The sequence below is a fragment of the Scyliorhinus torazame genome, unplaced genomic scaffold (genome assembly GCF_047496885.1).
Source record: "Scyliorhinus torazame isolate Kashiwa2021f unplaced genomic scaffold, sScyTor2.1 scaffold_385, whole genome shotgun sequence".
Taxonomy (NCBI): Eukaryota; Metazoa; Chordata; class Chondrichthyes; order Carcharhiniformes; family Scyliorhinidae; genus Scyliorhinus; species Scyliorhinus torazame.
In genome coordinates this window covers 23255-167433 of record NW_027308112.1, presented here as the reverse complement: position 1 = coordinate 167433, position 144179 = coordinate 23255, and the positions used below count along the sequence as shown (strand labels likewise).

General features: G+C 47.0%; 2 protein-coding genes across 8 annotated transcripts; one reads left to right on the top strand and one right to left on the bottom strand.

The window, feature by feature from the left end:
• The first annotated feature begins 5720 nt into the window (after positions 1–5720).
• Positions 5721–18429, top strand: LOC140406254 (uncharacterized). 7 transcript variants are annotated; one of them, XM_072494367.1, is made up of 3 exons: positions 5721–5773; positions 13422–13537; positions 16411–18429. In XM_072494367.1, the coding sequence occupies exon 3, from the start codon at positions 16496–16498 to the stop codon at positions 17168–17170; it is 675 nt and encodes a 224-aa protein (XP_072350468.1). In that variant the 5' UTR covers positions 5721–5773; positions 13422–13537; positions 16411–16495; the 3' UTR covers positions 17171–18429. The 7 variants fall into 7 exon arrangements, with proteins under 7 accessions (XP_072350468.1, XP_072350473.1, XP_072350470.1 ...); XM_072494369.1 differs by having other exon boundaries at positions 5760–5777; XM_072494368.1 differs by lacking the exon at positions 5721–5773 and adding an exon at positions 5856–5875.
• Positions 18430–44872: 26443 nt separating this feature from the next.
• Positions 44873–122118, bottom strand: LOC140406256 (uncharacterized; the record flags this gene model as incomplete). The annotated part of the gene is made up of 2 exons (XM_072494374.1): positions 44873–46145; positions 121249–122118. Coding segments are annotated over 2 exons (1471 nt in total), but the record flags the coding sequence as incomplete, so codon positions are not given.
• Between the last annotated feature and the right edge of the window lie 22061 nt (positions 122119–144179).

The following is a 144179-nucleotide window of genomic DNA, read 5'->3' as shown; positions in this document are numbered from 1 at the left end:
AGTTAGAGTCTGCTGCCTCTGTCATCTCGGCGTCTCTATCTCCGCGCGGTTCTGTAACGACCTGCGCAGGCTTTGAGTGAGGCACCAGAGGAAGATTGCAAGGACTACTTTCCATTGTCTCTGGTCTCTGCGGCTGTAGAAATAAGCTCCGGGGGCGGGGAATCTTTGGAAGGGATAGTCTTCTGCACCGAACGTGGTCTACATGTTTGCACTGGAGACGACCCTGGGCTTGCACCTGGTAAGTATAGGGCCCGTTTGGCGAAAGATTACGCCAGGGACCCACTGGGCACCACCAGCAAAATTGCAAACGAACATTGGGTCACCGGGCGCAAACTGCCGAATCGGCTGATGCCGAGAAAAACCCTGTCCCTGCCGTTCTTTTTGTGCGGCGTACTTTTGCGCCAATGTCCGGGAAAACCATACTAAGGTGGGTGCGAAGTCTCCGGCCCATTAGGAGTTCTGCGGCAGCTACCCCAGCCGCCGCATGGGGGGTGGTCCTATACGAAAACAAACAGTGAGCCAGTCTTATGTCCATTGACCCGGAAGAATGCTTGTTTAGGCCTCATTTGAAGCCGGGTGGTAAGGGGCAGTGCGGATATGGCGTATGCCGTTCATCTTCTTTAAATATATTTATTAAAGTTTTTTAACACAATTTTTCTCCCTCACAAACAACAACCCCCCCCCCCCCCGTAACAAAACAAAAACGAGAAATCGCGCAGAGCAAGATATATGCATGGCAAAATGATATATTTACACAGCTTTGTACACTGGCCCTCACCCGTACGTGCCAGTTTCCCCAACTCCTCATGTTATCTCTTGCTCATCCACCCTCCCAGGCAGTCCCCACTTTCCCCCCCCCCTCCCAGGACGTCCCCTCCACCCCCCCCCCCCCCCCAGGTTTGCTGCTGCTGCTGACCGACCTTCCTCTAACGCTCCGCGAGATAGTTTAAGAACGGTTGCCACAGCCTGTAGAACCCCTGCGCAGACCCTCTCAAGGCGAACTTAATCCTCTCCAACTTTATGAACCCAGCCAGATCATTTATCCAGGCCTCCAGGCTGGGGGGCTTCGCCTCCTTCCACATTAGCAAGATCCTTCGCCGGGCTACTAGGGAGGCAAAGGCCAGAATGCCGGCCTCTTTCGCCTTCTGCACTCCCGGTTCATCCACTACTCCAAATATTGCTAGCCCCCAGCTTGGCTTGACCCGGACTTTCACCACCTGAGATATTGCTCCCGCCACTCCTCTCCAGAACCCTTCCAGTGCCGGGCATGACCAAAACATATGGACATGGTTCGCCGGGCTCCCTGAGCACCTTCCACATCTGTCCTCTACCCCAAAGAACCTACTCAACCTCGTCCCCGTCAAGTGCGCTCTGTGGACCACCTTAAATTGTATCAGGCTGAGCCTGGCACACGAGGAGGAGGAATTAACCCTACCTAGGGCATCAGCCCACAGACCTTCCTCGATCTCCTCCCCCAGCTCCTCCTCCCATTTACCCTTCAACTCTTCTACCAGCGCTTCCCCCTCTTCTTTCAACTCCTGGTGTATTTCCGACACCTTGCCCTCCCCGACCCATACACCCGAGAACACCCTATCTTGAACTTGAACTTCTTGAACGGAGATTTTAAAAGATCGCGGCCTAGTTTCGGGAGCTGTTCGGAGGAGGAGGAGCAGTCTCTGTCAGGGAGAGAACCTGAGAACATCTAAGACACTCAGAAGGTAAGAAGGTAAGTAAGTGATTTTTACTCATTTTTACTTTTATACCTTTTTTCAAATTGTGTGTGTCGGGGGGAAACAGAAAAGCTGTGACCTGAGTGGCTGGTTGGGAATCTACACTAAATTAAAAAAATTAAGCATTGGTAACTAATTAAACATAATTACTTAATTATAATTTAGAGGGGTATCTAAGCCAGAGATCGGAGAGTACTATATTTAGCTTTCGCATTTATATTAGAAATCTAGTGCTAGGAAACAGATAGTTAACAGTAACTTAAAAATATATATATATATAAAACTTTTAATTTTAATTAATTGACGCAATGTCAGTTAGAGGGGTGCAGTGCTCTGACTGTGAGATGTGGCAGGTCCGGGCGGCTTCCAGCTTCCCGGATGGCTTCATCTGCAGAACGTGCACCCAACTGGAGCTCCTCACAGACCGCATGGTTCGGTTGGAGCTGCAATTGGATGCACTTAGGAGCATGCAGGTGGCGGAAAGCGTCATAGATCGCAGTTATATAAATGTGGTCACACCCAAGGTGCAGGCAGAGAAGTGGGTGACCACCAGAAAGGGCAGGCAGTCAGTGCAGGAATCCACTGTGGTTGTCCCCCGCTCGAACAGGTATACCCCTTTGGATACTGTCGGGGAGGATAGCCTATCAGGGGAAAACAGGAGCAGCCAGAGCAGTGGCACCACGGCTGGCTCTGGTGTTCAGAAGGGAGGGTCAAAGCGCAGAAGGACAATAGTAATAGGGGACTCTATAGTCAGGGGCACAGATAGGCGCTTCTGTGGACGTGAAAGAGACTCCAGGATGGTATGTTGCCTCCCTGGTGCCAGGGTCCAGGATGTCTGCGAACGGGTAGAGGGCATCCTGAAGGGGGAGGGCAAACAGGCAGAGGTCTTTGTACATATTGGTACTAACGACATAGGCAGGAAGGGGCATGAGGTCCTGCAGCAGGAGTTCAGGGAGCTAGGCATAAAGTTAAAAGACAGGACCTCTAGGGTTGTAATCGCGGGATTACTCCCTGTGCCACGTGCCAGTGAGGCTAGAAATAGGAAGATAGAGCAGCTAAACACGTGGCTAAACAGCTTGTGTCGGAGGGAGGGTTTCCGTTATCTGGACCTCTGGGAGCTCTTCCAGGGCAGAAGTGACCTATATAAGAAGGGTTGCATCTAAACTGGAGAGGCATAAATATCCTGGCCGCGAGGTTTGCTAGTGTCAACACGGGAGGGTTTAAACTAGTATGGCAGGGGGGTGGGCACGGGAGCAATAGGTCAGAAGGTGAGAGCATTGAGGGAGAACTAGGGAATAGGGACAATGGGGCTCTGATGCAGAGCAGACAGGGAGAAGTGCTGAACACAGCGGGTCTAGTGGCCTGAAGTGCATATGTTTTAATGCAAGAAGTATTACGGGTAAGGCAGATGAACTTAGAGCTTGGATTAGTACTTGGAACTATGATGTTGTTGCCATTACAGAGACCTGGTTGAGGGAAGGGCAGGATTGGCAGCTAAACGTTCCAGGATTTAGATGTTTCAGGCGGGATAGAGGGGAATGTAAATGGGGTGGCGGAGTTGCGCTACTGGTTAGGGAGAATATCACAGCTGTACTGTGGGAGGACACCTCAGAGGGCAGTGAGGCTATATGGGTAGAGATCAGGAATAAGAAGGGTACAGTCACAATGTTGGGGGTTTACTACAGGCCTCCCAACAGCCAGCGGGAGATAGAGGAGCAGATAGGTAGACAGATTTTGGAAAAGAGTAAAAACAACAGGGTTGTGGTGATGGGAGACTTCAACTTCCCCAATATTGACTGGGACTCACTTAGTGCGAGGGGCTTAGACGGGGCGGAGTTTGTAAGGAGCATCCAGGAGGGCTTCTTAAAACAATATGTGGACAGTCCAACTAGGGAAGGGGCGGTACTGGACCTGGTATTGGGGAATGAGCCCGGCCAGGTGGTAGATGTTTCAGTAGGGTAGCATTTCGGGAACAGTGACCACAATTCAGTAAGTTTTAAAGTGCTGGTGGACAAGGATAAGAGTGGTCCTAGGATGAATGTGCTAAATTGGGGGAAAGCTAATTATAACAATATATTAGGCGGGAACTGAAGAACATAGATTGGGGGCGGATGTTTGAGGGCAAATCAACATCTGACATGTGGGAGGCTTTCAAGTGTCAGTTGAAAGGAATTCAGGACCGGCATGTTCCTGTGAGGAAGAAGGATAAATACAGCAATTTTCGGGAACCTTGGATAACGAGAGATATTGTAGGCCTCGTCAAAAAGAAAAAGGAGGCATTTGTCAGGGCTAAAAGGCTGGGAACAGACGAAGCCTGTGTGGAATATAAGGAAAGTAGGAAGGAACTTAAGCAAGGAGTCAGGAGGGCTAGAAGGGGTCACGAAAAGTCATTGGCAAATAGTGTTAAGGAAAACTTTTTACACGTACATAAAAAGCAAGAGGGTAGCCAGGGAAAGGGTTGGCCCACTGAAGGATAGGCAAGGGAATCTATGTGTGGAACCAGTGGAAATGGGCGAGGTACTAAATGAATACTTTGCATCAGTATTCACCAAAGAGAAGAAATTGGTAGATGTTGAGTCTGGAGAAGGGTGTGTAGATAGCCTGGGTCACATTGAGATCTGAAAAGACGAGGTGTTGGGTGTCTTAAAAAATATTAAAGTAGGTAAGTCCCCAGGGCCTGATGGGATCTACCCCAGAATACTGAAGGAGGCTGGAGAAGAAATTGCTGAGGCCTTGACAGAAATCTTTGGATCCTCACTGTCTTCAGGTGATGTCCCGGAGGACTGGAGAATAGCCAATGTTGTTCCTCTGTTTAAGAAGAGTAGCAAGGATAATCCAGGGAACTACAGGCCGGTGAGCCTTACTTCAGTGGTAGGGAAATTACTGGAGAGAATTCTTCGAGATAGGATCTACTCCCATTTGGAAGCAAATGGACGTATTAGTGAGAGGCAGCATGGTTTTGTGAAGGGGAGGTTGTGTCTCACTAACTTGATAGAGTTTTTCGAGGAGGTCACTAAGATGATTGATGCAGGTAGGGCAGTGGATGTTGTCTATATGGACTTCAGAAGGCCTTTGACAAGGTCCCTCATGGTAGACTAGTACAAAAGGTGAAGTCACACGGGATCAGGGGTGAGCTGGCAAGGTGGATACAGAACGGGCTAGGTCATAGGAGGCAGAGAGTAGCAATGGAAGGATGCTTTTCTAATTGGAGGACTGTGACCAGTGGTGTTCCACAGGGATCAGTGCTGGGATCTTTGCTGTTTGTAATATGATTGAACTCATGTAGTTGGTTGAACTCAATGATACATTTTGGGGATCTGAAAGGCCTCGCCCATAACAGCCGCCAATGAAGTAAGCTGCTCCTCGTATCCCCCACCATCTCCTCCAACTTCTGGATCGCCTGGCTTTGGGTCTCCAGCCTCGTCTCCACAAGGTCGATCCCCGTCTTCGCCAGGTCCTCCAGAGACTTATTTCTCTGCTGGCTGAACTTCTCATTCAAGAAGTCCACCAGCTGCTCCATATACCATTGAGATGGTAGGGCTGACCCCTTGCCCTCCACCATCTTTCCGTGTGGCAGGAAAGGTTTCTTTCTCCAACAGCTCCTTTCGCCTAAAACCACTTCTGGCCCACAAATCCATCCACCGGTGGAATATACTCTATCTCCACTATCCTGCACCTTCTCCCATCAAAACATCCCCGTTAGTTGGGAAAAAGGACCAAAAATGTAATCACAAGCGCAAGCTGCCAACTGTGCGACCACGCCCATCATGGCCGCCTGTCCCGGCCTGTGCACTTTAATTGCTGTATGAATTGATTCAGTAATTTGACATATTGTCCCTATGTCTCATATTATAATCGGACCAGGCAGCATAATTATGAATTTAACATATTTCCATTCAGTGGCGGGCCTGTTACCCAGCTTTCACAGCAAATCAAAATTTGCCCTCTCACTGCTGGGGCTTGTTGCGCAGGCGCGGATGGGTTGTGAACGGAGCATGCGCCATGTGGTTTGCCAGATGCGGATGTGCAGTGGTATTGCTGAGGCAGGTAGTAATTTTGGCTCGACAAGAGAGGGGAACGGTCGGAATATAGGAGGCTAATGGAGGCCGCGGAATGGGTGGGGAGGTTTCATAGAAACGTCACAGGTGACAGCAAACCAGAATAAGAACTGATCGGTCCCTCAGTCGCACCAAGCGGGGCCACGGCAGATGCTCCCTGAGTTGGAGGCCCCGAGTTAACGGCCGCCATCTTTATAGGGGGCACTGTGCAGCAGCGCGTATGCGCGGTCATCCTGCTCCGAGCAGCAGGAGGGGAAAAGTTGTGAATATCTCCGGGACTGACACTGATAGATTTTGGAAACCCCTTTCACAGGGGCCTGGAATGGGGCGGTTTACACTCCCCTGTAACCAAGAGGAATGTTGATTTCTTCCCAATTTCTAGCCTACACAAATGTTATGAACTTTCTTTACAGGATATTAGAAGATCTGTAGAGAGCAGCACGGTGGTGCAGTGGTTAGCACTGCTAACTCATGGCGCCGAGGTCCCAGGATTGATCCCGACTGGGTCACTGTCGGTGTGGAGTTTGCACATTCTCGCTGTGTTTGCGTGGGTTTCGCCCCCACAACACAAAAGATGTGCGGTGTAGGTGGATTGGCCAAGCTAAATTGCCCCTTAATTGCAAAAAATGAATTGGTAACTCTAAATTTATAAGAAACAAAAACATCTGTAGATAGTATTGGGGAAGCAAGCGGTCTGCAGAAGGACTTGGACAGGCTAGGAGAGTGGGCAAAGTAGTGGCAGATGGAATACAATGTGGAAACGTGTGAGGTTATGCACTTTGGAAGAAGAAATAGAACTAGAGACTATTTTCTAAATGGGAAATACTTAGGAAGTCCGAGGCACAAAGGGACTTGGGAGCCCTTATTCATGATTCTCTTAAAGTTAACATGCAGGTTCAGTCGGCAGTTGGGAAGGCAAATGCAATATTTGCATTCATGTCGAGAGGGCTAGAATACAAGACCAGGGATGTACTTCTGAGGCCCTATAAGGCTCTGGTTAGACCCCACTTGGAGTCATGTGAGTAGTTTTGGGCCCTGACTCTAAGGAAGGATGTGCTGACCTTGGAAAGGGTCCAGGAGAGATTCACAAGAATAATCCCTGAAATGAAGAGCTTGTCGTATGAGGAACGGTTGAGGATTCTGGGTCTGTACTTGTTGGTATTTAGAAGGATGAGGGGGGGATCTTATTGAAACTTACAGGATACTGCGAGGCCTGGATAGAGTGGATGTGGAGAGGATGTTTTCACTTGTAGGAAAAACTAGAAGCAGAGGTACAATCTCAAACTAAAGGGACGATCCCTCAAAGCAGAGATGAGGAAGAATTTCTTCAGCCAGAGGGTGATGAATCTGTGGAACTCTTTGCCGCAGAAGGCTGTGGAGGCCAAATCACGGAGTGTCTTTAAGACAGAGATAGATATGTTCTTGATTAACAAGGCAATCTGGGCTTATGGGGAGAAGGCAGGAGAATGAGGATGAGAAAAGTATCAGCCATGATTGAATGGCAGAGCAGACTAGATGGGTCGAATGGCCTAATTCTGCTCCTATGTCTTATTCTGTAGTTGATCATTCTATAGTTGATTCTGTAGGGACTCTTTAGTTAGGAGTACAGATAGGCTCTTCTGTGGACATGAAAGAGACTCCAGGATGGTATGTTGCCTCCCTGGTATCAAGGTCCAGGATGTCTCTGAACGGAGAGGGTGAACTGCCAGAGGTCGTGGTACATATTGGAACTAACGACATAGTACCAGTATGGAGGGCATTAGCTATGAGGAGAGGTTGGAGAAACTTGGTTTGTTCTCACTGGAACGATGCAGGTTGAGGAGTGGCCTGACAGAAGCCTGCAAGATTATGAGGGGCATGGACTGAAGCCTACAAGAGTATGAGGGGCATAGACAGAGTGGATAGTCAGAAGCTTTTTGGCAGGGTGGAAGAGTCAATTACTAGGGGACATAAGTTTAAGGTGCGAGGGACAAAAAAGATGTGTGAGGGAAGCTTTTTACAAAGAGGATGGTGGGAGCCTGGAACTTGCTGCCGGGGCAGGTAATGGAAGCAGATCCAATGTGACTTTAAAAGGGCGTCTTGACCAATACATGAATAAATAAGAATAGAGGGATATGGTCCCCGGAAGGGTAGGGTTTTTTAGTTCAGACAGGCAGCATGGTCGGTACAGGCTTGGAGAGCTGAAGGGCCTGTTCCAGTTCTGTAATTTTCTTTGTTCTTTCCAATTGGAAGTGGAAAACTCAGTCCAAACATCAGATCTAAACTTGGCAGAGTAACTCGATTGGAGAGATTTGAAAAGAGTGGTGAGAATTTTAAATTAACTTGCTGTTTAACCAGGAGTCTGTGTATGCCAGGGATGAAAGGGTGATGCGTAAGTGAATGAAACTCGGTGCATAGCACAGGGATTTACCTAGTGAGGCCGGTCAGGATAGCACTGTTGCTTCACAGCACCAGGAACCTGGGTTTGATTCTGGCCTTGTGTGACTGTGGAATTTGAATGTTCTCCCTGTGTCTGTGTGGGTTTAGTCTGGGTGCTGCGATTTCCTCCAACAGTTCAAAGGTGCACATGTTAAGCGTGGTTACAAGGATAGGGCGGGGGGGGGGGAGATTAGGTAGGGTACTCTTTCAATGGGCTGAATGGCTTCTATATAGAACATAGAACGATACAGCGCAGTACAGGCCCTTCGGCCCACGATGTTGCACCGAAACAAAAGCCATCTAACCTACACTATGCCATTATCATCCATATGTTTATCCAATAAACTTTTAAATGCCCTCAATGTTGGCGAGTTCACTACTGTAGCAGGTAGGGCATTCACTACTCTTTGCGTAAAGAGCCTACCTCTGATCTCTGTCCTATATCTATTACCCCTCAGTTTAAAGCTATGTCCCCTCGTGCCAGCCATTTCCATCCGCGGGAGAAGGCTCTCACTGTCCACCCTATCTAACCCCCTGATCATTTTGTTTGCCTCTATTAAGTCTCCTCTTAACCTTCTTCTCTCCAACGAAAACAACTTCAAGTCCATCAGCCTTTCCTCATAAGATTTTCCCTCCATACCAGGCAACATCCTGGTAAATCTCCTCTGCACCCGCTCCAAAGCCTCCACGTCCTTCCTATAATGCGGTGACCAGAACTGTACGCAATACTCCAAATGCGGCCGTACCAGAGTTCTGTACAGCTGCAACATGACCTCCTGACTCCGGAACTCAATCCCTCTACCAATAAAGGCCAACACTCCATAGGCCTTCTTCACAACCCTATCAACCTGGGTGGCAACTTTCAGGGATCTATGTACATGGACACCTAGATCCCTCTGCTCATCCACACTTCCAAGAACTTTACCATTAGCCAAATATTCCGCATTCCTGTTATTCCTTCCAAAGTGAATCACCTCACACTTCTCTACATTAAACTCCATTTGCCACCTCTCAGCCCAGCTCTGCAGCTTATCTATATCCCTCTGTATCCTGCTACATCCTTCCACACTATCGACAACACCACCGACTTTAGTATCGTCTGCAAATTTACTCACCCACCCTTCTGCGCCTTCCTCTAGGTCATTGATAAAAATGACAAACAGCAATGGCCCCAGAACAGATCCTTGTGGTACTCCACTTGTAACTGAACTCCATTCTGAACATTTCCTATCAACCACCACCCTCTGTCTTCTTTCAGCTAGCCAATTTCTGATCCACATCTCTAAATCACTCTAAATCCCCAGCCTCCGTATTTTCTACAATAGCCTACCGTGGGGAACCTTATCAAACGCTTTGCTGAAATCCATATACACCACATCAACTGCTCTACCCTCGTCTACCTGTTCAGTCACCTTCTCAAAGAACTCGATATGGTTTGTGAGGCATGACCTATATGTAGGGATTGTATGGAGTGTCATAGTCATAGATGGGCAGGATGGTAGCACAGTGGGTAGCACAGTTGCTTCACAGCTCCAGAGTCACAGGTTCGATTCCCGACTTGGGTCACTGTCTGTGCGGAGTCTGCACGTTCTCCCCTTGTCTGCGTGGGTTTCCTCTGGCTGCTCCGGTTTCCTCCTACAGTCCAAAGATGTGCAGGTTAGGTGGATTGGCCATGATAAATTGCCCTTAGTGTCCAAAAAGGTTAGGTGGGGTTAGGGGGATAGGGTGGAGGTGTGGGCTTGGATCGGATGCTCTTTCCCAGGGCTGGTGCAGACTCGACGAGCCAAATGGCCTCCTTCGGCACTGTAAATTCTAGGATTCTAAGATTGCCGACAGCACAGGAAAGGCCCTCTGGCTCATTGACTGCGCGGGTCAGAAACAATCACCTAACCATTCTAATCCCAATTTCCAGCACTTAGCCCATAGCCTTGTGTGCCTTGGCATTGCAAGTGCACATCTAAATACCTCTTAAATGTTATTGGGTCTCTGCCTCCACCACCCTTTCAGGCAGTGAGTTCCAGATTCCCACCACCCTCTTGTGTGAAAATGTTTTTCCGTAGATGACCTCTGAACCTCTGCCCCTTACCTTCAATCAATGCCCCTGATCATTGATCTCTCCAGGAAGGGGAAATATTTTTTCTTGTCTGGCTATGCTCCTCATCATTGTATATGTCTCACTCATGTCTCCCCCAGTCTCCTCTGCTATGTGGAAAACAACTCAGTCTCTCTTCATAGCTAAAACTCTCCAGCTCAAGCAACATCCTGGTAAATCTCTTCTGCATTCTTTCCAGTGCTATCACATCCCTCCTATAATGTAGATTCCAGAGCTGCGCACAATACTCTACTACTCTACTTGTGGCCTAGCCAACATTTTATACAGTTCTAGCATAACCTTCTTGCTCTTAAACTAAAAGTTCCACATAAGGGACTGTTAATTAAGGTGGAAGCCCACGGATTGGGGGCAAATTTTTGACATGGTTAAGAAATTGGTTGAGTGGCAGCAACAGAGAGTGGGGATAATGGGTAATTGCTCTAACTGGCAGGAAGTGACTAGTGGTGTACCACCGGGATCTGTGTTGGTGCCTCAATTAGTCACATAATTAATTATTGACTTGGATGATGGCATAGAAAATCATATATCCAAATTAGCTGATGATACAAAGTTAGATGGTATTAGACAGACGAGATGATAGCACAAAATTGTAAGGAGATGTTGACAGATTACGTGAATTGGCAAAATTGTGGCAGATGGAATTCAATGTAAGCAAGTGTGAGGTTATCCATTTTGGACCAAAAAAAGGTTAGAGCGGAGCACTTTCTAAATGGAAAAAGGTTAGGTATAGTGGATGTTCAAAGAAACTTGAGGGTTCAGGTGCATAGATCCTTAAAATACCACGAACAAGTGCAGAAAATAATCAAGAAGATTGACGGAAAGTTGGCCTTTATATCCAGAGGATTGGAGTAAAAAGACATAGAAGTTATGCTGCAGCTATAAAATCCCTGCTTAGACCCCAATTGGAATATTGTGAGCAGTTCTGGGTACCACACCTTCGGAAGGATGGTTTGGCCTGTATACAGGGGTTAAGTTACGAGGAGAGATTACACATATTAGGCCTAATTTAGCTCGAATTTTGAAGGTTAAGGGGTGCCCTGATTGGAATATTCAAGATATTATGGAATATTCACGATGTTAACAGGGAAAGACAGGGTAGATAAAGTTAAACTATTTCCACTGATTGAAGATGCTAAAACTAGGGGATGTAGTCTAAAAATTAAGGCCAGACCATTCAGGAGAGAAGCTAGGAAGCATCTCTTCAATCAAATTGTGGTAGAGTTTTGGAACTCTCTCCCACAAACAGCAGTTGAAGCAAGAGCAGTTGTTGATTTTAAACCTGAGATAGATAGATTTTTGTTAAGCAAAGATATTAAGGGATATGGGCCAAAGACAGGCACATTGAGTTAGGTCACAGATCAGCCATGTTGTCATTAAGTGGCAGGACAAGTTCAAAGGGCTGAATGGCCTACTCCTGTTCCTATGTTCCTAATAAAGGCAAGTATCCCTTTTGCCTTCCTAATCACTGTATCCACCTGCCCTGCTAACTTAAGGGACACACCAAAGTCCCCCTGATCCTCGGTGCTTGCTAGGGTCCTGCCATTCATTGTGTATTCCCTTGCCTTGTTTGTCCTGCCCAAGCGCATCACCTCACCTTTATCCAGATTGAATTCCATTGCCAATTGATCAGTCCATCTGACCAGCCCCTCCTGTAATCTAAGGCTATCCTCGCTATTTACCATCCACCAATTTTAGTATTATCCGTGAACTTACTGATTAACCCTCCCACAGTCATGTCTAAATTATTTATGTAAACCACATACAGCAAGGGCCCAGCACTGATCCCTGTGGGACCCAATGGACACGGGCCTCCAGTCAGAAAAACACCCTTCCACCATCACTCTCTGCTTCCTGCCCCTTACACAATTCTGGATCCAATTTGCCATATGTCTTTGGATCCCATGAGCTCTTAATTTTGCTATCAATCTCCCATGTGGGACCTTATCAAACGCCTTGCTGAAGTTCAAGTAGACTTCGTCAAATGCATTGCCCTCATCTACACACCTGGTCATCTCTTTGAAAAATTCAATAATGACCTCTTATCAAAACCTGTTCTGACTGTTCTTGATTAATCCCTTCGTCTCCAAATGCAGATTAATTCGATCTTTCAGAATTTCTTCCATAGATTCCCCACTACTGCGGTTAGACTGACTGGTCTGTAGTTTCTTGCTTTATCCCTTTCTCCCTTCTTGAATAATGATACCACATTGGCTATACTCCAGTCCTCTGGTACCTCTCCTGTGGCCAGATAATTATTGCCAGTGCTTCTGCTATTTCCTCTCTTCATCTGGTCCTGGATATTTGTCTACTTCTAAGCCTGCCAGAGCACTCAGAACCTCGGGCGAAATTCTCCTACCCGCCCCGCCACATTTCTGCGCCGACCGGCCAGCGGGAGTCTCCGTAACACCGGCCGGTCAATGGGGTTTCCCATTGTGGGGCAGCCCCACGCCGTCGGGAAACCCCCGGGCGCCGGCAGAACGGAGACTCCCGCCGGCGGAGAATGACGCCCCTCTTCTCTGTCAATGTTAATTTTAAAAACATTTTCACAGTCCTTCTCACTGATTTCTATACCCACACCGGCCTTTTCACTAGTGAACACAATGTATTCATTTAGAACCCTACCTACGCCCTCCGGCTCCACACACAAGTTACCGCTCTCCTAATTTCCTTTTTAAGTTCCCTCTTGCACATTCTATATGACTCAAGGGCTTCTGCTGTTTTAGGGCCTCAATATCAGCCAAAACCCTGCCTTTCTCTCATCCAATGCTGTATATCCAGAGTTCACTGGATTTGTTGGTCCCACCCTTTTTCTTGATTGGAACATGTTGGCCCGGTACTCCCTATTTCCTTCTTGAATGTGTCCCACTGTTCCGTCACAGATTTATCTAAAAGTGTCTGCTCCCAGTCCACTCTGACCAAATCACATCTGATCTTCCCCCAGTTTAGAACTTTGATTTCAGGCCCATCCTTGTCCTTTTCTATAACAATCTTGAATCTAAAGGAATTATGAAGCACTTCATTCCAAAGTACTTAAAGAAGTGGCCTGAGAAATAGTAGATCCATTGGTGGTAATTTTCTAAAATTCTGGAATGGTTCCTACAGATTGGAGAGTAGCGAATGTAACCCCACTATTCAAAAAGTGATGATGTGGAGATGCTGCCGTTGGACTGGGGCGAGCACAGTAAGAAGTCTTACAACACCAGGTTAAAGTGCAACAGGTTTGTTTCAAATCACTAGCTTTCGGAGCACTGCTCCTTCCTCAGACTCGATGGGCCGAATGGCCTCCTGCATTGTGAATTCTATGAAATTCTATGCTTGATAAATTTACTCAAATTCTTTGAAGATGTAACTAGTAGAGTTGACCAGTGGATGTGTTTTATTTAGACTTTCGGAAGGCTTTCAACAAGGTCTCGCATAGCTGATTAATATGTAAAGTTAAAGCGCATGGGATTACGGATAGTGTCTTGAGATGGATGGAAAGCTGGTTAGCAGATAGAAAGCAAAAAGTTGGAATAAATGGGTCTTTTTTTGATTGGCAGGCAATGACTAGTGGGTAATGCAGGGATCTGTGCTAAGACCCAAACTGTTATGTATTATCTCCAGATTTGTAGATGATACAAATTTGGGTGGGAGGGTGAGCTGTGAGGAGGATGCGGAGATGCTTCAGTGGGATTTGGACAGCTGAGTGACTGGGTACATGCATGGCAGATGCAGTATAATGTGGATAAACGTGAGGTTATCCGCTTTGGTAGCAAAAATAGGAAGGCATATTATTATTTGAATGGATGTAAATTGGGAGAGGTGGATACTCAGCGCGACCTTGGTGCATCAGTCGCTGAAAGCAATTGCACAGGTACAGCAGGCAGTAAAGAAGGCAAATAGTATGTTAGCCTTCATAGAGTGCAGCAACGGTTTACCAGGCTGATTCCTGGGAAGGCAGGACTGTCATGAGGAGAGACTAAAAGTTTGGAAGAGTGAAGGGGGATCTCAAAGAAAATTATAAAATTCTTACAGGGTAGATTGAGGAAGAATACTCTTGATGGTGGGGAGTCCAGAACTAGGGGGGGGGGGAGGGGGCATAGTTTTGAGGATAAGGGGTAAACGTTTTAGGACTGAGATAAGGAGAAATCTCATCACCGCGAGAGTGGTGAATCTGTGGAATTCACTTCCACAGAAAGTATTTGAGGCCAAAACGTTGTGTGATTTCAAGAAGGAATTAGACATAGCTCTTGGTGCTAAAGGGATCAAGGGGTATGGTGGGGAAGGCGGGATCAGGGTATTGAACTTGATGATCATAATGAATGGCGGAGCAGGCTCGAAGGGCCCAATGGCCTCCACCTTCTCTTTTCTATTTTTCTGTCTGCAAAATGATACTGTCTGCACTGATACTTTAACCACTTGCCCAGCTTTGTTACCTAAAATTTAGTCCAGACCCTCTACAGACTGGCTCAAAAAGTTCTCCTGGATGAATTTTAAGAATTCCGCTCCCTGTAACCCTTTTACACTATGACTACCCCTGTTAATGTTGGGGAAGTTGAAATCCCTCACTATCATTACCCTAATACTTTTGCACTTCTCTGAAATTTGCCTACATAACTGCTCATGTATTCCTATTGGTAGGTGGCCTATAGAACACTCCCAGCAATGTGATTGCTTCTTCTTGGTTTTAAAGTTCAACCCATGGGGCTTCATTTGAAGAGCCTTTGAAGATGTCCCTTCATACTGCTTTAATTGATTCCCTGTTCAAATATGCGACACCCACTCCTCTTTTACCTCTTTCACTGTCTCGTCTGAAGATTCTATATCCTGGAATATTGAGCTGCCAATCTTGTCCCTCTCTCAACCATGTCGCAATGACAGCAATGACATTGTACCCCCATGTTTTAATTTGTGCCCTCAACTCATCTGCTTTGTGCGTCAGACTTCTTGCATTAAAACAAATACCATCTAATCTTGAAAAACTCCCTTGTGACTTGTGTGAGGGTGGCACGGTAGCACAGCGGCTAGCACTGTTGCTCCAGGGACCCAGGTTAAATTCCTGGCTTGGATCACTGCGGAGTCTGCGTGTTCTCCCCGTGTCTGCGTGGGTTTCCTCCGGGTGCTCCGGTTTCCTCCCACAGCCCAAAGATGTGCAGGTTAGGTGGATTGTCCATGCTAAATTGCCCTTCCTGTCCAAAAAGATTAGGTGGGGTTACTGGGTTACGGGGATAGGATGGAGGTATGGGCTTGGGTGGGATGCTCTTTGGGTGCAGACTCAGTGGGTCGATTAGCCTCCTGCACTGTAGATTCTATGATATGATTTACCTGGTCTACAAATTCTGCTATGCCTTCCTGACTCACTTGATGTCTCTTCTAATTTTAGCTGTGAATCTATCCCTGCTGAAACCTCTCTCAGTATCCCAGTCTCCTGCCAAGTTAGTTTGAACCCTCTCCAACACCACTAGCATACATCCTTGCAAAGACGCCGGTCCCATTTCGGTTCACGCGCAAACCGTCCGTCTTGTACAGATTCCAATGTCTCTGAAATCTAAAGCCCTCCCTCCTGTCCCTTCTTGCCATCCATGCATTCGTTTGGACTAACCTCTTATTTCTATATTCACTAGCACATGGCACCGAAAGTAATCCAGAGACTACCTTCTGGGTCCTGATTTTTAACCTACTCCCTAGCCCCCTAAATTCTGCTTGAGGGGCCTCATCCCTTTTTCTGCCGATATCATTGGTACCGATGTGTACCGCGATATCTGTCTGTTTGCCCTCCCTCTTCAGTATGCCTTGCAGCCATTCAGTGACATCCCAGGGAGACAACATACCATCCTGGAGTCTTTTTCGCGGCCACAGAACCGCCTGTCTGCACCCCTTGCAACTGAAACCCCCTACTACTATAGCCCTGAGGTTCTTCCCCCCCCCCCTCTCTAGTTATCTCCAGTGGTTCAACTTTGTTAAAAAGATACAGAAAGAATTGCCGAAAATGTTATTTGGATTTAAGCATAGAGAGGAGGGAGAATGTGTGGGTCAGAGATTTGCAACAAACTAGAATTGTCTGTTCTGAATTGCTACCCTGCACTGACAGTGATGACTTTTGTAAACTCAGTTTACAGGAGATTAGAGGAAGAGGGTTTGCAGACCGAGCCAAATGATCATCCAACCTGGAGAAACACAAGGACACCGAGTGCACCATGGTGAAACCGTGGAAATGTGAGGACTGTGGGAAAGGATTCAATTATGCATCCCAGCTGGAAAACCATCGGCGCACTCACACTGGGGAGAGGCCGTTCATCTGCTCCGTGTGTGGGAAAGGATTCACACAGTCATCTAATCTGTTGACACACCAGCGGATTCACTCTGGAGAGAGACCGTTCACTTGCCCTGTCTGTGGGAAAGGCTTCACTGGGTCCTCTGACCTACTGAAGCACCAGCGAATTCACACTGAGGAGAAGCCATTCAGGTGCGCTTCCTGTGGAAAGAGATTTAGGTCTTCATCCGAACGCACTGTACACCAGCGATTTCACACTGGAGAGAGACCATTCACCTGCTCCGAGTGTGGGAAGGGATTCACTCAGTCATCCGACCTGCGGACCCACCAGCGAGTTCATAGTGGAGAGAGACCGTTCAGTTGCTCTGAGTGTGGGAAGGGGTTCACTGGGCCCTCTGACCTGCAGAAACATCAGCGAGTTCACACTGGGGAGAGGCCATTTACCTGCTCTGAGTGTGGGAAAGGATTCATTCAATCCTCTGACTTGCAGACACACCAGCGAGTCCACACTGGGGAGAGGCCATTCACCTGCTCAAAGTGCGGGAAGCAATTCACTCAGTCATCAAACTTACAGACACACCAACGAGTTCACAAGTGACTGCTGGGATTTGATTGTTATTGCTGCTTAATCACATCCAGGACTGAACCATGTTCATTCTGACAGTTGGGGTTTGTTTCTGCAGATGTTAATAATCCCTGTAACAGGCTGCAGTTTAATATTCTGGATCTATAGCTGATTGTGTTCTCGGGGTTGCAGTGTTCCATGAAGAACTGCTGTCTGTGATCTTTCCCCATAATTCAGGAACTCTCATCAGAAATTAGTTTACAACAAGATTCTGAACATTTACTTTAATCCAAAATTGATATTTTATGCGAACTCTACAATTAGACAGTGCTGATTAATCCTTGCTGACAATTCTTTCTGACTTGCACATTACACACAGTGACACCTCCATTATCCAGCAGGAAGAAGGCCAATGGGAATTGGTGGAGAATTGAGAGTTCCCAAATGTTGTCCCTTTCGCCCGGGTCAGAAATCCCCTCAGCATGGGAATGAAGACCAGTGCAAACAAAATAATGGACTGTCAGAAATCTATGCCTAATAACCTTATAAATTCTTCAGAAATGTATGGAATATTATTGAAATATCTCACTCTCTCTCTGACTTTTGAAGAAAGCTTCCATAGCAGCTTGCTGGCTGACAAACACAGGGCAGGCCTGTTATCTCTGCCAAGGACATGTCTCTAGTACAGGCCCTGAAACAAGACATTTCTAACCCTGTTACAATTGGATCGCATGACCCATACATAAACCAACTGTCTGTGTAAAGGTTAAAACAGACAGTGGCATGTGGCACAGTGGTTAGCACTGCTGCCTCACGGCACCAAGGACCTGGGCTTAATCCAGGCCCTGGGTCACTGTCCGTGTGGAATTGCACATCCTCCCTGTGTCTGCATGGGTCTCACGCCCACAACCCAAAGATGTGCAGGGTAGGTGGATTGGCCGTGCTAAATTGCCCTTAATTGGGAAAAATAGAATTGGGTATTCTAAATTTTAAAAAAATAGGTTAAAACAGGCTCTCGAGCAAAGAGATTTTGAAGTGATCCGTACTGGCTTCAGCCCAACACCCACACTCTGGCTCACACCAGTTAACCATTCAGAGGAGACTGCGGCCACCAGCTACGGAGACCATTATTTTCTATAACTATGGAGACCAGCTCTCACTCTGTGTCTTCCATCCGTTTGTCCTCCGGGACCGGTAAATCGTTCTCACCTGACACAGGTTGTGCGTTTTTCTGTCTTTAACTTCTGCATAATATTTAAACTGTTCCTTCTCAATAAACTACTTAAAAATCACTTCTGAGCTCAACCCCCTCTCTAAATCTTTCAAGTGGTGATAGGAATGGGTTCACAGTGGTTGAGTTCATAGACTTGAGAAGCAAGTCTTATTTAAACGTGAATGGAGAAGTTCCTAAGTGATAGCAGGAGTATACAATAGCATTGACATGTTACAGGGAATGATTAATAGATCATAGATTCATACAATTTAGAATGCAGAAGGAGGCCATTCGGACCATCGAGTCTGCACCGGCCCTTGGAAAGAGTACCTTACTTAAGCCCACGACTCCACCCTATCCCCGTAACCCCACCGAATATAAGATAGTCTGAGATAAAAGGCTAGGGTTGAGAGATATCCTGGGGATTGGATAAGAGGGTGACGGGCATTATGAGTCTATCCACAATAGGATTTCTAAAGAGGCTCAGAAAGGACAAATTAATTTGAAAAAGGTTCAGAAGCAGTTAGAAAATATCCACAACGGAACTCCCGGTGGTGGCCCTACGAGGGTAGGTCGGTTACTCGGCAGCTCCCGCCGCGAACGGACTTACGGGCCCTTTTTAGGAGTTTCTGCGGCTCCTCGGTGAAATTCGTCGGGGCAAGCAACGCTGGTAAGGTTCCCCGCATCGGTTTATGGAGGGGACCAGGAGCAGAGCGGCAAAGCAAGCGAGTGCTGAGAAGCGGGTGGAACGGGCGTGGGAACAGGCTGGCTCGGATGAGGTAGCGTGGGCCCAGTGGTCGTGGGAACAGCAGGAGTTGTTTTTGCAGACCTGAAAACGGAGATGCTGGCCCCGATGAAGGCCTCAATGGAGAAGATGGTGGAGACCCAGAAGATGCAAGGAGATCGAGAAAAAGGTCTCGGATAACGAAGATGAAATACTTGGTCTGGCCGTCAGGGTGGAGGCGCACGATGCCTTGCATAAGAGGTGGCAGGAGAGATTGGAAGACAGGTCCAGGAGACAAAACCTGTGAATTCTGGGCCTCACTGAGGGTGAGGAGGGGTCGGATGCGAGCGCATTTGTGACCACGTTGCTGGGGACCCTGATGGGGACGGGGCATTTCCTCGGCCTCTGGAACTGGACACCGAGTCCTCGCAAGGAAGCCCAAGACTAACGAACCGCCGAGAGCTATGGTGATACGATTCCACCGCTTCTCAGACAAGGAACGTGTCATGCGATGGGCCAAAAAGGAGCGGAGCAGCAGGTGGGAGAACAGCATAATTCGCATAAACCAGGACCTGGGAGCAGAACTGGCCAAGAGGCCCACTGGATTCAACCGTGCTAAGACGGCCCTCCACAACAAAGGGGTGAAGTTTGGGCTGCTGCATCCGGTGAGGCTTTGGGTCACGTATCAAGATGCTCAGAGTAGACAGGAGCTACACGGAGACCCCCGAGACGGGGCTACTGAAGGAGCGCCGGAGACTGCAGGCGGTGTTTGATCTGCTGACCACAGGGAAAGCGGTAGCACAGCTGAGGAAGGTTAAAGGGGCAGTCTATGAGTATGGGGAAAAAGCGAGTAGAATGCTGGCGCACCAACTTCGTAGGAGGGAGGCGGCCAGGGAAATTGGGGGAGTTGGGGATAAGGAAGGTAACACGGTCTTGGACCCAGAGGAGGTGAACAAAGTCTTCAAGGTGTTTTATGGTAAACTACGAGTCAGAACCCCCGACGGGAGGGGAAGGGATCAAGCCATTTATAGACCAATTGAGGTTTCCAAAGATGGAAGAGGATCTGGTGGAGGGACTGGGTGCCCCGATAGAGATGGAGGAAATTTTTAAGGGCCTAGGGAGTATGCAGTCGGGCCCTTGCCCCGGGGACGGACAGCTATCCTGTAGAATTCTACAAGAAATTTTCGGAACTGTTGCCTGGTATGGAGGGAAGATCTTATGAGGGAAGGCTGAGGGACTTGAGGCTGTTTTCGTTAGAGAGAAGAAGGTTAAGAGGTGACTTAATTGAGGCATACAAGATGGTCAGAGGATTAGATAGGGTGGACAGTGAGAGCCTTTTTCCTCGGATGGTGATGTCTAGCACGAGGGGACATAGCTTTAAACTGAGGGGAGATAGATATAGGACAGATGTCAGAGATAGGCAACATGACTTGCCAATTCTGGGCCTCACTGAGGGTGCGCAGGGGTCGGATGGGGACGGGGCATTTCCTCGGCCTCTGGAACTGGACACACAGTTCTTGCAAGGAACTGGCAAGTCATGTTGCAGCTGTATAGAACCTTAGGCCAGACTTGGAGTATAGTGTTCAATTCTGGTCGCCACACTACCAGAAGGATGTGGAGGCTTTAGCGAGGGTGCAGAAGAGATTTACCAGAATGTTGCCTGGTATGGAGGGCATTAGCTATGAGCAGCGGTTGAATAAACTTGGTTTGTTCTCATTGGAACGAAGGAGGTTGAGGGGCGACCTGATAGAGGTCTACAAAATTATGAGGGGCATAGACAGAGTGGATAGTCAGAGGCTTTTCCCAGGGCTAGAGGGGTCAATTACTAGGGGGCATAGGTTTAAGGTGAGAGGGGCAAGGTTTAGAGTAGATGTACGAGGCAAGTTTTTGACGCAGAGGGTAGTGGGTGCCTGGAACTCTCTACCGGAGGAGGTGGTGGAAGCAGGGACGATAGTGACATTTAAGGGGCATCTTGACAAATACATGAATAGGATGGGAATAGAGGGATACGGACCCAGGAAGTGTAGAAGATTGTAGTTTAGCCAGGCAGCATGGTCGGCACGGGCTTGGAGGGCCGAAGGGCCTGTTCCTGTGCTGTACATTTCTTTGTTCTTTGTTCTTGTTCTTGTTCTTTACTCAGAGAGTAGTAAGGGCGTGGAATGCCCTGCCTGCAACAGTAGTGGACTCGCCAACACTAAGGGCATTCAAATGGTCATTGGATAGACATATGGACGATAATGGAATAGTGTAGATGGGCTACAGAGTGGTTTCACAGGTCGGTGCAACATCGAGGGCCGAAGGGCCTGTACTGTGCTGTAATGTTCTATGTTCTGTTGAGTCCACTCCTGCTAAGGACCTTTAACGAGGCTAAAGGGAGAGGAACTCTTTCCCCCCCCCCCCCCCCCCCCCACCCAAACAATGTCACAGGCCTCGATCTCTCTCATTCTCAAACGGGAGAAAGATCCGCTACAATGCGGGTCCGACAGACCGATATCGCTCTTGAACGTAGATGCCAAATTGCTGGCCGAGATCTTGGCTGCTAGAATAGAGGACTGTGTCCCAGGGGTGATAGGGGAGGATCAGACAGGCTCCGTTAAGGGCAGGCAATTGAACTCCACTGTACGGAGGCTCCTAAACATTATTATGATGCCCTCAGAAGGAGGGGAGGCAGAAGTAGTGGCTGCGATGGATGCAGAGAAAGCCTTTGACCGGGTAGAATAAAAGTACCTGTGGGAAACGCTAAGAAGGTTTGGATTCGGTGAGGGATTCATTGGGTCAGTCCAACTACTTTATCAGGCCCCCGTAGCAAGTGTATGCACGAACAGGGTGAGGTCGGAGTATTTTAGGCTTCACCGAGTGACGAGACGGGTGCCCCGTCTCCCCGTTACTATTTGCCCTTGCAAAAGAGCCGTTGGCCATAGCGCTGCGGGCTTCAAAGAATTGGCAGGGGTTGGTTCGGGGGGGGGGAGGAGCATCGGGTCTCTCTCTATGTGGATGTTCTGCTCCTGTATATTTCGGACCCACTAGAAGGGGTGGGGGAGTTTGTGCAGATTCTGAGGTACTTTGGACATGAAAAGTCTTTGGCAGGTAGGATCAAGGATAACCCTAAAGCTTTCTATAGGTATGTCAGGAATAAAAGAATGACGAGGGTAAGAGTAGGGCCAGTCAAGGACAGTAGTGGGAAGTTGTGCGTGGAGTCCGAGGAGATAGGAGAGGTGCTAAATGAATATTTTTCGTCAGTATTCACACAGGAAAAAGACAATGTTGTCGAGGAGAATACTGAGATACAGGCTACTAGACTAGAAGGGCTTGAGGTTCATAAGGAGGAGGGGTTAGCAATTCTGGAAAGTGTGAAAATAGATGTTTCTCCTGGGCCGGATGGGATTTATCCTAGGATTCTCTGGGAAGCTAGGGAGGAGATTGCTGAGCCTTTGGCTTTGATCTTTATGTCGTCATTGTCTACAGGAATAGTGGCAGAAGACTGGAGGATAGCAAATGTTGTCCCCTTGTTCAAGAAGGGGAGTAGAGATAACCCCGGTAACTATAGACCAGTGAGCCTTACTTCTGTTGTGGGCAAAGTCTTGGAAAGGTTTATAAGAGATAGGATTTATAATCATCTGGAAAGGAATAATTTGATTAGCGATAGTCAACACAGTTTTGTGAAGGGTAGGTCGTGCCTCACAAACCTTATTGAGTTCTTTGAGCAAGTGACCAAACAGGTGGACGAGGGTAAAGCAGTTGATGTGGTGTATATGGATTTCAGTAAAGTGTTTGATAAGGTTCCCCACGGTAGGCTATTGCAGAAAATACGGAGGCATGGGATTCAGGGTGATTTAGCAGTTTGGATCAGAAATTGGCTAGCTGGAAGAAGACAAAGGGTGGTGGTTGATGGGAAATGTTCAGACTGGAGTCCAGTTACTAGTGGTGTACCACAAGGATCTGTTTTGGGGCCACTGCTGTTTGTCATTTTTATAAATAACCTGGAGGAGGGCGTAGAAGGATGAGTGAGTAAATTTGCAGATGACGCTAAAGTCGGTGGAGTTGTGGACAGTGCGGAAGGATGTTACAAGTTACAGAGGGACATAGATAAGCTGCAGCGCTGGGCTGAGAGGTGGCAAATGGAGTTTAATACAGAAAAGTGTGAGGTGATTCATTTTGGAAGGAATAAGTCATTTTGTAAGACAGAATACTGGGCTAATGGTAAGATTCTTGGCAGTGTGGATGAGCAGAGAGATCTCGGTGTCCATGTACATAGATCCCTGAAAGTTGCCACTCAGGTTGAGAGAGTTGTTAAGAAGGCGTATGGTGTGTTAGCTTTTATTGGTAGAGGGATTGAGTTTCGGAGCCATGAGGTCATGTTGCAGCTGTACAAAACTGGTGCGGCCGCATTTGGAGTATTGCGTGCAATTCTGGTCGCCGCATTCTCGGAAGGGTGTGGAAGCATTGGAAAGGGTGCAGAGGAGATTTCCCAGAATGTTGCCTGGTATGGAGGGAAGGTCTTATGAGGAAAGGCTGAGGGACTTGAGGCTGTTTTCGTTAGAGAGAAGAAGGTTAAGAGGTGACTTAACTGAGGCATACATGATCAGAGGATTGGATAGGGTGGACAGTGAGTGCCTTTTTCCTCGGATGGTGATGTCTAGCACGAGGGGACATAGCTTTAAATTGAGGGGAGATAGATATAAGACAGATGTCAGAGGTAGGTTCTTTACTCAGAGAGTAGTAAGGGCGTGGAATGCTCTGCCTGCAACAGTAGTGGACTTGCCAACACTAAGGGCATTCAAATGGTCATTGGATAGACATATGGACGATAAGGGAATCGTGTAGATGGGCTTTCGAGTGGTTTCACAGGTCGGCGCAGCATCGAGGGCCGAAGTGCCTGTACTGCGCTGTAATGTTCTATGTTCTATATTCTTAACTCCACCGCAGTTTGATGTTCCTCCTGCTCAGCTAGTGCCTTCTCTACTTTCTGGATCGCCCGGTCTTGGTCATCCAATCTGAGCTCCAGCCGCGCAATTGATTCTTTAATCAGGTCCAAGCATTCCTGCTTCTGATTGGCGAAGCCCTCCTGAATAAATTGCATCAGCTGCTCCATTGACCGCTGGGTCGACAAGCCAGGACCCCAGTCGTCCGCCATGCTTTCCCCCGCTGCATCCTCAGCCCAAGCCTTCCCTGTTCGTTTGTTTCATTCTTTGCGAGCACTTCTAGTCCGCCTCTCCATGCACCGATGTGGGAATCCACTCAACAATTGCCTCTACCATCAACTTTCCAAATCAAGTCCGATAAAAAATCAGGGGAAAAGGTCCAAAGGTCCGACCTGAGCGGGAGCCACCAAACTCCTTCACAGCTGCCACCGGAAGTCACAAATGTTAAATAAATTAAGAGCCCATGGTGTAAGAGGATAAGATCCAGGCATGGATAGAGGATTTGCTGACTGGCAGAGGCAGAGTGGGGATAAAGGGGTCTTTTTCAGGATGGCAGCCAGTGACTACTGGTGTGCTTCATGGGTCGGTGGTGGGACCACAACTTTTCACAATGTACATTAATGACTGAAAGAGGGAATGAAGACACTGTTGCTAAGTTTGCAGATGGTACAAAGATCTGTCGAGGGACAGGTAATATTGAGGAAACGGGGGGTCCTGCATAAGGACTTGGACAGGCTAGGAGAGTGGGCAACGAAGTGGCAGATGGAATACAATGTGGACAAGTGTGAGGTTATTACTGAAAGTGGCAACGCATGTGGATAAGGTGGACAAGAAGGCACACGGCATGCTGGCCTTCATTGGGCGGGGCACTGAATATAAAAAATGGCAAGTCATGTTGCAGCTGTACAGGACCTTAGTTACACCTCATTTGGAATGTTGTGTACAATTCTGGTCGCCACACTACCAGAAGGATTTGGATGCTTTGGAGAGGGTACAGAGGTGGTTTAACTGGGATGTTGCCTGGTATGGAGGGCATTAGCTATGAGGAGAGGTTAGATAAACTCAGTCTGTTCTCATTGGAACTACGGAGGTTGAGAGGTGACCTGATATTGGTCTACAAGATTATGAGTGGTCTGGACAGAGTGGATAGTCAGATGCTCTTTCCTAGGGTAGAAGAGCAAATTACTAGGGGACATATGTTTAAAGTGCATGGGGAAAAGTTGCAAACAGATGTGCGAAGCAAGTTTTTTACACAGAGGGTGGTAAGTATATGGAACGCGCTGCTTGGTGGTGGGAGCAGTTATGATCGTGGCATTTAAGGGACATCTAAACAAATATATGAATAAGGTGGGAATGGAAGGATACAGACTCCGTAAGTGCAGACGGTTTTAGTTTAGGCAGGTACCATGGTCGGCGCAGGCTTGGAGGGCCGAGGGGCCTGTTCCTGTGCTGTATTGTTCTGTTATACTTTGGAAGGAGGAATGGAGGCATAGACTATTTTCCAAACGAGAAATTCTTAGGGAATCAGAAGCACAAAGGGACTTGGAAGTCCTTGTTCGCGATTCTCTTAAGGTTAATGTGCAGGTTCAGTCGGCAATTAAGAAGGCAAATGCAACGTTAGCATTCATGTCGAGAGGGCTAGAATACAAAAGCAGGAATATACCAATGAGGCTGTATAAGGTTCTGGTCAGACCCATTTCGAGTATTGTGAGCAGTTTTGGGCACTGTATCTAAGGAAGGATGTGTTGGCCTTGGAAAGGGTCCAGAGGAGGTTCACAAGAATGATCACGAGCTTGTCGTATGACAAACGGTTGAGGACTCTGGGTCTGTACTCATTGAAGTTTAGAAGGATGAGGGGGGAATCTTATTGAAACTTACAGGATCCTGGATAGAGTAGACATGGAGAGGATGTTTCTACTTGTAGGAAAAACTAAAACCAGAGGAGACTATCTTAGACTAAAGGGGCAATCCTTAAAAACAGAGATGAGGAGGAATTTCTTCAGCCAGAGGATGGTGAATCTGTGGAACTCTTTGGAAGGCTGTGGAGGCCAAATCACTGAGTGTCTTTAAGACAGAGATAGATAGGTTCTTGATTAATAAGGGGATCGGGGGTTATGAGGAGAAGGCAGGAGAATGAGGATGAGAAAAATATCAGCCACGATTGAATGATGGAGCAGACTTGATGGGCCGATTGGCCTAATTCTTCTCCTATGTCATATGGTCACCTGAGGTCAGGTGACTGTGTGGAGTTTGCACTTTCTCCTTGTGTCTGTATGGGATTACTCCGGATGCTCCAGTTTCCTCCCATAGTCCAAATATGTTCAAATTAAGTGGATTGGCCGTGCTACATTGCCCCTTCGTGTCCAAAAAAGGTTAGGTGGGGTTGCGGGGTTGTGGAGGTGTAGGCATAATTAGGGTGCTCTTCCCAAGGGCTGGCGCAGACTCGATGGGTCGAACAGTCTCCTTCTGCACTGTCAGGATTCTATGATTCTAAAGCTTACCTCTTCCCCAAGATTTTGGTCAACAGCCCTAAGATGTGTTTGGGTGTCACACCTTGTTATATAATTTTTCTGTAAGTTCACCAGCATGTTTTATGATGTTAAAGAACTATATAGGTAACTATTATTGTTGTTTCTGTTTTACAACAATCATTTGATTTCACGCCAATCTCTGATTTACTTTGTTCCCTCCTGTGGGTTGTCAATCCGGATTTGCAGTTTTCTCCCCTGGTCACTGGGCCCCTGAAGCCCTGCCCAATCTCTATAGCTTCATCATGATGGCCACACATGAAGCATATGTAACCGCAGCAGCTGCAGTTTCTTATTGAGGGTTTGGGTGCTCCAGCGGGTGTTTACGAATTTTCCCCACCCACCTCCCAGAGTTTCCTTCCTATCTATACATCAGAATCCTCATTGATTTGAGGCAAAGTGGAACCACTTCTTTATTGTCCCCCCCCCTCTCCTCCAGGGAGAATATGAGGAGGGGGTGGGACTGGAGGACTGAGACCAGTGGCTGGGCCTCCAAGCATTGAGAGAGAATGAGGGATGGGGCTTATCCCGTCTCTCACTGATTGGCTCCCGGGCCAGGGTGGCTGCGTATGCGCCCTGTCGCATCCTGCCTCCTGTAAAAATGGCGGCCGTTCACCCAGGTCTCTGATGGGGAGTGAAAACACAGCTGTGGCCTTTTCTGGAAAAAAGCTCGATATTCGAGGTTTGGGGCCTACACTGGGTGAAGTCTTCCCATCCGCCCATTGCATCCATCGTTTCGTTTCCGAAACCAAATAATGTTACCGGTTGCAGAGAGCAACAAACAAACAGCCTGGCACCACCATCGCTGCACTGCACACGTGGCAATCACTCGGAGAAGCTGCGCATGCTCCAAGGTTTATGAAGAACCGCGCATGCGCACAGATCCCTGTAATGTGAATGGGGACATTCTCCAGCTAGAGCAATGCTGGGTACAAGACATAGGACATACGCTGCAGAAAGCCATTTGGCCCATTGAGCCTGCACTGACCCACTTAAGCCCTCACGTCCACCTTATCCCCATCACCCAATAACCCCTCCTAACCTTTTTTGGTCACTAAGGGCAATTTATCATGGCCAATCCATCTAACCTGCACACCTTTGGACTGTGGGAGGAAACCGGAGCACCCGGAGGAAACCCACGCAGATGGGAGAATGCGCACAGACAGTGACCCAACAGGGGTCATGTACCTGTACTCCGCATTCAGGACAGACAGCAGCGATTATTGGGATTATTCGGAAAAATAAACAGTGCAGTTGGAACAGGAAAGAGTCAAAGAGTGCAGAAAAGGTCCTTCGGCCCATCCAGTCTGTGCCGACAATAACTATCCCAAATCACGTGCTTATCCCACTTACCAGCACTTGTCCCATATCTTTAAATGTGATGCTGTTTCAGGTGTTCATCCAAGTGGCTTTTCAAAGGTTGTGAGGTTTACAACCTCCACTACCTTCCCAGGTAGTGTCTTCCAGATCTCACTAGCCTTGGGTGAATGAATTTTTTTTTCACAAATCGAAAACACAAGCTTATCCAACCTCTCTTCATAACTCCCAGGCAACATCCTGTTGAATCACCTCTGCACTCCCTCCACTGCAATCATATCCTTCCTATAATGTGGTGACCAGAATTGCACACGGTACTCCAGCTATTCTACCAAAGTTCCACACAACTCCAACATGACCTCCCTGCTTTTGCAATCTCTGCCTTCCTATTAGCCTACCTTTCTGCCTTCATAGATCTATGGACAAACAACCCAGGGTCTCTTACACTCCGTGTATTTGTGTATAGAACTCTTAATTGGGCTACTCCCCCTGACCTGCCCCTCAGCACTGATGTTTTATTCCATGTGCTTCAACCTTCTGAATCAGTCTCCCTTGTGCGACCTTGTCAAAGGCTTTGCTAAAGTACATATGAACTACATTTAAAATAAATTTTTTATCAAAGGCATGTTAAATATATACATATACCGAAAATTACAAAAGTCAACCGCAGCAACGGGTAACAAAGCCCCACCCTTCCCCCAATCAACACCCCCACTCAGCTCGCTGCCATCCCAGCACCCACCTCCCTTTTCTAACTTTTCACCCACCACCCCACCCAAACAAAAAATAAACAATCACATCTCCCACCCTCTCCCCACTGATGACTCAATAACCCCTTCAAAAAGTTGATAAACAGCTTCAAGATGAATCCCTCCTCAGCCCCTCGAATGGCAAACTTGATTTTTTCCAAATGCAGGAACTCTGTTAAATCACTTACCCATACCATTGCCATTGGCAGCTCTGAGTCCCGCCAACACAACAAGATCGGTCTCTGGACTATTAGGGAGACAAAGGCCAAGATGTCGGCCTCTCTCCCCATCTGTACTCCCGGATCCTCAGACGTTCCAATTATCGGCAACTCTGGACTCAAGGCTATCTCAACCGCCAAAATCTTTGACATCTGGGGCGAAATTCTCCCCCAATGGCGCGATGTCCGCCGACTGGCGCCAATCAGACGGGCATCGCGCCCGCCCAAAGGTGCGGAATGTTCTGCATCTTTGGGGGCCGAGCCCCAACATTGAGGGGCTAGGCCGACGCCGGAGGGATTTCCGCCCCGCCAGCTGGCGGAAATGGCGTTTGTTGCCCCGCCAGCTGGGGGAAATGGCGTTTGTTGCCCCGCCAGCTGGCGCGGAAATGCGGCGCATGCGCGGGAGCGTCAGCGGCCGCCGACAGTTTCCCGCGCATGCGCAGTGGGGAGAGTCACTTCCTCCTCCGCCATGGTGGAGACCGTGGCGGAGGCGGAAGGGAAAGAGTGCCCCCACGGCACAGGCCCGCCCGCGGATCGGTGGGCCCCGATCGCGGGTCAGACCCCCCCAGGACCCCGGAGCCCGCCCACGCCGCCTGGTCCCGCCGGTAAATACCAGCTTTGATTTACGCCGGCGGGACAGGCAATTTCTGGGCGGTACTTCGGCCCATCCGGGCCGGAGAATTGAGCGGGGGGTCCCGCCAACCGGCGCAGCCCGATTCCCGCCCCCGCCCAATCTCCGGTACCGGAGACTTCGGCGGGGGCGGGGGCGGAGGGTCGGAGAATGACGCCCCACATCTGGAAATCCCTTCCAAAACCTTCTCAACCTTGGACACGCCCAAAACATATGCACATGGTTCGGTGGACCCCCCCCCAGACCCACACACACACACCACCCACACCTGTCCTTCACACCCGGAAAGAACTGACTCATCCTGGACACCGTCATGTGGGCTCCCTGCACCACCTTAAATTGAATAAGACTTAGCCTGGGACACAACGAGGACGCATTCACCCTTCGCAGCACTTCCCTCCACACTCTAGCCCTCGACCGCTCCCCCCAACTCCTCCTCCCACTTGAGCCTGACTTCCTCCATGGGAGCACTCACCCTCTTCATCAGCTCCCCAAATATGTCTGCAACCCTTCCCACCCCAAACTCAACCCCAGACAGAAGCTTATCCTGCAGCACTGGGGGCAACAGCACCGGAAACAAAGGCACCTCCTTCCTAATAATGTCCTTAACCTGCAGATGCCTGAAGCTATTTCCCCTTGGTAACTGTTACACCACCTCGAGGTCTTCCAGGTCTGCAAACCTCCCTCCCGTGAACAAATCCCTAAAGCATTCTGTCCCCGTTTGCCGCCATCCCTGGGACTGTGTATCCAACCCGGCCAGCGCAAACCTGTGATTGTCACAAATCAGCGGCCACAGCAGTCCGCCTTCCAATCCAAAGTGCTGCCAACACTCGTTCCAAACCCTCAGTGCTGATACCATCACCGGTTCGTGGAGTACCTGACCAGCAAGGATGGAAGGGGTGCCAACAACAGTGCCCTCAAACTGGTCCCCTTACACGAGGCCGCCTCCATCCGCCCCCAAACTGACTGCTCCACTGCCCATTTCTGAGGCATTGTAATATTTGCTGCCCAGTAGTAATGCAAAAAGCTTGGCAACACTAACAATGGGCCCAACCCCCTCGGCAACACTAACAATTGGCCCAACCCCCCTCTCCACCGCTCCCTCTCCAAGAGCACCCTCCTCACCCATGGCACATTCCCCGCGCTCACAAACCTCAAAATCATCCCATTAACCTTCCAAAAAAAGGACTTAGGAACAGAAATCATGAGGATCTGGAATACAAACAAAAACTTTGACAACACTGCCATCTTCACTGTCTGTACCTAACCCACCAAAGACAATGGAAGCACATCCCAACTCTTAAAGTCCACCTTTATTCCCTCCCCCGTCCGCACCAAATTCAGATTATGCAACTGGGCCCAACTCTGTGCCACCGAAATCCCAAGGTAGCAAAAATTTGCCCCCACCAACTGAAGCGGCAATTCCCCCAGCCTCCTCTCCTATCCCTGTGCATCAATTGAGAACACCTCGTTTTCCCCATATTTAACTTGTACCCGGAAAAATGGCCAAACTCCCCCAAAATCCCCACAAACCTACCGAAGCGCCCAACCATGTCCAAAATATACATCAGAAGGTCATCTGCTAAAAAGAAACTCAGTGCTCGACCTCCCCCCCTCCCCCCCCCCACTCAATCGCCCTTCACCCCCTTAACCCCCTAAGTGCCTTTGGCAGCATGTCAATCGCTGGGACAAAGAGCAGTGAAGAGAGCGGGCAACCCTGCCTTATCCCCCAGTGCAACCCAAAATAACCCGAGCTGACCTTGTTTGTTAGAACACTTGCCTTAGGCGCCTTATACAACATGCAAACCCAATCCACAAACCTCTGCCCAAACACAAATCTACCCAACACCTCAAACAAATACTGCCATTTGACTTGGTCCACATCTTCTCCATGTCCATCACCACTTCAACTTCCCGCCCCTCCAAGGGCATCATAATAACATTGAGCAATTTCCAAACATTCACTGACAACTGCTGTCCTCATGAACCCCATCAGGTCCTCCCCATCACCTTTGGCACACAATCCTCAATCCGCATCACCAACACCTTTGCATCTCTATTCAGCAGCGTGATTGGACGATACGACCCACACTGCTCCGGGTCATTATCCTTCTTTAGGATAAGTGAAACCGGGGTCTGAGACAGCATGGGGTTGGGGGAGGGTGTGTGTGGAGGGGGAGAGCTCCCCCCCTCACCCTCGACTCATTAAAGATCTCCACCAACAGGGGCCCCAACTCAATCCCAAACTTTTTATAAAACACAATTGGGACCCTGTCCGGGCCCAGAGTCTCCCCCACCTGCATCAACCCCCCACAGTCCATCATCTCCCTCAGCGTGATCGGGGGCTCCCAGTCCCTCCACCTTCCCCTTCTCAACCCATTGGAACTCCAACCGATCTAAAAAAACGTCTCATCCCTTCATCCCCCATTGGGGAATCCGATTTACACAGACCTCGATTACAAAGCCTCAAAAACCCCGTTCGCTCCCTCCAGCTCTGACACCACCACACCCCTCTCATCCCTCGCCCTCTCAATTTCCCTCACTGCCGCCTCTTTCCTTTAGTGATGTGCCAGCTTCCTACTCGCCGTCTCCCCGTACTCATATATTGCGCCCCCCCCCCCCCCCCCCCCCCCCACCGACTGTGCGCAGTTGTTCCACTACCTTTCCCGTAGACACAAGTCCTCGAGCGTCTGCCTCTCTCTGCCAAAACCTCCCTTGTCTTATTCAACTCCTCGAGGGTGAGGGAGGGAGCTCTTCCCCCCCCCCCCCACCCCCCTCCCCACCCATGCTGTCTCAGGCCCCAGTTTCACTCATCCGAAAGAAGGATAATGACCCGGAGTAGTGTGGGTCGTATCGTCCATTCACGCTGCTGTGTTGGCGATGCGGATAGAGGATTGTGTGTCAAAGGATTCAATTCCGGATAGTCACCCTCACCCTATCGCAAGCCCCCTTGTCTGCCAGTAATCCCACACCCAGCCTCCACAATACCAGACTAAGCTAGAGTCACAGACTAACAACTCTTGTAGGTGCTGGTTTAGCACAGTGGGCTAAACAGGTGGCTTGTAATGCAGAACAATGCCAGCAGCGCGGGTTCAATTCCCGTACCGGCCTCCCCGAACAGGCGCCAGAATATGGCGACTAGAGGCTTTTCACGGTAAATTCATTGAAGCCTACTTGTGACAATAAGCGATTATTATTATTATTATTATTATTATTATTATTAGGTTGTGGCAAGGCTGAACAACATAACAGGCTACAAAGGAAAGTCGAGTAGAATCTATGGCAGCAGTGCAACACTCCCTGATGAACTCAATGCATTCGAGAGCACAAACCATTGTCAATTGCCCCAGCAGCCTCAGGCACACCCATATCTTCTACAGATGCGCGATAGAGAGCAGGGCGCTAATACCGAAGGTGGTGGATACTGAGTATTCGGCAATTGCAGTGTCGGATCATGCCCCGCACTGGGTGGATCTATGGGTTAGTGTGGAGAGAGGGCAACGCCCACGGTGGAGACTGGATGTGGGGTTGCTAGCGGACAAAGCAATCTGTGGGCGGGTTAACAAGTCCATCCAGAACTACCTGGAACAAATGATACGGGGGAGGTCTCTGCAGCGATGGTCTGGGAAGCTTTAAAGGCAGTAGTCAGAGGGGAATTAATCTCGATACGGGCCCACAGAGAAAAGGTGGAACGGCTGAGAGAGGTAGATTAGTGGAGGAGATACTCCAGGTGGACAGGAGATACTCGGAGGCCCCGGACGTGGGGCTACTGAGGGAGCAGCGGAGGTGACAGGTGGAGTTTGGGCTGTTGACCAGAGGGAAAGCAGTGGAACAGTTGAGTACGGGGAAAAGGCAAGCAGAATGTTGGCGCACCAGCTCAGGAAAAGAGAGGCGGCCAGGGAGACAGGTAAAGTAAAGAGTAGAGATGGTAATACTATCCTGGACCAGCGGAGGTAAACGAGGTGTTTAAGGACTTTTACAGTAAATTATATGATTCAGAACCCCCGGCTGGTATGGAGGGGATGAGGCAATTTCTGGATCAGTTGAGGTTCCCGAGGGTGGAGGAGGACCTGGTGGAGGGGCTGGGAGCTCCAATTGAGATTGAGGAAAGAATCAATGTCGTGTTGTGTTCTCTGCTCCATAGACGAACCAACACGGTTGCGGATGGTACAACTCAGTTTTATTACTAACAATATTTACAATGATAAACTGGTTACTGTGGTTCATCCATTACCCTTGAATCTGTGGACCTAGCCCTAACGCTATCTTGGAGCACTCAGCACATGGTGAATGTCTGAGTCACTTGCTGTGAGCTCTGTGCCCTGAGCTGTCTCCTGCTGGAATGCTCCGGAAGTGTCGTGTTCCCCGTTTTATAGAGTGTGTGCTCTTGCCTGTGATTGGCTGTGGTGTTGCGTGTGTGTTGATTGGTCGGTTGATCTGTCCATCAGTATGTATGTATGTTTGCACCATGATGTTTACCTGAATATCATGACATCCCCCCCTTTTTTTTTCACAAGAACATGTGCCTATGTGGTTAGAAATAGAGATGTGTACTGAGTGCAGCTGAATGTGTGTGTGTGCAATATCTACAGCATGTAAATGAGGCTAAACTATATACAAGAGGCGATGTCAGGTGCGACATAGCAACGAGGTTGTATCATAAACAAAAGACGGGGAAACAAACTCCTGTAACGACAAGGAAAAATAGAAACATATTAACACAGTGGTATTATGCATCAGTGAGTTCAATGTTCAAACAGGCTCATAAGTCCAGTCTAGTAGGTGGGCGACGAATTTGGGTTGACCGCCTCAAGGGTGGGTCAGGATCCACCGGCTGAGGAATGGGCCTGGCCACGGGCGACGACGGAATGGGCATGGTGGCAGGAAGCTCCACGAAGTCGACATCAGGAACAACAGGAGGGCGTGGTACCGGTGTAAGTTCCCGTAGCGAGAGTGGAAGCAGGCGAAGAGCCTGGCGATTGCGCCTGCGAATGGAGCCATCAGGCATGCGAACCAGGAACGAGCGGGGAGCCACGCGTCGGACAACTTCGGCAGGTGCTGACCAGCCACCTTCTGGTAGGTGGATGCGGACGTCGTCTCCAGGCGCCAGGGCGGGAAGATCCGTGTGTCATATGCCATCTTCTGCCGAACGCGCTGCTGATGCATCCTGTGCAGTACCGGAGCATGGTTGGTTGTGGGGACCAGAATGGATGGCACAGTGGTCCTGAGGGCATGACCCATCAACAGCTGGGCTGGTGAGAGGCCAGTGGTTAGTGGGGCCGAGCGATAGGCTAGCAGGGCTAGGCAGAAATCCGATCCGGCAGCAGCTGCCTTGCAGAGGAGCCGCTTGACGATGTGAACGCCCTTCTCCGTCTTTCCATTGGACTGGGGATGCAGAGGGCTGGCCGTCACATGTGTGAAGCCATACGAAGCAGCAAAGGATGACCATTCCTGGCTGGCAAAACAGGGCCCATTGTCCGACATGACAGTAATCGGAATGCCATGGCGAGCGAAGGTGTCTTTGCAGGCCCTTATGACAGCGGACGATGTCAAATCGTGCAGGCGTATGACCTCTGGATAGTTTGAAAAGTAATCAATGACAATTACATAGTCCCTGCCGAGCGCGTGAAAAAGGTCCACACCCACCTTCGCCCAGGGGGACGTCACCAGCTCATGGGGCTGAAGCGTCTCAGGAGGTTGCGCCGGCTGTAACCTTTGGCAGGTGGGGCAGTTGAGCACCATATTGGCAATGTCATCACTGATGCCCGGCCAGTATACCGCCTCACGGGCCCTCCGTCTGCACTTCTCGACCCCCAGATGGCCTTCGTGTAGTTGGTCGAGGACCAGATTGTTCATGCTGTGCGGAATCACAATCCGGTCCAGCTTTAGGAGGACACCATCAATGACGGCCAAGTCGTCCCAGACATTGCAGAACTGCGGGCACTGTCCTTTGAGTCACCCTCCCGTCATGTGGCGCATCACACGTTGTAGAAGGGGGTCAGCCGCAGTCTCCCGGTGAATACGGGCCAGACTGGAGTCGTCGGCTGGCAGATTTGCCGATGTGAAGGCTACCTGCGCTTCGACCTGACAGTCGATCCCCTCCGAGTCGGGCGGTGTGCTCACTGCTCGAGATAGGGCAACCACAATGATAAGATCCTTTCCCGGGGTGTAGACCAGTTGGAAATGGTACTTCCTGAGTTTGTGTAGGATGCGCTGGAGGCGAGGGTCATTTTGTTCAGGTCCTTATGTATAGGCATAGGATTTACAACAGAAATGAGGAGGAATTACAACAGAAATGAGGAGGGCGGCACGGTAGCATAGTGATTAGCACTGTTCCTTCACAGTTCCAGGGTCCCAGGTTTGATTCCCGGCTTGGGTCAATGTCTGCGGAGTCTGCACGTTCTCGTGGGTTTCCTCCGGGTGCTCCGGTTTCCTTCCACAGTCCAAAGATGTGCAGGTTGGGTGGGGTTGCTGGGTTACGGGGCTGGGGTGGAGGTGTGGGCATAGGCGACCGGGGCCCATAACGCAGTGTCATCCCGCTGTAGGAGTACCGCCCCAATGCCGGACTGGCTGGCATCAGTCGAAATTTTAGTGTCACGAGATGTGTCGAAAAACGCCAATACCGGGGCTGTGGTGAGCTTAATTTTGAACTCCTCCCATTCCTTCTGGTGTGCGGGCAGCCACTGGAACTCCGTGGACTTCTTGACTAGGTGGCGAAGAGCCGTCGTGTGGGAGGCAATGTTGGGAATGAACTTCCCCAGGAAGTTGACCATGCCTAGGAAGCGTAGCACTGCTTTCTTGTCTGCCGGCTGTAATGGCGCTCACCTTGTCTGCATCCGGACGGACCCCTGACCGGGATATGTAGTCCCCCAGAAACTTCAGCTCGGTTTGGCCGAAAGAACACTTGGCTCGGTTGAGGCGCAGGCCGTTTTCCCGTATCCGCGCAAAGACGCGCTGGAGACGATTGATGTGCTCCTGTGGTGTGGTGGACCAGATGATGACGTCGACAACATAGACGCGCACCCCTTCGATGCCCTCCATCATCTGTTCCATAATCCTGTGAAAGACCTCGGATGCCGAGATGATGCCAAATGGCATTCTATTGTAGCAGAACCTGCTGAAAGGAGTGTTGAAGGTGCACAGCTTCCTGCTGGACTGGTCCAGTTGGATCTGCCAAAAACCCTTCGAGGCATCCAATTTTGTAAAGATTTTAGCCCGGGCCATTTCGCTCGTGATCTCTTCCCGTTTGGGTATGGGGTAGTGTTCCCTCATTATGTTGTTGTTGAGGTCTTTTGGATCAAAGCAGATCCGGAGCTCGCCAGAGGGCTTCTTAACACACACCATGGAGCTGACCCATGGCGTGGGCTCCGTGACCCGGGATAGCACCCCTTGGTCCTGGAGATCCTGCAGCTGCTGCTTGAGGCGGTCTTTGAGTGGCGCTGGGACCCTGCGAGGTGCGTGAATGACCGGGGTGGCGTCCGGTTTGAGTCGTATTCTGTAGGTATAGGGCAGTGTGCTCATGCCCTCGAATGCCTCCTGGTTGTTGGCGAGGAAGCTGTGCTCTAAATTCTGCATCCGGGAAGTCTGATGTGCCTTCTGGAGACAGAGCGTGGACCCGCTGCACGAGGTGGAGAACCTTGCATGCCTGTGCGCCTAGCAGGGAGTCCTTTGATGATCCGACTATTTCGAATGACAGTGTGGCCGTGCATGTGTTGTGTGTCACCTGGAGCTGGCAGGATCCCATGGCCGGGATAATGTTTCCATTGTAGTCGACCATCTTGCAACGGGATGGCCGAATTGGTGGTCTGGCCTTCATGGCGTAGAAGGCTGACCATGCTATGAGGTTGGCGGAGGCGCCAGTGTCCAGCCGGAATGTTATCGGTGATCGGTTGACCGTTAGGATGGCACAGCATTCATCACCCGGATTGACAGTGTTCACTTGCAACGGCTGGTGGGTCCTGCCTGGAGACATTTGGTTCCTATCAATGACCGCAGCACGGAAGGCGTCCCGGTCGTCTGTGTCACTGGTCTGGATATCATCTGGGCACGACTCGTAGTAAGGAGGCTGAATGGTCCGCATGTACTGATTAACTTACTGACCTTGCAGGTCAGCTGTTTAGTTCGGGAGTGAGAGCTGGGACCTTAGAAACAGCGCGGGAGCTGCGAGGCAGAGGGGACCGTTTAAAAGGTCGCTGCCTGGGTGAGGTAAGTACTGATTAACTTACTTACCTTGCAGGTCAGCTGTTTAGTTCGGGAGTGAGAGCTGGGACCTTAGAAACAGCGCGGGAATTTGAAAAAGCGCGGGAGCTGCGAGGCAGAGGGGACCGTTTGAAAGGTCGCAGCCTGGGTGAGGTAAGTACTGATTAACAACTTACTTACCTTGCAGGCCAAGTCGATTTCAGCAGGAGCGGACGGGGGCAGTGCGGAAGTGATTTCTGGGAGGTAAGTCTCTCCTTTAAACTTTAAAAAAAAAAATTTTATTGTTTAAGGTGGGAACAGGAAGTCGACCCGCGGACTTCTGGGAAGACCCTCACCAATAAATTCTGGTGGAGAGGAAACCCGAGACACTACACGTGTAGTGTCTCCCACCCGCCCTCCTCCTCTAACCTAATAATAAGACCCATTGGTGTGAGGTAAGTACCATATTTTATTATTGTTATTAATATTTTTTTTTATATAAAAAATTTAATTTAGTTGTCAGCCAGATCTTGGTAGAAAGTTAGAGGGATGGCAGGGAAGGGAGTGCAATGTTCCTCCTGCAGGATGTTTGAGGTGAGGGATGCCGTTAGTGTCCCTGCTGATTTTACCTGCAGGAAGTGCTGCCATCTCCAGCTCCTCCAAGACCGAGTTAGGGAACTGGAGCTGGAGTTGGAAGAACTTCGGATCATTCGGGAGGCAGAGGGGGTCATAGATAGCAGCTTCAGGGAATTAGTTACACCAAAGATCGGAGATAGATGGGTAACTGTAAGAGGGACTGGGAAAAAACAGTCAGTGCAGGGATCCCCTGCGGTCGTTCCCCTGAGAAACAAGTATACCGCTTTGGATACTTGTGGGGGGGGGACTTACCAGGGGTAAGCCATGGGGTACGGGCCTCTGGCATGGAGTCTGTCCCTGTTGCTCAGAAGGGAAGGGGGGAGAGGAGCAGAGCATTAGTAATTGGGGACTCTATAGTCAGGGGCACAGATAGGAGATTTTGTGGGAGCGTGAGAGACTCACGTTTGGTATGTTGCCTCCCAGGTGCAAGGGTACGTGATGTCTCGGATCGTGTTTTCCGGGTCCTTAAGGGGGAGGGGGAGCAGCCCCAAGTCGTGGTCCACATTGGCACTAACGACATAGGTAGGAAAGGGGATAAGGATGTCAGGCAGGCTTTCGGGGAGCTAGGATGGAAGCTCAGAACTAGAACAAACAGAGTTGTTATCTCTGGGTTGTTGCCGTGCCACGTGATAGTGAGATGAGGAATAGGGAGAGAGAGCAATTAAACACGTGGCTACAGGGATGGTGCAGGCGGGAGGGATTCAGATTTCTGGATAACTGGGGCTCTTTCTGGGGAAGGTGGGACCTCTACAAACAGGATGGTCTACATCTGAACCTGTGGGGCACAAATATCCTGGGGGGGAGATTTGTTAGTGCTCTTTGGGGGGGTTTAAACTAATGCAGCAGGGGCATGGGAACCTGGATTGTAGTTTTAGGGTAAGGGAGAATGAGAGTACAGAGGTCAGGAGCTCAGATTTGACGTCGCAGGAGGGGGCCAGTGTTCAGGTAGGTGGTTTGAAGTGTGTCTACTTCAATGCCAGGAGTATACGAAATAAGGTAGGGGAACTGGCAGCATGGGTTGGTACCTGGGACTTCGAAGTTGTGGCCATTTCGGAGACATGGATAGAGCAGGGACAGGAATGGATGTTGCAGGTTCCGGGGTTTAGGTGTTTTAGTAAGCTCAGAGAAGGAGGCAAAAGAGGGGGAGGTGTGGCGCTGCTAGTCAAGAGCAGTATTACGGTGACGGAGAGGATGCTAGATGGGGGCTCATCTTCCGAGGTAGTATGGCTGAGGTTAGAAACATGAAAGGAGAGGTCACACTGTTGGGAGTCTTCTATAGGCCTCCAAATAGTTCTAGGGATGTAGAGGAAAGGATGGCGAGGATGATCCTGGATAAGAGCGAAAGTAACAGGGTAGTTATTCTGGGAGACTTTAACTTTCCAAATATTGACTGGAAAAGATATAGTTCGAGTACATTAGATGGGTCGTTTTTTGTACAGTGTGTGCAGGAGGGTTTCCTGACACAGTTTGTTGACAGGCCAACAAGAGGCGAGGCCACATTGGATTTGGTTTTGGGTAATGAACCAGGCCAGGTGTTGGATTTGGAGGTAGGTGAGCACTTTGGGGACAGTGACCACAATTCGGTGACGTTTACGTTAAGGATGGAAAGGGATAAGTATACACCGCAGGGCAAGAGTTATAGCTGGGGGAAGGGAAATTATGATGCCATTAGACGTGATTGGGGGGTGGATAAGGTGGAGAAGTAGGCTGCAAGTGTTGGACACACTGGATAAGTGGAGCTTGTTCAAGGATCAGCTACTGCGTGTTCTTGATAAGTATGTACCGGTCAGGCAGGGAGGAAGGTGCCGAGCGAGGGAACCGTGGTTTACCAAAGAAGTGGAATCTCTTGTTAAGAGGAAGAAGGAGGCCGATGTGAAGATGAGGTGTGAAGTTTCAGGTGGGGCGATGGATAGTTACAAGGTAACGAGGAAGGATCTAAAGAGAGAGCTAAGACGAGCAAGGAGGGGACATGAGAAGTATTTGGCAGGTAGGATCAAGGAAAACCCAAAAGCTTTCTATAGGTATGTCAGGAATAAGCGAATGACTAGGGAAAGAGTAGGACCAGTCAAGAACAGGGATGGGAAGTTGTGTGTAGAGTCTGAAGAGATAGGCGAGATACTAAATGAATATTTTTCGTCAGTATTCACTCAGGAAAAAGATAATGTTGTGGAGGAGAATGCTGAGCTCCAGGTAAATAGATTAGATGGCATTGAGGTACGTAGGGAAGAGGTGTTGGCAATTCTGGACAGGCTGAAAATAGATAAGTCCCCGGGACCTGATGGGATTTATCCTAGGATTCTCTGGGAGGCCAGGGAAGAGATTGCTAGGCCATTGGCTTTGATTTTTATGTCATCATTGGCTACAGGAATAGTGCCAGAGGACTGGAGGATAGCAAATGTGGTCCCTTTGTTCAAAAAGGGGAGCAGAGACAACCCCGGCAACTATAGACCGGTGAGCCTCACGTCTGTAGTGGGTAAAGTCTTGGAGGGGATTATAAGAGACAAGATTTATAATCATCTAGATAGGAATAATATGATCAGGGATAGTCAGCATGGCTTTGTGAAGGGTAGGTCATGCCTCACAAACCTTATCGAGTTCTTTGAGAAGGTGACTGAACAGGTAGACGAGGGTAGAGCAGTTGATGTGGTGTATATGGATTTCAGCAAAGCGTTTGATAAGGTTCCCCACGGTAGGCTATTGCAGAAAATACGGAGGCTGGGGAATGAGGGTGATTTAGAGATGTGGATCAGAAATTGGCTCGCTGAAAGAAGACAGAGGGTGGTGGTTGATCGGAAATGTTCAGAATGGAGTTCAGTCACAAGTGGAGTACCACAAGGATCTGTTCTGGGGCCGTTACTGTTCGTCATTTTTATCAATGACCTAGAGGAAGGCGCAGAAGGGTGGGTGAGTAAATTTGCAGACGATACTAAAGTCGGTGGTGTTGTCGATAGTGTGGAAGGAAGTAGCAGGTTACAGAGGGATTATAGATAAGCTGCAGAGCTGGGCTGAGAGGTGGCAAATGGAGTTTAATGTAGAGAAGTGTGAGGTGATTCACTTTGGAAGGAATAACAGGAATGTGGAATATTTGGCTGATGGAAAAGTTCTTGAAAGTGTGGATGAGCAGAGGGATCTAGGTGTCCATGTACATAGATCCCTGAAAGTTGCCACCCAGGTTGATAGGGTTGTGAAGAAGGCCTATGGAGTGTTGGCCTTTATTGGTAGAGGGATTGAGTTCCGGAGTCAGGAGGTCATGTTGCAGCTGTACAGAACTCTGGTACGGCCGCATTTGGAGTATTGCGTACAGTTCTGGTCACCGCATTATAGGAAGGACGTGGAGGCTTTGGAGCGGGTGCAGAGGAGATTTACCAGGATGTTGCCTGGTATGGAGGGAAAATCTTATGAGGAAAGGCTGATGGACTTGAGGTTGTTTTCGTTGGAGAGAAGAAGTTTAAGAGGAGACTTAATAGAGGCATACAAAATGATTAGGGGGTTGGATAGGGTGGACAGTGAGAGCCTTCTCCCGCGGATGGAAATGGCTGGCACGAGGGGACATAACTTTAAACTGAGGGGTAATAGATATAGGACAGAGGTCAGAGGTAGGTTCTTTACGCAAAGAGTAGTGAGGCCGTGGAATGCCCTACCTGCTACAGTAGTGAACTCGCCAACATTGAGGGCATTTAAAAGTTTATTGTATAAACATATGGATGATAATGGTATAGTGTAGGTTAGATGGCTTTTGTTTTGGTGCAACATCGTGGGCCGAAGGGCCTGTACTGCGCTGTATTGTTCTATGTTCTATATGTCCCTGCGAGGTTGTCGGAATTGGGGAGCATTGGCAGGTTGAGCTGTTCGACAGCAGGCAGCGTAGTGGCCCATCTTGCCACAGCGGAGGCATTGTCAGTTTTTTGCCGGAAATTGCCGCTTTAAATGTGCGGCTCCGCAGTTGCCGCATATCGTGACGTCATGGCGTTCGTTGCGCCATCACGCATGCGCAGTTCGGTCTTGCATCGAGCCACCTGCGCATCACATCCCTCTGCGTCGACGTCTTTTTTGGCGCGCACAAAAGCGGGAGGCCGCGGAAAGCGCGCGAAATGGCCGCCCTCGTCCGGGTCGCGGGCCGGGAGGAACTCGATCGCCTGGACCCGTTCGGCCTCGCAGGACGCCTGCCCTGTTGATCGGGCCGCGTAGGACGCCTGCTGCGCCGATTCGGCCGCTTGAAATTGGGAGTAGCGGCTGGTCACGTTTTCATGAAGGACACAGGCTTCGACTGCGGAAAGGGTGAGGCCTTTCATTTTGAGGAGCTGGTGGCGTAGGGTGGCCGAGGCGACCCCAAAAACAATCTGGTCCCGAATCAGTGAATTGGAGGTGGCGTCGCAACCGCAGGACTGCGCGAGGACACGGAGGTGTGCAAGGAAAGACCGAAAAGGCTCAACCCTACCCTGCAGGCGTGTAAACAGCTTCCAGTGGACGCCGAGGTTTATTTTATCATGTTGATGTCATTGCTTATGTTACTGTTATAAACATTTTCAAATACCGTAATAAAATATTTATTTTTTTTAAAGTCTGCACCGGCCCTTGGAAAGAGCACTCCACTTAAGCCCACACCTCCACCCCAGCCCCGTAACCCAGCAACCCCACCCAACCTGCACATCTTTGGACTGTGGGAGGAAACCGGAGCACCCGGAGGAAACCCACGAGCATGTGCAGACTCCGCAGACATTGACCCAAGCCGGGAATCGAACCTGGGACCCTGGAACTGTGAAGGAACAGTGCTAATCACTATGCTACCGTGCCGCCCTCCTCATTTCTGTTGTAATTCCTCCTCATTTCTGTTGTAAAGGATCGTCCCTTCAGTCTGAGGTTGTGTCATCAGTGTTGTGTTATGTACTCTGGGATAACACAGGCTACAACTCGGTGCAGCTTTGACCAAAAGATACTCCAGACTTTGAAGTAAGTTCCATGTATTTATTGAACTATTAGCACAGTTCTCTATGTGTTTGACTCTCCTGCTAATCTTGCTATAGTAACTCAGTCTAACTAACCAGTCTGCTCTAAACCACGCGGTGGGTATGATGCTTCTGACCTGTCCCTGTCCTACTCTCTAAGTGTTGCCTGTGGAAAGAGACAGAGCATGTGTGCCCTGTCCTTATATATGGGTTACACATGACACATGCCCCCTTGTGGTAGTGTCACCTCTGGGTGTCTTGACTGCCTATTGGTCGTGTCCTATTCTATGTGTTCATTAGCTATATGTCTGCATGTCATGACGTCTCTGGTGCTCCCTCTAATGCTTACTTAGTCATAGTGTATTTACATTAACCCCTTGTATATTTACAGTGATGCATATCACCACAATCAGGTTCTAGTTTTTCCCACCAGTGGAAACATCCTTTCCACATTCACTCTATCGAGGCCTCACAGTATCCTGTAAGTTCAATAAGATCCTACCTGATCCTTCTAAACTCCGAGTACAGACCCAGAGTCCTCAACCGCACCTCATACGACAAGCACTTCATTCCATGGATCATTCTTGAGAACTTCCTCTGGACCCTTTCCAAGGTCAGCACATCCTTCCTTAGGAGGGTGTTCCTGGAGAGGGGGCCGAATTTGATGAACTACTACTGGGCCTGGTATGGTAGTTGGGGCTTGTATTTTCGTTGTCCTTTTGGTTTTCCCGTTTTGTGTTCATAGATATTTTAAAATGCCTTCACTAAAATGTTTTTCAAAAAAGAATTTCTCCCTTTGAACTTGCTAAAAGCCTTTCTCTTCCTCCTTATCCAGTCCTGGATTGTCCAAAACATCCAGGAATCCCTGAACTTATTGCTTCTATATTTCCCCCTATAGGGAACTTGGAACTGAAGTTTAAAAAAATGAAATATTCTGGAGTAACGAAGGAGAAAATGACAACTAACTAAATAATCAGTAACAGCAACAGTGCAAGGGGGCACGGTAGTACAGTTACTTCACAGCTCCAGGGTTGATTCCCGGCTTGAGTCACTGTCTGTGCGGAGTTTGCATTTTCTCCCCATGTCTGCGTGGGGTTCCTCCGAGTGCTCCAGTTTCCTCCCACAGTCCAAAGATGTGCAGGTTAGGTGGATTGGCCATGCTAAATTGCCCTTAGTGTCCAAGAAGGTTGGGAGGGGTGACTGGGATAGGGTGGAGGTGTGTGCTTCGGTAGGGTGCTCTTTCCAAGGGCCGGGTGCAGACCCGATGAGCCAAGTGGCCTCCTTCTGCACTGTAAATTCTATGATTCTATGAATTAGTCTCCTCTTATCAAAGGGAAATCAATAATTCTTCACTGCCCATTCTGATTTTGGCTCCACCCTTTTCCCATGCTGCTAACGTGTCAGTCTGTATGTTTTGTGGAAGTTCTGATATAAATCCTCTCTAACTTACCTTCAGACAGGGCCAACCCTTTTGTCAGCCAATAACACATGCTTTAGTCTTTAATACCAGCATTACTTTGAGATGTGTTATTTAATATCTCCTGAGCTCTGAACTTTTCTATTTTGCTTCATTGGCTCCCCACAATGAGGATGGAGGAGACTTAGGGAGAAGGACAAACTTCAAATGGAATTAAATTGTGTTAGAGGTCTTAAAAAGATTGAACACATTGTAATTAACTCAAGAGTTCATTTATTAGACTTTTATCTAAAATATTAATTAACGTAAGTGGGTTACAGTTCATTTTCCGTATTTACAGAAAGATGTAGATGTGCTTTCAGCAATTCAGAGAAGATTTACTGGACTATTACCAGAAATGGATGGGTTGCCTTATGAGGAAATATTGGCGAGGTTAGGTTTAAATCCACGACACTCTAGAGTGATTCGAGTTTGGAAGAGTAAGAGGAGACTTGTTTGAAACGTTAAAGATCCTGAGTGGTCTTCAGAGGGTGGATGGGGAGAGGATGTTTCCACTTGCCAGGGGCCACTGTTTCAAAATAAGAGATTTCTCAATTCAGTCAGAGATGAGGAGAATTTTCTCTCAGAGGATCGTGAGTCTTTGGAACTCTCTTCCTCAAAAGGCAGTGGAAGCAAAACTTTCAAATATTTTTAAAGAAGAGTTTGATAGATTATTGATTAGTACGGTGGTGAATGGTTATCAGGGGGGAGACAAGAATGTGAGGTTGAGATTACAAACAGATCAGCCATGATTTTATTGAATGGCAGAGCAGGATCGAAGGGCCAAGTTGTCCACTCCTGTTCCTAATTTGCATGATTGGAGGTATCAGCACAGACAGACCACAATGAACATTGTTCAGTCCTGGATGTGATCAACAGCAAAATCCAATCACTGTAGTTGTTTGTGAACTCGCTGGTGTCTCAGCACATGGGATGACTCAGTGAATCTCTTCCCACATTCAGAACACATGAATGACCTCTCACCAGTGTGAACTTGCTGGTGTCTCAACAAGTGGGATGATTGAGTGAATCTCTTCCCACATTCATAGCAGATGAATGATCTCTCACCGATGTGAACCCGCTGATGTCTCAGCAGATGAGATAACCGAGTGAATCCGTTCCCACACTTGGAGCAGGTGAAGGGTCTCTCACCGGTGTGAATTTGCTGGTGTCTTAGCAAGGTGGATGACTGAGAAAATCCCTTCCCACACTTGGAGCAAGTGAACGGCCTCTCTCCGGTGTGAATTCGCTGGTGCCTCAGCCAGGTGGATGATTGAGTGAATCCCTTCCCACACTCGGAGCAGTGAAACGGCCTCTCCCCAGTATGAATTCGCTGATGAATTTCCAGCTCAAATGGGGAATAGAATCCCTTCCCACAGTCCCTGCATTTACAAGACTTTTCCCCACTGTGACTACGCTTGTGTCTTGATAGGCCAGATGATTGATTGAAGCCTCGTCCACACACAGAACACGTGTATGGTTTCTCCCCACTGTGAACGGTGCTTTTTCCTTCCATGTTCAATATCCAATGATATTCAGATTACGATAAATATAGGAAATCTCCATATGTGATGCTTCAATTTCCTGATGAAAATTCACCCCTCCTGATACCCTGTGAAATGGTTTCAACACAGAAAAAAATTAGTGAGATAAATCACAAAACAAGGCTGTGAAAATGAGACGAATGAATCTGGTAATTTGTGGGGCCGGCACAAGGAAAAGGTAACCATGAAAGCTGCTGGATTGCTGTAAAAACCCAACTGGTTCACTAATGTCCTTCAGGGAAGGGAATCTGTCACCCAATTTGCGCTAACTCAGGGTTCTGGCCTCTACGGGAGGAGAAACAGTGGGAGAGAGCGTTTTAAAAAAAATGTATTTATTCCAAACGTATATAAAAGGTTACAAAACATAAACAATTCAGGGAACAAACTCCCCAACACACTATATACTTTGTACAAATTTTCCCCCTCTTCACCCCCCCCCACGAAGAGCTCCTCAAACATGGAACATGGCCATGAACATCCTCCACCTTGCCTCAAAGCCCTCCGCTGAACCCCTTAATTCGTACCTCCCGCAGTACAGCTGGATATTCTTCTTAACCAGTAGTGCAACTCTCCCATCCTTTTACATCCGCCTCTATCCCACCTGAAACATCTAAATCCTGGAATGTTTAGCCCTCAATGCTGTCCCATCCTCAACCAAGTCTCAGTAATGGCAACAATGTCATAGTTCATCTGCCTTACCTGTTATACTTCTTGCATTGAAACAAATGCACTTCAGAGCACCAGTCCCTCTGTGTTCTGCAACATCTCCCTGCCTGCTCTTCCTCGGAGTCTTAGTGGCCTATTCTATAGTTCCCCCTCAGTTATTTCACCTTCTGACCTATTGCTCCGGTTCCCACCCCACGCCAGACTAGTTTAAACCCTCCTCTAAGCTGAGAAGCAGAAGAGAAATAGACTATAGTACAGGAAAAACAATTCCTGACTATGAAACAATAGAAGACAAAGCTGGTAAGACAGCAGCCACAGTTGGGGGATGGGCAGTAGAAGTGACAGTAAAATACTAAACAGAGCTAAAATGAAATGAAATGAAAATCGCTTATTGGCACAAGCAGGCTTCAAATGAAGTTACTGTGAAAAGCCCCTAGTCGCCACATTCTGTCGCCTGTTTGGGGAGGCTGGTACGGGAATTGAACCTGCGCTGCTGGCCTTGTTCTGCTTTACAAGCCAGCTGTTTAGCCCATTGTGCTAAATATATCTATTATTAGAGACATGGGGAATTAGAGAATGCCAGAGAGGTGATCAGGGAGGGCAGAAGGGAAATAGAGCAATGGATGAGCATAGATACAGATCCACAGTGTAGGTGTCACACCAGCCCAGAGCCATAGAACCTCTCACAGCACTAAAAACTCAAAATTGTAGATGAATGGCCAAAAATAATCATCACCAAAACAATTTCCCTTTTTTCAATGTTAAAATCCCCTGCTGGAGTCTGCAGCTGGAAAGATATTAGAAGCTCTGAAGTCAGAGAAATCTCCCAGTTGAGGAAATGTCTGGGGAGTGGGTTGATGTCACTATGCATATTTCGGTGATCTGGGTCTGTGTAAACCTGTGATCCCCACACATTATGGAGGATGGGAGGGTCCTTGAGAGGGTGCAGAGGACATTTATCAGAATGGTTCTAGGATTGAGGGATTTATATTGTCAGGTTAGCTTGGGGAAACTGGAGTTGTTCTTCTTCGAGCAAAGGAGATTGAAGGAGATTTGATGGAAGAAAACTAATTTATGATCATTTTAGATAAGGTAGATAAGGCAAAGCTGTTTCCATTTAAAAAAAAATAATCTTTATTGTCACAAGTAAGCTTACATTAATACTGCAACGAAGTTCTGTGAAAAGCCCCTAGTCGCCACATTCTGGCGCCTGCTCGGGTCCACAGAGGGAGAATTCAGAATGTCCAATGTACCTAACCCAATGTACCTAATGCACGTCTTTCGGGACTTGTGGGAGGAAACACGCAGACACAGGGAGAACATGCAGACTCCGCACAGACAGTGACCCAAGCCGGGAATCGAACCTGGGACCCTGGAGCTGTGAAGCAACAGTGCTACCCACTGTGCTACCATGCTGCCCATTTGGGCGGCAAGGTGGCACAATGGTGCCACTGCTGCCTCACAGCACCAGGGACCCGGGTTCAATTCTAGCATTGGGTGACTGTCTGTGTGGAGTTTGTACTTTTCCCCCCATGTCTGGATGGGTTTGCTCCGGGTGCTCCGGTTTCCTCCCACAGTGCAAAGATGGGCAGGTTAGGTGGATTGGCCATGCTAAACTGCCGTTTAGTGTCCAAAAGGTTAGGTGGGGCTTCAGGGAGAGGGAGTTTCCTGGGTAGGATGCTCTTTCAGAGGGTTGGCGCAGACTCCATGGGCCGAATGGCCTCCTTCTGCACTGTAGGGTTTCTATGATAAACTGATCGAAGAAGGATTACAGACACAGATTTAGATCTTGGATAATAGTGGAATCATGTGCAGAAATTTTACACAGTGAGTGTAATGACCTGGAACTAAATACATACATTCAAAAGCTAATAATATCCAGTTCCAGTGAGCTGAGTGACAGAATTTGATGTGATATTTGGTTTGGGTTTTCAGTCTTCAAATCCTTCCCATTTAGTAACCTGTTTAAAAGATTACAAAAACAAGCATCACTGTCATTTCAAGAATAGAAATTAAGAGACAAATATTTTGGTTTGAGTTTATTGTGTACAAATCCTCCTGATAATAAAGCCTGTAAAAGTAGTTTCCAAAATCCATCAGTGTCACTCAGGGATAGGAATTCACAATATTCTCTCCTCCTGCTGACCGAAGCACGATGATCGCGCATGCGCCCTGCTGCACAACCGCTCCCCCGGGCCGGGCAGAGGGAGAGATCCAGCCATTGCAGGTCTGTTCACTGCAATCGCGGGGCCGATAGTTCCTGATTCAGGGTCTGCGGCTTGCACTGAGTGCTTATGCAGCGTTCCTGCTCATTCCGCTGGCTCCATTCCTCCCGCCCACCCACGAAATCTGTTATTCTGCTGCAGCCGCCATTTTCTCACCCACTCTCCGGTTCCGGTCACAGGCTAGCACTGCGCATGCTCTGGAAAAAGACCGCAAAGGCTCCAATAACACGGCTTATTTATAAAATCATTTACAGGATGTGGGCCCGCCAGCATTTATTGCCAATCAATGGTTGCCTTCAGAAGGTGGTGATGAGGTCCCTTGAACTGCTGCAGTCCTTAAGGTGTACATTCACTCTGATGTTAGGGAGGGAGTTCCAGGATGTTGTCCCAGCTACAGTGAGCGGAGATATATTTCCAAGTTAGGTGGTGAGTGACTTGGAGATGAACCTCCAGGTGATGGCATGCCCAGGTATCTGCTGCTCTTGTCCTAGATGGTAGTGGTCGTGGGTTTGGAAGGGGCTGCCGAAGGAATCTTGCTGAGCTACTGCAGTGCATCTTCTAAATGGTACTTGGCTGCCACTGTTTGTCAGTGGTCGAGGGGTTGAAGGGGGAGCAATCAAGCGGGCTGCTTTGTCCTGGATAATGTCTTGACTTGGGGAGGGTTTAAACTAATGTGGCAGGGGGGTGGGAACCAATGCAGGAAGTCAGAGGGTAGTAAAGAGGGGGCAGAAACAAAAGTTAGTAAGGAGAAATGTGGAAGAAAGAAAAACAGATTGAACTGCCTAGTTCCGCAGGGGAGTGGGAACCAGAGCAGTAGGTCAGCGGGAGAAATAACTGAGGGAGAGCTACAGACTAAGGACAGTAAGATTAAGAGGAAGCGCAGGGAGTGGTTGGTCAGTGCAGCGGGGCTGGTAGGCTGAAGTGCATTAGTTTCAATGCGAGGAGTATTTCAGGTAAGACAGATGAACTTAGAGCTTGGATTAGTACATGGAATTATGGTGTTGCTATTACAAAAACTTGGTTGAAAGAGGGACAGGAATGGCAACTAAACATTCCACGATTTAGATGCTTCAGGCAGGATAGAGGGGGATGCAAAAGGGATGGGGGAGTTGCGTTATTGGTTACGGAAAATATCACAGCTGTGCTGAGGGTGGACACCTTGGATGGTTCAGGTAGCGAGGCAATATGGGTAGAGCTCAGAAATAAGTTTTGTCACAATGTTGGAGGTTTACGACAGACTTCCTAACAACCAGCGGGAGATAGAGGAACAGATATGCAGACAGATCTTGGAAAGATGCATAAACAGTAGGATTGTTGTGGTGGGTGATTTTAACTTTCCCTATATTGACTGGGACACACTTACTGCTAGAGGCATGGATGGAGCAGAATTTGTAAGGAGCGTCCAGGAAGAGTTCCTGAAACAACATGTAAATAGCCCAACTCAGGAACGGGCCATATTAGACCTGGTGCTGGGAAATGAGCCTGGTCAGGTGGTCAAAGTTTCAGTAGGAGATCATTTCGGGAACAGTGATCATAATTCTGTAAGTTTTAAGCTACTTATGGAAAAGGACAAGAGTGGTCCTCAGGTGAAGGTGTTAGACTGGGGGAAGGTTAATTTACAATTGCATTATGCAGGATCTGGAGAGTGTTGACTGGGCGAGGCTGTTTGAGGGAAAATCATCATCCATCATGTGGGAGGCTTTCAGTTGATTAGAATTCAAGATCAGCAGGTACCTGTGAGAACAAAAGATAAGGGTGGCAAGTATAGGGAATCTTAGATAATGAGTGATATTATGACCCTTGTCAAGAAGAAAAAGGAAGCATTCGTAAGGCCTAAAATGCTTAGGACAGATGAAGCCCTTGAAGAATATAAAGTAAGTAGGAAGGAACTAAAGGTAGGAGTTAGAAAGGCTAAAAGGGGTTATGAAATGTCGTTGGCAAACAGGATTAAGGAAAATCCTAAAGCGTTTTATACATCTATAAAGAGCAAGAGGGTAGCCAGAGAAAGGGTTGGTCCATTCAAGGATATTTGAGGAAATCTTATGTATGGAACCAGAGGAAATGGGCGAGATACTAAATTAATACTTTGCCTCAATATTCACCAAAGAGAAGGACTCGGTGCATAGGGTAGAGTGTGTAGATATTCTGAGACATGTTGATATTAATAAAGAGGTGTTGGGCATCTTAAAAAGCATTGAAGTAGATAAGTCCTCAGGGCCTGATGGGATCTACCCCAAAATACTGAGGGAGGCAAGGGAGGAAATTGCTGGGCCTTGACAGTAATCTTTTTATCCTCATTGGTTACAGGTGAAGTTCCAGAGGACTGGAGAGTAGCCAATGTTGTTCCATTGTTTAAGGAGGGAAGCAGGTATAATCCAGGAAATTATAGGCCGGTGAGCCTTATGTCAGTGGTAGGGAAATTATTGGAAAAGGTTCTTAGAGATAGGATTTACTCGCATTCGGAAACAAATGGACTTATTAGTGATGGACAGCATGGTATTGAGCAGGGGAGGTGGTGCCTCGCTAATTTGATTGAGTTTTCCGAGGAAGTGACCAAGATGATAGATGAGGGAAAGGCAGTAGATGTTGTATACATGGACTTCAGTAAGGCGTTTGACAAGGTACCTCATGGTAGACTGGAACAAAATGTGAAGTCACATGGGATCAGAGGAGAGCTGGCAAGTTGGATACAGAACTGGCTTGGCTCAGAAGAGAGAGGGTAACAGTAGAAGGGTGCTTTTTTGAACGTGACTAGCGGAGTACTAGGGGACATAGGTTCAAAGTGCATGGGGAAAAGTTTCAAACTGATGTGCGAAGCAAGTTTTTTTACATAGAGGGTGGTAAATATATGGAATGCCCTGCCTGAGGAGATGGTGGGAGCAGGTACGATAGTAGCATTTAAGGAGCATCTAAACAAATATATGAATAGGGTGGGAATGGAAGGATACAGACTCTGTAAGTGCAGACGGCTTTTGTTTAGGCAGGTACCATGGTTGGTGCAGGCTTGGAGGGCCGAGGGGCCTGTTCCTGTGCTGTATTGTTATTTGTTGAGTGTTGTTGGAGCTGCACTCATCCAGGCAAATGGACAGTATTCCATTACACTTCTCAATTATACCTTGTAGATGGTGGACAAGCTTTGGGGGGGTCAGGTGGTGAGTTATTCACCATAGGATTCCAGGCCTTTGACCTGCTCTGGTAGCCAGAGTATTAATATGGCTAGTCCAGTTCAGTTTCTGACCAGTGGTAACCGCCCCCCCCCTCCCCCCGCAGGATGTTGATTGTGGGAGATTCAGCAATGGTAATGCCAACGAATGAAGGTGCGATGGTTAGATCTTTTCTTGTAGGAGGTGGTAATTGCCTGGTACATGTGTGGCGTGAATGAAACCGGCCACTTGTCAGCCCAAGCCTGGATATTTTTCCGGTCTTGCTGCATTTGAACATGGGCTGCTTCATTATCTGAGGAGTCGCAAATGGTGCTTTCATAAAATCCCCACAGTGCAGCCCATTTGGCCCATTGAGTCTGCATGGCCAATCCACCTAACCTGAACATATTTGGACTGTGGGAGGAAACCGGAGCACCTGAAGAACGTACAAACTCCACACAGACAATCACGCAAGGATGGAATTGAAGCCAGGTTCCTGGTGCAGTGAGGAAGCAGTGCTAACCACTGAGCCACCGACTTTTGACTTTATGATGGAAGGGAGGATATTGATGAAACATCTGAAGATGGTTGGGCTCAGGACTCCTGCAATGATGTCCTGGAGCTGAGATGATTGACATCAAACCACCACAACCATCTTCCTTTGTGCCAGTGGAGCCAATCTTGTGCCAACCAGCGAAGCGTTTTCCCCCTAATTCCCAGTGACTCCAGTTCAACTACAGCTCCTTGATGCCATACGCGCCCAAATGTTGCCTTAATGTCAAGGGCAGGCACTCTCGCCTCACCTCTGACATTCAGCGCTTTTGTCCATGTTTGAACCAAGGCTGTAATGATGTCAGGAGTTGAGCGACACTGGCGGAGCCCAAACTGAGTGTCTGTGAGTGGATTATTGCTGAGTAAGTGCTGCTTGAAAGCACTGTTGTTGATTCCATTTTCCTGTTTCTTGTGTACAGGACACACCTGGGCAATTTTGCACAATGCCGGGTAGATGCCAGTGTTGTAGCTATACTGGAACAGCTTGACTCGGCGTGCAGAAAGCTATCTTATCTGCATCCACAAACTCCCCTGGCAGTTAGTTCCAGGCACTTGTCACCGTCAGCATTAAAAAATTGTATTGAAGATTGATGTTTGTGATGCTGGGGACCGCTGGAGGAGACCGAGATGGATCATGCGCTTGACACTTCTGGCTGAAGATTACTGCAAATGCTTCAACCTTGTCTTTTACATAGATGTTGTGGGCTCCTCCATCATTGAGGATGGGGATATTTGTGCAGTGTCCTTCTCCAGCGAGTTGTTTAATTGTTCACCACCATTCATGGCTGGATGTGGCAGGATTGCAGAGCTTAGATCTGCTGCAGTCATTGTGGATTTGCTTAGCTCTTCTATTACTTGCTGCTTATACTGTCTGGCACACAAATAGTCCTGCGTTATCACTTCACCAGGTTGACGCCTCATTTTCTAGTTATGCCTGGTGTTGCACCTGGCATGCTCTCCTGAACTCTTCACTGAACCAGGATTGATCCCCTAGCTTGGTGGTAATGGTAAAGTGGAGGATATGCCAGGCCATGAGGTTGCAGATTGTGGTTGAGCACAATTCTACTGTTGCTGATGGCCCACAGTGCTTCATGGATGCCCAGATCTAGATCAGCTCGATGTCTATCCTATTTAGCATGGTGGTAATGCTACACAACACGATGGGGTATATCCATAATGTAATGACGGGACTTTGTCTCCACAAGGACTGTGTCGTGGTCAGTTCTACCGATACTATCATAGACAGATGCATCTGTAGCAGGCAGGTTGGTGAGGGCGAGGTCAAGTATGTTTTCTCCTCTTGTTGGTTCCCTCACCAGCTGCTGCAGTCCCAGTCTAGCAGCTATGTCCTTTAGGACTCGGCCAGCTCAGTCTGTGGTCGTACTACCAAGCCACGCTTGGCGATGGACATTGAAGCCCTCCACCCAGAGCATATTCTGCACCCTTGCCATCCTCAGTGCTTCCTCCAAGTGGTGTTCAACATGTACTGATTCATCAGCTGATGGTGGATGGTATGTGGTAATCAGCAGGGTTTCCTTGTCCATGTTTAACCTGGAGTCACGAGACTTCATGGGGTCCAGAGTCAATGTTGAGGACTCCCAGAGCAACTCCCTCCCGACTGTATACCACTGTGCCACCACCTCTGCTGTCCTGCCGGTGAGACAGGGCATACCCAGGAATGGTGATAGTGGTGTCTGGGACATTGTCTAAAAGGTATGATTCTGTGAGTACGACTGTTAGCGGAGACGATCTCAAAGAAATCACTCAACGCCCAGGGCTACTGGTCCATGCATCAAACGGGTTATTTCGCCGGCGGGGAGATAACGCCTGTTAAAGTCCCAGGCCATCTCTCCACCGAACAAAGGAAAACATCCATTCTTATATTTTTCAAAACAGCGACACAGCCCCTTTCGGCCGGACCTTGTCTAATAATATTGGTTATACATTACATACATTTGTTATATATCCAATTAAATTTGACATTATGTAAAGAGGGTTGGTATCTTACCAGCCCCTAACTTCATGAAGAAGTCACTCATTTATAAAAATGACAAACAGCAGTGGCCCCAAAACAGATCCTTGTGGTACACCACTAGTAACTGGACTCCAGTCTGAACATTTCCCATCAACCACCACCCTTTGTCTTCTTCCAGTTAGCCAATTTCTGATCCAAACTGCTAAATCACCCTGAATCCAATGCCTCCGTATTTTCTGCAGTAGCCTACCGTGGGGAACCTTATCAAACGGTTTACTGAAATCCATATACACCACATCAACTGCTTTACCCTCATCTACCTGTTTGGTCACCTTCTCAAAGAACTCAATAAGGTTTGTGAGGCATGACCTACCCTTCGCAAAACCGTGTTGACTATGTCTAATCAAATTATTCCTTTCCAGATGATTATACATCCTATCTCTTATAAACCTTTCCAAGACTTTGCCCCAACAGAAGTAAGGCTCACTGGTCTATAGTTACCGGGGTTGTCTCTACTCCCCTTCTTGAACAAGGGGACAACATTTTGCTATCCTCCAGTCTTCTGGCACTATTCCTGTAGACATAAATGACTTAAAGTTCAAAGGCTCAGCAATCTCCTCCGTAGCTTCCCAGAGAATCCTAGGATAATTCCCATCCGGCTCAGGGGACTTATCTATTTTCACACTTTCCAGAATTGCTAACACGTCCTCCTTATGAACCTCAAGCCTTTCTAGTCTAGTAACCTGAATCTCAGTATTCTCCTCGACAACACTGTCTTTTTCCTGTGTGAATACTGATGAAAAATATTCATTTAGCACCTCTCCTATCTACTCGGACTCCACGCACAACTTCCCACTACTGTCCTTGACTGGCCCTACTCTTACCCTGGTCATTCTTTTATTCCTGACATACCTATAGAAAGCTTGAGGGTTATCCTTGATCCTACCTGCCAAAAGACTTTTCATATCCCCTCCTGGCTCTTCTTAACTCTGTCTTTAGGTCCTTCCTAGCTATCTTGTAACTCTCGAGCGCCCTAACTGAACCTTCATGTCTCATCTTTACATTAGCTTCCTTCTTCCTCTTGACTAGTGTTTCGACTGCTTTAGTAAACCACGGTTCCCTTGCTCGACCACTTCCTCCCTGCCTGACAGGTACATACTTATCAAGGACACGCAGTAGCTGTTCCTTGAACAAGCTCCACATTTCCATTGTGCCCATCCCCTGCAGTTTTCCTCTCCATCCGATGCATCCTAAGTCTTGCCTTATCACATCATAATTGCCTTTCCCCCAGATATAACTCTTGCCCTGCGGTATATACCTATCCCTTTCCATCACGAAAGTAAACGTAATCGAATTGTGGTCACTGTCACCAAAGTGCTCATATGTCCTGGTTCATTACCCAGTACCAAATCCAATAAGGCCTCGATCTCGCTGGCCTATTTACATACTGTGTCAGGAAACCCTCCTGCACACATTGGACAAAAACGGACCCATCTAAAGTACTCGAACTATATCTTTTCCAGTCAATATTTGGAAAGTTAAAGTCCCCCATAACAACTACCCTGTTGCTTTCACTCCTATCCAGAATCATCTTTGTAATCCTTTCCTATACATCTCTGGAACTTTTCGGAGGCCTATACCCCTAACAGGGTGACCTCTCCTTTCCTGTTTCTAACCTCAGCCCATACTACCTCAGTCGACAAGTCCTCATCAAACATCCTTTCTGCCACTGTAATACTGTCCTTGACGAACAATGCCACCCCTCCCCCTCTTTTACCACCTTCCCTGAACTTACTGAAATATCTAAACCCTGGCACCTGCAACAACCATTCCTGTCCCTGCTCTATCCATGTCTCCGAAATGGCCACAACATCGAAGTCCCAGGTACCAACCCATGCCGCAAGTTCACCCACCTTATTCCGGATGCTCCTGGCATTGAAGAAGACACACTTTAAACCACCTTCCTGCCTGCCGATACACTCCTGCAACTTAGAAACCTTACTTGTGACCTCACTACTCTCAACCTCCTGTATAGTGGAGCTACAATTCAGGTTCCCAATCCCCTGCTGAACTAGTTTAAACCCTCCCGAAGAGCATTAACAAATTTCCCCACCAGGATATTGGTACCCCTCTGGTCCAGGTGTAGACCATCCCGTTTGTAGAGGTCCCACCGACCCCAGAATGAGCCCCAATTATCCAGAAATTTGAAACCCTCCCTCCTGCACCATCCCTGTAGCCACGTGTTCAACTCCTCTCTCCCTATTCCTCGTCTCGCTAGCACGTGGCACAGGTAACAACCCAGAGATAATAACTCTGCTTGTCCTCGATCTAGGTTTCCACCCTCGCTCCCTGAATTCCTGCCTTACATCCCCATCCCTTTTCCTACCTATGTCGTTGGTACAAATGTGGACCACGACTTGGTGCTGCTCCCCCTCCCCCTTAAGGATCCCGAAAACACGATCTGAGACATCACGGATCCTGGCACCTGGGAGGCAACACACCAACCGTGAGTCTCTCTTGTTCCCACAGAATCTCCTATCTATCCCCCTAAATATGGAGTCTCCAATGACTAATGCTCTACTCCTCTCCCCCCTTCCCTTCTGAGCAACAGGGGAATGACCACAGGGGATCCCTGTACTGACTGCTTCCTCCCAGCCCCTCTCACCATCACCCATCTATCTTTCTTCTTCGGAGTAACTACATCCCTGAAGCTTCTATCGATAACCACCTCTGCCTCCCGAATGATCCGAAGTTCACCCAGCTCCAGCTCCAGTTCCCTAACGCGGTGCCTGAGGAGCTGGGGGATGGGTGCACTTCCCACAGATGAAATCAGCGTCCCTCACCTCAAACATTCTGCAGGAGGAACATTGCACTACCTTCCCTGCCATCCCCTGTAGAAAACAAACGAAAGAGCTTACCTGTTATTCACTCTAGCCCTTAGGTTAAAGGATGTGGAAGGGTGGGGGACACTACAAGTGTAGTGTCTAGGGATTAGAAACTGCCCAACTTAAATACAGGTTAAAAATAAAACACTTAGCCAGCAACCACTGCACCCCACACAAAAACAGCAATCAGTTGTTATGGGCCTGCGCAAACAATTTAAATCTTTTCTACTTACCCAGCAGTCCCCCTGTCCTCACTCCGACTGGTTTCAGCTGGAAACTCCCTACAGTAAGTTTTTAAAAAATTTACTCCCCTTCTCAGCAAGCCCTCACTCAGCTGTTAGATGTTTTAGTTGCTGTGAAATGAAAGTCTAAAGTTCTTGTTCCTTTTCACCAAACACCATTTATTTCACTTCCACAGCCTCTGCACAAAACTCTTAACGACACACCACCTGACAGAGGCCACCTGAAGCCCCTTTACATATCAGTGTCAATTAATGGATACTTAACATAAATGAGACAACTAATTGCAATGTCTCTTAACCCATTACTTAACAGTCTCCCCTTGGAGAAAAAAAATAATTAGGCGAAAACAAAATTCCAAGAAACTCAAAAACACACCCTTTTTTTGTTTAGACGAGAAAGAAAAAAAAAATAGTCACAGAAACAAGCGCCCTTCATTAACAATATCCAAAAGTTTCTGTGAACTCGCCCCTCTTTTCGTAAAACAGCCTGACAGTTGATAGCTCCTGTTGACCCATTTAAATTTTTGTTATTTGCCCTCTGTCCAACATCTGCTTCAGACTTGCGATGTCTTTCCGTAACCTCTTTTCATTGACACTTTTTGTAGAGTGCACATTTTCCCACAGGGATTTATTGTCAATGTCAATTACCCAAATCCCCTAATCCCAAAATTTCTGTCAATATCATACTTATATAAAAAGCCATATCCATCGCCTCTACAAGGCTTAACATCTCAGCAGCCAAAGTGCTTTTTACCACTCTCCTTATTTTCTTTGTTTCCACACAAGTGGGCAACATTTACCATTGTTCCCCAAAAGGAAAATTATAAAACCTCCTGCGCTTGAAACCCCATCACATAAATTTGCGTAGGATGCATCACTATAAACTATGAGTTTCAAGTGCTTAAGGTCACCCAAAACCGGGAACTTCAAAACACACTCCTGCATTTTTAGTTTGGCCAATGCTTTATTTGCTCTTATTATGTCTTCCACTTTGGGATCATTCATTTTTGTACTCAACTCTAAGACATCAAAACTCACGTCCGGTCCAGTCTGTCTACCTAACCAATTCAGTTGTCCAATTAAACTTTGCAGTTGCTCTTTTTCTACCTTTGAAACCATTGCGTCTTTTTGTGAAACTCGGCCACGACTAATTGCTATTGGGGTGATGCTTTCCAAATAAGATTGCTGATGTAAAGTTGCCCCTAACTTAGTCTGTCCAATTTCCAGTCCAATATATTTAAATGCACCGGAAGCCTGACTTCCAACCCTGAATTCTTTCCTCAAACCAGAGATTACAATAGCTTCAAAATCACTAGTCCCACCCCACAAAAAATCATCGACATGCATCATAAAAATGCCAGAAAGATTTCCTTTATAGTGCCAGTAAAACATTGCAGGATCTGCTTTCTGCTGGCAACAGCCTAACTTTAACAAAACTGACCTCACCGAAAAATACCAGACTCTAGATGCGTCATTTAATCTATATACACATTTGTTCAACTCCCAGTGTACCCCTTCTGTGTTAGCTGCTTCTTTAGGAGGACGGAGAAAAATGTCTCTCTGGAGCTGATGCCCCTTCAAAAAGGCAGCTTTTATATCTATAGATTTGCATTCCCATGCCTTTGTGGCTAATAGAGACAAGAAGATCTTTAAAATATCCTTTCCTGCTGCAGGTGAATCTACCCTTAAATCCTGATCTTTTAAGATTTCTTCAAGTCCCCTTGCCACGAGCCTGGCCTTTGCCTTATAAGTTCCATCCGGAAGAACCTTTTCCATGCATATCTGTAGGATAGAGCTCTTTGTCCCCTATCCGGTACTTCCGTGTATACCCCAAATTCACTCCAACTATGCAATTCTTGCTGTTTAGCGTGTTTAATAACTTTTTCATCTAATTTATTTGAAGCCACCACAATCTCACGTGCATGTGGGCTTCTACTCCTATTAGTATTCGTAGTCTTACTCATGTTCCAAGATCTTGACAAACTATGTCCCCTCTCCCGCCTGGTATCTCGTTCTGTACTGCTTCTGCTTTATCTTTCCCTTCTGCTGTGGGATGTCCTTTCAATAGTTCTCGACCTTTTCCTGCGGACCTGTTCACTATCCGATGTACTATCTGAACTGGCACTGCGTTTCTGTGCCCTCCATTTTTGAACTTTGTTTTCCCAATCCATTGTCTTGACTCCTTCCCCTGAATGCTGTACATTCAATCAATGTTTAGACTTTCCAGTGGCCTTCCCTGCTCTACTAATAACAGTTGCATCCTTCCATTGACTCGACCCTTCAGGCAAATATGTCACTTTTGTACCAACTTTTGGCAGTTGCCCTTTCGGAAAAATGGCCTGTTTTAATTCACCAGAAGTATTGTGTTCCTCCACAGAAACCCTGTCTATATCAGTTAATTGGTCCTCATAGTTCTGTAACACATGCGTACCAGATGACTGCTTCCTCGTCATGTCTGTCTGCTCTGTCTAAATTTGAAAATTTGTAATCTGTACCCATTATCCTTGATGAATGGACCCTAACAGTTTGATTACCATGTTGTAAAATAATTGTTTAGCCATCTATGCCTATGATCTTCCCTGGGCCTTTCCATTCATTAGAATTGTCTCTCTTATAGTATACCATGTCTCCTTGCTGAAAAATGACATCTGATGGCCGTAAAGCTCTGCGAATTCTTTCAGAGACTTCTGCTTCCAAAAAAGCTTTTCTACTGCTATATAATGCATTTAAATGTTCAGCAAAACCAGAGCTAATTGTAGTCCCCTCCCAAGCTGGAGGCTGGTCATCCAAAATGGATGGAATTTTAGGATTTCTACCAAACACTAATTGATAAGGACTATAGCCCCCAACCATCTGCAATGAATTTTTTGCATGTACTGCCCATGCTAAAGCTGAATTTAGCCTGCAATTTGGTCGATCTGCCAACATTTTCCGAAGCATGTCATCAATGACAGCATGATTTCTTTCACAGACACCATTACCTAATGGGCTTTCTGCAGCCGTATTCATAACTCTGATATTCATGTTTTCACACATATCCCTAAACTCATCATTAGCAAATTCTCCCCCATTGTCCGTAAGGAATTTTGCCGGTGGACCCATTCCTGTCCCTATCCATATTTCCACGATTTGATCCAGAATTACTCTCTTTTCTTTCGTACAATCATTGATTGACTAAATCTGGTTGCTAAATCTACAAAATGCAAAATAAATATATTATTTGCTTTATCCCAGATCTTAAGGTCCATGGCCACAATGTCGTTAAAACCCCTGGCCAAAGGTCGGGTTACTATCGGTCGGGCTGGTGTCCTTCTGTACTTCCTACAAACTTCACAGCGGTCACTAACCTGTTCTATCAGTTTAGTATAGTCGTCATCCCTTACCCCTGCATCCTTTAATAAATTTTTCATCCTCCGAGGAGATGGATGTGCAAATTGCCTATGCAGTTTTAATACCACAAGCTTTTTATCAGCTAAAGTCCCATTTTCAACTGCCATTAACACATCCTTAACCACTCTACTTGAAAAATTATTTGTCAGTAATGGAATACAATAGTGTCCCGACTGTGTAAATTGTAAGTCCACAGTCTTTCCAAAAACTGTTGCCTTATCCTGTTCCATGTCCAGTTTCATGTGTGCTTTCTTCATCGATGGTCTGCTCAGAAGCAAAGGTTGATACATCGTCCGTGCTAATGAAATGATTCACTCCGGCAATATTGCAAGGGATCACCACTCTTATCAGCGACTTCAGAGTATTATCATCCCCAAACCTGAAACTTGTGGAACTTTCAAATTCCTTAACCTTGTTACGATTTTCAGCATTCAAAGAATCCAGGTAACATTTTAACCAGTCAATTCCACACACAGTAGATGTGCAGCCACTGTCCAATACAGCACAGTTGAAGGATTCTGCAACCAACACCCTCATTACCGGCGTAAAACTGCTTGTCAATAGGACAATGCCTTCTTTCTGGTCACTATCTTTTTCCTCTTCTGACTCTTCCGTGTCATGTGTCGCTTCAAACACTCTATCATAACGAGTTGGACAGTTGAAAGCATAATGGTATTGAGAGTCACATCGAAAACATCGATTTACCATGCCCCGTGCAATTCTGGGGTTCATCTTCCTATTGTAGGTTCTAACTGGGTTTCTGTCTTCATAATTTCCTTGTCTCGGTGGTCTTGAGCCCTGTTCGTAGCCATCCTGTTACTAGTGTATCTTCCATATTCTGCCTTATTGCAGGCTGACCTATTTGGGTCATCAGAGCCATCGGAATCGAATGTTTCCGCAGAAACTTTTGTAAAGCTTTTGTCATCTGTTCGAATAAGGTATCCTTATCAGTAAACTGAATTCCTGTCAAAACCAGGAGCCTATCCATGTTGCTCACTCTAGAACAGTCAAGTAATTTAAAGGCCAACACAGACTGTGGAAATTCCAGATTGTGTTTCTGCAGCCTTTTATATAGTCTGCCAAGTTCCATTGTCTTCCATGGAGTTATCCTCAATTTTCCGGAACTTATCAAAATCCGACCATGCTTCATACGCACTTAACAAGCTTTCTTATAAATCTTATCCATATAATTTAATAAAGTCTCCAGACCTTCTTGTGAGTCGAACTCTTCCGATTCCAGCTCAGAAAGCACTTTGTTTCGGATTTTACTGCCATATGGTGTGAAAGAGCCAATGCCATACCTTGTTTTCTCTTTCAGAAAGCAGTTACTTTAGTCCACATGACTACTGCACTTCTCCATTGGTCGTACGATTCCCTTTCAGAAAATAAGGGAGGATAGTCAGCCATCTTTATCCTGGATTCAGCCATTTTTTTTTTCCTTCTCACTCCTTGGTTTGATCAGGAAAAGTTGTATCTTTTAAACCTTCACATTTGCACAGCACCCATCCTCTGCTACCATTGTTCGCGTTTTAGTTGCTGTGAAATGAAGAGTCTAAAGTTCTTGTTCCTTTTCACCAAACACCATTTATTTCACTTCCACAGCCTCTGCACAAAACTCTTAACAACACACTGTAGCCACCTAAAATGGCTGATTCCCTATTAATATGACCAAAACCCGATTTAAAATGGCTAACCGAAAAGGCTGATGGGAAAAGCAGCCAACAGGACACAAACGGAGAGCTGCAGAAAGAATAGCGTATTCGGCTCTGGGGAAGTCGGCCCAGATCGATACTCAAGACTATTAGCAGCACATCAACCCAGACATCTGCAGTTTAATCGGCTATCCCCGGGAACAATTGCAACATATTAGCAATTGAATGCCGGGCCAGACCTGTTGGCGCCTGCAGTGGCCGAAACATAGATAGGTGAACGACCACCCCCCGATCGAGGAATCGCCCCGTTATTGGACCTATCGAACCCAGTGATTGGGAACAAGTCCAATCACTTGGGACTCAGGGTCAAGGGCCGCCCCGAGAGGCGGGAAGCCCCTGGGCCCTATAAAGTGAGGGGCCAAGTTCAGATCTCTCTCTCTCTCTCTTCTTCTCCTGCTCGAGACCTTCGCAAGAACATTGACCAGAAACTGTAAGTCTGACTCCAGCGATCGCTACCTGATAAAGACTCCTAGCCATCGACCCGTATCAGCCTTTTTGAATCCCGCGGGCCAGATCCGATTCAGTAAGCCATTTGTTTCCCTGACCTGGTGGGCACTTCCTAAAGTTAAGTATTGGCCAGTAGTGGTAGGTTTCTACATAGATAGTAGGATTATTGTGTAAGCATTGAGTCAGTTTCAGCGGGAGCATTGCGGAAGTGGTTGCTGGGAGGTAAGTCTGTCCTTTAAAAGCACTTGTCTTTGCAGGGGCAGGCCAGTCGATTTCGGCGGGAGAACAGCTGGTGAGTCAGTTTCAGCGGGAGCATTGCGGAATTGGCTGCTGGGAGGTAAGTCAACCTTTAAAAGCACTTGTCTTTGCAGGGGCAGGCCAGTCGATTTCGGCGTGAGAACAGCTGGTGAGTCAGTTTCAGCGGGAGCATTGCGGAAGTGGTTGCTCGGAGGTAAGTCTGTCCTTTAAAAGCACTTGTCTTTGCTGGGGCAGGCCAGTCGATTTCGGCGTGAGAACAGCTGGTGAGTCAGTTTCAGCGGGAGCATTGCGGAAGTGGTTGCTGGGAGGTAAGTCAACCTTTAAAAGCACTTGTCTTTGCAGGGGCAGGCCAGTCGATTTCGGCGGGAGAACAGCTGGTGAGTCAGTTTCAGCGGGAGCATTGCGGAAGTGGTTGCTGGGAGGTAAGTCTGTCCTTTAAAAGCACTTGTCTTTGCAGGGGCAGGCCAGTCGATTTCGGCGGGAGTGGAGCTGGCTGGTTAGTCAATTTCAGCAGGAGCTGAGAATTTTTCTTTTTTTTAAATTAGTTTTTTAGGCGGGAAGAGGAAGTCGACCCGCGGACGTCTGGGAAGACCCTCACCAATAAATTCTGGTGGAGAGGAAACCCGAGACACTACACGTGTAGTGTCTCCCACCCGGCCTCCTCCTCTAACCTAATAATAAAACCCATTGGTCTGAGGTAAGTACCATATTTTATTATATTATTATTATTTTTTATAAAAATTTAATTTAGTTGTTAGCCAGATCTTGGTAGAAAGTTAGAGGAATGGCAGGGAAGGGAGTGCAATGTTCCTCCTGCAGGATGTTTGAGGTGAGGGATGCAGTTAGTGTCCCTGCTGATTTTACCTGCAGGAAGTGCTGCCATCTCCAGCTCCTCCAAGACCGAGTTAGGGAACTGGAGCTGGAGTTGGAAGAACTTCGGATCATTCGGGAGGCAGAAGGGGTCATAGATAGCAGCTTCAGGGAATTAGTTACACCAAAGATAATGTTGTGGAGGAGAATGCTGAGCCCCAGGCTAATAGAATAGATGGCATTGAGGTATGTAGGGAAGAGGTGTTGGCAATTCTGGACAGGCTGAAAATAGATAAGTCCCCGGGACCTGATGGGATTTATCCTAGGATTCTATGGGAGGCCAGGGAAGAGATTGCTGGACCTTTGGCTTTGATTTTTATGTCATCATTGGCTACAGGAATAGTGCCAGAGGACTGGAGGACAGCAAATGTGGTCCCTTTGTTCAAAAAGGGGAGCAGAGACAACCCCGGCAACTATAGACCGGTGAGCCTCACGTCTGTAGTGGGTAAAGTCTTGGAGGGGATTATAAGGGACAAGATTTATAATCATCTAGATAGGAATAATATGATCAGGGATAGTCAGCATGGCTTTGTGAAGGGTAGGTCATGCCTCACAAACCTTATTGAGTTCTTTGAGAAGGTGACTGAACAGGTAGACGAGGGTAGAGCAGTTGATGTGGTGTATATGGATTTCAGCAAAGCGTTTGATAAGGTTCCCCACGGTAGGCTATTGCAAAAAATACGGAGGCTGGGGATTGAGGGTGATTTAGAGATGTGGATCAGAAATTGGCTAGCTGAAAGAAGACAGAGGGTGGTGGTTGATGGGAAATGTTCAGAATGGAGTACAGTCACAAGTGGAGTACCACAAGGATCTGTTCTGGGGCCGTTGCTGTTTGTCATTTTTATCAATGACCTAGAGGAAGGCGCAGAAGGGTGGGTGAGTAAATTTGCAGACGATACTAAAGTTGGTGGTGTTGTCGATAGTGTGGAAGGATGTAGCAGGTTACAGAGGGATATAGATAAGCTGCAGAGCTGGGCTGAGAGGTGGCAAATGGAGTTTAATGTAGAGAAGTGTGAGGTGATTCACTTTGGAAGGAATAACAGGAATGCGGAATATTTGGCTAATGGTAAAGTTCTTGAAAGTGTGGCTGAGCAGAGGGATCTAGGTGTCCATGTACATAGATCCCTGAAAGTTGCCACCCAGGTTGATCGGGTTGTGAAGAAGGCCTATGGAGTGTTGGCCTTTATTGGTAGAGGGATTGAGTTCCGGAGTCGGGAGGTCATGTTGCAGCTGTACAGAACTCTGGTCCGGCCGCATTTGGAGTATTGCGTACAGTTCTGGTCACCGCATTATAGGAAGGACGTGGAGGCTTTGGAGCGGGTGCAGAGGAGATTTACCAGGATGTTGCCTGGTATGGAGGGAAAATCTTATGAGGAAAGGCTGACGGACTTGAGGTTGTTTTCGTTGGAGAGAAGAAGGTTAAGAGGAGACTTAATAGAGGCATACAAAATGATCAGGGGGTTGGATAGGGTGGACAGTGAGAGCCTTCTCCCGCGGATGGATATGGCTGGCACGAGGGGACATAACTTTAAACTGAGGGGTAATAGATATAGGACAGAGGTCAGAGGTAGGTTCTTTACGCAAAGAGTAGTGAGGCCGTGGAATGCCCTACCTGCTACAGTAGTGAACTCGCCAACATTGAGGGCATTTAAAAGTTTATTGGATAAACATATGGATGATAATGGCATAGTGTAGGTTAGATGGCTTTTGTTTCGGTGCAACATCGTGGGCCGAAGGGCCTGTACTGCGCTGTATTGTTCTATGTTCTATGTTCTATAGCGTTAGCGCCCAGTCTGATCAGACAGACTTGACCGGAACGGACTGACTGTGTACAGCCTCCCCCAGCTGGGTCTGCAGTACCCTTTGGGATAGGTCAGGACGACCCGTAGTCGCAGCAAAGGTTAGAGGACGGCCGATCGAGCTTCTCTGGGACACAGGAGGGTCCCGCACAACCTTAAATTCCTCCACCCTTGGTAAGGACATGTGGCCCACCACAGCCACTATCACCCTCATCGGCTTCACAGGCCACTCACAGCAGGGACATATCACAACACCTGTACCCATCCAGATCGGAACCATCAATACAAAACACCCCGTAGTGTTATTCGACCTGCCCCCAACAGCAGAGCACATTTTGGGGAGCGACTTCATGAATTCTCACCATCTCTCTTTCGATCCAATCAACCAGTGTGTCTGACGATGGCGAAATCCGCTCGAGCCCCCGCAACGCTCAATATAGGGGCTTATATGAACAAAATTAGCGCAGTAGGCGAGTTTTGGTTCAACCCCACCACACTCAGCACGGACCGACAGGTTAGGGCAGTCCTGCAAAAGAACAGGGCAGCATTCGCAACCCACGAACACGACTGTGGACGGATGACCGGTTCCGTACAAATAACAGGACCGGACCCAAGACCCCAAAAGCAGTACGGATTTCCCCTAGAAGCAGAGGGAGAAATCCTAAAGGTTATAGAAAGTTTATTAGAGCAGGGCGTCCTAAGATCGTTAGCCTCAACTAATAATGCCCCGATTTGGCCAGTAAGAAAGCCCGACGGATCATGGCGCTTGACCATTGATTATCGGGAACTCAATAAAGTCACCCCCGTAGCAGCCCCCACCGTTGCAACAAGTCCCGAGACCATGCTCAAACAGGGACTCCATGTCCGATATTTCACGGTTTTGGACGTCATTAATGCGTTCTGGTCAATTCCATTGGCAAAGGCGTGCCAGTATAAATTTGCCTTCACCTTCAGAGCGCAGCAGTACACGTGGACATGCCTGCCACAAGGCTTCCACAACCCCCCCTCCATTTTCCACCGACAGCTGGCAAATGGACTAGCAAAATTTTCTCGCCCCGAATGTTTGGTACAGTATGTAGACGACCTACTACTGCAGACAGACATGAAGGAAGAGCACATTGAGCTTCTGTCCGAACTCCTGGAATTACTACATTCCATTGGCTATGAAGTAAACCCCAAAAAGGCCCAGATATTGGAAGAAAAAGTGGTATATTTGGCTACTATTATCACACACGGCAAACGCGAGATCGAGCACAAATGAATTGACTAGATCGCTAAATTGCCTCTTCTCCAACACGTTTCAGCCCTCCGGTCGTTTTTAGGACTGGTTGGCTACTGCCGAAACCACATTGACGGTTTCGCCAGCAAGGCAGCACCCCTCTCAGACCTTCTAAAGAAGGGAGCCCCCTGGGAATGGCTTCCGCAGCATACGGATGCTGTGGAATCAGTAAAACAGGCGCTCATAGCCGCCCCCGCACTACAAGTTCCCGACCTACTTTCCCCTTACGCCATAGAGGTAGCGACCACAGACCGCACCCTTTCAGCCGTGCTCCTGCAGGAACGGCACGACCAGCTAAGACCCTTATGCCTCTCGAATTTTAGATGCTGTGGAGCAGGGATTCTCAGCCTGTGAGAGGCACCTGCTGGCAGTTTTCTGGGCAGTCCAGCACTTCTCATACATTACCAGACTGAACCCCTTCACCATTTTGACCGAGCACACCCCTACCCAACTTTTACTAGACGGACGACTTAAAGACGGTACCGTCAGCCAAATCCGCGCTGCTAGGTGGACCCTTCTCTTACAAGGACGGGACATCACAGTCAAACGGACCAAAACACACACATACTTAGCGGACAATCTAAGTGTGAGTGTGAAATCATCTCGCCTTTATAGCTAAAACACCCCCCAGAAAACTAGCCACTCCATCTCAGAACCCCCCTCACCCGGACACGTGTGATCCCATTAGGATCTATGTGGATGGATCTTCCACAGTCCTGGATGGGCAACGCATAACAGGTTGTGGGATTTATGTGGAGGACGCGCAGGGTCACGCCCTTGAGGAAATCGCATTAAAATTACCCGGACACTTAGGCGTGCAGGCAGCAGAGCTTGCGGCCATCGCGTACATTGTAGAGCACCCAGATTGCTTCCCCAGCCCAGCAGACATATATTCAGACAGTCTATACGTGTGCAACAGCCTCACTGAATTTCTGCCCCTCTCGGAAACAAGAGGATTTGTTTCCGCGGATGGGAAACCCCTCCCCTCAGCCCCATTACTCCGCCATATTCTGGAAAAGGCCAAGAACAGGACCTTTGGCATTATAAAAGTCCGCAGCCACCATCGTTCCTCCCACCCTGGAAATGTAAAAGCCGACGCACTGGCTAAGGCAGGATCCAGGCATGGGTACTTTTGGAAGCCCCCCTGAAAGCGCCCCAGTGAGTGCGCCAGTGAGTGCAGTTCAGGTCGCGCAGACTGGGATCGAAGATCTAGTAGAGGCCCAGAAGCAGGATAGCACTCTCACTGAAATCGTGAAAGGGAAGTTTCCAGCCTCATACGAGAGGTACAGAAATACAATAACCACACATGACGGTGTGGTGCTAAAGGACACCCTTTATGTAGTTCCTGAGCAGGATAGGAACCAAATGATCTGTTTATTCCATGATGGTCATGGACACCAGGGAATTGAACCCACCGCAGCCCACCTCAAACAGCTTTGTTGGTGGCCTAATCTCAGAGGATGTATCCCATGACATTGAGAATTGCCTCATCTGCGCTCAGAACAACCCAGATAGATATGCCAAAAAGGCACATCTCAGCCACACCCGACCCGTTAACGGCCCCTGGACTAACCTCCAGATCGATTTCATAGGTCCATTGTCCCCTTGCAGGAATGGCTGTAAATATGTTCTGGTGGTCATAGACACTTTTACAAAGTGGGTGGAAGCATTTCCAACCCGCACCAACACCGCGAAAACCACCGCCAAAATCCTAACCCACCACATTTTTACAAGATGGGGTCTCCCCCGCAGCATTGAATCGGACCAAGGTTCTCACTTTACGGGACGGGTCATGCAGAACGTCTTCACGATATTTGGCATTGAAATTTCACATTGCTTACCACCCTCAGTCGAGTGGTATAGTGGAGCGCATGAATCGGACCCTAATAACCACCCTTAGAAAAATGGTCCAGCAGAATAACACCACTTGGGATTCGGTCCTCCCCTTTGCGCTGATGTTTTTGCGTAACACTATTTCCACCTCCACAGGTTACACCCCACACACCCTCATGACCGGACGCCCCATGAAAGGGACAGAGTATTTGTTGGGTTTAGACCTGACCAGCCCTGAAGTTACGGCTCTCACCCATGAGAAAGCCATTGAACAATTACTTGCAAATGTAAGAACGGCTCAGTTAGCAGCCACTGTTAAACTGGGTGCTAAAAGCAAACAGAGCAGGGCCTGTTTTGATAAGGCAGTACATGCAACGGAGTATAATATAGGACAACAAGTGATGTTGTCTGTGTATAACCCCAGCACATTTCTCTCTCCGAAATACTCGGGTCCGTACTCCATTAAGGATAAAGTAAGCCCATCGGTAGACAAAATCAAATACCAAAATGGTAAGACTGCGTTTCACATAAACCAGCTAAAGGCTTATGGAGCACAGTCAAACCACGCCCACCACGTCATGCTTGACACAGCAGACCAAACCCTGCCCACAGCCAACGTCACCACACCAACCCCTTCCACGTCCAGCCCAGACACGGACTCGCCCCCGACTCCACCCACAGAAGTTACACTCCGCCCCGGAACGCCCACAGACTGCAGCAGCAGAGACAGTGACTGTGACTCTGACGACAGCCACAGCACGCCTCCCTACCATCCTGGTCCCACACCCAGCGACTCCGAGTTCGACTCCAGGGACCGCTTCCTCATCACTTTCTAAAACAAACCACACCACCGACCACCGAACCACACGGACGACCCTGAATTTATCCCCACTCAACTCGACAATCGCCATTGGCACCGCAACAACTCCTACAGACTCGTCCGCAACGACGAAAGTAACCCCAACTCACACCACGCGGCAGCCCTCTCAACATTAATTCACTCCAGAATTTGGCACCCGGGAGAAAGGGACGACCCCAACTCAGACCCCCAATCCGCCAACCCCTTTGCGACCCTGTTCGCAACAGAGAACTGAGGTGTCCACATGATGATTTAAAGGAGACACTTGGTGAAAAGTGTTGTCCTTCCTGATGGAACCTGCAGGATGTTTTACGTTGTTCGTATGTTTGTTTAAATGTTGTTCGTCCAACAGGAGAATTTTCTCACCGCGACACACCCAATCACCTGAACTTTTTAGCTTTTCCCACCGACACCCACCGCGGCCAGACGCTTGTTCAGTGGTACCAACTTATCTGCAGATACCTGGCCAACAGACCAGACACTCGTTCAGAGGAACTAACTTTTCAGCTGATACTGGTTCGGGTATCAGACGCCCGATCGTAGCTGATCTTGTGATTCGAGGTTAGAATCACTGTAGCAACCCCACCATGATGACTACATTTTTGCCCATTCTTGTCGGTTGCTCAGGCAGTGGAGAAATGGCGTGAGACCCGCCCTGCCTGGGGACTCCCCGCTGGTCAAAAACGCTCGGGTCGGGGACATACGGAATTGGTAGCCGTCCTACCCGGGGACTTCATCCAAATCTTACCCGTCGCGGCCCATACGCACCTCGTTCGACCTTTTCCTTTCAAAAACAGTTTTATTTATTTAGGCAACCTTTGGGTTGCTGCCAAATGCTATTTACATCCTAGAACATTTGGATGATAAATCAGCACTGGTCCACCATTGGGAAATGTGCCATGTTCTAACATAGAACATAGAACGATACAGCGCAGTACAGGCCCTTCGGCCCACGATGTTGCACCGACATGGGAAGTCAAAAAACAAAAGCTATCTAACCTACACTGTGCCATTATCATCCATATGCTTATCCAATAAACTTTTAAATGCCCTCAATGTTGGCGAGTTCACTACTGTTGCAGGTAGGGCATTCCACGGCCTCACCACTCTTTGCGTAAAGAACCTACCTCTGACCTCTGTCCTATATCTATTACCCCTCAGTTTAAGGCTATGTCCCCTCGTGCTAGCCATTTCCATCCACGGGAGAAGGCTCTCACTGTCCACCCTATCTAACCCCCTGATCATTTTGTATGCCTCTATTAAGTCACCTCTTAACCTTCTTCTCTCTAACGAAAACAGCCTCAAGTACCTCAGCCTTCCCTCATAAGATCTTCCCTCCATACCAGGCAACACCCTGGTAAATCTCCTCTGCACCCTTTCCAATGCTTCCACATCCTTCCTATAATGCGGCGACCAGAACTGCACGCAATACTCCAAATGCGGCCGCACCAGAGTTTTGTACAGCTGCAACATGACCTCATGGCTCCGAAACTCAATCCCTCTACCAATAAAAGCTAACACACCGTACGCCTTCTTAACAACCCTCTCAACCTGGGTGGCAACTTTCAGGGATCTATGTCCCTGGACACCAAAATCTCTCTGCTTATCCTCACTACCAAGAATTTTACCAATAGCCCAGTACTCTGTCTTCCTGTTGTTCCTTCCAAAATGAATCACCTCACACTTTTCTGCATTAAACTCCATTAGCCACCTCTTCGCCCAGCTCTGACCAACAGACCACAATCAGTAAGTTTTGTGAGGGCCACGAAGAATCCAGCACGAGTTTTAAGGATACAAAGTAATAACTTTTATTTACAATGACATATATATATAACAGTAGCAGTAACTTCCCTTGCTACATACTCCTTCCTGCTGGTTCCTGAAATGGCCAGCTTTATTTATACTAGGAGTTTACTAATGCTTTCTCCGCCCCCCTCATTGGGGAAGCTCATACTCCCACAGGATTGTGGGATTGTCATTAGTCCCCAGCCAATGGTAAGCAGGCAGGTTATAACATCCCTCCCCCCCAAAGTCCAAGGAATCCACCGAAGACCCTGGCGAAGGAGGGCTTCGGACTCGTTTGGCCGCAGGCCGGACACCATTTGCACGCGGTGCTGGATCAGGCGGCGTGTAACGAGATGGAGACCGGCGCTTCTGTGATGAACGGCGCAACAGTTGTACATCCATGGCCCGTGGACCCGAGGATTGCCCCTCTGATGCATCCTGTGTCTCCATCTCGGAGTCAGAGTCTGCTGCCTCTGTCATGTCAGCGTCTCTATCTCCATTCGGTTCCGTAACGACCTGCGCAGGCTTCGAGTGAGGCACCAGTGGAAGACTGTGAGGACTACCTTCCCTTGTCTCTGGTCTTTGCGGCTGTAGAAATGAGCTCCGGGGGCGGGGAATCTTTTGAGGGGATAGTCTTCTGGACCGAACGTGGTCTACATGTTTTCACTGGAGACGACCCTGGACTTGCACCTGGTAAGATATAGGGCCCGTTTGGCGAAAGATTACACCTGGAACCCATTGGGCACCACCAGCAAAATTCTGAACGAACACTGGGTCACCGGGCGCAAACTGCCGAATCGACCGATGCCGAGAAAATCCCTGTCCCTGCCGTTCTTGTGTGCGGCGCACTTTTGCGCCAATGTCCGGGAAAACCATACTAAGGTGGGTGCAAAGTCTTCGGCCCATTAGGAGTTCTGCGGGAGCTACCCCAGTCACTGCATGGGGGGGTGGTCCTGTACGTAAACAAAAAGCGAGCCAGTCTCGTGTCCATTGATCCGGAAGACTGCTTCTTTAGGCCTCTTTTGAATGTCTGCACTGCCAACCCATTTGAAGTCGGGTGGTAAGGGTCAGTGCGGATATGGCGGATGCCGTTCATCTTCGTGAACCTCGCAAACTCCTCACTCGTGAATGGAGTGCCGTTATCCGTGACCAGCACCTCGGGGAGGCCATGCGTACTAAACGATAAACGCATCTTTTCAATTGTTGCGCAGGACGTTGTCCCCTGCATCTTATGCACCTCTAGCCATTTAGACTGGGCGTCAATTAGTAGAAGGAACATGGATCCTTGAAAAGGGCCTGCGAAATCCGCATGCAAGCGTGCCCAAGGCCGCCCTGGCCATTCCCAGTGATGTAGGGGCGCGGCCGGTGGAAGCTTCTGAAGCTCCTGGCAAATGGAGCAGTTTTGGGCCACCTTCTCAATGTCGGTGTCGAGGCCTGGCCACCAGACATAACTCCGGGCCAACATTTTCATTTTGGTCACGCCTGGAGCCCATTGTGCAAGTCTGTTAGTATCAGTTCCTGGCCTTTTTCCGGGACAATCACACGCGTCCCCCACAAGAGGATGCCGCCTTCCACGCTGAATTCTGACAGCTTGGAGGAAAATGCCCGCAACTCGCCTGGGAGCTGTCTATGCTGCCCACCATACAGGACTATGTGCCGAACCTTTGACAGGACTGGCTCCGTCTGGGTCCACTCACGGATCCGTGATGCCGTGACAGGCAAGGTGTCCATAACATTTAGGGTTGCAACCACCTCACCGGTCGTGCGGGCCGACATGGGGCCAGTTGATAAAGGCAATCGGCTCAGTGCGTCGGCATTTGCTATCTGCGTACCTGGTTTGTGCTCCAGAGAATACTTGTATGCAGCAAGCAACAAAGCCCAGCGCTGGACCCGTGCAGAAGCAATGGGCGGTATTGGCTTATCCTCTCTGAAAAGTCCCAGCAGAGGCTTATGATCAATCACGATAGTGAAATGGCGGCTATACACGTACTGGTGGAAGCGTTTCACCGCAAAAACCACTGCCAGGCCCTCCTTCTCGATCTGCGAGTACTTTTTCTCCGCTGCAGTCAATGTGCGGGAGGCGAAAGCTATCGGTCGCTCGGCCCCGTTCTCCATCTTGTGGGACAGGACGGCCCCAATACCATACGGGGATGCATCACATGTGACGAGCAAAGGCGTTCCAGGATCATAGTGGGTTAGTAACCCAGACGACGACAATTGTTGCTTTACCCGCCGGAAAGCGGTTTCTTGTGGCTGACCCCAAACCCAGGTGTGATTTTTCTTTCGCAGAAGGTGCAAAGGGGCCAGCGTAGTTGCCAGATTGGGGAGGAACTTCCCGTAATAGTTTAAGAGACCGAGAGAAGAACGAAGATGCGAAGTGGCAGTCGGGGCGGGGGCATGTTGAATTGCACGCACCTTCTCTGCGACGGGGTGCAAACCTTCGCGGTCCACCCGATAACCTAGGTAGACGACTTCCTTTGCCTGAAATACACACTTTGTGCGATGTAAACGGACTCCAGCCTCCGAAAGGCTTCTAAGGACAGCCTCCAGATTTTCCAAATGTTCCTGCTCCGACGTCCCTGTAATCAAAACGTCATCTAGGTAGACAGCCACACGTGGTAAACCTCTCAAAATGCCCTCCATAACACGTTGAAAAATTGCGCAGGCAGAGGATATTCCAAAGGGCAACCGTGTATATTCATACAGGCCCCGGTGTGTATAAATCGTTACATATGGTCGGGAGGCAGGGTCCAGCTCCAACTGCAGGTAGGCGTGACTCATATCTAATTTTGTGAACGAGAGTCCACCTGCAAGTTTCGCGTAGAGATCCTCTATGCGAGGCATTAGATATCGGTTGAGTCGGGAAACCCTATTCACTGTAAGTTTATAGTCGCCACACAAGCGAACTGTGGCATCTGGCTTCATTACAGGTACATTCCAGGAAGCTTTTCTAACACAGTATGTAGATTGTCCGACCAGAGGAGGGGCAATATTGGATTTAGTACTGGGTAATGAACCAGGGCAAGTGATAGATTTGTTAGTGGGGGAGCATTTTGGAGATAGTGACCACAATTCTGTGACTTTCACTTTAGTAATGGAGAGGGATAGGTACGTGCAACAGGGCAAGGTTTACAATTGGGGGAAGGGTAAATACGATGTTGTCAGACAAGAATTGAAGTGCATAAGTTGGGAACATAGGCTGGCAGGGAAGGACACAAGTGAAATGTGGAACTTGTTCAAGGAACAGGTGCTACGTGTCCTTGATATGTATGTCCCTGTCAGGCAGGGAAGAGATGGTCGAGTGAGGGAACCATGGTTGACAAGAGAGGTTGAATGTCTTGTTAAGAGGAAAAAGGAGACTTATGTAAGGCTGAGGAAACAAGGTTCAGACAGGGCATTGGAGGGATACAAGATAGCCAGGAGGGAACTTAAGAAAGGAATTAGGAGAGCTAAGAGAGGGCATGAACAATCTTTGGCGGGTAGGATCAAGGAAAACCCCAAGGCCTTTTACACATATGTGAGAAATATGAGAATGACTAGAGCGAGGGTAGGTCCGATCAAGGACAGTAGCGGGAGATTGTGTATTGAGTCTGAAGAGATAGGAGAGGTCTTGAATGAGTACTTTTCTTCTGTATTTACAAATGAGAGGGGCGATATTGTTGGAGAGGACAGTGTGAAACAGATTGGTAAGCTCGAGGAAATACTTGTTAGGAAGGAAGATGTGTTGGGCATTTTGAAAAACTTGAGGATAGACAAGTCCCCCGGGCCTGACGGGATATATCCAAGGATTCTATGGGAAGCAAGAGATGAAATTGCAGAGCCGTTGGCAATTATCTTTTCATCCTCACTGTCAACAGGGGTGGTACCAGGGGATTGGAGAGTGGCGAATGTCGTGCCCCTGTTCAAAAAAGGAACTAGGGATAACCCTGGGAATTACATGCCAGTTAGTCTTACTTCGGTGGTAGGCAAAGTAATGGAAAGTGTACTGAAGGATAGGATTTCTGAGCATCTGGAAAGACACTGCTTGATTAGGGATAGTCAGCACGGATTTGTGAGGGGTAGGTCTTGCCTCACAAATCTTATTGAATTCTTTGAGGAGGTGACCAAGCATGTGGATGAAGGTAAAGCAGTGGATGTAGTGTACATGGATTTTAGTAAGGCATTTGATAAAGTTCCCCATGGTAGGCTTATGCAGAAAGTAAGGAGGCATGGGATAGTGGGAAATTTGGCCAGTTGGATAACAAACTGGCTAACCGATAGAAGTCAGAGAGTGGTGGTGGATGGCAAATATTCAGCCTGGATCCCAGTTACCAGTGGCGTACCGCAGGGATCAGTTCTGGGTCCTCTGCTGTTTGTGATTTTCATTAATGACTTGGATGAGGGAGTTGAAGGGTGGGTCAGTAAATTTGCAGATGATACAAAGATTGGTGGAGTTGTGGATAGTGAGGAGGGCTGTTGTCAGCTGCAAAGAGACATAGATAGGATGCAGAGCTGGGCTGAGAAGTGGCAGATGGAGTTTAACCCTGAAAAGTGTGAGGTTGTCCATTTTGGAAGGACAAATATGAATGCGGAATACAGGGTTAACGGTAGAGTTCTTGGCAATGTGGAGGAGCAGAGAGATCTTGGGGTCTATGTTCATACATCTTTGAAAGTTGCCACTCAAGTGGATAGAGCTGTGAAGAAGGCCTATGGTGTGCTCGCGTTCATTAACAGAGGGATTGAATTTAAGAGCCGTGAGGTGATGATGCAGCTGTACAAAACTTTGGTAAGGCCACATTTGGAGTACTGTGTACAGTTCTGGTCGCCTCATTTTAGGAAGGATGTGGAAGCTCTGGAAAGGGTGCAAAGAAGATTTACCAGGATGTTGCCTGGAATGGAGAGTAGGTCTTACGAGGAAAGGTTGAGGGTGCTAGGCCTTTTCTCATTAGAGTGGAGAAGGATGAGGGGCGACTTGAAAGAGGTTTATAAGATGATCAGGGGAATAGATAGAGTAGACAGTCAGAGACTTTTTCCCCGGGTGGAACACACCATTACAAGGGGACATAAATTTAAGGTGAAAGGTGGAAGATATAGGAGGGATATCAGAGGTAGGTTCTTTACCCAGAGAGTAGTGGGGGCATGGAATGCACTGCCTGTGGAAGTAGTTGAGTCGGAAACATTAGGGACCTTCAAGCAGCTATTGGATAGGTACATGGATTACGGTAAAATGTATAGTGTAGATTTATTTGTTCTTAAGGGCAGCACAGTAGCATTGTGGATAGCACAATTGCTTCACAGCTCCATGGTCCCAGGTTCGATTCCGGCTTGGGTCATTGTCTGTGCGGAGTCTGCACGTCCTCCCCGTGTCTGCGTGGGTTTCCTCCGGGTGCTCCGGTTTCCTCCCACAGTCCAAAGATGTGCGGGTTAGGTGAATTGGCCAATGATAAATTGCCCTTAATGTCCAAAATGCCCTTGGTGTTGGGTGGAGGTGTTGAGTTTGGGTAGGGTGCTCTTTCCAAGAGCCGGTGCAGACTCAAAGGGCCGAATGGCCTCCTTCTGCACTGTAAATTCAATGATAATCTATGATTAATCTAGGACTAAGGTTCGGCACAACATCGTGGGCCGAAGGGCCTGTTCTGTGCTGTATTTTCTATGTTCTATGTTCTATGTACAATTGGTGCTGCCCAGTCAGCAAAACGGACGGGCCTGATAATACCCAAATTCTCCAAACGAGTGAGCTCCCCTTCTACCTTCTTGAGCAAGGCGTAACGCACTGGGCGCGCCCAGAAATAGCGCGGCGTGGCTCCTGGTTCGACTTGGATACGGGCTATGGCCCCTTTTATTTTCCCCAGACCAGGCTGGAATACATCTGGGTATCGTCCTAGCACCTCAGTCAACCCTTCAGAAACTGTTTGGAGGATGTGCTGCCATTGCAACCGCAAATGGCGCAACCAGTCCCGACCCAACAGGCTGGGCCCATGGCACCACGATAAGTGGGAAACGCCCCTCCTGGCATCCATAAACAACAGGGGTCATTGTAGTTCCTGCAATGTCCAGTGGTTCCCCCGTGTAGGTGGCCAACCTGGCCTGTGAGTCGGTTAATGTAAGGGACTGTATACCCTGCTTGATGCGGTCGAATGTCCTCTGGGCGATCACGGAGACTGCTGCGCCAGTATCCAACTCCATCTCAAGCGGGTGGCCATTGACCCGTACTGTCACCTTAATGGGGGCCACACGGGGAGCTGCCACACAATGCAGCAGCAGGCAGTCATCCTCCGTCTCCACGTCCTCAGGAGTAGTCGCCCCAGGTTCATCCACATGGAAGGTACGGCCCCTGGGCTGGTCCCAGTTTCGGTCGGAACGACGGCGCCTCTGGCGCCCCCAGGACCGCCGTCCGCGACGGGGTCGGCGCCAACAAGTCTGACACGGACATTGCTCCTCATCCATTGGCTCTGGAGAAGGCTCCCTTCGGGGAGGAATGTCCGACGGCCACTGGCGTCGGTCCGGACGTTGCCTCGCCCAAGGTACCGCAGGAGTGTGGGGGGACGTTTTCGGACAGAAGGGGTTGCGCCCCAAGGCATGCACTTCCATTCCCTGTAGCTCCTGTACTCCTCGTTCTGCGCTCTCTCGGGACAATACTATTTGAATGGCCTGTTGAAAAGTCAATGTTGGCTCCGCTAACAACTTTCTCTGGGTGGCCGCATTGTTAATACCGCAAACCAAACGGTCGCGTAACATTTCTGACAAGGTCTCACCATAGTCACAGTACTCTGCAATCCTGCGTAGCCTGGATAGAAAATCGGCAAGAGATTCTCCAGGGGTCCTCTCAGCGGTATTAAACCAGTAACGCTGGACTATCGTGGACGGGGTTGGGTTAAAATGTTGCCCCACTATATTCACAAGTTCATCAAACATGGTGTCCGGCGCAGCTGGGTACGTAAGGCTCCTAATCACCCCAAACATATGCGGGCCGCAGGCGGTGAGCAATATGACCACCTGGCGCTCGTTTTCGGTGATATTGTTTGCCCGGAAATAGTAACGCATCCGTTGTGTGTACTGGTTCCAGCTTTCCAGCGCAGCATCAAAAACATCCAGACATCCGTACAGAGGCATGGTATAAGAGAGAACAACTTCCAACCTGTATCCAACATAAATCCAGGGAGGTGTCTTCAGCAGTGTAGACAGCTATTCACTTTAACCTTCGTCGCCAGTTTTGTGAGGGCCACGAAAAATCCAGCACGAGTTTTAAGGATACAAAGTAATAACATTTATTTACAATAACATATATACATAACAGTAGCAGTAACTTCCCTTGCTACATACTCCTTCCTGCTAGTTCCTGAACTGGCCTGCTTTATTTATACTAGGAGTTTACTAATGGTTTCTCCGCCCCCCCTCATTGGGGAAGCTCATACTCCCACAGGATTGTGGGATTGTCATTAGTCCCCAGCCAATGGGAAGCAGGCAGGTTATAACAGTAAGAATGAACAACAACACCTCCTCCACAATAGTCCTCAACACCGGCGCCCCGCAAGGCTGCGTACTTAGCCCCCTACTCTACTCCCTGTACACACACGACTGCGTGGCAAAACTTGGTTCCAACTCCATCTACAAGTTTGCTGACGATACGACGATAGTGGGCCGGATCTCGAATAACGACGAGTCCGAATACAGGAGGAAGATAGAGAATCTAGTGGAGTGGTGCAGCGACAACAATCTCTCTCTCAATGCCAGCAAAACTAAAGAGCTGGTAATTGACTTCAGGAAGCAAAGTACTGTACACACCCCTGTCAGCATCAACTGGGCCAAGGTGGAGATGGTTAGCAGTTTCAAATTCCGAGGGGTGCACATCTCCAAAAATCTGTCCTGGTCCACCCACATCAATGCTACCACCAAGAAAGCACAACAGCGCCTATACTTCCACAGGAAACTAAGGAAATTTGGCATGTCCACATTAACCCTTACCAACTTTTACAGATGCACCATAGAAAGCATCCTATCAGGCTGCATCACAGCCTGGTATGGCAACTGCTCGGCCCAGGACCGCAAGAAACTTCAGAGAGTCGTGAACCAGTCCACCATACGAACCTGCCTCCCATCCATTGACTCCATCTACACCTCCCGCTGCCTGGAGAAGGCAGGCAGCATAATCAAAGATCTCTCCCACCCGGCTTACTCACTCTTCCAATTCTTCCATCGGGCAGGAGATACAGAAGTCTGAGAACACGCACGAACAGACTCAAAAACAGCTTCTTCGCCACTGTCACCAGACTCCTAAATGACCCTCTTATGGACTGACCTCGTTAACACTGCACCCTGTATGCTTCATCCGATGCCAGTGCTTATGTAGTTACATTGTATATGTTGTGTTGCCCTATTATGTATTTTCTTTTATTCCCTTTTCTTCTCATGTACTTAATGATCTGTTGAGATGCTCGCAGAAAAATATTTTTCACTGTACCTTGGTACACGTGACAATAAACAAATCCAATCCAATCTGTAACTTGCAACGTCCTTCCACACTGTCCACAACTCCACTGACTTTAGTGTCACCTGCAAATTTACTCACCCATCCTTCTACGCCCTCCTCCAGGTCATTTATAAAAATGACAAACAGCAGTGGCCCCAAAACAGATCCTTGTGGTACACTGCTAGTACCTGTACTCCAGGCTGAACATTTCCCATCAACCACCACCCTTTGTCTTCTTCCAGCTAGCCAATTTCTGATCCAAACTGCTAAATCACCCTGAATCCCATGCCTCCGTATTTTCTGCAATAGCCTACCGTGGGGAACCTTATCAAACGCTTTACTGAAATCCATATACACCACATCAACTGCTTTACCCTCGTCCACCTGTTTGGTCACTTGCTCAAAGAACTCAATAAGGTTTGTGAGGCACGACCTACCCTTCACAAAACTGTGTTGACTATCGCTAATCAAATTATTCCTTTCCAGATGATTATAAATCCTATCTCTTATAAACCTTTCCAAGACTTTGCCCACAACAGAAGTGAGGCTCACTGGTCTATAGTTACCGGGGTTATCTCTACTCCCCTTCTTGACCAAGGGGACAACATTTGCTATCCTCCAGCCTTCTGGCACTATTCCTGTAGACAATGACGACGTAAAGATCAAAGCCAAAGGCTCAGCAATCTCCTCCCTAGCATCCCAGAGAATCCTAGGAATCCGAGAAACATCTATTTTCACACTTTCCAGAATTGCTAACACCTACTCCTTATGAACCTCAAGCCCTTCTAGTCTAGTAGCCTGTATCTCAGTATTCTCCTCGCCAACATTGTCTTTTTCCTGTGTAAATACTGACGAAAAATATTAATTTAGCACCTCTCCTATCTCCTCGGACTCCACGCACAACTTCCCACTACTGTCCTTGACTGGCCCTACTCTTACCCTAGTCTTTCTTTTATTCCTGACATACCTACAGAAAGCTTTAGGGTTATCCTTGATCCTACCTGCCAAAGACTTTTCATGTCCCCTCCTGGCTCTTCTTAGCTCTCTCTTTCGGTCCTTCCTAGCTAACTTGTAACTCTCGAGCGCCCTAACTGAACCTTCACGTCTCATCTTTACATAAGCCTCCTTCTTCCTCTTGACAAGTGATTCAATTACTTTAGTAAACCACGGTTCCCTCGCTCGACCACTTCCTCCCTGCATGACAGGTACATTCATATCAAGGACACGCAGTAGCTGTTCCTTGAACAAGCTCCACATTTCAATTGTGCCCATCCCCTGCAGTTTCCCTCCCCATCCTATGCATCCTAAGTCTTGCCTCATCGCATCATAATTGCCTTTCCCCCAGATATAACTCTTGCCCCGCGGTATATACCTATCCCTTTCCATCGCTAAAGTAAACGTAACCAAATTGTGGTCACTATCACCAAAGTGCTCACCTACCTCCAAATCTAACACCTGTCCTGGTTCATTACCCAGTACCAAATCCAATGTGGCCTCGCCTCTCGGTGGCCTATCTACATACTGTGTCAGGAAACCCTCCTGCACACATTGGACAAAAACTGACCCATCTAAAGTACTTGAACTATACTTTCCAGTCAATATTTGGAAAATTAAAGTCCTCTATAACAACTACCCTGTTGCTTTCACTCCTATCCAGAATCACCTTTTCAATCCTTTACTCTACATCTCTGGAACTTTCCAGAGGCCTATAGAAAACTCTCAACAGGATGACCTCTCCTTTCCTGTTTCTAACCTCAGCCCATACTACCTCAGTAAACGAGTCCTCATCAAACGTTCTTTCTGCCTCCGTAATACTGTCCTTGACTAACAATGCCGCCCCTCCCCCTCTTTTACCACCTTCCCTGAGCTTACTGAAATATCTAAACCCCGGAACCTGCAACAACCATTTCTGTCTCCGCTCTATCCATGTCTCCGAAATGGCTACAACATCGAAGTCCCAGGTACCAACCCATGCCGCAAGTTCACCCACCATAGTCCGGATGCTCCTGGCATTGAAGTAGATACATTTTAAATCACCTTCCTGCCTGCCGGTACACTCCTGCAACTTTGAAACCTTACTCATGATCTCACTACTCTCAACCTCCTGTATACTGGAGCTACAATTCAGGTTCCCAACCCCCTGCTGAATTAGTTTAAACCCTCCCGAAGAGCCACAGGTCGCTGAAAGTGTCAACACAGGTGGATAAGGTGGCCACGAAGGCATTCAGCATGCTTGGCTTCATCGGGCGGGGCATTGAGTATACAAATTGACAAGTCATTTTGCAGCTGTATAGAACCATAGTTAGGCCACACTTGGAATACAGTGTTCAATTCTGGTTGCCAGACTAAGTGGGGTGCTCTTTCCGGGGGCCAGTGCAGACTCGATGGGCCGAATGGCCTCCTTCCGCACTGTAAGTTCTATGACTTTCTACTGGAAGGATGTGGGGGTTTTGGAGAGGGTACAAAAAAGGTTTACCAGAATGTTATGAGGAGAGTTTGGATAAACCCGATTTGTTCTCACTGGAATTACTGAGGTTCAGGGGCGACCTGATAGAAGTCTACAAGATTATGAGGGACATGGACAGTTGATGGTCAGAAGCTATTTCCCAGGGTGGAATAGTCAATTACTGGAGGACATAGGTTTAAGGTGCAAGCGGCAATGTTTAGAGGAGATATGCGAGGGAAGTTTTTACACAGAGGGTAGTGGGTGCCTGGGAACTGCTGCCGGTGGAGGTGGTGGAAGCAGGTACGATGGTGGCGTTTAAGGGGCACCTTGACAAATATATGAATAAAATGAAATGAAATGAAAATCGCTTATCGTCACAAGTAGGCTTCAAATGAAGTTACTGTGAAAAGCCCCTAGTCGCCACATTCCGACACCTGTTCGGGGAGGCTGTTACGGGAATTGAACGTGCTGCTGGCCTGCCTTGGTTTGCTTTCAAAGCCAGCGATTTAGCTCTGTGCTAAACAGGATGGGAATAGAGGGATACGGACCGTGGAAGTGTAGAAGGATTTAGGTTAGACGGGCAGCATGGTCGGCGCAGGCCTGGAAGGCCGAAGTGCCTGTTCCCGTGCTGTACCTTTCTTTGTTCTTTGCAAGGGGAACAGCTGCTCACTATCCACCCTGTCCAAGCCCCTCATAATCTTGTTCACCTCGATCAGGCCACCCCTCAATTATCTCTACTCCATCCCAGGCAACATCCTGGTGAATCGCCTCTGCACCCCCCCTGCAGTGCAATCACATCCTTCCCATAATATGGTGACCAGAATTGCACACGGCACTCCAAATGTGGCCTCACCAAAGTTCTGTACAACTCCAAAATGACTTCCCTGCTTTGGTAATCTATGCCTCAATTGATTAAGTCAAGTGTCCTATATGCCTTTTTCACCACCCTTTCAGATTTCCATGGACAAACAAAGGTCCCTTTGTTTATCAGAATTTCCCAGTGTCAGGCCATTCATTGAATACCTCTTTGTCACATTACTCCTTCCAAAATGTATCACCTCACACTTTTCAGATTAAATTCCATCTGCCACTTTTCTTCCCATTTGACCATCTCGTCTATATCTTCTGTATATTCTGTAACCCAAGACATTCAACCTCACTGGTTAACCATCTGGCCAATCTTTGTGTCATCCGCAAACGTTCTGATCTTACCCCCCACATAGTCATCTATGTCGTTTATATAAATGACAAATAGGGGACCCAGCACTGATCCCTGTGGTATGCCACTGGACACTGGCTTCCAGTCACTAAAGCTGCCTGTCATCACCCTCTGTCTTCTACAGCTAAGCCAATTTTGAATCCACCTTATCAAGTTACCCTGTATCCGATGTGCACTTGCCTTCTTTGTAAGTCTCCCATATAGGACCTTGTCAAAGGCTTTGCTGAAATTCAAGTAAACTAGGGTGCAGGCATGGTGGCACATTGGTTAGCACTGCAGCCTCACAGCTCCAGGGACTCGGGTTCAATTGTGCCCTCGGGTGACTATGTGTGGAGTTTGCACTTTCTCTCCGTGTCTGCGTGGGTTTCCTCCCATAGTCCAAGATGCACCTCGAATGTACTGTAGGTAGCCAAAGAACCCCTCCAGTGACACACAGGAGGAAGATCTTCCAGCAGAGGCAGCAGAAGAGGATTCTGGGAGAAGTCAAGTCAGTCACCTCTACTGTACTGAGGGTAGCCGAAGAACCCCTCCAGTGACAAATAGGAGGAATGATGTGGAGATGCCTGAGTTGGATTGGGGTGAGCACGGTAAGAAGTCTTACTACACCAGGTTAAAGTCCAACAGGTTTGTTTCGAATCACTAACTTTCGGAGCATTGCTCCTTCCTCAGGAAAAAGGAGGAAGATCATCCAGCAGAGGCGGCAGAAGACATTCTGGGATAAGTTAACTCAGTCACCTCAACTGTACTGTGGATAGCTGAGGAGGCAGTGGGGGAACACGAGGAGCAGCTGGCATCGTTTGTAGCCGAGGTGGGAGTGATGCGGGAGACCCAGAAGAGGCTGAAGGAAAAGGTGGGGTATCTGGAGAACCCAGAAGGCAACATTTGAGGATTGTGCAGATGAGCAAAGGTATCAAAAATATGGACGCCAACACGTATGTGGCCAAAATGTTGGAGCAGTTGATGGGGGAGGGGGCCTTTGACCCTGGAGATCTACCGAGCGCACAGGGGAGCTTATGGGGAGGCCACAAGAGGGTGAGCCGCCAAGGGTGATGCTGGTGCGGTTGCACCACTTTCTGAATGAAGAGAAGATTCTTTGGTGGCGAGGCAGACGGGAAAGTGCATCTGGGAAGGGAACGAGATGTGGGTGCACCAAGACCTGGGTGTTGAATTGGCGCAGAGGGCCAGGTTTGATCGGGTCAAGCCTGCTCTCTTTAAGAAGAGGGTGAGGTTTTGGGTGATGTACCCGGCCCACGTCTGGGTGACTTTCCAGAAGTGTGAATATTATTTTGGCAAGCCAGAGGAGGTGATGAAGGTTATGAGGGACAATGGATTTGCAGAAGGAGGACATTGAACTTCGGAGGAGTTTGTGAGGATATTCTTTGTTCTCAGGAATCATTTCCCCTTGAAATGTTCCTTTGGTTTAGATGGCCAGGTTTGGAGGGCAGGCCCTCTGAGGGGGAAACATCAAGGGTGAGAGCTAATTTTTTGCTTTTTGGGAAGTGGGGACAGGGGAGGTGAGGATTGAAGGGGGAGGGTGTTTGGAGGCCTTGGGCTGGGGCCACCATACTAGCTGGGTGGGCTAGTTAAAGGGGTTTGGCAGGAGATAGAAGTGGGGGAGGGGGATGGGGTTGTTGTTTTGTTTGGGAGAGAGGGGGGAAGGGTTGCTGACAAGGGTGTGGTTGTGGTAGCGTGGCTGGAAAGGGAGTAATGATGTTGGACAACCGAGGGTGGACCGGGAGAATCGCGTGACACGGGCATGGAGCTTGCTCAAAAAGGGATATGGTTTATCAGCAGGGGAGGGGGGCAGGGAGCCCCCGACCAGGCTGGTCACGTGGAATGTGAGGGGGCTGAATGGGCACCTGAGGAGTCTGAAGGAGGGCATGGCCTTTTTGCAGGAGATGCATTTGAAGATAGGGGACTAGACAAGGTTGAGGAAGGGGTGGGTAGCGCTAGTGTTCTACTCGGGATAGGACATGAAGATGAGGCGAGTGACGGTGCTGGTGAATAAGCCGGTGGCTTTAGAGGTGGGGAGCAATGTGGCAGATCTGGGGGGAGGTTTATGATGGTGAGTAGTAAGCTGGAGGGGATGCCGGTGGTCCTAGTAAATGTTCATGCCCCAAATTGGAATGATGTAGACTTCATGAGCCGTGTGCTATGGAAGATTCTTGGCCTGAGGTTGATCATAGAGGGGGGATTTTAATAGGGTTATAGAGCCAAGCTAGAACTGGTTGAGGTCGGGGACAGGGTCGGCAGTGGTGAAGGAGCTGAAGGGGTTTATGGAGCGTATGGGGGGGGGGGGGGGGGCAGGGTGGGCCGTTGGCGGTTTGGGAGGCTAAAGGTGAAGGAATTTCCCATGTGCACCAGGTGTACTCCCGGATTGACTTTTTTTGTGGTGGACAGGGTGTTGTTGGCAGGGGTGGTCGTTTTGGAGTATTTGATGATCATGGTCTCCGACCACGCGTCTCACTTGGTGGATTTGTGGGTGGACCGGGGTAGGGTCAGTGCCCGCAGTGCAGGCTGCATGCGGGGTTGTTGCTGGATGAGGTGGTATGCGAGAGGGTGTATAAGAATCTATAATTTATGGGATCTTAACCTATCGAACTACGCCAAGTTTGGGGGAAGCTTAGTTGATGAATCAAGTCCTGGCGCAATACGACAAGTTGTAAGATTTGTAATATTTCTGGACTTTGCCAAGTTGTTCGACTCGTTGTATTATTCGACTGTGTATAGTTGAAGGAATTTATATCATCTCTGCTATTCGGTTATCAGTAGCACTTTGCAAATACTGGAACTCAGCAGAAATTTGCAGTATAAACTTCTCAGGTGCCAAAAAGAATTGTTTTATTTGTAGTCGCTTGATTACAATTTGGAAGTCATTTAAAAGGCAATTCGTAGACAATTCGAAGCTTTCAGAGAATTACAGACATTATCTTTCTTTGCTTAGGCAGACAGCTCGAAAGTAACTTTTAAAAGGTCAAAGTCTGGCAATGAAACATGAAGAGAGAGAGAAAGCTAATCTTCAGCTAAACTCAAACTCAAAGTCAAAAGTGGACTAACATCACTGACACAGACTGTTAGACTGACATAACCCCCAAAGACAAAAAACACTAAAAATGGCGGGCGGAAACTTTTCAGTTACACACTTTCATATCTGTCTTAAGTCATCTAATTACACCCCAATATAATCCTAATTGGTTTGGGTTAGACTCAAACACATTTGATTTGATGGCAAGCCGTCCATCTTCAATGTGCAACATCAGCTTTTTAATTGTTTCATGTCTACATGTTATGGAATGTGATATTTTGCTAATCTTTTAGCTGGCTTGGCTAATGTAACAATTGAGACTTCATATCGAGAATATATATATAATTCAATGCTCTTACAAACTGCATTGGACTCTTGCCACCTAGTTGCCATGGAACTCAGTCCTTGGTCTTGACAATTAGCACAAGCAGTGTCAAATTGTCTTGCAACTGTGCTGCTATAATCTTATAATGGAATTTTATGCTGTTTCATGTATCATATTGAAGTCCTGAATTTATGTGTGCTGAAATTCTCATTTTTAAAAATGAGTACTAAAAACAGCTATCTTTTACCTATACTAGTTGTATTTGAAATACCTGGCTTCTACAGTCGGCCCTTTGATAAATCGAAAAATTGAGATATATCAGGAAAGATTAAAATACATCATTAACGCGATAGGATAGGTAAAAGCGCAAAGAATCATTGCAGTTTTAAACAATAAAATTGACACTTAAAATACAACAGGCATTTCAAAATAATTATTATAATTAATAAATTAATCAAATTTGATCCTACTGATTCAGTATTAATAAATTATACAATGTTAATAATACAGTCAAAATAATTATTAAAATTAATGAATTAATCAAATTTGATCCTACTGATTCGGTATTAATAAATTATACAATATGTTAATAATAGTCAAATAGTTGATTGATCAGTAATATTTCAATAATAGTATTTCAGCTCAAGTTCATCAATTACGGGTACCGTTGGGTTAGTTTGAATCATTCTGATAGTTGGTCCCCTGCGTTTAGCGAATAGTTTTTTATGCACTTAGCACATTGGTATGTTATGTAAATGGTGAATACAGCTACACAGGTGAATGAGATTATTCTTATTGTGGACATTCCAGTGTGTCCAAGCCACCCACAAATTTTATCCCAGAGAGAGATAAATTGGGGTGGATCAATTTTTTGATTTCGTTTTGGATATGTAATGCCAAATCTTTAACTTCTTTCGAGTTATCGGGAATGAAAGTGCAACAATCTGCACCAATCAGGGCGCAGGTGCCACCTTTTTCAGCTAGCACATAGTCAAGTACCATTCGATTTTGTAATACCACGGTTCTAATTGCTCGCATTTCGTCAGAAATTTTATCTAGGGCAGTGGCGGTGTAATCGGCTACGTTTTGTATGATGGTTGTTATTTTATTCAATTTATTCTCCATCCTCATTTCCTGATAGAAAGGAATCATCCTATCAGAAATTGCATCTTTTAAGAAAATGGAACGTTTATTCCTTTGAGCAACTGCTTCTGAAGCATAAGGAAGATTAATCACATGACGAATGGTCGGTACAATGTATCCTAAATAGCAAGATCCTGACCAGGATGTTGGGAGCCAGGGATATGCTTTATTACTACAAATAAAATAAGTTCCATTATAAGCAGAATATAAGTAAATATTTTCTAAGAACCATCGGTCTTCGAATGTTTTATTATTTTTGAGATTAGGTATACCTGTTATCTTTGAGGACCGCAGAACTCGTTGTAAGAGATCGTTTGTACATTTATAAGCTGTGTTAACATCTACATAATTAGTACAAATACTATTACCCATTTGTATCCCTTTAGGGTTCTTACTCATGAAGCAAAATCCGTTTTGTTTACTATTAGTTGGGAGGTTAAGATGTTGAGGTTTTTGGTTAGGGTTATATTTAAGTTGGTGCCATCCTAAAAAGGTATTTAGTGGATAACCTGCAGATTTCCATAGTTTAATATATTTTTGGATGCGAATCTGGAACCTTCCTTTTTCACATGAATATGCTCCAGAACGGATCACCACAGAGTGAGGGACACTTTGATAGATGTACCATTCTGCCGTTTCTGAAGCATTAAAGGGAATAGTTAGAAAGGGAATACCCTCCCCTGAGTTAGTAGGGGTTGCAATGCATACCCAACAATTGGAAATATTAAAGTTTTTAGCATATATCGTAGATGTGTAAAGGAATGTGTTCTTATTCAGTTCTGGTACAACGTTCACAAAGCCAATCATATAACTGAAAATTAAAATTGCGGCAAACATTTTACTTGTATGCGCGCTTCACGTGTGATGCGTGAATCCAACTATTCTTTCCTTTTAACTTCACAGCGGATTGGGTGGTGAGAAGGATTACGAAAGGACTTTGATCCTAAGGGTTCCTTTTGCAGCTTTTTAATGTACACTTCTTCACCAGGCACCAGGTCGTGCCCACCTTCTGGAGGATCTCCCCACGCAGCTAACACCTGTTGAGAAGCAGAGCTAACAGCATTTGTTAGATCCTGACAGTAAGACAACAAAGCATCACTCATTAAATGACAGTCTGCTTTCCGCAAGTCAATAGTTCCTGGCAGAGACATTGGTCTGCCTGTGATGATTTCAAATGGACTCAGGCCTGTTGTTCTGTTTGGTGTAGCTCTAATACTACATAACTCTATTGGCAAAGCGTGGACCCAATTCATGCCTTCCTGGCTGTATTTAGACAGTCTTTCTTTCAAAGTTCGATTCATACGTTCCACTTGTCCTGATGATTGTGGATGATAAGGACAGTGTAAATTCCAGTTAATGTTTAGTAGTTTACAGACTTCCTTACAAACAGCACCTGTGAAGTGGGATCCATTGTCTGAGTCAATGATAGCTGGAACTCCCCATCTAGGGATAAAGTCTTTGCATAGCACTTTGGCTGTATGGGCAGCTGTCCCTCTTCTAGCTGGAGCAGCTTCCACCCATCTGGAGAATTTATCCACTATTACAAGGACGTCATTGTACTTTTGACATTTAGGAAGGCTGATGTAATCTACCTGTATATCCTGGAATGGACCTGCAGGAGCAGGAGCTCTTAATTGAGGCATTGATGTTATGGGTCCCAAGCTATTCTTTTGACAGGTTACACAGCGGTTTGCTACCAATTGTGCATGTTTTTTGAATCCTTTACCACACCAACTTCTATGGAATCGATCCATCATTTGTTGAGGTGATATGTGTCCCCATGAATGAATTTGTTGAGCTAAAAAAGGCATTAGTGATTGTGGTTTACAAGTTTGAACTTCTCTCCAAATGTCATCATCATCACCTGGTTGAATACCTGATTCTAACCATGTCCATTTTTCTTCCTTTGAGCAATCATTCTGCATTTCACGTAAATCATGTAATAATGTAGTTACTCCCAATTTGTAAATGTGACTGGATTCCTGATGCCACTGAGAGGCACAAAGGGAGGCAGCTTCCCTTGCTGCTTGGTCCGCAAGAGCATTTCCTCTTGCTTCCATAGAGTCCCCATGAGTATGGGCTTTGCATTTTAGAACTGATACTTCTTTTGGTAAGACCATAGCTTCTAGAAGATTTTGTACTTCCTGTCCATTTCGAATAGGTGTACCTGCCGTTGTGAAAAATCCTCTTTTTCTCCACAGATGGCCAAAATCATGTGCTACTCTAAAACCATATCTGGAGTCAGTATAGATGTTAGCAGTTTTATCTCTTGCCACATGACATGCTTCTGTTAGTGCCTTTAATTCGGCCTGCTGAGCTGATGTACCTGGGGGCAAGCTTCCTTCAGCTAATACTTCGTATGGGCTTGTTACTGCCCACCCAGCTTTTCTGATACCCTTGTCAATAAAAGAGGAACCATCAGTGAATAGGATTAAATCTGGGTTCTGTAGTGGCTCTTCTTCTACTAAGTGTACTTCTTCCATTTCCTCTATTATTTTCACACAGTCATGCCCTTCTCCCTCCCCTCCCTTTTGTTCCTCGGGAAGCGGGAGCAAGGATGATGGGTTTATAGGACTAGCTTTGTGAAAATATAGGTTGGGAGCTTCCAGTACTGCTGTCCATCTAGTCCATCTAGCTGATGTAACTTGTGACACTCTGTTCATGGATAGTAGAGAATGGACTGAGTGTGGACATTTAATTATTAATTTTTGGTCTGGAACAAGGCCTGATGTTATCATTACAGCTTGACATGTGGCTTCCATGGCTCGTAAACAACTGTCAAATGCCAGTGCCACATTGTCAAGTTTAAGGGAATAGTACCCAACTGGTCTTAACTGATCACCATGTTCTTGAGCTAGAACTGCAGTCATGTAACCATCTCTTTCATGAACAAACATGGTAAAAGGTTTTCCGTTGTTTGGAATACCTAAGGCTGGTGCCGAACACAAGACCCTTTTCAAATTCAGAAATGATTGTTTTTGTTCTGAATTGAGTTTAACTTGATCTCTTGATTTTCTGTTTCCTTTTAAAAGATCATTTAATGGCTGGCATAACTGAGTATAAGAATCAATCCAATTTCTGTTAAAATTAGAGTCCCAAGAAAGATCTGACTTCCTGTACAGTTAAGGGTTCTTTAGCTGCTTTGATGGCAACTGTTCTGTTCTGAGTAAGTTCCCTTTTGCCTTTGGAAATTTTCTAACCCAAGTAAACATCTTTCTGGGCAATTTGTGCTTTGTGAAAGCTAGCTTTGTGACTGTTAGTACTGAGGTGGTTCAAGACCACCCGTAAGTCTTTGTCATGATCATCTTTATTGATGGAGGTTATCAGAACATCATCTTCATATTGGATAATGGTGGAAGGCCGAACAGGCAGTTGCCTGAGATGATTCTGTAAAGCCATGTGGTAAACAGTTGGGCTATTGTGATACTGTTGTTGATTAACTGTAAAAGCAAACCATGGTTGTAGTTGCTTAGCCAGTGTTGCTGACCAGAAGCCAAACTGGGTGTGTCTTGTTGGTACGTGTTACATGGTTGACCACGAGGTGGAGATGTATTATAGTGAACATTGTCTACTTCATTATCATCTCTCGAATCCATCCGTTGTTTTTGATAGCATTTTGCCATCCAGTGTCCTACTCTACCACAGAAAAGACATTGTGGTATTTTCTTACATGATTTTAATGGAGCAAGGGTACATGTTTGCTCTGGCGCTGGTGGTGAAATTGTAGTTACTGCTGATATTCCTGCAGGTGCTGCGACAGCCACCGCTGGAGCAGCAGGTAACATGGGCTGGATTTGAACACTATCTTCGTCTGATTCATCTGACAAAGTAACTGATTTATTCGTGACATTTGTTCTTGGCTGTGCAATTGCCGATTGTGCCACTAGGTGGGGTGCTTGGGCTGCTTTCTGAGTTTGTGCTGTTTGTTCAAATTTCTGCACAGAAATTTTGCAGTGTTCAGCTAAAACACATCTTTCTTCGATTAACTTGCAATTTTCAAGTTGAATTCGCTCAGTTTTTAATTGCAATTGTCGGTATTTTGACTCCACTTCAAAGACTTGATTTTGGAATTCTGTTATTTGAAAAGATAACTGCTGGAGTTCAGAGGTTTTGTTTTGCAAATCTGTTTTAATTTCATCATAATGCTCAAGTTTGGATTTTGCAACTCGCAATTCTGTTTTAATTTCATCATAATACTCAAGTTTGGATTTTGCATCTTGCAATTCTTCAACAACTGCAATTAGTTGCTTTTTAGTGGACCTATACTCATCATCACTTCGCTCAGTATTGAATTGCAACTATTGGTATTTTGACTCCACTTTAAAAACTTGGATTTGAAATTGCTGGAGTTCAGAGGTTTTGTTTTGCAAATCTGTTCTAATTTCATCATAATGCTCAAGTTTGGATTTTGCAACTTGCAAATCTGTTTTAATTTAATCATAATGCTCAAATTTGGATTTTGCATCTTGCAATTCTTCAACAATTGCAATTAGTTGCTTATTAGTAGACCTATACTCATGATCAAATTTAATTTTTGCAATTGTCTCTTGATGTTTTTGGAGCTGTGCCATTACTGCAAAAGACCATTTATACGCCTTCCACCGTTTAACCGTGTGGTTTTACCCCATGCCTTCTTGATATTATCAAGGGACCACTGTCCTTTGGGGATATCATATTTTGATTCAATTTTTGTAGCAACTTCAGACAGTCCAAATTGTCGACGAATGAAAGATCTAAAATCCCCCAACATATCTTCAACAGAAACATCTGGTATTCCAGTACTCCCCTTGGATGTAGTGGGGAGTAATTTCCTGTCTGCTAAAGGCTCTGAATCTACACTTTGATTTGGATCAGCCATAACTTTTCTTGATCGCTGACTGCCGTTTTATTTTAGTTACTGCAGTGACTAATCTTCCAGTCACGTCTGATAGTCTGAACGACTGGCACTTGATTTATTTAACACAGTCTATAAAAAATGTTCTTTTCAAGGGTCGAAATACTGATTGATGCGGCTTTAAGACTTTTAATGGGTGAAAAAGATATTTCTTACCCTAGTCTAGCCGTGGGTTCCGGCTGTCTTCTGGCCCTCCTCCGATTATCTCCGAAGCTTCCCGAAGGTTCCCGACCTCCTCCGATTATCTTCGAAGCTTTCCGTCGTCACCTGGGCCTCCGAAGGTCGTCCTCAGTACTCCCCCCTTCTGCCTGACTACGCCAATTATAGGAATCTTTAATTTATGGGATCTTAACCTGTCGAACTACACCAAGTTTGGGAGAAGCTTAGTTGATGAATCAATTCCTGGCGCAAAACGACAAGTTGTAAGATTTGTACTATTTGTAGACTATGTCAAGTTGTTCGATTCCTTATATTATTCGACTGTGTATAGTTGAAGGAATTTATATCATCTCTGCTATTCGGTTATCAGTAGCACTTTGCGAATACTGGAACTCTGCAGAAAAAATAATTGTTTTATTTGTAGTCGCTTGATTACAATTTGAAAGTCATTTAAAAGGCAATTCGTAGACAATTCGAAGCTTTCAGAGAATTACAGACATTATCTTTCTTTGCTTAGGCAGACAGCTCGAAAGTAACTTTTAAAAGGTCAAAGTCTGGCAATGAAACATGAAGAGAGAGAGAAAGCTAATCTTCAGCTAAACTCAAACTCAAAGTCAAAAGTGGACTAACATCACTGACACAGACTGTTAGACTGACATAACCCCCAAAGACAAAAAACACCAAAAATGGCGGGCGGAAACTTTTCAGTTACACACTTTCATATCTGTCTTAAGTCATCTAATTACACCCCAATATAATCCTACTTGGTTTGGGTTAGACTCAAACACATTTGATTTGATTGCAAGCCGTCCATCTTCAATGTGCAACATCAGCTTTTTAATTGTATCATGTCTACATGGTATGGAATGTGATATTTTGCTAATCTTTTAGCTGGCTTGGCTAATGTAACAATTGAGATTTCATATCGAGAATATATATATAATTCAATGCTCTTACAAACTGCATTGGACTCTTGCCACCTAGTTGCCATGGAACTCAGTCCTTGGTCTTGACAATTAGCACAAGCAGTGTCAAATTGTCTTGCAACTGTGCTGCTATAATCTTATAATGGAATTTTATGCTGTTTCATGTATCATATTGAAGTCCTGAATTTATGTGTGCTGAAATTCTAATTTTTAAAAATGAGTACTAAAAACAGCTATCTTTTACCTATACTAGTTGTATTTGAAATACCTGGCTTCTACAGGGTGAGGGCTGCCATTTGGGGGTATGTGGAGCTCAATGACATGGGGAAGGTTACGGCCGCCATGCTATGGGAGGCACTCAAGGTGATGGTTCGGGGGAGTTTATTTCAATTCGAGAAAATAGGGAGGCGGAATGGGCAGAGATGGCAAGGCTGGTAGAAGAGATTCTGTGGGTGGACAGAAGGTATTTGGAGACCCTGAAGACAGGGATGTCGATGGAGAGGCATGGACTCCAGATGGAGTTCGGATTACTGTCCACGGGGAAGGCGGTTGGGCAGCTACAGAGGGCCCTATATATGAGAATGGTGAGAAGGCGAATAGGATGGCCAACATGAGGAAGCCCACGTGGCGAGGGAGATTGGCAGAATAAAGGACGAGATGGGAAGGGTGGTGTTGGTTGGGGGGGTGAATGGGGCGTTTGAGGATTTTTACAGGAGATTGTATGAGTTGGAGATTCCGGACGGGGAGCGCAATGGAATGCAGGAGTTCCAGGTAGGGCTGGAGTTTCCCAAGGTGAATGAGGAGTTGATACAGGGATTGGGGGCCCTAATCGGACTGAGGGAGGTGATGGGGTTTATGGGGGCGAAGGAAGCAAGGAACGCCTCCCGGTGGGTTCCCGGGTGGAGTTTTATAAAATGTTTGGGGGGGACCTGGGGCCACTGCTGGTGGAGACATACAATGAGGCGAGGGAGAGGGGGGTGAACTCCCCCCTACACTATTGCAGGCATCCACCTCTCTGATATTGAAAAAGGACAAGGATCCGGAGCAGTGTGTGTCGTACTGTCTTGAGATCACTATTGAATGTAGACACCAAGTTGCTGGCGAAGGTGTTGGCTTCGCGAATTGTGGGCACATAGTGGGTTTGTGAAAGGGAGACAGTTGTCATCGAATGTGAGGAGGCTGCTCAATGTAATTATGCCCGGAGGGGCAGGAGGTGGTGGTGGCAGTGGCTAAGTATGCGGTGAGGGCTCTCGACTGGTGGAGTGGGAATATTTGTGGGGGGCGCTGGGGAGGGTTTCGGGTTTGGACAGGGTGTGTACTGGGGCCAGTTGCTGTACAAGGCACCGGTCGCAAGTGTGTAGCCGAACCGGGTGAGGTTGGGTTGTTTCGAGCTGCATCACGGGACGATGCAGGTGTGCCCACTCTCCTCGTTGCTCTTTTCCTTGGCTATAGAGGCAATGGCGCTTAGAGCGTCGAGGGATTGGAACTGGATTGTACGGGGGAGGGGTGGGGGGGCGTCGAGCACAGGGTTTCACTGTACCCGGAAGACCTGTTGTTATATATTTTGGATCCATTGGGGGATTTTGGAGGACTTTGGCCGGTTCTCCGAGTATAAGTTGCGTAGTGGGAAAGATCGAAGTGTTCCTGTTTGAGGCCAGAGGGCAGGAGAAGAGGTTAGGAGAGTCGCCGTTCAAGTTAATGGGGCAAATTTTAGATACCTGGGCACTCAGGTGACGCGGGGTTGGGCACAGCTGCACAAGTTAAATTTGACACGGCTGGTGGAGCAGATGAAGGGAGACTTCAAGAGGTGGGATGTGCTGTTGCTGGCGGGTCGGGTGCAGACAGTTAAGATGACGGTGCTGCCAAGGTTCCTGTTTGTATTTCAGAACTTCCCGATCTTTATCCCGAAGTTGTTCTTTAATAAGATTAACGCGCTGAGCTTTGGGTTTGTATGGGCGGGGAAGACGCCAGGGTGAAAAGGTTTTTTTGGGAGCGGGGGCGAGGGGGGTGGGGTGGTGGGGCTGGTGTTGCCGAACTCAATGAACAACTACTGGGCGGCAGACATCGCCATGGTTAGGAAGCCAGTAATGGGGGAGAGCTCGGAATGCAGGGGGGGGGGGGGGGGGGGGGGGGAGATGGAGGCGGCTTCTTGTAGGGGAACGAGCTTAAAGGCATTGTTAACAGCGCTTCTGCCATTCTTGTCGTCTAGACACTCCATGAGCCCAGTGACGGTATCAAGCTTTGTGGGTGGGGGGCAGTGGAGCTAGCATTTGGGACTTGAGGGTGTCTCAGTGTGGGCACTGATCTGTGATAATCTTAGGTTTGCATTGGGGGTGGGGGGGGGGGTGGGGGCTGCTATGTCTTGGTCTTTGCCTTCCTGAAGACCTGGAGACGGGTCTTACTGTTGCTAATTGGCTGTTTGACTTTTAATTTGGCTCTGTTTAATTACGTTTGTTCAAGAGTCACTGCTTAACAACTTCCTTACCTTGCAGGTCAGCTGTTCGGGAGAGAGAGGGAGCCAGGACCTTGGAAACAGCGCGGGAGTTTCAAAAAGCGCGGGAGCTGCGAGGCAGAGGGGACAGTTTAAAAGGGCGCGCTGTGGGTGAGGTAAGTACTGCTTAACAACTTCCTTACCTTGCAGGTCAGCTGTTCGGGAGAGAGAGGGAGCCAGGACCTTGGAAACAGCGCGGGAGTTTCAAAAAGCGCGGGAGCTGCGAGGCAGAGGGGACAGTTTAAAAGGGCGCGCTGTGGGTGAGGTAAGTACTGCTTAACAACTTCCTTACCTTGCAGGTCAGCTGTTCGGGAGAGAGAGGGAGCCAGGACCTTGGAAACAGCGCGGGAGTTTCAAAAAGCGCGGGAGCTGCGAGGCAGAGGGGACAGTTTAAAAGGGCGCGCTGTGGGTGAGGTAAGTACTGCTTAACAACTTCCTTACCTTGAAGGTCAGCTGTTCGGGAGAGAGAGGGAGCCAGGACCTTGGAAACAGCGTGGGAGTTTCAAAAAGCGCGGGAGCTGCGAGGCAGAGGGGACAGTTTAAAAGGGCGCGCTGTGGGTGAGGTAAGTACTGCTTAACAACTTCCTTACCTTGCAGGTCAGCTGTTCGAGAGAGAGAGAGGGAGCCAGGACCTTGGAAACAGCGCGGGAGTTTCAAAAAGCGCGGGAGCTGCGAGGCAGAGGGGACAGTTTAAAAGGGCGCGCTGTGGGTGAGGTAAGTACTGCTTAACAACTTCCTTACCTTGCAGGTCAGCTGTTCGGGAGAGAGAGGGAGCCAGGACCTTGGAAACAGCGCGGGAGTTTCAAAAAGCGCGGGAGCTGCGAGGCAGAGGGGACAGTTTAAAAGGGCGCGCTGTGGGTGAGGTAAGTACTGCTTAACAACTTCCTTACCTTGCAGGTCAGCTGTTCGGGAGAGAGAGGGAGCCAGGACCTTGGAAACAGCGCGGGAGTTTCAAAAAGCGCGGGAGCTGCGAGGCAGAGGGGACAGTTTAAAAGGGCGCGCTGTGGGTGAGGTAAGTACTGCTTAACAACTTCCTTACCTTGCAGGTCAGCTGTTCGGGAGAGAGAGGGAGCCAGGACCTTGGAAACAGCGTGGGAGTTTCAAAAAGCGCGGGAGCTGCGAGGCAGAGGGGACAGTTTAAAAGGGCGCGCTGTGGGTGAGGTAAGTACTGCTTAACAACTTCCTTACCTTGCATGTCAGCTGTTCGGGAGAGAGAGGGAGCCAGGACCTTGGAAACAGCGCGGGAGTTTCAAAAAGCGCGGGAGCTGCGAGGCAGAGGGGACAGTTTAAAAGGGCGCGCTGTGGGTGAGGTAAGTACTGCTTAACAACTTCCTTACCTTGCAGGTCAGCTGTTCGGGAGAGAGAGGGAGCCAGGACCTTGGAAACAGCGCGGGAGTTTCAAAAAGCGCGGGAGCTGCGAGGCAGAGGGGACAGTTTAAAAGGGCGCGCTGTGGGTGAGGTAGGTACTGCTTAACAACTTCCTTACCTTGCAGGTCAGCTGTTCGGGAGAGAGAGGGAGCCAGGACCTTGGAAACAGCGTGGGAGTTTCAAAAAGCGCGGGAGCTGCGAGGCAGAGGGGACAGTTTAAAAGGGCGCGCTGTGGGTGAGGTAAGTACTGCTTAACAACTTCCTTACCTTGCAGGTCAGCTGTTCGGGAGAGAGAGGGAGCCAGGACCTTGGAAACAGCGCGGGAGTTTCAAAAAGCGCGGGAGCTGCGAGGCAGAGGGGACAGTTTAAAAGGGCGCGCTGTGGGTGAGGTAAGTACTGCTTAACAACTTCCTTACCTTGCAGGTCAGCTGTTCGGGAGAGAGAGGGAGCCAGGACCTTGGAAACAGCGCGGGAGTTTCAAAAAGCGCGGGAGCTGCGAGGCAGAGGGGACAGTTTAAAAGGGTGCGCTGTGGGTGAGGTAAGTACTGCTTAACAACTTCCTTACCTTGCAGGTCAGCTGTTCGGGAGAGAGAGGGAGCCAGGACCTTGGAAACAGCGCGGGAGTTTCAAAAAGCGCGGGAGCTGCGAGGCAGAGGGGACAGTTTAAAAGGGCGCGCTGTGGGTGAGGTAAGTACTGCTTAACAACTTCCTTACCTTGCAGGTCAGCTGTTCGGGAGAGAGAGGGAGCCAGGACCTTGGAAACAGCGTGGGAGTTTCAAAAAGCGCGGGAGCTGCGAGGCAGAGGGGACAGTTTAAAAGGGCGCGCTGTGGGTGAGGTAAGTACTGCTTAACAACTTCCTTACCTTGCAGGTCAGCTGTTCGGGAGAGAGAGGGAGCCAGGACCTTGGAAACAGCGCGGGAGTTTCAAAAAGCGCGGGAGCTGCGAGGCAGAGGGGACAGTTTAAAAGGGCGTGCTGTGGGTGAGGTAAGTACTGCTTAACAACTTCCTTACCTTGCAGGTCAGCTGTTCGGGAGAGAGAGGGAGCCAGGACCTTGGAAACAGCGCGGGAGTTTCAAAAAGCGCGGGAGCTGCGAGGCAGAGGGGACAGTTTAAAAGGGCGCGCTGTGGGTGAGGTAAGTACTGCTTAACAACTTCCTTACCTTGCAGGTCAGCTGTTTGGGAGAGAGATCAGTTTTGGGAGCAGGCCTATTGGCTGACTGTGAATCAGGAAGGATACAAAGGGTGTGGCTGAAGTGCCTATAGAAACAGAGTGCTGAAGGCAAACAGGGTGTATCTGAGTTTGGGTAAGGCTGAGTTCGGTTAAGAGGTGAGTGACAAAAAAAAAAAAAAAATCAAGTTAATTAAGTAAAGTAATTAACTAGTTAAGGGAATTTGGTGCTCACCTGAAGGAGGTGCAGAGAAGCAGACCTGTGAGGGAGTCTCTGGAGCAATTACATCACAGCCAGCAGGTAAGTGTTTGGCTTGTAACTGGTAAGTGATTTCTCTCTCTTTGACTTTCTCCTAGCTGTGTAGTGTAGTTCAAATTTAACTTCAGGTTTAAGTCATGGCAGGAGAGCTCAGACCCGTGTCATGCTCCTCTTGTGAGATGTGGCAAGTCAGGGACCCTTCTGGTGTCCCTGACTCCTTCATCTGCAAGAAGTGTGTCCAACTGCAGCTCCTGTTAGACCGCTTGACGGCTCTGGAGCTGCGGATGGACTCACTTTGGAGCATCCGCGATGCTGAGGAAGTTGTGGAAAGCACATTCAGTGAGTTGGTCACACCGCAGATTAAAATTACTGAGGCAGATAGGGAAAGGGTGACCAACAGACAGAGGAAGAGTAGGAAGGCAGTGCAGGGATCCCCTGCGGTCATTTCCCTCCAAAACCGATTTACCGTTTTGGAAACTGTTGGGGGAGATGGCTCACCAGGGGAAGGTGGCAGCAGCCAGGTTCATGGCACCGTGGCTGGCTCTGCTGCACAGAAGGGCGGGAAAAAGAGTGGCAGAGCTATAGTGATAGGGGATTCAATCGTAAGGGGAATAGACAGGCGTTTCTGCGGACGCAAACGAGAATCCAGGTTGGTATATTGCCTCCCTGGTGCAAGGGTCAAGGATGTCTCGGAGCGGCTGCAGGGCATTCTGGAGGGGGAGGGTGAACAGCCAGCTGTCGTGGTGCATATAGGCACCAACGATATAGGTAAAAAACGGGATGAGGTCCTACAAGCTGAATTTAGGGAGTTAGGAGTTAAACTAAAAAGTAGGACCTCAAAGGTAGTAATCTCAGGATTGCTACCAGTGCCACGTGATAGTCAGAGTAGGAATGACAGGATAGCTAGGATGAATACGTGGCTTGAGAGATGGTGCAAGAGGGAGGGTTTCAAATTCCTGGGACATTGGGACCGATTCTGGGGGAGGTGGGACCTGTACAAATCGGACGGTCTGCATCTGGGTGGGACCGGAACCAATGTTCTCGGGGGGGTGTTTGCTAGTGCAGTTGGGGAGGGTTTAAACTAATGTGCCAGGGGGATGGGAACCGATGTAGGAAGTCAGTGGGGACAGAAACAAAAGGCAGGAAGGGAGAGTGTGTAAAGCATGACCAGAGAAAGCAGGGCAGAGAGCAAGGAAGGTCTACATTAAACTGCATTTATTTCAATGCAAGGGACCTGACGGGCAAAGCGGATGAACTCAGGGCATGGACGGGCACATGGGACTGGGATATTATAGCTATGACTGAAACATGGCTAAGGGAGGGGCAGGACTGGCAGCTCAATGTTCCGGGGTACAGATGCTATAGAAAGGATAGAACAGGAGGTAAGAGAGGAGGGGGAGTGGCGTTTTTGATTAGGGAGAACATCACGGCAGTACTTAGAGGGGATATATCCGAGGGTTCGCCCACTGAGTCTATATGGGTGGAACTGAAAAATAAGAAGGGAGAGATCACCTTGGTAGGACTGTACTACAGGCCCCCAAATAGTCAGCGGGAAATTGAGGAGCAAATATGTAAGGAGATTACAGATAGCTGCAAGAATAATAGGGTGGTAGTAGTAGGGGACTTTAACTTTCCCAACATTGACTGGGACAGCCATAGCATTAGGGGCTTGGATGGAGGGAAATTTGTTGAGTGTATTCAGGAGGAATTTCTCATTCAGTATGTGGATGGACCGACTAGAGAGGGGGCAAAACTTGACCTCGTCTTGGGAAATAAGGAAGGGCAAGTGATAGAAGTGCTAGTGAGGGATCACTTTGGGACAAGTGACCATAATTCCATTAGTTTTAAGATAGCTATGGAGAATGATAGGTCTGGCCCAAGAGTTAAAATTCTTAATTGGGGCAAGGCCAATTTTGATGGTATCAGACAGGAACTTGCAGAGGTAGATTGGGGGAGACTATTGGCAGACAAAGGGACGGCTGGTAAATGGGAGGCTTTTAAAAATGTGTTAACCAGGGTGCAGGGTAAGCACATTCCCTTTAGAGTGAAGGGCAAGGCTGGTAGAAGTAGGGAACCCTGGATGACTCGAGATATTGAGACTCTGGTCAAAAAGAAGAAGGAGGCATATGGCGTACATAAGCAACTGGGATCAAGTAGATCCCTTGAAGAGTATAGAGATTGTCGAAATAGAGTTAAGAGGGAAATCAGGAGGGCAAAAAGGGGACATGAAATTGCTTTGGCAAATAATGCAAGGGAGAATCCAAAGAGATTCTACAGATGCATAAAGGGGAAAAGAGTAACTAGGGACAGAGTAGGGCCTCTTAAGGATCAACAAGGGCATCTATGTGCAGAGCCACAAGAGTTGGGTGAGATCCTGAATGAATATTTCTCATCGGTATTCACGGTGGAGAAAGGCATGGATGTTAGGAAACTAAGGGAAATAAATAGTGATGTCTTGAGAAGTGTGCATATTACAGAGGAGGAGGTGCTGGAAGTCTTAAAGCGCATCAAGGTAGATAAATCCCCGGGACCTGATGAAATGTATCCCAGGATGTTGTGGGAGGCTAGGGAGGAAATTGCGGGTCCCCTAACCGAGATATTTGAATCATCTGCAGCCACAGGTGAGGTGCCTGAAGATTGGAGAGTGGCGAATGTTGTGCCCTTGTTTAAGAAGGGCAGCAGGGAAAAGCCTGGGAACTACAGACCGGTGAGCCTAACGTCTGTAGTAGGTAAGTTGCTAGAAGGTATTCTGAGAGACAGGATCTACAAGCATTTAGAGAGGCAAGGACTGATTCGGGGCAGTCAGCATGGCTTTGTGCGTGGAAAATCATGTCTCACAAATTTGATTGAGTTTTTTGAGGGAGTGACCAAGAAGGTAGATGAGGGTAGTGCAGTAGACGTTGTCTACATGGACTTTAGCAAAGCCTTTGACAAGGTACCGCATGGTAGGTTGTTGCAGAAGGTTAAAGCTCACGGGATCCAGGGTGAGGTTGCCAATTGGATTCAAAATTGGCTGGACGACAGAAGGCAGAGGGTGGTGGTAGAGGGTTGTTTTTCAAACTGGAGGCCTGTGACCAGTGGTGTGCCTCAGGGATCGGTGCTGGGTCCACTGTTATTTGTGATTTATATTAATGATTTGGATGAGAATTTAGGAGGCATGGTTAGTAAGTTTGCAGATGACACCAAGATTGGTGGCATAGTGGATAGTGAAGAAGGTTATCTAGGATTGCAACGGGATCTTGATCAATTAGGCCAGTGGGCCGACGAATGGCAGATGGAGTTTAATTTAGATAAATGTGAGGTGATGCATTTTGGCAGATCGAATCAGGCCAGGACCTACTCAGTTAATGGTATGGCGTTGGGGAGAGTTATAGAACAAAGAGATCTAGGAGTACAGGTTCATAGCTCCTTGAAGGTGGAGTCGCAGGTGGACAGGGTGGTGAAGAAGGCATTCGGCATGCTTGGTTTCATTGGTCAGAACATTGAATATAGGAGTTGGGACGTCTTGTTGAAGTTGTACAAGACATTGGTACGGCCACACTTGGAATACTGTGTGCAGTTCTGGTCACCCTATTATAGAAAGGATATTATTAAACTAGAAAGAGTGCAGAAAAGATTTACTAGGATGTTGCCGGGACTTGATGGTTTGAGTTATAAGGAGAGGCTGGATAGACTGGGACTTTTTTCCCTGGAGCGTAGGAGGCTTAGGGGTGATCTTATAGAGGTCTATAAAATAATGAGGGGCATAGATAAGGTAGATAGTCAACATCTTTTCCCAAAGGTAGGGGAGTCTAAAACTAGAGGGCATAGGTTTAAGGTGAGAGGGGAGAGATTCAGAAGGGCCCAGAGGGGCAATTTCTTCACTCAGAGGGTAGTGAGTGTCTGGAATGGGCTGCCAGAGGCAGTAGTAGAAGCGGGTACAATTGTGTCTTTTAAAAAGCATTTAGATGGTTACATGGGTAAGATGGGTATAGAGGGTTATGGGCCAAGTGCGGGCAACTGGGACTAGCTTAATGGTAAAAAACTGGGCGGCATGGACTGGTTGGGCCGAAGGGCCTGTTTCCATGCTGTAAACTTCTATGATTCTAAGAGTCACCAGGTATCTTTCGACACCGCCACAAATTTCAGAACCGAATACTGATCAAAGACTCGATACACCAATTAATAAGTTGAAAAGCAATGCTCATTTATTTACACACAGTCAAATCTACTCATGCATAAACTCTACAAACTGAACTACCACTATTACTAAAGCCTAAACTCAGCTTCGGGTGCCCACTCAGTCAGAGGAACAATGGCCATTGCTCGGTTCTGAGGCTGCTGGGTTGAGCTGTTTACATGATAGCAACCAGGAGCGTCTATCTCGTAGCGTGCGTTGGGTTGGAACTTACTTGGTCTGGTGTAGCTGCGAGGCTGGTCTCTCTCTTCGCTGAGAGCCAAAGCCAAGGAAGAAAGATTCTCCCTTGGGGAATACCTTTTATACTAAAAAGGGCTTCGCGCGCTTTTGGGCGGGCCTTGAACTTGGCCTCAATTAATTGGGCCTTTCCCAATCATTCGTATCGATCTTCCTCCAATAGAGGGGTGGTTCCCTGATTGCTGGGCGTGTCCTAGGTGACCGTTGGTCTGCTTTGTTTTTAGTCTCTTCTGGCACCGGGGTGTCTGCCTTACCATTGTGTATCTAAATGTTTCCCTTTTGTCCCCGGAGATGGCTCATTAGTATGTAGATTGCTTAGCAGTTTCTGTCCTGTCTGAGAACTTAAGGTTCTAATCAACAGACAGACCTTGCACCTGCCTGTTTCTTAGCATTGTCCAATTTTCCCTGCATTCTTTGCAAGTGTCCATTTTGTAACACGGGACGTGGCCATCCCAGATGGCAACACACCCTCCTTGTAATCCTCAAAGCGAAGTATGAAGGACTACTACGTCATCTTCATCCTCTGACCAACCGGGGCACCCAATACTTAGGCTCTACACTGTCCTATCCTATGCAACACAATTTTACCTAAACCAGTTGAAATACATTCATTATCATAAAACTCTACGGGGCGCTATGACATTAATACATGCATTACAGAAAAATAAAAAAACTGGAACCTCTAACTATTCTCAATAAACTATCATAGAACATAGAACATTACAGCGCAGTACAGGCCCTTCGGCCCTCGATGTTGCGCCGACCTGTGAAACCACTCTAAAGCCCATCTACACTATGCCCTTATTGTCCATATGTCTATCCAATTACCTTAGTGTTGGCGAGTCCACTATTGTTGCAGGCAGGGCATTCCACGCCCTTACTACTCTCTGAGTAAAGAACCTACCTCTGACATCTGTCTTATATCTATCGCCCCTCAATGTAAAGGTATGTCCTCTCGTGCTAGACATCACCATCCGAGAAAAAAGGATCTCACTGTCCACCCTATCCAATCCTCTGATAATCTTGTATGCCTCAATTAAGTCACCTCTTAACCTTCTTCTCTCTAATGAAAACAGCCTCAAGTCCTCATAAGATCTTCCCTCCATACCAGGCAACATTCTGGTAAATCTCCTCTGCACCCTTTCCAATGCTTCCACATCCTTCCTATAATGCGGCGACCAGAATTGCACGCAATACCCCAAATGCAGCCGCACCAGACTTTTGTATAGCTGCAACATGACCGCATGGCTCCTAAACTCAATCCCTCTACCAATAAAAGCTAACACACCGTACGCCTTCTTAACAACCCTCTCAACCTGGGTGGCAACTTTCAGGGATCTATGTACATGGACACCGAGATCTCTCTGCTCATCCACACTGCCAAGAATCTTACCATTAGCCCAGTACTCTGTATTCCTGTTATTCCTTCCAAAATGAATCACCTCACACTTTCCTGCATTGAACTCCATTTGCCACCTCTCAGCCCAGCACTGCAGCTTATCTATGTCCCTCTGTAACTTGTAACATCCTCCGGACTGTCCACAGCTCCACCGACTTTAGTGTCATCTGCAAATTTACTCACCCATCCTTCTACGCCATCCTCCAGGTCATTTATAAAAATGACAAACAGCAGTGGCCCCAAAACAGATCCTTGTGGTACACCACTAGTAACTGGACTCCAGTCTGAACATTTCCCATCAACCACGAACCTTTGCCTTCTTCCAGCTAGCCAATATCTGATCCAAACTGCTAAATTACCCTGAATCCCATGCCTCTGTATTTTCTGCAGTAACCTACCATGGGGAACCTTATCAAACGCTTTACTGAAATCCATATACACCACATCAACTGCTTTAACCTCATCCACCTGTTTGGTCATCTTCTCAAAGAACTCTATAAGGTTTGTGAGACACAACCTACCCTTCACAAAACCGTGTTGACTATCTCTAATCAAATTATTCCTTTCCAGATGATTATACATCCTATCTCTTATAAATCTTTCCAAGATTTTTCCCACAACAGAAGTAAGGCTCACTGGTCTATAGTTACCGGGGTTATCTCTACTCCCCTTCTTGAACAAGGGGACAACATTTGCTATCCTCCAGTCTTCTGGCACTATTCCTGTAGACAAGGATGACTTAAAGATCAAGGCCAAAGGCTCAGCAATCTCCTCCCTAGCTTCCCAGAGAATCCTGGGATAAATCCCATCCGGCCCAGGTGACTTATCTATTTTCACACTTTCCAGAATTGCTAACATCTCCTCCTTATGAACCTCAAGCCTTTCTAGTCTAGTAGCCTGAATCTCAGTATTCTCCTCGACAACATTGTCCATTTCCTGTCTGAATACTGACGAAAAATATTAATTTAGCACCTCTCCTATTTCCTTGGACTCCAAGCACAACTTCCCACGACTGTTCTTGACTGGCCCTACTCTTACCCTAGTCATTCTTTTATTCCTGACATATCTATAGAAAGCTTTAGGGTTATCATTGATCCTACCTGCCAACAAAAACTTCTCATGTCCCCTCCTGGCTCTTCTTAGCTCTCTCTTTAGGTCCTTCCTAGCTAACTTCTAACTCTCAAGCGCCCTAACTGAACCTTCATGTCTCATCTTTATATAAGTCTCCTTCTTCCTCTTGACAAGTGTTTCTACTGCTTTAGTAAACCACGGTTCCCTCACTCGACCACTTCCTCCCTGCCTGACAGGTACATACTTATCAAGGACACGCAGTAGCTGTTCCTTGAACAAGCTCCACATTTCCATTGTGCCCATCCCCTGCAGTCTTCCTCTCCATCCGATGTATCCTAAGTCTTGCCTCATCGCATCATAATTGCCTTTCCCCCAGATATTCGGGTCAGCTGTTCGGGAGAGAGAGGGAGCCAGGACCTTGGAAACAGCGCGGGAGTTTCAAAAAGCGCGGGAGCTGCGAGGCAGAGGGGACAGTTTAAAAGGGCGCGCTGTGGGTGAGGTAAGTACTGATTAACCACTTCCTTACCTTGCAGGTCAGCTGTTCGGGAGAGAGATCAGTTTTGGGAGCAGGCCTATTGGCTGACTGTAAATCAGGAAGGATACAAAGGGTGTGGCTGAAGTGCCTATAGAAACAGAGTGCTGAAGGCAAACAGAGTGCATCTGAGTTTGGGTAAGGCTGAGTTCGGTTAAGAGGGGAGTGACAAAAAAAAAAAAAAAAAAAAAAATCAAGTTAATTAAGTAAATTAATTAACTAGTTAAGGGAATTTGGTGCTCACCTGAAGGAGGTGCAGAGAAGCAGACCTGTGAGGGAGTCTCTGGAGCAATTGCATCACAGCCAGCAGGTAAGTGATTGGCTTGTAACTGGTAAGTGATTTCTCTCTCTTTGACTTTCTCCTAGCTGTGTAGTGTAGTTCAAATTTAACTTCAGGTTTAAGTCATGGCAGGAGAGCTCAGACCCGTGTCATGCTCCTCTTGTGAGATGTGGCAAGTCAGGGACCCTTCTGGTGTCCCTGACTCCTTCATCTGCAAGAAGTGTGTCCAACTGCAGCTCCTGTTAGACCGCTTGACGGCTCTGGAGCTGCGGATGGACTCACTTTGGAGCATCCGCGATGCTGAGGAAGTTGTGGAAAGCACATTCAGTGAGTTGGTCACACCGCAGATTAAAATTACTGAGGCAGATAGGGAAAGGGTGACCAACAGACAGAGGAAGAGTAGGAAGGCAGTGCAGGGATCCCCTGCGGTCATCTCCCTCCAAAACAGATTTACCGTTTTGGAAACTGTTGGGGGAGATGGCTCACCAGGGGAAGGTGGCAGCAGCCAGGCTCATGGCACCGTGGCTGGCTCTGCTGCACAGAAGGGCGGGAAAAAGAGTGGCAGAGCTATAGTGATAGGGGATTCAATTGTAAGGGGAATAGACAGGCGTTTCTGCGGACGCAAACGAGAATCCAGGTTGGTATGTTGCCTCCCTGGTGCAAGGGTCAAGGATGTCTCGGAGCGGCTGCAGGGCATTCTGGAGGGGGAGGGTGAACAGCCAGCTGTCGTGGTGCATATAGGCACCAACGATATAGGTAAAAAACGGGATGAGGTCCTACAAGCTGAATTTAGGGAGTTAGGAGTTAAACTAAAAAGTAGGACCTCAAAGGTAGTAATCTCAGGATTGCTACCAGTGCCACGTGATAGTCAGAGTAGGAATGACAGGATAGCTAGGATGAATACGTGGCTTGAGAGATGGTGCAAGAGGGAGGGTTTCAAATTCCTGGGACATTGGGACCGATTCTGGGGGAGGTGGGACCTGTACAAATCGGACGGTCTGCATCTGGGTGGGACCGGAACCAATGTTCTCGGGGGGGTGTTTGCTAGTGCAGTTGGGGAGGGTTTAAACTAATGTGCCAGGGGGATGGGAACCGATGTAGGAAGTCAGTGGGGACAGAAACAAAAGGCAGGAAGGGAGAGTGTGTAAAGCATGACCAGAGAAAGCAGGGCAGAGAGCAAGGAAGGTCTACATTAAACTGCATTTATTTCAATGCAAGGGGCCTGACGGGCAAAGCGGATGAACTCAGGGCATGGACGGGCACATGGGACTGGGATATTATAGCTATGACTGAAACATGGCTAAGGGAGGGGCAGGACTGGCAGCTCAATGTTCCGGGGTACAGATGCTATAGAAAGGATAGAACAGGAGGTAAGAGAGGAGGGGGAGTGGCGTTTTTGATTAGGGAGAACATCACGGCAGTACTTAGAGGGGATATATCCGAGGGTTCGCCCACTGAGTCTATATGGGTGGAACTGAAAAATAAGAAGGGAGAGATCACCTTGGTAGGACTGTACTACAGGCCCCCAAATAGTCAGCGGGAAATTGAGGAGCAAATATGTAAGGAGATTACAGATAGCTGCAAGAATAATAGGGTGGTAGTAGTAGGGGACTTTAACTTTCCCAACATTGACTGGGACAGCCATAGCATTAGGGGCTTGGATGGAGGGAAATTTGTTGAGTGTATTCAGGAGGAATTTCTCATTCAGTATGTGGATGGACCGACTAGAGAGGGGGCAAAACTTGACCTCGTCTTGGGAAATAAGGAAGGGCAAGTGATAGAAGTGCTAGTGAGGGATCACTTTGGGACAAGTGACCATAATTCCATTAGTTTTAAGATAGCTATGGAGAATGATAGGTCTGGCCCAAGAGTTAAAATTCTTAATTGGGGCAAGGCCAATTTTGATGGTATCAGACAGGAACTTGCAGAGGTAGATTGGGGGAGACTATTGGCAGACAAAGGGACGGCTGGTAAATGGGAGGCTTTTAAAAATGTGTTAACCAGGGTGCAGGGTAAGCACATTCCCTTTAGAGTGAAGGGCAAGGCTGGTAGAAGTAGGGAACCCTGGATGACTCGAGATATTGAGACTCTGGTCAAAAAGAAGAAGGAGGCATATGACGTACATAAGCAACTGGGATCAAATAGATCCCTTGAAGAGTATAGAGATTGTCGAAATAGAGTTAAGAGGGAAATCAGGAGGGCAAAAAGGGGACATGAAATTGCTTTGGCAAATAATGCAAGGGAGAATCCAAAGAGATTCTACAGATACATAAAGGGGAAAAGAGTAACTAGGGACAGAGTAGGGCCTCTTAAGGATCAACAAGGGCATCTATGTGCAGAGCCACAAGAGTTGGGTGAGATCCTGAATGAATATTTCTCATCAGTATTCACGGTGGAGAAAGGCATGGAGGTTAGGAAACTAAGGGAAATAAATAGTGATGTCTTGAGAAGTGTGCATATTACAGAGGAGGAGGTGCTGGAAGTCTTAAAGCGCATCAAGGTAGATAAATCCCCGGGACCTGATGAAATGTATCCCAGGATGTTGTGGGAGGCTAGGGAGGAAATTGCGGGTCCCCTAACCGAGATATTTGAATCATCGGCAGCCACAGGTGAGGTGCCTGAAGATTGGAGAGTGGCGAATGTTGTGCCCTTGTTTAAGAAGGGCAGCAGGGAAAAGCCTGGGAACTACAGACTGGTGAGCCTAACGTCTGTAGTAGGTAAGTTGCTAGAAGGTATTCTGAGAGACAGGATCTACAAGCATTTAGAGAGGCAAGGACTGATTCGGGGCTTTGTGCGTGGAAAATCATGTCTCACAAATTTGATTGAGTTTTTTGAGGGAGTGACCAAGAAGGTAGATGAGGGCAGTGCAGTAGACGTTGTCTACATGGACTTTAGCAAAGCCTTTGACAAGGTACCGCATGGTAGGTTGTTGCAGAAGGTTAAAGCTCACGGGATCCAGGGTGAGGTTGCCAATTGGATTCAAAATTGGCTGGACAACAGAAGGCAGAGGGTGGTTGTAGAGGGTTGTTTTTCAAACTGGAGGCCTGTGACCAGTGGTGTGCCTCAGGGATCGGTGCTGGGTCCACTGTTATTTGTGATTTATATTAATGATTTGGATGAGAATTTAGGAGGCATGGTTAGTAAGTTTGCAGATGACACCAAGATTGGTGGCACAGTGGATAGTGAAGAAGGTTATCTAGGATTGCAACGGGATCTTGATCAATTAGGCCAGTGGGCCGACGAATGGCAGATGGAGTTTAATTTAGATAAATGTGAGGTGATGCATTTTGGCAGATCGAATCAGGCCAGGACCTACTCAGTTAATGGTATGGCGTTGGGGAGAGTTATAGAACAAAGAGATCTAGGAGTACAGGTTCATAGCTCCTTGAAGGTGGAGTCGCAGGTGGACAGGGTGGTGAAGAAGGCATTCGGCATGCTTGGTTTCATTGGTCAGAACATTGAATATAGGAGTTGGGACGTCTTGTTGAAGTTGTACAAGACATTGGTACGGCCACACTTGGAATACTGTGTGCAGTTCTGGTCACCCTATTATAGAAAGGATATTATTAAACTAGAAAGAGTGCAGAAAAGATTTACTAGGATGTTGCCGGGACTTGATGGTTTGAGTTATAAGGAGAGGCTGGATAGACTGGGACTTTTTTCTCTGGAGCGTAGGAGGCTTAGGGGTGATCTTATAGAGGTCTATAAAATAATGAGGGGCATAGATAAGGTAGATAGTCAACATCTTTTCCCAAAGGTAGGGGAGTCTAAAACTAGAGGGCATAGGTTTAAGGTGAGAGGGGAGAGATTCAGAAGGGCCCAGAGGGGCAATTTCTTCACTCAGAGGGTAGTGAGTGTCTGGAATGGGCTGCCAGAGGTAGTAGTAGAAGCGGGTACAATTGTGTCTTTCAAAAAGCATTTAGATGGTTACATGGGTAAGATGGGTATAGAGGGTTATGGGCCAAGTGCGGGCAACTGGGACTAGCTTAATGGTAAAAACTGGGCGGCATGGACTGGTTGGGCCGAAGGGCCTGTTTCCATGCTGTAAACTTCTATGATTCTATGATATAACTCTTGCCCTGCGGTATATACCTAGCCCTTTCCATCACTAAAGTAAATGTAATCGAATTGTGGTCACTATCACCAAAGTGCTCACCTACCTCCAAATCTAACACCTGTCCTGGTTCATTACCCACTACCAAATCCAATGTGGCCTCGCCTCTCGTTGGCCTATCTACATACTGTGTCAGGAAACCCTCCTGCACACATTGGACAAAAACAGACCCATCTAAAGTACTATAGCGTTTCCAGTCAATATTTGGAAAGTTAAAGTCCCCCATAACAACTACCCTGTTGCTTTCGCTCCTATCCATTATCATCTTTGCAATGCTTTCCTCTACATCTCTGGAACTTTTTGGAGGCCTATAGAAAACCCCTAACAGGATGACCTCTCCTTTCCTGGTTCTAACCTCAGCCCATACTACCTCAATAGACGAGTCCTCATCAAACGTCCTTTCTGCCACCGTAATACGGTCCTTGACTAACAGTGCCACCCCTCCCCCTCTTTTAACACCTTCCCTGAGCTTACTGAAATATCTAAATCCTGACACCTGCAACAACCATTCCTGTCCCTGCTCTATCCATGTCTCCGAAATGGCCACAACATCGAAGTCCCAGGTACCAACCCATGCAAGTTCACCCACCTTATTCCGGATGCTCCTGGCATTGAAGAAGACACACTTTAAACCACCTTCCTGCCTGCCGGTACACTCCTGCAACTTTGAAACCCTACTCATGACCTCACTACTCTCAACCTCCTGTGTACTGGAGCTACAATTCAGGTTCCCAAGCCCCTGCTGAACTAGTTTAAACCCTCCCGAAGAGCATTAGCAAATTTCCCCCCTAGAATATTGGTACCCCTCTGGTCCAGGTGCAGACCATCCCATTTGTAGAGGTCCTACCGACCCCGGAATGAGCCCTAATTATCCAGAAATCTGAAACGCTCCCTCCTGCACCATCCCTGTTGCCACGTGTTCAACTCCTCTCTCTCCCTATTCCTCATCTCGCTATCACGTGGCACGGGTAACAACCCAGAAATAATAACTCTGTCCTAGATCTAAGTTTCCACCCTAGCTCCCTGAATTCCTGCCTTACATCCCCATCCCTTTTCCTACCTATGTCGTTGGTACCGATGTGGACCACGACTTGGGGCTGCTCCCCCTCCCCCTTAAGGATCCCGAAAACACGATTCGAGACATCACGCACCCTGGCACCTGGGAGGCAACACACCAACCGTGAGTCTCTCTCGTTCCCACAGAATCTCCTATCTATCCCCCTAACTATGGAGTCTCCAATGGCTAATGCTCTACTCCTCGCCCCCCTTCCGTTCTCAAAAAAATTTCCCGCTGGGGCTCTCAAAAAGAGCCCGAAAGTCCATAGGAGCTGGAGCCGCCGAAGCGTGCTGCTTAGCAGAGCATCACCGCAACCGGAAGTCCTCTCCCCTTCCCTTCTGAGCAGCAGGGACAGACTCTGTGCCAGAGACCTGTACCCCATGGCTTAACCCTGGTAAGTCCCCCCCCCCCCCAACAGTATCCAAAGCGGTATACTTGTTACTAAGGGGAACGGCCACAGGGGATCCCTGTACTGACTGCTTCCTCTAAGCCCCTCTCACCGTCACCCATCAATCTTTATTCTTCGGAGTAACTACATCCCTGAAGCTTCTATCTATGACCAACTCTGCCTACCTAATGATCCGAAGTTCATCCAACTCCAGCTCCAGCTCCCTAACGCGGTTTCTGAGGATCTGGAGATGGGTGCACTTCCCATAGATGAAATCAGCAGGGACACTGACGGCGTCCCTCACCTCAAACATTCTGCAGGAGGAACATTGCACTACCTTCCCTCTCATCCCCTCTAGATTAAAAAAAAGAAAGAGCTTACCTGTTATTCACTCCCCTTCTCAGCAAGCACTCACTCAGCAACCTCTGCGCCCCGCACGATAACACCTGAGGGAAAATAAATAAAAACTACTTACCAGTCACCAGCCAATCCCTTACCTGCAGGCTGTGACGTCACGGTTCAACTTTCCACTTCTACCTGCCCTCGAGCCTTCCTCTTGATCCTCATTCAAACAATCCCAAAAATCTATACATCTTAACCTGTACAAAATAGCAGCACACAAATTTCTCTGGCCTGGCAGTCAGACACAGAGGTTTACATCTCTTTATTTCACCGAATACATAAAGAAAAATGGATGCACTTTAATCCGTCCCAATGGGTTTGGGGGACTGGTGAAATCCGAAAATGGGGGACCTAAACTTGTATACCGGGGTGCGAGAGCGATATGCTCTCTTTCGCCATTTCCTAACTCTAAACGTTTGCACAACACTGCAAAGTATCGCCAGCACTAAGAGTGCTTCGACTACATATGAGAGTGAGTACCAGGTGATAAACTTATCACACCAGGTCGGGGTATTGCTAGCTTCTGTGTATTGCAGGGGTGAGAATCATTTACAGTTTGTGTGGTAGGGGTCAGGGGGGTAGCGTCCGCGCGCAACTGAAGGGATCCTGCTAAGATCCATGTGAACACGAAGGCTGTCTTCATCTTTGTCGGTCTACTTCTTTGTCTTCCTCTGGGGTTCCTGAGTTCTGTGAACACAAACATAATTTCTGTTATTATCTTGCTTAAGATCTCATATGTCTGTCTGTCTGTCCTTTATTGCCAATTTCCCTTTATAATTGGTCACCATCTGTGACTCCCTCATTTAAAAAAAAAACCCTGAATATTTGGACTAGACATCGAAGAAAAATACTGCCATACTGCGAGCCGTCTCGCAGCCTGTGTGATTTACCATCCCAGTGTTTGAGGATGTAAATAGCATCGGGAAGCAACCTAAGAGTTGCGAAAACCAAACAAAAGAATTTCAAACGTAATGAGCCAAAATGGGGTGCCTATGGGCCGGGGCGGGTAAGAAATGGGTGGAATCTTGGGTAGGACGGTGATCAATGCCGTATGTGCTCTACCCGAGCATAGCTGACCAGAGGGGGGGTCCTCAGGCAGTGCGGGGACCAATGCCGTTTCTCCACTGCCTGAACAGCCGGCAAGAATGGGTAAGAATGTGGTCGTCTTGGGGGCTGCCTCTCATGATCGAATCAGGAGAGTAGCTATGAGTCGTGTTCTGTCGACAAACTAGTTCCTCTGAACTATTGTCTGGGGACAAACTTGTTCCATTAACAGGCATTGCGCGTCAAAGGAGTGGGGGCCGTGAAAACTTTCGAGTTTATGAACAACACTTAACGTTAACACTAACGAACAAACATACAACGAAAATGGTGCAGGTTCCATCAGAAAGGACACTGTATCAAGTCTTTGAAGTGGAGTCAAAATACCGACAATTGCAATTAAAAACTGAGTGAATTGAACTTGAAAATTGCAAGTTAATCGAAGAAAGATGTGTATTAGCTGAACACTGCAAAATTTCTGTGCAGAAATTTGAACAAACAGCACAAACTCAGAAAGCAGCCCAAGCACCCCACCTAGTGGCACAATCGGCATTTGCACAGCCGAGATCAATAGTTAAAAATACATCATTTTCTCTGTGGGATGAATCAGACGAAGATAGTGTTCCTACAATACAAAATACTAAAGTAATTCGACTAGCCCCTTTAAAACGCAAACGGGTTAGAGTTGGAAGCAAAAAAATAGAAGATGGTGAAACTATCACTAAAAACATATTTGACCACCAATGGGTTCATGAACAAATTGATCCTTCTAAAATTGACGAATGGTCCAAAGGTCTTCCACACCCTAAAAAGGGTGGTATGACAACATGGGATGGAATTCACAGATTACAAGCCATTTACAGTCTCCACACATTTGATGGAGTACAAATTCTGACTATCATGCTAGGTACTCGTGTAATTTCAACCCTTAGAAATGAAGTAGAAGTTGCTCTTGGAGACGATTTGCAAAATTTAGAAGCTGGTTGGCTAGCAGTCAAGAGTTGGCTATTAAAATTTCGCCCCCCGAGGACCAATTGGTCTAAGATCACAGCTTGCTTTCAAAAAAATGATGAAGATATTCAGGATTTTGAGGAAAGATTTGTACATACTTGGATGGAATATTCAGGGATGACACTCGACCAAGAAAATGACACATGGGATGCATGCACTTTAAGTCCATTAAAAACAGCTTTTATAGCCGGTGTTAAACCTGGAGTTTCTGCTGCCTTTCATAGCATTTACAGTGCAGAAGGAGGCCATTCGGCCCATCGAGTCTGCACCGGCTCATGGAAAGAGCACCCTACCGAAGGTCAACACCTCCACCCTATCCCCATAACCCGTTAACCCCAACCAACACTAAGGGGAATTTTGAACACTAAGGGCAATTTATCATCGCCAATCCACCTAACCTGCACATCTTTGGACTGTGGGAGGAAACCGGAGCACCCGGAGGAAACCCACGCACACACTGGGAGGATGTGCAGACTCCGCACAGACAGTGACCCAAGCCGTAATCGAACCTGGGACCCTGGAGCTGTGAAGCAATTGTGCTATCCACAATGCTCCTGTGTTGCCCCTTGAATTTGGTTTTACCAGCTTGGGCCACAGCTGGCACATACTGAGACATAGTTGACCGATGCATTCAGATAGATCGTGGTTTGCACAATCAGCCAACCTTTAACACTGCAGCTGCTCAAATCCAGCCCATGTTACCTGCTGCTCCAGTGGCGGCTGTTGCAGCACCTGCAGGAATATCAGCAGTAACTACAATTTCACCACCAGCGCCAGAACAAACATGTACCCTTGCTCCATTAAAATCACGTAAGGAAATACCACAATGTCTTTTCTGTGGTAGAGTAGGACACTGGATGGCAAAATGCTATCAAAAACAACGGATGGATTCGAGAGATGATAATGAAGTAGACAATGTTCACTACAATACATTTCCACCTCATGGTCAACCATGTAACACGTTCCAACAAGACACACCCAGTTTGGCTTCTGGTCAGCAACACTGGCTAAGCAACGACAACCATGGTTTGCTTTTACAGTTAATCAACAACAGTATCATAATAGCCCAACTGTTTACCACATGGCTTTACAGAATCATCTCAGGCAACTGCCTGTTCGGCCTTCCACCATTATCCAATATGAAGATGATGTTCTGATAACCTCCATCAATAAAGATGATCATGATAAAGACTTACGGGTGGTCTTGAACCACCTCAGTACTAACAGTCACAAAGCTAGCTTTCACAAAGCACAAATTGCCCAGAAAGATGTTTACTTGGGACAGAAAATTTCCAAACGAAAAAGAGAACTTACTCAGAACAGAACGGCTGCCATCAAAGCAGCTAAAGAAACCTCAATGTATCGCTAAAAAGTTGCCAAGAACTGTCAACTTAAGAAAACTGTCATTATTCTGAACGTTGCTTTATTAATTTAAAGAAATTAACATATCTTGTTAGCTGTGTTTCCTTTAACAGAATCGACAAATTCATCTACAGAAAATCAAGATACAGCACAAGATTGGTTCAGTTATATGTTTAATAAGTTATTGTATTTGACATTTTAAAATAAATGTTTAAAATTAGCCTGGAAATTAAAACTTCAAACAATGTGGAAGCTGGTTTTAAAAAAAAAAACCTCAACAATCTATGATTGGAAGCAAGTCTATGTTCCAAAAGAACAGGTCGTTCAAAGACATTTGATAACAGGAATTTGGCAGCAATCCAACTTTTACTCCCAGTCCATTTGAGTGACAAAAAAAAAGTTTAAAGATGCGAATGGCATCATTCCAAGCTATACGCCTCTTTTTGTCTCTGCAAGAAAATTAACCCTTTCAACAAGCTTTTGTGTATTATCCAGAAGATGTCAAAGACTTGACATCAATTTTGATAATCATTTTACCATTTATTACTAGATCATATGTTCAACTTTTATTGTATAATCATTTTATTTGTATACAAGAAGTTATTATTAATTGTTTATTGCTGAATTATGTAATCATGATATCAATGGTAAGATCTGTAAAATGATTAACCGTATTATTACAAAATCGAATGACACTTGACTATATGCTAGCTGAAAAAGCTGGCACCTGCGCCCTGATTGGTGCAGAGTGTTGCACTTTCATTCCCGATAACTCGAAAGAAGTTAAAGATTTGACATTACATATCCAAAAAGAAATCAAAAAACTTGATCCACCCCAATTTATCTCTCTCTGGGATAAAATTTGTGGGTGGTTTGGACACACTGGAATGTCCACAATAAGAATAATCCTATTCTCCTGTGTAGCTGTATTCATCATTTACATAACATACCAATGTGATCAAATTTGATTAATTTATTAATTATAATTATTTTGAAATGCCTGTTGTATTTTAAGTGTCAATTTTATTGTTTAAAACTGTAATGATTATTTGCGCTTTTACCTATCCATTAATGATGTATTTAACTTTTTCTGATATATCTCACTTAATTTTTCGATTTATCAAAGGGCCGACTGTAGAAGCCAGGTATTTCAAATACAACTAGTATTGGTAAAAGATAGCTGTTTAAGTACTCATTTAAAAAAATGAGAATTTAAGCACATATAAATTCAGGACTTCAATATGATACATGAAACAGCATAAAATTCCATTATAAGATTATAGCAGCACAGTTGCAAGACAATTTGACACTGCTTGTGCTAATTGTCAATGCCAAGGACTGAGTTCCATGGCAACTAGGTGGCAAGAGTCCAATGCAGTTTGTAAGAGCATTGAATCATATATATATTCTCGATATGAAGTCTCAATTGTTACATTAGCCAAGCCAGCTAAAAGATTAGCAAAATATCACATTCCATAACATGTAGACATGAAACAATTTAAAAAGTTGATGTTGCACATTGAAGATGGACGGCTTGCCATCAAATCAAATGTGTTTGAGTCTAACCCAAACCAATTAGGATTATATTGGGGTGTAATTAGATGACTTAAGACAGATATGAAAGTGTATAACTGAAATGTTTCCGCCCGCCATTTTAGTATTGTCTTTGTGTGTTGAGGAGATGTCTTTTGGTGTTGTCTGTCCTTAATTTCTGTCTTTGATTCTAGTCTCCATTTTAGAGATGTCTTTTGGGGGTTCTGTCAGTCTACCAGTCTGTGTCAGTGATGTTAGTCCACTTTTGACTTTGAGTTTGAGTTTAGCTGAAGATTAGCTTTCTTGCTCTCTTCATGTTTCATTGCCAGACTTTGACCTTTTAAAAGTTACTTTCGAGCTGTCTGCCTAAGCAAAGAAAGATAATGTCTGTAATTCTCTGAAAGCTTCGAAATGTCTACAAATTGCCTTTTAAATGACTTTCAAATTGTAATCAAACGACTACAAATAAAACAATTCTTTTTGGCACCTGAGAAGTTTTAACTGCAAATTTCTGCTGAGTTCCAGTATTCGCAAAGTGCTACTGATAACCGAATAGCAGAGATTATATAAATTCCTTCAACTATACACAGTCGAATAATACAAGGAATCGAACAACTTGACATAGTCCACAAATATTACAAATCTTACAACTTGTCGTATTGCGCCAGGACTTGATTCATCAACTAAGCTTCCCCCAAACTTGGCGTAGTTCGACAGGTTAAGATCCCATAAATTATAGATTCCTTCACTCACGATGATTCAAGTCGAGAAAGCCCCACAACGTCTCTACTTCCTATGGAAGCTAAAGAAAATTTTCATGCCTGCATCGACTCTCACAAACTTCTACAGATGCGCGATAGAGAGCATCCTATCTGGCTGCATCACAGCCTGGTATGGCAACTGCTCGTTCCAAGATCGCAAGATTGTGGTGAACTCAGTGCAGCGCATCACACAAGCTTGCCACCCTCACATTGATTCTGACTACAACTCCCGCTGCCTCAGGAAGGCAGACAGCATTATCAAAGACCCCTCCCACCCAGGCTTTGCCTTCTTCCAGACCCTTCCATCAGGCAGGTGCAGAAATCTGAAGACCCACACATCTGTTCCCTGCAAGAACACTATTCACGACGCCCTATGCTGCTCTTGCTCATGTATTTGCTTTGTTTGCCCCCTTGTTCCGCACTGTAACCAATCATTGTTTGTCGATGTACCATTTGTCAATGTACTCTGTTGATTATTCCTTTTGTCTACTGTGTACGTAACCTCGGCCACATAAACATACTTTTCACTGTACTCCGGTACATGTGACAATAAATCAAATCAATCAAGATAGGCGCTTCTGTAGCTGTGGATGAGACTCCAGGATGGTGTGTTGCCTCCCTGGTGCTAAGGTCAAGGATGAACAGGCACGGGGCATTCTGAAGGGGAGGGTGATGAGGTCGAAGTCATGGGTGTACTATGACTTCGATCTAATCACCCTCCCCCTTCAGAATGTGTAGTTGTTACCAATGATATAGGCAGAAAGGCAGCTTAATATCCTAGGTTATAGAATCTTCAGGCGATACAGAGAAGGGAGTAAAAGAGGAGGAGGCATTGCATTATTAAAAGGAATCTGAAATCTGATTCTGAGTCAGTTATTGTGGTAAGGAGAGATGATATCTTGGAGGGGACATCAAATGAAGCTTTGTGGTTGGAGCATCGGAACAAACAAGCAACAGCCACATTGCCAGGTGTTTATTTTTAAAAAATATTCAGACAATTTGATATAAACAAACAAAAGCAGAAGGTAATGATATAACATCGAAAATAGCCAATACCCACTCCTTTCCCTGCCCCTCCCCCCACTTTTGCTGACTCCTCAATACTCCTTAAAGAAGTCAATGAAAGGCTTCCAGCTCCGAGTGAACCCATTGACCCATCCCCTCAGGACAGCGTTCAAAAGGCACCTTGACAAATACATGGATGCGATATATATGGAGCGATACGGCACTAGGAAGTGCTGAGGGTTTTGGCCAAGGGTGGTATCATGACCGGTATAGGCTTGGAGGTGGGCCAAAGGGCCTGTTCCTGTGATGCATTGTTCTTATTAGAATGACAGAGGTTGACAGGCAACCTGAGAGAGGTCTACAATATTATGGGAAGCATGGAGTGAATGGGCAGGTACTCTTTCCCAGGGTGGAGGGGTCAGTCACTAAGGGGCATAGGTTTAAGGTCCGTGGGGTAACGTTTAGAGATGTGTGAGGCAGTTCTTTTACACTGAAGGTGGCGAGTGCCAGGGGAGGTTGTGGAAGCAGATACATTAACGGCGTTCAAAAGGCATCACGACAAATACATGGATAGGAAGAATATAGAGGGATACAGCACTCGGACGTGCTGAGGATTTGGCCAAGGGTGGTATCATGACCGATACAGGCTTGGAGGGCATTGTTCTTTGTTCTCAACTAATTTCGCATGAGAGTTCCATAATTATGGGGAAAGGGTCACTGTAGCCCCTTGAACACAATCACAGATAGATCCAAAATAGTAAACCCCAGCCCAGTGACAGAGATTAACACCAGCAGAAACGAACCCGCACTGTCAGAACGAATATGGTTCAATTCTGGATCTGATTAACAGCAGTATTAACAGCAAAATCTAATCCCTCACAATCACTTGTGAACTCGCTGGTGTGTCAGCAGGTTCGATGACCGAGTGAATTTCTTCCCACATAGAGAGCACGTGAACGGCCTCTCTCCAGTGTGAACTCGTTGGTGTCCAGTACGTTCAGATGAAGACCTGAATTTCTTTTCACAGGAAGTACAGCTGAATGGTCTCTCGCCAGTGTGAACTCGCTGGTGTACATTGAGGTCAGATGAAGACCTGAATCTTTTTCCACAGGAAGCACAGTTGAACGGCCTCTCCTCAGTGTGAATTCTCTGGTGCTTCAGCAGGTCAGTGAAACCTTTCCCACATGCAGGGCAGGTGAATGGTCTCTCTCCAGAGTGAATCCGCTGGTGTATCTGCAGGTAGGATGACTGAGTGAATCCCTTCCCACAATGAGAGCAGGTGAACGGCCTCTCCCCAGTGTGAACTCGCCTATGTGTCCGCAGATCAGATGCCTGAACGAATCCCTTCCCACATTCAGAGCACGTAAATGGTTTCTCCCCAGTGTGAACGCGCTGATGTTTCTGCAGGTCAGAGGACCCAGTGAATCCCTTCCCACACTTGGAGCAACTGAACGGCCTCTCCCCACTGTGAACACGCTGGTGAGTCCGCAAATTAGATGACTGAGTGAATCCCTTCCCACACTCTGAGCAGGTGAATGGTCTCTCCCCTGTGTGGACTCGCTGGTGTGTCAGCAGGTGGGCTAACAGTGTGAATCCCTTTCCACACTTGGAGCAGTTGAACGGCCTCTCTCCAGTGTGACTGCGGCGATGGTTTTCCAGCTGTGATGGACAACTGAATCCTTTACCACAGTTCTCACATTTCCATGGTTTCTCCATGGTGACAGTGTCCTTATGTCTCTCCAGGTTTGAGAATCGTCTTCAATTCTGGCTTATCTCCTATAAACAGAGTTTACAAAAGTAATTACTGTCAGTACAGGATAGAAATTCAGAGCACACAATCTTAGTCTCTATGGCACATATTTTTCCTTTCTTGTTCCTCCAAAGCTGCAAATCCCCGTTCCACACACTCTCCCTTCCTGTGCTGAAATGCAAAAAACGTTTTGGACAATCTTTCAGTATCCTTTTAACACACTTGCACCACTAGAAATAACGATATGCTCGATCATTCACTTCATAGAACATTACAGCGCAGTACAGGCCCTTCGGCCCTCGATGTTGCGCCGACCTGTGAAACCACTCTAAAGTCCATCTACACTATTCCCTTATCGTCCGTATGTCTATCAAATGACCATTTGAATGCCCTTAGTGTCCACACCCTTACTACTCTCTGAGTAAAGAACCTGGGCGAAATTCTCCCCCAACGGCGGGATGCCCGCCGACTGGCGCCAAAGCTGGCGCAAATCAGACGGGCATCGCGCCGGCAAAAAGGTGCGGAAGTCTCCGCATCTTTGGCGGCCTAGCCCCAACATTGAGGGGCTAGGCCGACGCCGGAGGGATTTCCGCCCCGCCAGCTGGCGGAAATGGCGTTTGTTGCCCCGCCAGCTGGCGCGGAAATGCGGCGCATGCGCGGGAGCGTCAGCGGCCGCTGTCAGTTTCCCCGCGCATGCGCGGGAGCGTCAGCGGCCGCTGAAAGTTTCCCGCGCATGCGCAGTGGGGAGAGTCTCTTCCGCCTCCGCCATGGTGGAGGCCGTAGCGGAGGCGGAAGGGAAAGAGTGCCCCCACGGCACAGGCCCGCCCGCGGATCGGTGGGCCCCGATCGCGGGCCAGGCCACCGTGGGGGCACCCCGGGGGTCAGATCGCCCCGCGCCCCCCCCCAGGACCCCGGAGCCCGCCCACGCTGCCTGGTCCCGCCGGTAAATACCAGGTTTGATTTACGTCGGCGGGACAGGCAATTCCTGGGCGGGACTTCGGCCCATCCGGGCCGGAGAATTGAGCGGGGTGTCCCGCCAACCGGCGCGGCTGGATTCCCGCCCCCGCCCAATTTCCGGGAGCGGAGACTTCGGCGGGGGCGGGGGCGGGATTCACGGCGGCCAACGGCCATTCTCCGACCCGGCGGGGGGTCGGAGAATGACGCCCCCTACCTCTTGACATCTGTCTTATATCTATCTCCCCTCAATTTAAAGCTATGTCCCCTCACGCTAGACATCACCATCTGAGGAAAAAGGCTCTCACTGTCCACATTATCCAATCCTCTGATCATCTTGTATGCCTCAATTAAGTCACTTTTTAACCTTCTTCTCTTTAACGAAAACAGCCTCAAGTCCCTCAGCCTTTCCTCATACGTTCTTCCCTCCATACCAGGGAACATTCTGGTAAATCTCCTCTGCACCCTTTCCAATGCTTCCACATCCTTCCTATATTGCGGCAACCAGAATTGCACGCAATACTACAAACGCGGCCGCACCAGGGTTTTGTACAACTGCAACATGACCTCATGGCTCCGAAACCCAATCCCTCTACCAATAAAAGCTAACACACCGTACGCCTTCTTAACAACCCTCTCAACCTGGGTGGCAACTTTCAGGGATCTATGTACATGGACACCGAGATCTCTCTGCTCATCCACACTGCCAAGAATCTTACCATTAGCCCAGTACTCTGTCTTCCTGTTATTTCTTCCAAAATGAATCACCTCACACTTTTCTGCATTGAACTCCATTTGCCACCTCTCAGCCCAGCGCTGCAGCTTATCTATGTCCTTCTGTAACTTGTAACATCCTCCGGACTGTCCACAGCTCCACCGACTTTAGTGTCATCTGCAAATTTACTCACCCATCCTTCTACGCCATCCTCCAGGTCATTTATAAAAATGACAAACAGCAGTGGCCCCAAAACACATCCTAGTGGTACACCACTAGAAACTGGACTCCAGTCTGAACATTTCCCATCAACCACCACCCTTTGCCTTCTTCCAGCTAGCCAATTTCTGATCCAAACTGCTAAATCACCCTGAATCCCATGCCTCCGTATTTTCTGCAGCGGTCTACCGTGGGGAACCTTATCAACGCTTTACTGAAATCCATATACACCACATAAACTGCTTTACCCTCATCCACCTGTTTGGTCACCTTCTCAAAGAACTCAATAAGGTTTGGGAGGCATGACCTACCCTTCACAAAACCGTGTTGACTATCTCTAATCAAATTATTCCTTTCCAGATGATTATACATCCTATCTCTTATAAACCGTTCCAAGATTTTGCCCACAACAGAAGTCATTACTCATGACAAAACATTAATCTGAAACCCCCTGACCGACCATCCAGAACAGCGGGCATTAATCTTGTTTTCAAAACTCACTGTGTGGAGATTCAATGAGCGATGGTGAAGGTGGCTTCTCCAAACCTCCCAGGGTTTCCTTCCTTCTTTCTCTCCCTCTCCAACTAAATTAAATCTGATGTGGAGATGCCGGCGTTGGACTGGTGTGAGCACAGTAAGAAGTCTCACAACGCCAGGTTAAAGTCCAACAGGTTTAGAACATAGAACAGTACAGGCCCTCGAACATTTATCCTAATCTAACATCAACCTAACCTTCAATTTACTGCTGTCCATGTGCCTGTCGAAGAGTCACTTAAATGTCCTTAATGACTCTGACTCCACCACCTCTGTTGGCAGTGCATTCCACACACCCACAACTCTGTGTAAAGAACCTACCTCTGACATCTCCCCTATACCTTCCTCCAATCACCTTAAAATTATATCCCCTCGTGACAGCCATTTCCACCCTGGGGAAAAGTCTCTGGCTATCCACTCAGTCCATGCCTCTCATCACCTTGTACACCTCTATCAAGTCACCTCTCTGCCTTCTTCGCTCCAGTGAGAAAAGCCCTAGCTCCCTCAACCTTTCTTCATTAAGACATGCCCTCCAGTCCAGGCAGCATCATGGTAAATCTCCTCTGTACCCTCTCCAAAGCATCCGCATCCTTCCTATAATGAGGCGACCAGAACTGGGCACAATATTCCAAGTGTGGTCTAACTAGAGTTTTATAACGCTGCAGCAAAACCTCACGGCTCTTAAACTCAATCCCCCCGTTAATGAAAGCCAACACAACATGCGCCTTCTTAACAACCCTATCAACCTGGGTGGCAACTTTGAGGTATCTATGTACATGGACCCCAAGATCCCTCTGTCCCTCCACAGTTCCAAGAATCCTGTATTCAGCATTCAAATTCGACCTTCCAAAATGAATCACTTCACATTTATCAAGGTTGAACTCCATCTGCCACTTCTCAGCCCAGGTCTGCATCCTGTCAATGTCCTGTTGTAACCTGCAACAACCCTCAACACTATCTACAACTCCCCCAACCTACGTGTCATCGGCAAACTTACTAACTCACCCTTCCACTTCCTCATCCAAGTCATTTATAAAAATCACAAAGAAGTCCCAGAACAGAACCTTGCGGGACACCACTGGTCACCGACCTCCAGGCGGAATACTTTCCATCCACTACCACTGCATTTTGGAAGGTCTAATGCAGGTAGGGAATATACAGTGAATGGTAGAACCCTCAAGAGTATTGAAACACAAAGAGAGCTAGGATGGTCCACAGGTCCACAGGTCATTGAAAGGGGCAACACAGGTGGAGATCCCTGGGACTACAGGTAGTCAAGAAGGCATACGGCATGCTTGCCTTCATTGGCCGGGGCATTGAGTATAAGAATTGGCAAGTCATGTTGCAGCTGTATAGAACCTTAGTTAGGCCACACTAGGAGTATAGTGTTCAATTCTGGTCGCCACAGTACCAGAAGGATGTGGAGGCTTTAGAGAGGGTGCAGAAGAGATTTACCAGAATGTTGCCTGGTATGGAGGGCATTAGCTATGAGGAGCGGGTGAATAAGCTTGGTTTGTTCTCACTGGAATGAAGGAGGTTGAGGGGAGACCTGATAGAGGTCTACAAAATTATGATGGGCATTGACAGAGTGGATAGTCAGAGGCTTTTCCCCAGGGTAGAGGGGTCAATTACTAGGGGGCATAGGTTTAAGGTGAGAGGGGCAAGGTTTAGAGTAGATGTACGAGGCAAGTTTTTTACGCAGAGGGTAGTGGGTGCCTGGAACTCGCTACCGGAGTAGGTGGTGGAAGCAGGGACGATAGTGACATTTAAGGGGCATCTTGACAAATACATGAATAGGATGGGAATAGAGGGATACGGACCCAGAAAGTGTAGAAGATTGTAGTTTAGCTGGGCAGCATGGTCGGCACGGGCTTGGAGGGCCGAGGGGCCTGTTCCTGTGCTGTACATTTCTTTGTTCTTTGTTCACTCGCTGTCTTCTTTCGGCCAGCTAATTCTGTATTCATACAGCCAAATTTCCCTGATTCCCATGCCCCCTAACTTTCTGAATGAGCCTACCATGGGGAACCTTATCAAATGCCTTCCTGAAATCCAAATACACCACATCCACTGCCCGACCTTCAATAATGTGTCTCGTCACATCCTCAAAGAATTCAATGAGGCTTGTGAGGCATGACCTGCCCCTCACAAAGCCATGCTGACTATCTTTAATCAACTATGCTTTTCTAAATAATCATAAATCCTATCTCTCAGAATCCTTTCCAATATTTAGCTCACCACAGACGTAAGACTGATGGGTCTGTAATTCCCAGGGATTTCCCTATCCCTTTCTTGAATAGGGGAACAACATTCGCCTCCGTCCAATCATCCGGTACTACTCCAGTGGAGAGTGAGGATGCAAAGATCATCGCCAGCAGTGCAGCAATCTCCTCCCTCACACCTTGGGTATATCCTGTCAGGCCCAGGGGACATAGCTATCCTGATGCTTTTCAAAATTTCCAGCACATCCTCCTTAATATCAACCTGTTCGAGTCTATTAACCTGGTTCACACTATTCTCATGGGCAAAAAGGTCCCTCTCTCTAGTGAATACTGAAGCAAAGTTTTCATTTAGGGCCTCTCCCATCTCTTCAGACTCTAGGCACAAGTTCCCTTCACTATCGCTGATTGGCTCTACTCTCACTCTGATCATCCTCTTATTTCTCACATAAAAGTGTAGAACGCCTTGGGGTTTTCATTAATCCTTCCTGCCAGGGCTTTTTCATGCCCCCTTCTAGTTCTCCTCAGTCCATTTTTGAATTCCTTCCTGGCTACCTGGTAACCCTCTAGAGCCGAGTCAGATCCTTGCTTCCTCAACCTTACGTAAGCTTCCTTCTTCCTCTTGACTAGAGGCTCGACTTCTCTTGTCATCCAAGGCTCCTTCACCTTACCATTCCTTCCTCGTCTCAGTGGGACAAAACTATCCAGCACTTGCAGCAAGTACTCCTTAAACAATCTCCACATTACTGTTGTGCATTTCCCCAAGAACAATTGTTCCCACTTTATGCTCCTCAGCTCCCGTCTAATAGCAGTGTAATTTCCCCTCCCCCAATTAAACACCTTCCTGTGTGTTCCTATCCCTCTCCATGACTATGGTAAAGGTCAAGGAGTTGTGGTCACTGTCACCGAAATGCTCTCCCACCGAGATATCTGACACCTGGCATGGTTCATTGCCGAGCACCAAGTCCAATATGGCCTCCCCCCTAGTCGGCCTGTCGACAGATTGAGTCAGGAATCCTTCTTGTACACACCTAACAAAATCTGCTCCATCCAAACCATTTGCACTAAGGAGTTCCAGTCAATATTAGGGAAGTTGCAGTCACCCATGACAACAACTCTGTTACTTCTGCACTTTTCCAAGATCTGCCACCCAATCTGTTCCTCTGTCTCTCTGCCTCTATTTGGGGGGTCTATAGAAAACTTCCAATAAAGTGACTGCTCCTTTTTTGTTCCTGACTTCCACCCATACTGACTCAATAGACAAACCCTCCCCAACTACATCCTTTTCTGTAGCTGTGGTACACTCCCTAATTAACAGTGCCACTCCCCCTCCTCTTTTACCTCCCTCCCTATTAGAACATAGAACATTACAGCGCAGTACAGGCCCTTCGGCCCTCGATGTTGTGCTGACCTGTGAAACTAATCTAAAGCCCATCTACACTATTCCCTTATCATTTATATGTTTATCCAATGACCATTTAAATGCCCTTAATGTTGGCGAGTCCACGACTGTTGCAGACAGGGCATTCCACACCCTTACTACTCTCTGAGTAAAGAACCTACCTCTGACATCTGTCCTATATCTATCTGCCCTCAATTTAAAGCTATGTCCCCTCATGCTAGCCATCACCATCTGAGGCAAAAGGCTCTCCCTGTCCACCCTATCTAATCCTCTGATCATCTTGTATGCCTCAATCAAGTCACCTCTCAACCTTCTTCTCTCTAACAAAAACAGCCTTAAGACCTTCAGCCATTTCTCATAAGATCTTCCCTCCATACCAGGCAACATCCTGGTAAATTTCCTCTGCACCCTCTCCAATGCTTCCACATCCTTCCTCTAATGCGGCGACCAGAAATGCACGCAATACTCCAAATGCAGCCGCACCATGGTTCTGTACAGCTGCAACATGACCTCATGGCTCCGAAACACAATCCCTCTACCAATAAAAGCTAACACACCGTACACCTTCTTAACAACCCTATCAACCTGGGTGGCAACTTTCAGGGATCTATGTACATGGACACCGAGATCTCTCTGCTCATCCACACTACCAAGAATCTTACCATTAGATAAGTACCTTCCAAAATGAATTACCTTTCTGCATTAAATTCCATTTGCCACCTCTCAGCCCAGCTCTGCAGCTTATCTATGTCCCTCTGTAACCTGCAACATACTTTTGCACCGTCCACAACTCCACCGACTTTAGTGTCATCTGCAAATTTACTCACCTATCCTTGTACGCCCTCCTCCAGGTCATTTATAAAAATGACAAACAGCAGTCGCCCCTAAACAGATCCTTGTGGTACACCACTAGTAACTAAACTCCAGGCTGAACATTTCGCATCAACCACCACCCTGTCTTCTTACAGGTAGCCAATTTCTGATCCAAACTGCTCAATCACCCTGAATCCCATGCCTCCGTATTTTCTGCAATAGCCTACCGTGGGGAACCTTATCAAACGCTTTACTGAAATCCATATACACCACATCAACTGCTTTACCCTTGTCCACCTGTTTGGTCACCTTCTCAAAGAACTCAATAAGGTTTGTGAGGCACAACCTACCCTTCAGAAAACCGTGTTGACTATCCCCACTCAAATTATTTCTTTCAAGATGATTATAAATTCTATCTCTTATAATCCTTTCCAAGACTTTGCCCACAGCAGAAGTAAGGCTCACTGGTCTATGGTTACCGGGGTTGTCTCTACTCCCCTTCTTGAACAAGGGGACAGCATTTGCTATCCTCCAGTCTTCTGGCACTATTCCTGTAGACAATGACGACATAAAGATCAAAGCCAAAGGCTCAGCAATCTCCTCCCTAGCTTCCCAGAGAATCCTAGGATAAATCCCATCCGGCTCAGGGGACTTATCTATTTTCACACTTTCCACACAATTCTTCTGAATACATCTAAACCCTGGAACATCTAACAACCATTCCTGCCCCTGTGAAATCCATGTCTCCGTAATGGCCACAACATCGTAGTTCCAAGTACTGATCCATGCTCTAAGTTCATCTCCCTTATTCTTGCCACGCCTTGCATTGAAACAGACACACTTTAAACCATTTCACTGAGTGCAACTTTGCCCTATCAACTGTCTATCCTTCCTCACAGACTTGCTGCATACTATTTCTGCCTGTTCAACAGCTACCCTATCCTCTGATCCATAGCTCTGGTTCCCACCCCCCTGCCAAACTAGTTTAAACCCTCCCGAAGAGTTCTAGCAAACCTCCCACCCAGCATATTCGTGCCACTTCCCGTTCAGGTACAATCCGTCCTTCGTGTACAGGTCCCACCTTCCCCAGAAGATATCCCAATGATCCACATATCTGAAGCCTTCCCTCCTGCACAAGCCTTATAGCCACGTGTTCAGCTGCACTCGCTCTCTGTTCCTTGCCTCACTTTCACGTGGCACTGGTAGCAACCCTGAGATCACTACTCTGCTTGTCCTGCTCTTTAGCTTCCAACCTAACTCCCTGAAATCACTTTTTAGATCCTCATCCCTTTTCTTAGCTATGTCGTTGGTGCCTATGTGCACCACGACTTCTGGTTGCTCCCCCTCCCCCTTAAGAATCCTGGAGACTCGATCAGAGACATCCCTGCCCTGGCACCCGGGAGGCATCATACCTTCCGGAAGTCCCAGTCGTGACCACAGAATCTCTTATCTATTCCCCTAACCATTGAGTCTCCTTTCACTATTGCTTTTCTATTCGCCCCCTTCCCTTCTGAGCCACAGAGCCAGAATCAGTGCCAGAGACCTGGCCACTAGGGACTTCCCCCCCAACAGCATCCAAAACGGTATACTTGTTTTGAAGGGAAACGGCCACGAGGGATCCCTGCACTGTCTGCCAGTTCATTTTCCTTCCCGACTGTTATAACCTGCCTACTGACGATTGGCTGGGGACTAATGACTATCCCACAATCCTATGGGAGTATGAACTTCCCCAATGAGGGGGGCGGAGAAACTCCTACTATAAATAAGCTGGCCAGTCCAGGAACCAGGAGGAAGGAGAAGGTAGCAAGGGAAGTTACTGCTACTGTTATGTATATATTGTTATAGTAAATAAACGTTATTATTTTGTATCCTTAAAACTCGTGCTGGATTCTTCGGGGCCCTTACAAAACCGACTGGAACCCAGCTACTCTTGTCCTGTACTTTGGGTGTGGCTACCTCTCTGTAACTCTTCTCTTTTACCCCCTCTGCCTCCCGGATGATCCGAAGTTCATCCAGCTCCAGCTCCCGAACACGGTTTGTTTCGAATCACTAGCTTTCGGAGCATTGCTCCTTCCTCAGGATTCAAAACAAACCTGTTGGATTTTAACCTGGTGTTTTTGTAAGACTTCTTACTAAATTAAATCTGGAATCAGTGTCATACCCCAATCTGGTTTTCTTCCTGATGATTAATTAACTCGAATTACATATTAAGATTGAAGGCACAGTTTTCAGTACCTGCTCCAATCTCCATTCACTCGATACCAGCTCCAATCTCCATTCACTTGGTACCAGCTCCATCCATCTCAATGGATTATCTCAATTGAGATAAACTCAATCTTGTCACAATTACCCCACATAAGATGGCCGCCGTACTTGCGCTCTCTTGCTCACTGCCCTGATAAATATGGCTGGCGCACATGCTACCAGTGCCACTTGCTCATTGCCCCCTATAAAGATGGCGACGATTAACCTGGGCCAGTTCCCAGTGAAAGGGTTCAGTGTTCATTCACCCCGCTTTGTTTTGCGCGGCGCCGATAGCTTGTCGCTGAGGATTTGGGCCTGATGCCGTGAGTTTATGAAGCCTCCCAACCCACGTTCTGCCTGTCTCTCTTTCGCTGTTCACGACTTTGTTTTCCGCATCTCACTCGATCTTTGTAAAACTTACATTTTAAATCCGCTGGTTTCTGTTCTCGCTGTCCGTCTTCACGGACTGTACATGCTCCTGATCACAAGGATTGACGGCATCCCCGGACCTATTGGAAGAGGGGTGGGTGGTCGGGCGGGCCTGGAAGACCGAGAGGGAGCGGCTGGTCTGCCAATCAATCGGAGTGAACGAGGGGCGGGACTGGAGGACTGAGAGGGAGCGGCTGGTCCTCCAACCAGTCGGAGTGAATGAGGGCCCCCTCATTGGCTGAACGCTGCATCATTCTCAAAGCCGATTGGTGGAAACTGGAGACGAGTGGACTTTTGTAACTTTAAACATGGTGAGGTGCTGGGGTTGGATTGGGTGAGTACAGTGGGTTCCAGAAATATACATATATAGACAAAGTCAAAGATGCAAGACGATACTTTGAATGCTAGCATTTGCAGGTAATTAAGTCTTTACAGATCCAGAGAGAGGGGGTATTCCCAGGTTGAAGAGATGTGAATTGTCTCAAGCCAGGACAGTTGGTAGGATTTTGCAAGCCCAGGCTAGATGTTGGTGGGTGAATGTAATGCGACATGAATCCCAGGTCCTGGTTGAGGCCGTTTCTGGAACCCACCTCTTCATTCACCGGAAGGAGCAGTGTGCTGAAAACTAGTGCTTTGAAACAAACCTGTTGGACTTTAACCTGGTGTTGTAAGACTTCTTACTAACTTTAAGCAGATGAAACCCTGTAGGTGAGAAGCAAACATTTCAACATGTGTTGCTAAAATATGACTGCATGACGGAGCAATGTACAAGCTTTACAAGGCTGACTTCAAGGAAATAACTGGGCAGACAGGGAATGTCCCCATTAGAAAAGGAGAATCCCTGGTTTTAGTAAATGAACAGGCACAAGGGTTTGGACAGATTAGGGCAGTCATTTGCGAGTGGGTGGCGGGAGGGTCATGGAGCTATCGGTCATGGCGTTCTCGATCATGGGAAGAAGGGCCCAACGGCCATGACCTGCTTTTAAAAATGTCAGCTGCAACCAGCTTTCAGAATACCGGCCAATCCCACGCATGCATTCTCCCTCATCAGTGCGCATGCCTATAGCCCAACGGGGCAGACTGCCTCTTGCTGACGTCAGTACTCTGACCCAGGAGCAGATTTTAAAAATAAAAATGATGGACTCTTCCCGCCAGAAGCAGTGGCAAAGAGCAGGTCATGCGCCGGTACACTGACGTAATATGTTGAGATCCCAGTATTGATCCCAGCGGAACACCATGAGTTACAGACCTCCATTTGGAAATGCACCCCTCCACTGCTGTTCATATTCAATTACTTTTATTCGTAAAGGCACTTTCTTTCTTTTGAACTGATTTTAATTTCCAATGTTTCAAAGAACAAAGAACAAAGAAAAGTACAGCACAGGAATAGGCCCTTCAGCCCTCCATGCCCGTGCCGACCATGCTGCCCGACTAAACTACAATCTTCTACACTTCCTGGGTCCGCATCCCTCTATTCCCATCCTATTCATGTATTTGTCAAGATGCCCCTTAAATGTCACTATCGGCCCTACTTCCACCACCTCCTCCGGTAGCGAGTTCCAGGCACCCACTACCCTCTGTGTAAAAAAAACTTGCCTCGTACATCTACTCTAAACCTTGCCCCTCTCACCTTAAACCTATGCCCCCTAGTAATTGACCCCTCTACCCTGGGGAAAAGCCTCTGACTATCCACTCTGTCTATGCCCCTCATAATTTTGTAGACCCTCATAATTTCAGTGGATTAGAGAAAAGCAACACAAATCACTTAAGTTATAATCTTGGACTCAGACAACAAAAAATACAGCCCACTTAGCACTTCATGCTTTGACTAAAATTAATTTGTTACAACAAAACATACAGATTCTCACAGTTCACAAATATCAGTTAACCGTTGGCCTTATCTCACAGCTACACAAAAATCTGAATTCCCTTTTTCTACAGGAACCCATCTGTTACGCTTTTACCTTAATCTTCTATTTACTTTTACTCCCCTGTTTTTTATTCTGAGAGGGGGTCAGCTTCATTAGATTCCTATGGGAGACATAGAGGGTTTCCTACCTCATTCCATTGCTTTACAATTGTTTCATTTCATTTTCTTACTGATTTTGACTCCCTTATCTGTCTTCTTCAAGGAGTTCACCCTCATTCTTGCTCCGGATGTCTTTACCGAGGCTTCCGGGCCAACCTGTGAGGGGTCGTTGAGTTTATTGCTCATCGTTCCTTCTACTTTAGAACATATGTATAACAATAACAATGACCGCAGAAATCATTTACAAATACTACAGAGAGCGCTGGTGTTTCTCCCTTCACGAACCTTGAAGTCTTAAAAAAAATTTTTTAGTCTTGAAGGCACCTTTTTTCTTCCCATGCAGCTATCGTTAATTTATTAATTAAGATAACTCATCCTAACATGAGTCACCAGCCAGCAATTAAGGCTGCCGAGGCACCCCCCCCCCCTTTCAGCTGGGGTCATGCTATGGCTCTCTCCCTTTCAGCTGAGGGACTCTTATTTATAGAGTCCTTTCGGGGTTCACATCCCATTAAATTAGGGAAACTGCAACGACTAGGCCAATTTGTCGTGGAAATTATAATATAGACAAATTTCTCAAGGTTTGATTTAAGGAAATTTATTTACATAAATATATTTGCGGAGACAGAGTGTTCCGGCTGCATAGCCAGGGCACTGCACTCTGAGATTCGATCCAAGAAAGCATATTTTTATAGTCTGAAATAACAGCTTGAAGTAAATAACCATGTTTATATTAAATAGGCCTTGGAAAGTACGTAAGGTGAAATACGTAGTACGCATGTTCTTGCCCTTGGCTAAAAACAACTCAAGTACACATTTTGTTATCTTTCGGAGGACAAGGTGTTTTCATAATAAGGCTGAGACCAGAATATTAAGCAGTATTTTGTTTATGTTACCTGACCTACTTATTTTCGTTCAAAAGCAGTGTTGAACTAAAGTCAAGCATTTCCCAGCATGCCTCCAAGTTGGCAACTCATTAATTTCCCTTCCACATTTGACCTCAAAAGAGTGGCTGTGCAGCTAACCGTGGTTAGCACTGTTGCTTCACAGTGCCAGGGACACAGGTTCGATTCCTGGCTTGGGTCACTGTCTGTGCGGAGTCTGCACATTGCTCTCTGTGTCTGTGTGGGTTTCCTCCGGGTGCTCTGGTTTCCTCCCACAAGTCCCGAAAGATGTGCAGTTAGGTGAATTAGACATTCTGATATCTCCCTATCTGTACCTGGACAAGCACCGGAATGTGGCAACTAGGGGATTTTCACAGCAACTTCATTACATTGTTAATGTAAGCCTACTTGTGACACTAATAAAGATGATTATACCTGTACTACTTTGGACAAACGCTGGTCTTGACAGAGAAACTCACATTGTATAAAATAATATTTTATAAAATGACCAACTAACATTCAGTTTCATTTTATGTTGATCAGTGTGACATAGTCTCATTATTTAAAACTTCTGCCCTTTACCTATTTAAACAGGTAATGTTCAGTCACAAAAAACTGATCCACTGTGATCCAAAAATAGGATACTACAAATGCTGCAAATCACATTTCAAAACAGATATTGCTGGAATTGCTCAGCAGGTCAAACAGATTCTCTGGAGAGGGAAACAGAGTGAATGTTTCAGATCACATACCTTTTATTCAAATTTAGAGATTTAGTAATTGACAAACAAGTGTGGAGTCAGGAAAAAGAGAAGAGGAGAGGAAGTAAGAACAAACGGTCTTGTGTTAGGATGGAAAATTGGAGTGTTGGAATGAGAAATGGTATGATGGTACAATGTTTCATTGCTGCACTTTGTACTTACGGGAGTGTGTCTCAAGGATAGAGCATTTGACTACACTTCGAGATACATTTGCGGCGTTCAAAAGGCATCTCGATAAATACATGGATAGGATGGGCACAGAGGGGTATGGCACGAGGAAGTGCTGAGGGTTTTGGCCAAGGGTGGTATCATGACCAGTACAGGCTTGGAGAGCCAAAGCTGTGCTGTATTGTTTTTCGTTCAAGTGGTCATTCATTCAAGTCCATGTGGAGGCCCGACCTGGCCTACTTCAAGACCCGACCCCAGGAACGCCTCGGGAGGAAGCAGACCACGGGACCTAGCCCAACCTGCCTCAGGAAACCATGACCCAGGACCTCCGAAATGGCGGAGACCCCGAACACGCGGCAAAGGTATTCCCATGCCTGCAGAACGCTGGGTCCCATCCGGATCGCAAATAACAGCTTATTTGAGCAACCCCTCTACCTCAACCAATGCCCGGGACCCTGCCAGACACGACCTCAAAACTGTAATCAGCACCCTGGTCCCCGCCAGTGCCCTGGACCACGCCAGACGCAACCATCTACCTTCCACAAAGTCAGACTTCTCCCATCGGATCCCAGGATCATCCAGCTGCAGCTGCCGACCGAGCAATCGAGGGAAACGTGGCGGTCTGCAGGTTAGACTGAAGCAACGCGGTTTCAAGACCCCTCTCCCCAGTATACTGCTGGCAAACGTCTAAGCGATCAAAACAAGCTGGATGAACTTAACGCCAGACTTACCTCTCAGAGGGAAGTAAGAGACTGCTGTGTGCTCTGTTTCACAGAGACATGGCTCACCCCCACCTCACCGGACTGTGCCATACATCCTGAAGGCTTCTCAATTCACCGGGGGGACCGCACCGCGTCATCAGGCAAAGCAAAGGGTGGAGGGGTGTGCCTCCTCATCAACATCTCCTGGTGCTTGGACGTGGCGACCCTGGTGACCTACTGCTCCCCGGACCTGGAATACATGACCGTGAAGTGCCGCCGATACTATCTTCCACATGAGTTCACTTCAGCCATTATGACAGCGGTCTACATCCCACCCCAGGCAGAAGTGAGGAAGACGCTGGACGAACTGTACAGTTATAAACAACTACGAAACAAAACACCCAGAGGCCTTGTTCATCGTGGCCAGAGACTTCAACAAGGCCAACCTCAAGAGTGTACAGCCAAAATTCCACCAGCACATCTCCTGTCCCACCAGGGGCAACAACACTCTTTACCACTGCTCCTCAAAAATCAAGGGCGCCTACCGCTCCATCCTCCGACCGCGCTTTGGGAAATCAGACCAGAAGTCAGTGCTCCTTTTCCTGGCATACAAGCTAAGAAGATCGTGCAGTGCTGGTCCGAGGATACAGAAGAGCTCTTAGTGACTGCTTGGAGACAGTGGACTGGTCCATATTTAAGAACTCAGCGACCAACTTAAATGAGTATGCCACCACCCTCACAGACTTCATCAGCAAATGTGTGGATGACTGCTTGCCAAAGAAAGCAGTACGTACATAGAACATAGAACGATACAGCGCAGTACAGGCCCTTCGGCCCACGATGTTGCACCGACATGGGAAGTCAAAAAACAAAAGCCATCTAACCTACACTATGCCATTATCATCCATATGCTTATCCAATAAACGTTTAAATGCCCTCAATGTTGGCGAGTTCACTACTGTTGCAGGTAGGGCATTCCACGGCCTCACCATTCTTTGCATAAAGAACCTACCTCTGACCTCTGTCCTATATCTATTACCCCTCAGTTTAAGGCTATGTCCCCTCGCGCTCGCCATTTCCATCCGCGGGAGAAGGCTCTCACTGTCCACCCTATCTAACCACCTGATCATTTTGTATGCCTCTATTAAGCCTCCTCTTAACCTTCTTCTCTCTAACGAAAACAACCTCAAGTCCATCAGCCTTTCCTCATAAGATTTTCCCTCCATACCAGGCAACATCCTGGTAAATCTCCTCTGCACCCGTTCCAAAGCTTCCACGTCCTTCCTATAATGAGGTGACCAGAACTGTACGCAATACTCCAAATGCGGCCGTACCAGAGTTTTGTACAGCTGAAACATGACCTCATGACTCCGGAACTCAATCCCTCTACCAATAGTGAGACCACACCAAGAGTATTGTTTGTAGTTTTGGTGTTCTTATCTGAGGAAGGATGTTCTTGCTATGGAGGGCATGCAGCGAAGGTTTACCAGGCTGAGTCCTGGGATGGCAGGACATTCATAGAAGGAGAGATGGTTGGCATTATATTCATCTGGAAGATTATATTAGTTTTTCATCCGAACTTGCAAAATTCTAACTGGATTAGACAGAGTAGGTTCATAAAAATGTTCCCAATGATGGAGAGTCCAGAAGTAGGATCATAGTTTGAGGATAATCCCATACAGTACCTGTCTGTAGGAATCTTGTATTTATAGGATGTTAACTCCTGGCTAACTCGCCAATTGTAAAGAATCTGTAATTGATAGGATCTTAACTTGCCGAACTATGCCAATTTGGGGGAAGCTTAGTTGATGAATCAAAGTCCTGGTGCACTACGACAAGTTGTAAGATTTGTAACATTTCTGGACTATGCCAAGTTGTTGGATTCCTGGTATTATTCGATTGTGTAAAGTTGAAGGAATTTATATCATTTCTGCTATTCGGTTACCAGTAGCACTTTGCGAATACTGGAACTCAGCAGAAACTTAAGTTAAAACTTCTCAGGTGCCAAAAAGAATTGTTTTATTTGTAGTTGCTTGATTACAATTTGAAAGTCATTTAAAAGGCAATTCGTAGACAATTCGAAGCTTTCAGAGAATTACAGACATTATCTTTTTGCTTAGGCAGACAGCTCGAAAGTAACTTTTAAAAGGTCAAAGTCTGGCGATGAAACATGATGAGAGAGAGAGAGCTAATCTTCAGCTAAACGCAAACTCAAAGTCAAAAGTACAAAACAGACTAACAGACTGACAGAATCAAAAAATCAAAAGACAAAACCTAAAATGGCAGGCGGAAACTTTTCAGTTATACACTTTCATATCTGTCATAAATCATCTAATCACACCCCAATATAATCCTAATTGGTTTGGGTTAGACTCAAACACATTTGATTTGATGGCAAGCCGTCCATCTTCAATGTGCAACATCAGCTTTTAATTGTTTCATGTCTACATGTTATGGAATGTGATATTCTGCTAATCCGTACCAGCAATAGACTGGTTTTAAGCGAGCTTAGCTAATGTAACAATGGAGACTTCATATTGACAAAGATTGAGTAAAATATCAATGCTCTTACAAACTGCATTGGTCTCCTGCCACCTCGTTGCCATGGAACTCAGTCCTTGTCCTTGACAATTAGCACAAGCAGTGTCAAATTGTCTTGCAACTGTGCTGTTTTAATGTCACACTGACTTTAAAAATATGCATTTGCCAGAACAACGGACCTCAGTAAAAGTGAATTATGCTGTATAAATGGGTATTTAAAACTGGGGCTTAATATTTATGCTTAAACAGCTATCTTTTACCTATGCTAGTTGTATTCGAAATACCTGACTTCTACAGTCGGCCCTTTGATGAATCGAAAAATTAAGTGAGATATATCACCATAAGATAAAAGACATCATTAATGCGATAGGATAGGTAAAAGCGCAAAGAATAACTCATTCATATTGTCATTACAGTTTTAAACAATAGAATGGACACTTAACATTGCAACAGGCATTTCAAAATAATTATTATAATTAACAAATTAATCAAATTTGATCACATTGGTATGTTATGTAAATGATGAATACAACTACACAGGAGAATAGGATTATTCTTATTGTGGACATTTCAGTGTGTCCAAACCACCCACAAATTTTATCCCAGAGAGAGATAAATTGGGGCGGATCAAGTTTTTTGATTTCTTTTTGGATATGTCATGCCAAATCTTTAACTTCTTTAGAGTTATCGGGAATGAAAGTACAACATTCTGCACCAATCACGGTGCAGGTCCACCTTTTTCGGCTAGCACATAGTCAAGTGCCATTCGGCTCTGCAATACCACGGCCAACATTCCACAGATCTTAACATCGATACACTGATTGAAAATTGATATCATGTTTACACAATTCAGCAACAAACAATTATAATAACTTCATGTATACAAATAAAATGATTATACAATAAAAGTTGAACATATGATCTAGTAATAAATGGTAAAATGATTATCAAAATTGATGTCAAGTCTTTGACATCCCCCGGACTACACACAAAAGCCTGTTGAAAGGGTTAACTTTCCTGCAGAAACAAAAAGAGGCGAATAGCTTGGAATGATACCATTCGCATCTCCAAACTCCCTTTTCTGTCACTCAAATGGGCTGGGAGTAAAAGCTGGACTGCTGCCAAATTCCCGCCATCAAATGTCTTTGAACGATCTGTTCTTCTGGAACATAGACTTGCTTCCAATCAAAGTTTTTAAAAAAAACCAGCTTCCACATTGTTTGAAGTCTTAACCTCCAGGCCAATTCTAAACATTTACTTTAAAATATCAAATACAATAACTTATTAAATATATAACTGAACCAATCTTGTGCTGCATCCTGATTTTCTGTAGATGAATCTGTCGACTCTGCCAAAGGAAACACAGCTAACAAGATATGCCAACCTCTTTAAATTAATAAAGCAACGTTCAGAACAATGACAGCCCTCCCAAGTTGACAGTTCTTGGCAACTTCCTAGCGACACGTGGAGGGTTCCTTAGCTGCTTTTTGGCAGCCGTTCTGCTCCGAGTAAGTTCCCCTCCTCGCCTGGAAACCCTCTGTCCTAAGTAAACATTTCTCCGGGCAACCTGTGCACTGCAAAAGCTAGCCCCGTGACTATCAGCACTGAGATGGTTCAAGACCACCCGCAAGTCTTTGTCATGATCACCTTCACCGATGGAGGTCATCAGAACACCATCCCCACACCGGACAATGGTGGAAGGCCGAACAGGCAGCCGCCCGAGATGATTCCGTAAAGCCATGTGGTAAACAGTTGGGCTACCATGACACTGTTGCTGATCAACAGTAAAAGCAAACCATGGTTGTAGCTGCTTAGCCAGTGCTGCTGACCAGAAGCCAAACTGGGTGTGTCTTGTTGGTACGTGTTACATGGTTGACCATGAGGTGGAAATATATTGTAGTGAACATTGTCTACTTCATTATCATCTCTCGAATCCATCCGTTGTTTTTGATAGCATTTTGCCATCCAGTGTCCTACTCTACCACAGAAAAGACATTGTGGTATTTTCTTACATGATTTTAATGGAGCAAGGGTACATGTTTGCCCTGGCGCTGGTGGTGAAATTGTAGTTACTGCTGATATTCCTGCAGGTGCTGCAACAGCCGCCGTTGGAGCAGCAGGTAACATGGGCTGGATTTGAGCAATAGGCTGCATTTGAGCAGCTGCAATGTTAAAAGTTGCCTGATTGTGCAAACCACGATCTATCTGAATGCATCGGTCAACTATGTCTCGGTATGTGCCAGCTGTGGCCCAAGCTGGTAAAACCAAATTCAAGGCAGCAGAAACTTCAGGTTTAACACCAGCTATAAAAGCCGTTTTTAATGGACTTAAAGTGCTTGCATCCCATGTGTCATTTTCCTGGTCGAGTGTCATCCCTGAATATTCCATCCAAGTATGTAAAAATCTTTCCTCAAAATCCTGAATATCTTCATTATTTTTTTGAATGCAAGATGTGATCTTAGACTAATTTGTCCTCGGGGGGGCGAAATTTTAATAGCCAATTCTTGACTGCTAGCCAACCAGCTTCTAAAGTTTGCAAATCGTCTCCAAGAGCAACTTCTACTTCATTTCTAAGGGTTGAAATTACACGAGTACCTAGCATGATAGTCAGAATTTGTACTCCATCAAATGGGTGGAGACTGTAAATGGCTTGTAATCTGTGAATTCCATCCCATGTGGTCATACCACCCTTTTTAGGGTGTGGAAGATCTTTGGACCATTCGTCAATTTTCGAAGGATCAATCTGTTCATGGACCCACTGGTGGTCAAATATGTTTTTAGTGATAGTTTCACCATCTTCTTCTATTTTTTTGCTTCCAACTCTAACCCGTTTGCGTTTTAAAGGGGCTAGTCGAATTACTTTAGTATTTTGTATTGTAGGAACACTATCTTCGTCTGATTCACCTGACAGAGGAAATAATTTATTTTTAACAATTGATCTCGGCTGTGTAATAGCCGATTGTGCCACTAGGTGGGGTGCTTGGGCTGCTTTCTGAGTTTGTTCACATTTCTGCACAGAAAGCCTGTTTGTCAAAGAATTGCAGTGTTCAGTTACGTTGTTTATATCTTTCTAAAACACATCTTTCTTTCATTAACTTGCAATTTTCAAGTTCAATTCGCTCAGTTTTTAATGGCAATTGTCGGTATTTTGGCTCCACTTCAAAAACTGGATTTTGGAATTCTGTTATTTGAAAAGATAACTGCTGGAGTTCAGAGGTTTTGTTTTGCAAATCAGTTTTAATTTCATCATAACGCTCAAGTTTGGGTTTTGCAACTCGCAAATCTGTTTTAATTTCATCATAATGCTCAAGTTTGGATTTTCCAACTTGCAAATCTGTTTTAATTTCATCATAATGCTCAAGTTAGGGATTTTGCATCTTGCAAATCTGTTTTAATTTCAGCATAATGCTCAAGTTTGGATATTGCATCTCGCAAGTCTTCAACATCTGCAATTAGTTGGTCTTTAGTGGACTGAAGCTGATGATCACTTTTATTTTTAACAATGATCTCTTGCTGACTGTGTATCTGTCCCGTAATTACTAGGGACCATTTTACACATTCTGCACCGTGTAATCGTGTGCATTTTCCCCATGCTCTCTTGATATTATTGAAGGTCCACTGTCCTCTGGGAATATCATACTTTGATTTAATTTTTTTTGAGGTTTCACATAGGTTAAATTGTCTACGAGTGAAAGATCTACAATCCCCCAACATATCTCCAACAGAAACATCTGGTATTCCAGTACCCCCCTTGGGTGTAGTGGGGAGTAATTTTCTGCCTGCTAAAGGCTCTGAATCTACACTTTGATTTGGATCAGCCATAAAGTTTCTTGATCGCTGACTGCGGTGACTATTTTTTTCAGTCCCGTTTTATTTTAGTTACTGCAGTGACTAATCTTCCAGCCACGTCTACGTTAGTCTCAGCGACTGTCACTTGATTTATTTAACACAGTCTATAAAAAATGTTCTTTTCAAGGGTCGAAGTACTGATTGATGCGGCTTTAAGACTTTTAATGGGTGAAAAAGATATTTCTTACCCTAGTCTAGTCGTGGGTTCCGGCTGTCTTCTGGGCCTCCTCCGATTATCTCCGAAGCTTTCCGAAGGTTCCGGACCGCCTCTGATTATCTTTGAAGCTTTCTGTCGTCACCTGGGCCTCCGAAGGCCGTTCAGCACTGCTCCCCTCCTGCCATGATTATGCCAATTGTAGGAATCTTGTATTTATAGGATGTTAACTCCTAGCTAACTCGCCAATTGTAAAGAATCTGTAATTGATAGGATCTTAACTTGCCGAACTACGCCAAGTTGGGGGAAGCTTAGTTGATGAATCAAAGTCCTGGTGCACTACGACAAGTTGTAAGATTTGTAATATTTCTGGACTATGCCAAGTTGTTGGATTCCTAGTATTATTCGACTGTGTAAAGTTGAAGGAATTTATATCATTTCTGCTATTCGGTTACCAGTAGCACTTTGCGAATACTGGGACTCAGCAGAAGCTTCAGTTAAAACTTCTCAGGTGCCAAAAAGAATTGTTTTATTTGTAGTTGCTTGATTACAATTTGGAAGTCATTTAAAAGGCAATTCGTAGACAATTCGAAGCTTTCAGAGAATTACAGACATTATCTTTTTGCTGAGGCAGACAGCTCGAAAGTAACTTTTAAAAGGTCAAAGTCTGGCGATGAAACATGATGAGAGAGAGAGAGCTAATCTTCAGCTAAACGCAAACTCAAAGTCAAAAGTACAAAACAGACTAACAGACTGACAGAATCAAAAAATCAAAAGACAAAACCTAAAATGGCAGGCGGAAACTTTTCAGTTATACACTTTCATATCTGTCTTAAGTCATCTAACCACACCCCAATATAATCCTAATTGGTTTGGGTTAGACTCAAACACATTTGATTTGATGGCAAGCCGTCCATCTTCAATGTGCACCATCAGCTTTTAATTGTTTCATGTCTATATGTTATGGAATGTGATATTCTGCTAATCTTTACCAGCAATAGACTGGTTTTAAGCGAGCTTAGCTAATGTAACAATGGAGACTTCATATTGACAAAGATTGAGTAAAATATCAATGCTCTTACAAACTGCATTGGACTCCTGCCACCTCGTTGCCATGGAATTCAGTCCTTGTCCTTGACAATTAACGCAAGCAGTGTCAAATTGTCTTGCAACTGTGCTGTTTTAATGTCACACTGACTTTGAAAATATGCATTTGCCAGAACAACGGACCTCAGTAAAAGTGAATTATGCTGTATAAATGGGTATTTAAAACTGGGGCTTAATATTTATGCTTAAACAGCTATCTTTTACCTATGCTAGTTGTATTCGAAATACCTGGCTTCTACACTGTCCCAGTAGTATTTGGTTTAGGGGTTGGTTTAGCACAGTGGGCTAAACAGCTGGTAATGCAGAACAATGCCAGTAATGCGGGTTCAATTCCCGTACTGGCCTCC

Excerpts from the sequence above, each read along its gene's own strand:
- LOC140406254 (XM_072494367.1), top strand. The coding sequence starts at position 16,496 with ATGGTGAAACCGTGGAAATGTGAGGACTGTGGGAAAGGATTCAATTAT.